The sequence below is a fragment of the Sciurus carolinensis genome, chromosome 17 (assembly GCF_902686445.1).
Source record: "Sciurus carolinensis chromosome 17, mSciCar1.2, whole genome shotgun sequence".
In the NCBI taxonomy this organism is placed as follows: Eukaryota; Metazoa; Chordata; class Mammalia; order Rodentia; family Sciuridae; genus Sciurus; species Sciurus carolinensis.
The window spans coordinates 24,828,469-24,946,922 of record NC_062229.1 but is presented as its reverse complement, the minus strand read 5'-3'; the positions used below and the strand labels follow the sequence as shown (position 1 = coordinate 24,946,922).

The following is a 118,454-nucleotide window of genomic DNA, read 5'->3' as shown; positions in this document are numbered from 1 at the left end:
TGTATGAACATTTTTTGAAACGAAGATGAAGGAGGCGTTTAGTATATGACTATATTTTACTGGAACTCTATAATGTAGAGAAAATTAGGCAACTGAAATATGATGTTTTCAATATTTAAGAGAGGTTGACTTTTCCAATGAAAACAATTTTAAAATAAAAATAATTTAAAGTCAATACATGCGTATAGAAGGAGGGAATATTGCTTAGAAGCAGTCAGCTGGGATGACTAGAGATTTGACCGTTTGGACTGTTAGACCTTCAGAATACACACTCATGCTTTCATTCAGCAACATCTGTGTAAAACTCACCAGGGTTATGGGGGGATTACGATTGTCCTTTCCCCCATTTACATCCCAGCAGTATGGAAAGCCCAGAGTCATGTGGACCCATGTCTTGTGGGATGGTATTGAAGGCTCTGGCAGGGATACCCCCCAGGTGAGACTGGTGCTGGCGTCAGGTATGACTTAGTGGCTGGTTTCTAGACTGTTCCCAGTGCAAACCTTATTAGAATGGTCAGGGAGCCTCTTCGTATCAGCTCTTGGACAAGTGACTTCGTGTGTGTCCCTGCTCTGGTACCTGTGTTTAGTGCTGCCCTCCTCACCACACACAAATACCTTGCCTGTAGTGGGCACAGTGTGGCCCATTTGATGTCTTTCAATTTTATATTATGAAGCCTAAACAAGGTGGGTAAATGTGTCTCTCCAACAAATGACTCCTGAACGCTGTGAGCTCCTCTCCACTCTAGCCACTTATTTGTACGTACTTGATTTTGGTACCACTGTCACAGGGAGGCTAAAATGCCAAACCTCAGTTCTTGTGTTCCAACAAAAGAAAATTTTAATGTCAGACACCAAAAGGCACGCGAGAAGACTTTCTTATAAGTGAGAGTGAGGTGAAAGTGAAGTAAGAGCAAAGTAAGGCCGAAGCAGGGAGCACTCGAGAGAGTGGGCCATCTCCAAGCAGATCGACAAAGGAGACGGCGCTGTCTGCAAATGTATTCCTGCTCCATGTTTAGCAGGCGGACTGGGGACCATCCTCTGCACTCTTTGCCAATCAGGTGATCAACTCCTCCTTCACGATGGGTGGTGGAATTTTTGACCTTAGTTGGTCCTCCCTGGGACTGTCGTGGTGGCCATCCTATTTAGGGGAGGTTCATCTACAAGACAGTCCCATGTTAATGTGGGCACTGGGTCAGTAGCTGGTCAGAAGTCACCTTAGTGCACCTGCACTACTAAAGGGATCTTCCTTTCCAGACGGACAGACACCTATAGCCGTAATTCCTAGCTTCACACCAACCTTATGACCCTGCCAAGAGTTAGTCCCTTTTCTTTTGACAGATTTTTTTCCATTAGCTCCTTTGCTTGTTTAGTGTTCTACAAATTAACCACCACCCTTTGCTTTCTCAGCCACTTTGAAAGTAGTTCAAAGAAGACCCTAAAGTAAGTTAAAGAACACCTGTGACCTCGCCATGCATGTCACTGCTTGTTGCTAGCTGCCGCCTAGCGCTCTGGTGAGATGGGTCTGCTTCTGGAGAGCGTGTGTAGGAGCCTTGCCCACACACCCTCCAGCCTGCAGTTCCTGCAGGGCCTGCCTCCCCTGCGGACCTGTCCTGCCTACAGCCAGCCCTCCCTGGGCTACCTACCCGCTTCCCAGGCATGCAAGCAGGGGAGAGGAGCCATTTCAGCCTGATGGGGAACCGCGACGGGCAAAACCTGCTCCAGAGCTCTCTGCCAGCTGGCAGAGGCTTTGCCCTGCTTTGGAGCCTTCATTGCAGTTTGAGCTTCTGCTCTGCTCAACTCTGGGTGTTGATTCCAACCTTTTGCAGCCCACACTTCACCTTGGCCCCTGCTTCTGGAGAAGTTGGCCTGCAACAGTCTTCTCACCCCGGGCATCCAGTGCAAGAGTCTGCTTTAGGCCCAGATGGGAAGAACATTAGGTATCCAGAGACAAGTAGTAAGGGTGGACACTTGTCCCAGAATTCCTTTGCGGAGGCTGAGCATGGCCCCGACTCTCATGATCCAGCCCTGCAGCTGTTGTCCTTAGGCACCAAGTGCACAGTGCACGGCTCAGGCACAGTCTCCGTCCCCCCTTAGGAATGGCAGCCATCATCTGCTGCAGGTTCACGCTTGCCAGGTGGAGGGTGCTACCTGTAAGAGAGGCGCCCTGTGTTACAGACGGAGCAGCTGAGTCTTGGAGGTACGAGGTAACTAACCCGAGGTCACATAGTAATGGGCAAGGCCAGGACGTGGACCTGGAGGTGTCTGGCCCTTGGGCCTTGGCTTTGTCCATTCTGCTGCCTAAGGTGGTCAGACAAACCAGCCCTGCCTTGGAAGCTGCACCATTTGCATGCCATGCTTTGTGCCAAGGGCCAGGGGCTGGGAAGACAGACAGGCATGGGCGTGGCCAGCACCCCTCATGCACCACTTCACACAAACTCCAGACCATGGCATGGGACAGCCAAGGTCCTGCTCAGTGCCCCCTGCATTGAACTGGCAAAGGGCAGTGTCCTCATCTTCCCAGAGTCAAGAAGGCTCCTTCTGCCTGCTCCCTCTCCTAGGCTCCTCTGCAGATGCACACAGCTGTGGAGCCTCAGTTCCTCTGTGAAGGAGCCGCAGGTCTCACTGGAGGGGCATGTGCGTGTGTGCGCGCGCGAGGCCTGGGCGGACCTCGGGGCCGTGGAATTCCTGATGTTGGCTCTCCTCCTTGCCCTGCCCTGTCCTGGTCTCTACCTTCCCCAGCTCCCCTCTCACAAATTCGAGAGTGGCCCACCACACAGGGCCCCACCCGGGATGCAGCTTTGGTTAGATCCCCTGGCGTGAGAGGGGCTGGGGCACCACCCACGGCTGTGCCCCTGCAGCTGGTCAGGTCCCCTTTAGGGCCACACTCTCCCACTGCAGGCCTCTTGGTCAGGTCCTGGCTGGGGATGCAAACCTGAGGAATGTCCTCCTGGAGATGGTGGTCAGTCAACACAGGAGGTGCTGAGGTCAGGAGAGGGCAGAGGCTGGCTGAGACATTCTGGGGTATAATCAAGAGTTGGCTGGTCAAGGTGCAAATTAACGAAGTGAGGATGTGGAACGAGATTGTGCAGGTTTGCCATGATGAAGTTCATGGGGAAATCTAACAAAACACAGCACCATTTTTGGGGGAGGTTTTTTTTTTTTTTTTTTTTTTTTTTTTTGTGGTGTTGGGTGTTGAACCCAGGGCCTTGTACATGCAAGGCAAGCACTCTACCAACTGAGTGATATCCCCAGCCCAGCTTTTTTTTTTCCCTTTTTTTTTTTTTGGCAGCTATTGTAAATGGAATTGCTATCTTGATTTTTTTTTATAGTTTACTATTGGTGTAATTTTTTATGTTGATTTTGTATCCTGCAACTTTAATTGAATTTATTAGTTCTGATGGTCCAACTGGATATATATCCAAAGGAATTGAAGTTAGTATGTGAAGAGGTATTTGCAATATTCACAATTCCAAGAATCAACCCAAGTGTCCATTAATGGATGAATGGATAAAGCAAATGGAGTGCTATTCAGCCATAAAAAAGAGCAGAGTCCTGTCTTTTGTGGCAACACGGACGAAGCGAATGCTACATGATCTCGCTCATGTGTGGGATCTAAAAACGCTGATCTTAAAGAAGTAGGAGTAGAATGGTGGTTTCTAGAGGGAAGAGGGAATGGGGTGGAGAGAAAGTGGCCAACAGTCCAAAGTCACAATTAGATAAGAGGAATAAGAATTCTAGTGTTCCATTGTACAGCAGGGAGTTGAGAGTTAACAATAGCACTGTGTGTTTCAAAAGAGCTGGAAGAGAAAGAAATGACAAATGTTTGAGGTGATGAATATGCTAATTACCCCAAACTGATTATTACACACTGTATACATATATCAAAACACACCCCATAAATATGCATAACTATTGCCAATTTAAAATAAAATAAATTTTAAAAAGTAACTATAATAATCTCAAATAATATAGTATTGCTCTATATTACATATTATTAATGTGATCTATTAATATAACACTGATAACTATAAACACTGATAATATTTATAACTTTTTATAATAGTTCATTGATGATAGTTTTTTATAATAAAGACTACATTTGTAATATTTGTAACTATTATCAGTGTTATTTTGATAATAGATCATACATAGTAAGGGTCTGAAGGTCAATGACTGCCATAGGAAATCTTGGTTGATGTTAAGAGTTTTGTGTTTTTGTGTTTTTTTTTTAATGGTCAGAGAACCAATATTCAAGTGAATGACGGATGGTTCAGGGAATCATCCCTCCTAGCTCTCTCAGCCTGGTGCAGCAAGTCACAAGTTCTGTGAACGGTACAGACTTACCAGTGTCCCCTACTCTTGGCCCCCTCATCTGTAAAAGCTGGCTGTCTTGTGGCAAGTGCCCGTGGAATTAAACACACCACCATTATTATCATGAATAATCTGGTGCTTTTACACAGCTGAATTATTATCAGATTATCATTACTTCATCATCAGATAAAGAGCCCTTCTTTTTCTCTTCATTTTCATGAAGACCTCCCCCAACCCAAAGGTCCTTAAGCATTGTATATTATTTTATTTATTTTTACCTCAAGCACCCCTTGAAAACCTGACAAAGCCTACAGGTCCTTTCTCAGAAATGTTTAAAAATGCCTACCATAAATGAATAGGATGGCAAAGGAAACCAATAGCATAAAATTTTCCAAATATTAGAACCAATTTACAATCGGGGAATATGTGTGCTTTACATAAAATCTTTCAGCAGATCTAACAACGAGTTTCATTTCAGAGTGGAGATGAACATAAATGATATTCTTGAGAGTCTGTGACCACTGTCATGAAAGATGACAATAGCTTATTTCCATTGGTGGCAAAGTCACAGGTCTACATACTGATGGCAGGTTGTCTATATTCATAATTGAAGGAAGACACATTTAGTTTGAGGTTAGGGAAAAGATTCCACACTCGCCACCCCACCAAGTTCACAGAGCCTCTCAATTGTGTATGAGCCAGCTCGGGAACTCCTGCTTCACCTCATCTCCCAATCTGTACCCACAGGTGCTGAACTCACATTTTTTCCCTCTAATTCTTAAAATCTGGATGTGGACAGAACTGCTTTGGATGTGGGGAAGGGGACATGCTTTCATTTACAAGTGACGAGCCAGTTAGTAACAGGCCCTTGGATAAAAATATAATCCATAAAAAATTGTGGCTGGGATAAGATGGTACCTGTAGAATGGTTTCATACCAGGAAATGCATTTGGGAAGGTGTTCCTCTCTCCATCACTGCATCCTAGTGCCGGGCCAGGGACAAGGAGAAGGCTGGGTGGCTTCCAACATTCATGGTCCCTGACAGTTAAATTAGGGAGCAGGCCAATGACTTCATTTTATCCCTTCCTTCAAGTTCTAACTGAATCGGTGGCGACACAGCAACTCTCCTAGAGGCCCTTTTGGGGGGGCGGGGAGCCCCTGGACCACCTTGCCCAGCATCCCCTGGGAGACTTGTGAGTGACCAGACCTGATGAACCAAGTCAATGTGAGTGATACCCATGAATCTGCATTGCATAGGCCCCCAGGTTACCAAATCAGGAGAACCCTCGTATAAGGAACCACTTCTTTTTTCAAATCCACTGAAACTTAATAAATGAATGTTAGACTCCGGAGACAAACGAAGCCCTGGATGGGTCTTGGACTTTCCCCTATGGCTTCACACTTGAACTCTTGATAACCATAAAGGCTGGAGGCCTCATCCAGGACTGACTCTGACTTTCCGGTCTCCTGCAGGGTCACCTCCAGGGCATGACATGTGATCCTGTGACAACACCAAACGGTTGTGGGAGGCGGTGTGCGCGGGCGGATGAGCTGTCTTTGAAGACTTTGGTTCCACTCCTGGACACCATCTCTCTCATTTATTATTTTTTTTAACAGTGAGAAACATCCCATCATTTTCATTTTTTATTTTGAGACAGGGTCTAAGTTGCTTAGGGTCTTGATAAGTTTCTGGCAAACCAGCAATCCTCCTGCCTGAACCTCCCAAGTCACTGGAATTACAGGAGTGTGCCACCATGCTCCAGTGGACCCCATCTCGAGTGCAAAGACTTCCTGAAAGGACTGAGGCTGCTGCCCCACCCCCCTGCCTTTCTGTGAAAGCACACGAGGCCTTGCAGCCGGGTCCAGAGGCAGAGGAACCACCTGAACTATCTGCAGTCGCTGCCTCTGGTGTCTTCAGCCAGTGGTCCAGGTCTTGCTTATGTTAAAACGCTGCCTCCCTGGATCTGGTGGGTGACTTCGGCCACGCCGACCCTGCCACTCTCCCTCTGCTCCCTTCCTCCAGTGAGAGATGGCTTCTGCTCACCTGGCCTTGGGTCCAGCTTCCGTGTCTCCTGGGAAGGCCCTTTCTGTGTTCCCTTTTCTCATCAGTTCTTGGTTCTCTGATCGTGTCGCACCCTCTCCCTTCTTACCAGCTGTCCTTTCTCGAGCCTGGGAGAAGACAACGCCTGCCCCACTGACCTGGAAGCTGTTCTGGCCTTTTTGGGAGGGTTTCCTTCTCTCCTCCACAGCTCAGCTGGAGTCTGCCTGGGGAGCAGGAAGCTGGGGAGGCCCCCGTGGAACCACCTCTGATTCTCTGGACCCACGGGCCCAAAGCCAAATGGGTCTGGAAATGAGGCCCTTCTCGTGTCCACGGCTAGGCCTGTGTCGGCTGTGTTTTGTTCACTAAGACGGTAATTTACTCCGGGTCTCAGGTTAGTGCTGAGGTAACCACATGCAGATGTACCAGAAGGTCTGAGGACACCGCACCAGTCTGTCCTCCCACAGAGCTCTGGGGATGGGGAGGGGGCCCACATGAAAGCCCTGGGGTTGGCGATGACGCTGCTGCTGGTTCCGTCACCTTCCGTCAGAAGCAGGAGTATGGGGAAAGTCAAAGGCTGCCCTTCCTCTCAACCCTAACCCACTTCGAACATCTTGTGTACTGGCTGTGCTTCCCCTGGCTTTTGATGGCTTTAGTTTCAACTGTGCCTTAAAAAAAGTCCATTTTCTCAACTCGGGTGGCAGGTTTGGTCTATTTGCATTGTGTGGGTGCCAGATATTTTTCCCACGCATCTTCAAACCAAAAGGGCTGAGTGTCTTTTTGAGTCACTGGGGTCTCGAGGTCCTCAGCACCTGTGGGTGGCTGTGGCTGGGAGAGGGGGGGACCTCTCTGTGGCAGGGAGTCTCTGGACATTGACCTGGGCCGACGTTACCTGGAGTTGGATGTGGGGCTCTCGTGGGGTGAAGATGGAATGGGGTTCTGGCCTGCAGGCCCCCGGATCCCACCTCAGAAGTAGCGTAGCCATCAGGTCTCCGTTGACCTCATTCCAGCCCGCAGCCCATGTGACCACCAAGCCTCCAGGGGAACTGCTGTGTTAGCAAAGAAATCCCGCCGTGCGGTTTGGGGCACTTAGAGAAACCAACCTTCCGTCACTTCACCTGTCACTTGGCAGAGGCGTGGCTGGAGGACTAAGTGACCAGCTCACGTCCATTCTCCCCACAGGCCTGCCTTCTCTGCCGTGGGGATGCTTGAGGAGCTTCTGTCCTCCTCCATGGAGTTGCTGGTGACCTTTCGGCTGACGCCAGCATTGGAGCTGAGCCGTGTCTTTACTGACTCTATTTTTTGAGCCCTTCTGTGTCTGCCACATTGCTCCCTGCTCTGGAGACAGCGGGGGAGATGAAGATGAAGGAGACCCAGCCCCTGGCCCTCAAAGGAGAACCAGAGTTAAAGAAAATGTGATTAAAGAAGCAGCCTGAGAAACTCTGGGGGTGGGGGAAGAGTGGAGGAAGAAGGGGATGCTGGGAGGTGTCCTTCGAGTTTGGGGCACTCAAGAGATGGTCACCGCACACATGGAGGCGTGAGGTAGGCGAGCTCAACACACCCGTGGACCTGTGTCCAGGTTCCGTGCTGCCCTGGCAAGCGCAGGGTGAGCTGGGGCAGTAGCGCCGCCCTCTACCTGGGCCGGTTGTCAGCACCACCTATCAGCTAATCGTGGTTTTAGGCCATCTGCCATTTTCCTCCCCCAACGCCACTACTCTAGGAAATGAGAAGTTTATTCTTTACTCCAAGTGCTGAGTGCCACGGTGAGCTGGGGCCCTGTGACGGGGGTGGAAGCTCAGCTGGCAGTGGGGGTGGGGGGGCTGGGAGGCACATCTGCTTAGGTGGGTCTGACCACCAACCCCAGGGTGCACCAGGAAGTACACAGGTGCCAGCCCGCAAGGCGACTTCTCGGAACTCCCATGTGCAGGCTCGAGTCCTTCTGCAAAGTCACCATGAATGGTCCTCTGATAATAATAAAAATAATAAAAGTAATAGCAAGGGGATCAGGAGTAGAGCGAGTGGCCTGGGGGAGGGGAGAGGCAGGGAAGGTCCTGGGGAATGAGATCGCTCAAACCGTAGGTGCGTGTGTGAATATGGCCTGAGGAACCCACTATTACGTATAATCATGATGCACCGATAATGTGAAAAAAGGAGAAAAAAGATGCCGCGCTTCATAGTGTTTACTTTATTTAAATTCTGAGGTTAAAAATATTCCCAAATGGTGTAGCAGATGCTATAAAGGAATACATTTTGGAATAAAAGTTTCTCACCCCCATTGTGCTGATGAGATTTGGTATTTGATGTGCTTTTGAGTAATTCTTTGGCAGAGAAGATTGAAAGGGGCTCCCGACCCGCCATCCCATAAGGCCACGTCAAGTGAGGACTCGTTGATTAAAGTGCATTCCAACTGAAGCCTTCCCGGGAAGGCTGTGTCGCCCTGCAGCCACCAGAGGCAGAGCGTCTCCACATGACACACAACCGTGAGGTTCTACAAAAGCTCTTTTTTTTTTCCTATCAGAGATGTTTCCTGCAATTTAAAGTGATACCTTATTATTTTAAAAAAGTGCTTAAGAGGGAAAAGGGAATTAATCCAGTCTTCCCTGTTTCCTTGGAAGAACTGCAATAGAATGAGAGGAAAGCTTCCACTAAGAGGCACCTAGTTTTGTAAACGTGAAGAGCTGTCTCTATGGTCTTTGTTTCTTAGAGTCCTTGGTTCTAGGCACCGCCAAGGGCTTCTCTCTGCTTCACTTCCCAATACCTCAGAGCCAGGCTGGTTTCTTGGTCTAAAGAATTCTCACAGGTAGAACTGTCAACATGGACTTCAAAAAATACAACTCATAAGCCACCTGACCATATCACATCATCTGACCATATGAAACAGACTCTGAGACTTCAATCCCAAGTGAGATTTCCTTTTATCTGGGCCTGGAGTGGCTTCACCACCTTAGGCGACAGCTGAAAATCTTCAGAAGCACCATCTCCTTTTGAGTTATATAATGTGGCTTTTCATTTCTACTTTCCAAACCCAGTGGGGTTTTTCAGTTCCGGATTCTTGCTTGAGAATTTCTTTACCTGTTCCTGGTCCAGTCTACCTGGAGTCCATTGTGCTGTAGAGTTCACTTGGACATGGAGGAGCATATTTTATTGCAAACATGCTTTCTTGTTTGTGGATGTGTCTGGCAGGTTGGTGTGTCTCTTGGGCGAAGGTGATTAGTGGCTTCAGTGGCAGGTGAACAAGGCAGCTGGTATCAATACTAAATGTGATCATAATTCCCAGAGCTGAGCTGTCCTAATGGGATGCTCTTAAAAAAAAAAATAGTGATCTGTGATCCCAAGGGATTGCTAGTGTTACTCAGGCGAGCTGGGGCTGCCATCTCTGGCAATAATTGTCATTTGCATTTAAAAAAATTTCCCCAACCTCCACACCTCAGTCAAGTTGGGAACTATTTAAAAGAATAAAGCCATTTGTAAAACTCACACTTAAATAGGTCAAGATGTTCTCTAGCTACACAGTGCACAGCAAACAGGAGCCTGAACGGTGAACTACTGTAGTACCAATGTCCATTCAGCACAAAAAATAAATATGCTAATGAAACCAAAGAGGAAGGGCCCTGGGACACTAGGTCACCTCAGTTGGGGCAAAGACCTATTTGCACACAAGAGCAGTCAATGCTGGAGGTGGGGCCCACAGGAGGCCAGGTCCAGCTCTCGGGAGGAGAAGCTCTGATTGGTTTCACAAGGGCCAGGTGATCTTTTAAGCTACAATTGGTCCCCTGCTGTGACAAGTGACAAATGTTTACAATGGAACTCAGATGAACTGGCCCAGGTCCTTCACAGGGCCCAAACACATCAGTTACTCAATGAGAGGTGGTTCTTGTTGTAGACGGTGGCGTGGATACCAGCAGAAGGTTCTCGGCTTGGCCAGTCTCCAGGGCATCTTGGGAAAACCAAACACTGAAAAGAAGACCCCGAGACTGTACTGGGGCTCTTGGTACCTTGTCACGGGAGCAAGATGACATTGGGTGATTCTTTGTGAAAGGGTGGATGGGTTCAAAGGACGACCTACTCCTGAGCAATCTCAGGCCATGTGGCATGCCTGTGAGGACACACACAGGTTAGGGCGTCTCTGGGGCTCTGGCCATTTTCTGTCTCAGTGCTGAGCAGTCAGGCCCTGGCTAGGAAGAGACAAGAGCACCCGATGGCTTTCTGCCAGAGAGGCTGCTCCAAGGACCCAGAATGCAAGGGGCCCAGCTGTTTGAAAGTTCTGTTGGCCACTCCTGCCCTCCTCACTGGCTGGAATGCCCGCTCCTGTTTGAAGGCCAAGTCCATGTCACAGGCTACTTCCCCTTACTCACGGCCCTTAGCATCCTCTGTGCTGGTGGCGTGACTGAGGCCATGGTGCATGGTGGGCCTGGGGTGTGTGCTGGACTTTGCCTGGAGTCCCCGGCCCATTCCCAATCCCTCCAAATCAACTGGTCCAGGGTTCTGAGAGTTGGTATGACTTGCTTGGGTCCCCAGGCCAGTTGGAGGAATGGCTGGGTCCAGCACTCAGATCCTCAGTCAACCTTTCTGGTGCTTCCTCCCTCCTCCCTGGCCAATGTGGGCTGTTTTGTCAGATGCCCCGTGGAAGTACTGGGGACCTGGCTGCAGGTGGCTGGCTTCCCATGGGACAGAGAGGCCATCAGAGTGGAGCTGTCTGTGAGAGGAGAAGGGCCACAGAGAACAGAAAGAGCATCTAACTTTTGTCTAGGAAAAGGAAACAGGACCCCCTGCCTCCAGGGGTGAATCTCCTGGGTGTCAAGGCAGGCTGAACAGAAGGAAGTGGCAAGTGGGGTTTTGGGAATCTGGCAGGTGGGGACCAGGGACCAAGAATAATTTATGTCTCTGCTTCCTTTGTATGGCTGTTTCCTCTGTTAGTTTGGTTCTTAAGTTACCAAAGAATTTGGCTAAGAAGGCCCCAGTTTCTGAGAGTGGTTCTTGCCTGGGCTCTGCTCATTAGTATGCAGGTGCCTGCAGGTGAGGCCAGAGCGCTTCTGTAAATAAACGAAGACAGGCACTGGCCTAGGAGCCAGCCCTGAAGGCCAAGCATAGTTTGCACTTTGGTCATGGTGTCAATTTCAGCCAGCCTTGGGCTTTGGAGGCCCTCAGAGGGTGGGCTTTGTGTCCTGGATTATCTTCAGCTGATTCTTAGGGTGATGTTTTGAGCTACTGAGTGGAGGGCTTTGCCTGGGAATGGGGTCACCCAGACAGAGGGCCAGGAGGAATATGCAGCTCAGGGGCCCCTAGCAAATGCTAGGCACTGGAGCAGCCCCAAATTTACTGGTGCAGTAAGGGTCTGGCGCGTGACAGGAGGAGGGATCATGGGCCGCACCCCCAACCTCTGTGCCTCAACTTGCATGGTGGCCCCAAGGCCTCTTTTCCCTGGGAGCACTCAAGGGCCTCAGAGCCTGAGGACTCACAGGATGTGGCTATGGTCACCAGGGAGCCTGGCTGAGTGTGGGGCAGGAAAGAGCAGGGCATCCCTCCCCAGAGGTGGGAACCGGGGCCACAGGTGTCTTGTGAAACTCTCCACAGGAGGCTGTGCACCCAGGAGAGGTTGGTGGTCTCCAGAGGTTTACACCTCTGGCAGGATGTCCCTTTGGGTGGGAGGGCAGCTGGGTCTCTCATCAATGGAAATGTCACTTGAGCCCTTAGGAGCCATGGGGGCTAAAAGGGACAGGTGTATGGTGCAGAGTACACGGCGCACTGAGAAGCACAGCTTCTGAGCAGCAGCCCCGGGCTCTTCCAGAGCGGCAGAGCCAGTGAGCCTGGGCACAGCCATCCTTTTCTTTTTCTTTCTTTTTTCTTTTTTCTTTTTTTTTTTTTTTTTTGGTGTGTGTGTGTGCTTCATGTGGCAGGAGAGGAAATGTAGTGTTTCCTGTGGATGAAGTGAAGTTACCGTCCAGGTGCTTCTTGCTATGGGAAATCGCTTCCATCGTAGATCACAGGTCGGTCAACTGCCAAGTGGTAAAATACTTTTTTTGAGACAAACCTAAAAAAACAGAAATGGAAAGGGAGGGTGTCACCCGGAGAGCTGAAAACCTGGGGAGTGGTGGCAGCAATGGGGGCCTCCTGTGGTCGCTGTGTGACCCTGGTTGGCTGTGGTGCTGGAATTCCCCTAGGGAGATGGCTGCTCCCGAGAGTGCAGCTCTCCCGGGTCTCTGGGCCCCTTTTCCTGCTTGTCTTACAGATTTCTCTCCCTGCAGAAGGTCAGGTGGCCTTGGAATAGCACCGTGGTTGTCTTGGGGAATAATGTCCTTTCTGTCACAGGCTGTGAACATTTAGTTGCGGCAGTGGGGGCTGCCTGGGGGGAGGGGATGGACCAGGTGCTGGAGGCGGCGTGAGGCTGGGGCCGGTAGGGACCTCATTCCAATGGGCATGCAGGTCCTTGGGCATGCTGGGCGTACCCTGAGGTCCTGCTGATTTAGGGGGTTTATTTCCCCACGGGAGTGCAGGGGAGGGTCAGGAAAGGGCAGAGGTGGGAAGGCCATCCTCCAGCCTGTCCTAAAGCGTACACCCTTGGCTTCAGCTCTGGGAGTTCAGGCCCTGGAGGTGGCAAAGGGGTAGCACAGTTTTCTCCCCGCGTGCCCCTGTTTAGTTATCGTGCTAAAAGCCAAGTGCTGTGTGGGGAGGGAAGTGGCCAGCCCAGGGCCCTGCTCAGAAGGATGTAGATGGAATAGTCCAGGGAGGTCTCTTTAAAGCAGCAGCCCTAGTTAAGGGCCTGTCTGAGGCCAGGAGACCTAAAGGACGGGTAGGTACCTTGTCCTTGTGGTGGATGCTACTAGTGTGGGTCCTCTCTCCCGCTCCCTCCCTGACTGTCCCTCTGGCCTTCTCTCTCTACATTCCATTGTCCTGACCATCTCCCTGAATCTGTGGCTGATCTTTAGAGAGCTTCCCACAGATGCCCGGGGTTGCTCCTGTGACAGGGCCCAGGGGCTTCGCCTTTGCAGTCTTAGTCCTGTTCCTCTCAGGTTTCCTTCTTCTCCCTCCTGTATCTCTCTTTCTCCTTCATTCGTTTGCCCAGCCTCTCCACTGCATTTCCTGAGCCCCTTCGTTGAGCATTAAGAGTCCAGCGCCAAGCAGAGGCAAGTCCCCGTGGAATAGGAATTCTGCAGGGCTAGAGTAAGTTGCTGGCAGGCGGTAAGACCCTTTATAAAGCCCTAATGAGCACTGGAACAGAGTGCTGTTAACAAGGAACTGTGGACAGCCAGGTGTGGCATGCACACCTGTAATCTCAGCAACTCGGGAGCCTGAGGCAGGAGGATCACAAGTTCTTGGCCAGCCTTGGTGACTTAGCCAGACCCTGTCCCCAAACAAAAGATAAAAGTGTTGGGGATGTGGCTCAGTGGTAAAGTGTTCAATTCCTAGTACCAAAAACTAAAAACAATAAACAAACCCCCAAAACCCAAAACCAAAAATCTAGACAACTGAATGATCTACTCAATGGTCAGTGTTGACACTGTGCCTGAGAACGTTCAGGAAGCAGGGAGGCATGGGAGACCAGGTGGCGCCATCCTGATGCTGGTGAGGGAGCCCCTACCTTGAGAAGGTGTTGTCAAACACCAGCATGTAGATGCCGGGCGTGCGGACCTTCAGCTGGCCCTGGATGTTCTCCTTGTGGGAATTGCATCTGGTCGTGGGAATGAGGACCTGGGAGGGAAAGCAGACGGAAAACACGTCACAGAGGCCGAGAACCCCATGGCTGCTCTGGGGGGACCTTTCATTTTCAGGGGGGGAGGTTGAGTGCTCTGTTGGGGGTCACAGCTGAGGAGTGGCGGGGTGCCATCTGCACCCCCTGAGTTTGGTGACACTTGTGGCAGTGGGGCTGTGTGAGTGTCACCTGGAATCATAAGCTGGCTCCCCGGCTCCCTGACCACAGCCAACGCCAGATCCCTCACCACCTGGGAGTCCCTTCTAGGCTTCAGGAAGCCAGGGCTCACTCTAGGTGACATCCATGTGTCCAGTTGTCTCCTGCTGGTCCGGGGCTGCCCTTGATCTTTCCAGGTGACGATGCCTCAGGCACTTGGCGAAGCTGCCGGCCCCTCTCCAGGCCGAACGGCTCTGGCTCTACCCAGGGCTTCTCGCTGGCCCCACCACAGGCTCCTCTCCTAGCTGTGCCTCGCTGTCCCACGTGCCCCAGCACCTTTCATCTTTCCAAGTGGGACCCTTGGCTTCCTGTTTACTTTCTGTTTTCTCTGGGAATGACAAATTTGTCCCAGGAAATATTTATTTTCTCGGGCCATTTTCCAAGGGCCTTGTCATCAGAGACCAAATCTGAGCAGATGGTGTGTGCTGGCCAGGGCCAGGCTGGGGACCTCAGATGGCCCCACCAGGGCAGGACCTTCTACCTGCTGGCCAGCTAAGACAGAGGCCCCACTTTAAAACCGAAGATATTATAGGACACGGAACAAAATCAACCAAAAATTTAATTAATTTTAAAATCTTCTTTTCCTTCCTCTTTCTTTCCCCCCAAGAAGTGACAAGCACCTAGCGGATCTTGTCTCACGAAGTGTCCCTAAGTCTTCTGCTTGGGAACACCTACACTTAAATGTACACCAGAGGCTCTACAGACCACAGGGACATCTTCACACTCTGAGTTCCTAATGTGGCAAAGCGCCCCAGAGGTGACCATTTTTATTCTTTTAAAAAAATTAAATGTTGTATCTTTTTCAGAAATTCAATTTGTTATATTCATTTTTACTTTTTCCTATTAATCATTTTAAACCTATACAAAAATGATCAAATCCAAAATAATTATAAAAATGAGATGGTTTTTCAACTCAAACTTGAAAACAGCTGCATATCTCTCAAAGCCTTACACACTGACCACAAGTTCCCAAAGTGAAGTAAATCCCACCTAACGCTCTGCCCTCAAGGATCTTGGGGTTCAATGGAGAAGACAGATGAGAACACTGGGAGACAGGGTAGGCTGCCTGTCCCAGCCTGGTGGGAAAGGAGGTGGAATACTAGGGACACTGAACTTGGAGAACTCAGAATTCAAGTTATACAAAGTATGTTCTCTGGTTCCAATAAAATTACATTGTCGGGAGCTGGGAATGAATCACTGCCTCGAACTATGTAACCCTGGACAGTGAGACTCTTCTCCTGGGAATCCTTCCATGTGAGGGTGCTGAGGGAAACGCCCATTTGCAGTTGACACCTATTGATGGGAGAATTCCATGCTTATCATGGAATTTACTAGTTCAAAAGCCTTGAATGCGGATCCCAGCTGCCTGGAGGTAGAAGAGATGGGCATGAAATGATAAGCCCAACTAAGCTGTTTTGCTCACAAACTTCCTCCTGTTTACCTCAAGAAGCCTTTTCACAGAGAATCCCTTTGATGTTTAAAACCTATAAAATAAACCCGCAGTGCCCCGCTCATTATTGGATCCGACCCCATCAGGGCTGATTTACCCACCGAGGCCTGCTTCATCTATTTCTGCTTGTTTGTCTTTATTTCCCTTATTTCTTATTTTTCTAATCCAACTCATCACTCCATCCGGGGAATGTTCAACAATCACGCAGGTTCATGATATTAAACCAGAAATCAAAAGTAGATCTCTGGAAAATTCCAAAATATTTAGAAGCTAAGTTATAAATTTAAACACATGGGTCAAAGAGAAGTCAGAAGGGAAACCACAAGGCCTGAGAGCAGGGTGTGCAGCATGTTCCTGACTGGAGGGTGTGTTTGTGCAGGCTGGGAGCTGCTAGTGGTGAGAGGACAGGTGGGGCCTGAGAGGGACCCCAAGGAGAAGAGATGCACGCAGCGGCCATTAGCTAGGCCTGCTGTGTGCAGCTCTGTGGCAACCTGTTCTACTTGTGATCTTATTCAGTTCCATTAATGTTCTACAGTATCCATGTCCATGAGGGACTCAATCCTGGGAGGCTGAGGGGTTGAATTCTGTGGTTCATAACCTGACATTTCTGAGCCTGGCTGAGACAATCCCCGAGGCCTGCGTGGTAGGAGCTGCTGCAGAGGCAGGCTTGCTGTCACCTGGGGACCCTGTGTGTCCCGTCCTGAATGTCACACTTACAGCCTTGAGAACAGAGCAACATGGAGAGCTCTTCCTCTGAAGAGGATCTGGTAAAGCAGACACCACATGTTCCTTCCAATAATGCTTTTTGTTTCTTCCGAACATTCTATTCCAGAGAATTTTCATTCATTTAGCTGTTATTTTCCCACCATGGCCGAAACATGAAATTTTTCCATTATTACTTTAAATAAATTTTAAAAATATAAAAAAGTCTGGTGGAGATTAACAAAGGCTCTGGGATCCAAGTACACGTGCACTGCTCAGGGTTGGGCAGGTGACCAGGGTCTCCTTGGTGTGAGCCTGAGAGGGTCTCTGCTGTGTTAGCTCTGGGGCATCTCCCACCAGCCCCAGTGACAGAAGAGCCCCCTGCTAAGTGAAAGAAGATGGTCACAAAAGGCCACACACGTACTGTGAGTCCATTCACACGAAATGGAATCAGTAGATCAGTGGCAGGTGGAGGATGGGAAGTGACTGCTGGTGGGCACAGGTTTCTTTTTGGGATGACAAAAATGAGTCGAGAGCAGGGATGGGCACACCACTCTGAATGTCTCAAAACCGCTGCCTTGTACACTCCGTGCGGGCGAAGCTCGCGGTAGTGGATTACGTCTTGATTGACAATGCCCCCCCTCCCCTCCTCTTCCCTTTTTTCAGTCCGAGCTCCTCTCTGGCTCCCTCTGAGGCCCTAAGCAGGTCGGCAAGCTTTCTGGCCAAAGATGGGTCCTCTGGCTACAGAAAGGCCAGGGCCTGGGTTGTGCCCTCTGCTTTGTCCCCAGGCTTCTGGCCAATAGTCTGCACCTGGGAGCCTCAAGTCCTTGGTTCACTGATTCTACTATCAGGGGCCATGACCTTAATGGAGGAAGCTGCTCAGGAGAGAGGGTGGCACGGGTCGAGGTGTCTGACGGTGCCTCTGGGGATGGGGACGTCCTGCGCAGCTCGTTCCCCTGACTCTCCTCCCCCAATCCCCCCCTCTCCCTCCCTGCCTCGTAACTGCTGCTCCTGCTTTCTCCCAGTGAGGCCTCCCCACCATCCCAGGGGTATCACTCCCTGGCCATCATCCTTGAGGCTGGGACAGTGTCCTTCCAGCTGCACCCTCTGGGCCCACAGACCCTCATCGTGACAATCACCACCTGGAATCGCAGGTGTTATTTTCCAGGGTTTCTCTCCTATCGCACTGTGAGCTCCTCAGGGGCAGATCTCATGTTGTCCCTTCAGCTCTCTATCCCCAGTGGGCCCTAGAGCCTAGTAAACAGTAGAAGCTCAATAACTGCGTGTCTGTAGATTGCAAGTACCTAGGGCAGTTCCTTGTCTTCACACCTGTCAATCATGAAACCTGAGTCCGGCAATCTGCACTGTCCCTGTCGTTTCCCGTTGGCCCGGGGCTAGTGGAGGGGGCGCACAGGAGTCCCCTGGACAGACGCCGAGGGTACGTGCCTGGAAAAGGCTTCTCTAGGATAACACTTTTCAGGGCACCTCTGATCAAGATCATAGCCATCCCATGGCCGGCTGGTGACAGTGGGACTTGTGAAGGCAGAGAAGCACCTGAGCACCATATGTGGGCTCTTCTGCCCCCTGGTGTTCACTGTGGGGAAAGACAGTGGTTGCCCACACCCAGGAAGGCCACCAGGAGGCTCAAGCTCTGCCTCTCAGGGTCAGCAGGACTCGGTGGATAAGTGAATGAGCCGGGGAGGGACACGTGGCTCAGCCTCGTGGGGGTAGGCGGGATAGCCAAGTCCTGGACATCTGATCTGCCACTTCCCCAACGTTCCTCGGGGTCTAGCCCAGGTGGTGCCTGGTGGGCATGAAGACACTCGTGGTAAGCCCTTGACAGAGTGTGGGTCCTTCATGAAACGCTGACAGGCACATTGGCCACACTGCTGCTTGATCAGCTATGGCCCTGGAGGGTTCCTGTGCCCTCAGGGACTGGACCCTGCTTCAGAGTGAGAGAGTCCCTCTCCTGCAGAGTTGGCAGTGCTGAGTCTGGGGTAGTATGGAGGCACCTGGTGCCAAGGTGCCAGGGGTGGCCCTCTAAGTGGAAGTTCCCTCTGTTCAGGGGGGAATAGCCCCCAAAGCAAGGCCTGTGGCACTGGCTGCAAGCCCCAGAGGAAGTGAAGGAACACAAGACCCCATTAAACAAGGCTATCTCGAGGGGGTGGAATTACACTTTAAGAGTGAGTTTGGGGGCTGGGTTGTGGCTCAGTGGTAGAGCGCTAGCCTAGTACTGAAAGGCACTGGGTTTGATGCTGAGCACCACATTAATAAATAAAGGTACTGTGTCCATCTACAACTAAAATATATATATATATATAAAAGAGTGAGTTTGAAGAGGATGGAAATGGCCAAGCACCCTCTACAGTGAGCAGGCTCCACCACAGCGGAGTCCACAGGCGAGCGGACGTTCACCTCTCTGTGGACACGACACTGGAACCAGAGCAGCCGCAGTCGTGTGCCCCTGGGCCCAGCCTGCCTTTCTGCCTTCCTCATCCCTCACTGGAGCCCTTGACAGCACCCAGGGAACCAGACGCTCTAGGGACCAACCGATGTCATGGCAGAGATTTTGCAGGGCTCTGGCTTCATGTGACTTCAAGCTGCTCTTCCCCATCTTGATCCTTGCTGTTCAGCAAAATGGAGACTTCAGCTTTCAGCTCTGGTCGGGTGCATCTGACTGCTTCACCATCCCTTTGTGACCCCCCGCTACCCTCCCTGCCCCCGCCCTGCAGAGCCGCAGGCAAGGGATTCAGACCCCAGTGTGGGACTCCCTCTTCCTCAGCCTGCACCAGATCAGTCATTCCTGGAGCCCGGATGCCCTCTGCTCTGGATTCCATCCATCCTTTGCTGTGGTTCCAGCCCCTGGATCTGTACCGGTGGTTTTCAACCTGGGCTGCTCCCTGGAATCCCACAGGGATGGCTGGGGCCTGCTCCTGGAGATTCCGATTTAGCCATGTGGCCTCAGCAGTGGGCTTGTTAGATCTCCAGATGTTTCTAACACGCAGCCCAAGTTGAGGACCACAGTCTAGACACTGTCAATATTGCACGCCTAGAATGTCATAGGCGTTGATGAACTGGTATGTGCCATTCAATTTTAAACCTCACCAACCAAGTGATAAACTGGGGCTGTCTTTACTGCTATCCTTGCAGGTGAGATGCAGAATACCCTAAGCTAAACCAGAGCAGAGAGGTCACACCTCCTGAGGTGACCCATTCCTGCTTTGCACAGGTTTGTGAGAAAAATCACCCTTCAAATTGAATCCTACATTTGTATTCCTCCAAGTTTCACCCACTGATTTATCCGGAGATCAGACTGGATCTGTCAGGGGTAACCTTGTGACATTTGAAGACCACTCTTCTGAGCCTCTGGGGTCTTTCCTTCCCCAAGCTGAACAAGCCCCAGGTGCTCTGCCTGCTCTGCATGGCATGACCCAGAACACAGACAAGGCCTGCTCAGGGAGAGGCTGTCCAGGCATGCTGGTCCGCGTGCAAGGTCCCCAGGCAGGAGCCCGGCCTACCTTGCACTGATCCAGTGGTGTGTCCTCTGCCTCTCGGAAGACCACGCTGAAGGAGATGCTCTTGGGGTCGGAGGAGAAGACCCAGCTGATGGTGAGGCCTGCCTCGTTCACGGTGATGGGGATCAGGCTGTAGGTACTGGACCTCACGAACAGCTCCCTGTTGCCCTCCCCAAAGTTGGCGATCTCTTCCACTGTGAGGGGCAACTTGATCCTGAAATGAAAATGCAGACATGGAGCTGATCCACTGCAAAGTGTTGGTGTCCACTGGCCGGGACATCCATGGCTTGGAGGTGGTCCAGAGGACAAGCCCTGGGCCCCCTTGAAAATTATGGGATGTGGAGCCCACTCCAGTAAATATTCCCAGAGTGCTGGCTACATGCCTGGCACAATTCTAGGCCTGGGTCACAGCAGTAAAACATGCAGACGACAGCCCTTGCCCACGTGGAGCCGAGAGGAGGCATGGCCCGCTCTGTGCCCCTCAGGGACAGCGAGTAAGTGATGGGGCCTGTTTCCCTCGCCCTCCTGAAGCTGCCCGCTGCTTGGCTGTCCGCTGGCTCTCTGTCCTTTCTCATTCCACCTCCCGCCTTCGGGTTTTGCCTCAGTAGCTCACGCCTCCCCCTCCACAGTCCCTCCTCTCCTCCGACTTGGGCCCCTGAGGACGGCGTGTGGGCGCCTGCCCTCTGGTCCCCTGCCACACCTCAGAGCAGTGGGATGGTTTGAGGGCGTGGAGATTCTCGAGGCTGTGCCCCTGGTTCTACCTCGTCCTGGGGGAGCCTCCCAGGAGTGGGGGGCCTGCTGAGGGAGCTGCTGGGCTCTGGGGCCCCTCGGCAGGACTGCTCGTGACCTGAGGTGAGGAGCCCAGGGCTGCCCACCTCTGATCCCCCACAGGGTTCTTCCTCATCTTATGGCTGGTGAGGGACCACATTGGAAGGTGACCTTGACCTGCTCAGGCCTCTCCTGCTGTTCTGCTCTGCTGCCCGCAGGCTGGGCTGGCCCCGCCCTCACGATGGGCAGCTGGAGGCCAGGTTAGTGCAGGATCATGGAGACAGGGACCGCAGCACAGCTGTGACTGAGGGTGGCGTGGCCTTCTGCAAGTCACTCACACTCTCCAAGTCTCACTGCCTCACTGTAAAGTGGGCCCTGCCCTCTGACCTATGACCTGACCTCATGTGTTGTCACAATGACCAAGTGGGAAAGACATGCTTGTTCTCATTTTACAGATGAAGAAATAAGGTTCATATATATCAAGAAACTTCAGCTGGGCTCACACAGATGGATCCAGAGCCATTGTCTTTGTACTACACCAGACTGCCTTTTGTGGAGAAAATAAGTGACTGACCCCTTTAACACAGGCGAAAAAGTTAAAGCTCAGAGAGGCTAGGCAACTTGCCTGAGAGTGCACAGCAAGCAACAACAGGTGTTGGCGAGGATGTGGGGAAAAAGGTACACTCATATGTTGCTGGTGGGGCTGCAAATTAGTGCAGCCACTCTGGAAAGCAGTGTGGAGATTCCTTAGAAAACTTGGAATGGAACCACCATTTGACCCAGCTATCCCACTCCTCGGCCTATACCCAAAGGACTTAAAATCAGCATACTACAGAGATACAGCCACATCAATGTTCATAGCTGCTCAATTCACAATAGCCAGATTGTGGAACCAACCTAGATACCCTTTGATTGATGAATGGATGAAGAAACTGTGGTCTATATACACAATGGAATATTACTCAGCCATGAAATATAATAAAATTATGGCATTTGCAGGCAAGTGGATGAAATTGGAGAATATGCTAAGTGAGATAAGCCAATCTCAAAAAACCAAAGGACGAATGATCTCGCTGATAAGTGGATGATGACACATAATGGGGGGTGGGAGGGGGGCAAGAATGGAGGAAGGAGGGACTGTATAGAGGGAAAAGAGGGGTGGGAGGGTGGGGGGGAAGAAAAAAATAACAATGAATCAAAACTATTACCCTAGGTAAATGTATGATTACAAAAACGGTATGCCTCTACTTCATGTACAAACAGAGAAACAAGAAGTATCCCATTTGTTTACAATAAAAATGAATTAAAAAAAAAAAAAGAGTGCACAGCAAGTAAGTGCTGACCTTGAGAGTTCTATCTGCCTTCAAAGCCCTGGACTATGCCAAGGAGAAGAGAAACCAGTGATTAAGAAAGCCAAATGCTGAGAAGAACAGCTCTAAGTTACTCACCTTTGTGAGGATTTAGTTCAATGCGATACTTCTCCACGTGTTGAGCTTTATTTCTAATTAAAAGCGGTTGCCCAATATTTACAATTTTCAAGAATCTGAGAAAAGGTGTATGTGTGTGGGAGATTCATTTTGGGAAGGAGCGCTTTCTCATAATGTGGAAATCCTACCACATTATCATGTAAAAAGTCACTGATTCTGACAGCATGTCCCCTGATGCTGGGTCACCACCTAATCTCAGCTCCGGAACTCTCCCTGGTACCAGCTGGCCGGGTCTTATCTCTTTTACCTTTCTGGACGCCATCCACTTTTCAAGAAGGTTAATACTCCATCTCTCTAAACTAGGTGCCGATAAAGGCAAATCGAGGGTTTGTTTCCAGCTGTGCTCAAATACAATCTTAAGTACAAGCAGCCCACTGTCTACCAGACTCATATAAAAGTGTAAATTCTACTGAGTGACTCCAGAAAGCCCAGCTTACATGCACCGAAGGTACCAAGAACTTCGCCGTGTTTGGAGACAACCCAACATTTCAGATTCTCTTGCAATGTGGGTACGAGAGAAAGAGGCAGAAAAAAATTCAGTTCCAGGCGAGCACCTTCTGGCTGGTACGTTAATCTTTGTTTTCATTTTATACTATTCTCTTTAAGGGTTGATTTTTGGATTCCGTGTGTTCTAGTTATTTCCTAATCTCGTGATTTTCCTCATTCTTTTCCTTGAAGGTTAAAGTAAAATAAAAAATCATTATGAACAACTTTAAACATTTCCCTACTCTTCCTTACTAAGTACAACTAAAAAACCTGGAAATAGGTTGGTAGATAATCAGCATAACCAAAGGGTAGGCAAAGGAAGGCAGGCTGGCTAGGATCACCAGGACTTGAGGAAAATCACTGTGACCTGGCTTATTTGGCTTCTATTGACATAAAACTGAAAACCACCTTTCATACTAAGCACCAGAAAAATTACACTCTGCATAAGGAAAGGCAGCCAGCAGAGACCAGCTGACATGGGTCAGATGTGGGCACTCAGACAAGGCTTTTTAAGTAGCTGTCACTGAAATGCCTCAATAACAATCTAAATATTCTTGAAAGAATAAAAAAGTTAAAAAAATATACCGAAGAAACACAAGATTAAAAAAAAGAATCAAATGGAAATTTTAGCACTAAAACCACCACCACCACCACCATAATAATAATAATAAAGAATTTTAAGTATGGGCTCAAGAGCAGAATGCATATGAAAGTACAACTTTAAGAGAGAAAAAGAGAAATTACGAGAGCTGAACCACATAGGGAAGGGAGACTGGGAAACAAACAAACAAAAACCCCAGAGCTTCACGGACCGCCAAGACCGTAATAAACTACCTAACATTTGTATTCTGGAGTCCCGAATGGAGAGGAAGAGACAGGACATTTGACAGAGGAAGAGACAGGACATATTTAAGGAAATGATGCCTAAAATCTTCTCAAATTTGGTCAAAGATGAGAAAGATTCAAGGACTGAACATTAGCCCAGTAGGAAAAACACAAAGAAGTTCATGCTCAAACCTATCTCAATTAATCTTCTGGAAACAAAAGACAAAGAAACAAATCCTGGGAGCAGTCAGAGAGAAATGGTATATTATCTTTGGAGGACACTCATTTGATTAACAGGGCGTTTTTCAACTAATGCCACTGAAGCCAAAGGAAGGGGCACGACACGTTTCAAATTCTGAAAGAAGAGCACTGTTAACTGTAAATTCTGTATCTGGCAAAGTTCCCTTCAGATGGCTTGTTGAATCCAGCAGGACAGTAGAGGCACTGTACATCACAGCCAAGTGGGATTTCTCTCAGGTAAACAAGGTTGGTACAATATTTGAAAATCCACCAGTGTAATTCATCAATTCAGATGGCAAAAGAAGGAAAAGCCTAGGACCATGTCAACAGAGACACAAAAATCATTTGGCAAAATTCATCACTAATTAATTCATGACAGCCCAAGACCTCTTTAAAGGCTTCTCACTGACACTGTGAATAGCACTCGAGGAACATTCTGGAAGCTTTTATCTCTGCATATCTAATCATTATTCCCTTGGAATAAATTCCCAGATGCAGACTTACTGGGTCAGAGGGAGTACAAAATACTTGAGCTTTGGGTACATCTGCAGCCGGTGTGCTCTCCAGAAAGGGGGAAGCAGACTTTTCTTACCCCACCAACCACACCAGCAGCTCGTGAGCAGCCTATCTAATTCTTCATGTTGGTCTGCCCCTGATTCAAGACAGTCTTTGTTCAAGAATGTTCTTAGGGTCACCTGAGAACTGGCTGAATGCGTTCTCTGCTCTCTCATGACCACACCTAATGCTTCAGGAAATTCTGTTGATGCCTCTTCAGAACAGATCCAGAACTGCCTTCTGCCATCACCTGGACCAGGGCTCCGGGGTTCCTAACAGGCCTCCAGCCCCTGCTCTTCACATGGCAAAGAGTGATCCCTTTTCAAATATAAATCAGAATAAGTCACTCTTCTGCTCTAAATAGAATCGCTGGGCTTCCGTTTCTCTCATAATAGAAGCCGAAGCCTTTACAATGGCCAGCAGGGCCCTACGTGACATGGATCTCTGTTCCCTTTCTGATTCCATCTTTCTCAGTCTCTTGGTGTCAGCTGCACTGGTCCCTTCTTGGCACCCTGATCATGCCAGGTGCCACCGTCCCGAGACTCACACTGACTGCTCCCTCCACCGGAAATGCCATTTCCTCGGAGAGGCTATTGGTCTGGCAACTCCTCTTTCTAATCTTATCTTCTTACAGTCACTCTGTTTAAGATCTCAAGTTTCTCTCTCCTTTATTCTATTCTCTGTTTATTTTTTTCCACTGCAAACATGACCTTGTAACAAATATAATATTTTCTTCTTCTTACCATTTCTTGTCTGTCAATTTCTGATGAAATACAAACACCACAGGGGTCAGGGGTCTTTGTTTGTGCACTGATGTACTCAAAGCACCCACGACAGTGCCTGCACGGAGTAATGGACGAATCTCAGGCAAGGAATCACTGAGTCTGTTCAATGACTATTATGCAATCCTTGCATTTGAGACAGGAGAAATGGATGCTGTGGGAAAATACTCCCACTACAGTGAATTTAAAAAGCTTGCAAAATATTTCAAATATTTGTGCCAAGGGGCTGGGTTGTGGTTCGGTGGTAGAGCGCTTGCCTAGCACTTGGGAGGCCCTGGGTTCAATCCTTAGCACCACATAAGAATAAAATAAAGGTATTGTGTCCATCTACAACATATATATATATATATATATATATATATATATATATATTTTTTTTTTTTTTTTTTTTTTTTTTTTTTAGAGTGCAAATACTTATGCCAAAAAATTATAAGTATATATGCATACAAAAAAGACTGGAAGGCTACTGTGAAAGTTGTGAGAACAAAAATGGAGTCACTTTTGTTAAATCCTAAAGGAATAAATAAATAAAGTCAGAAGGCTGTGAAGGGGCTCTCATGTTGACACCTGATAACAAGATCACAAAAGATTCTACCAGAACTTTTTACAAAATTCACTGTAACCTTCCACAGAAAATACCTCTGCAAAGATGTCCGTCCATCCTTGGATCGACTTCACCTTTGTTACTGTTCACTGGAGCCAAGGGCTATGCTTTCAGAATAACATGTGCAATCCCCTACTTCCGGCTTGAAAAAGCATCCCCTTGTTTCAGCCTCCCTGAGCATGCACACAGGTCACTAAGGCAAGCATGTGCCCTTTGCAAAGTTACTCCCAAAGAAACTTATTAATCTCTGGAGAATGTGTTTGTCATTCAGGTTGACACTATACACCAAAATGGTTTACTAACTTCCATTTTCCCCAATAAAATGTATTGCTCTTACAAGAAAGTTAAAGTTGTTTTCAAAAACAACATCGGTTGGGGGAAGAATGGACCCTAAAGGAGCACAGGGAACTTTCAGAGTATTCTGTATTTTAACTGTAGCGGTAATTACACTGCATTATTTGTCAAAATCCAAGCACTATATGCTATAAAAAGTGAATCTTTATATATATACATATATGTAAATTAGGGGGAATCACAACCTCTGGGACAGGAGTCCCCTGTGTTTCTCCTTTATAGCAAAGCAAGAAAACTTCTTTTTCCTTTTTCCTTTTTCTTAAAACTGTAACTGGATTGGCATAAGGACCAAGCAAATTTGGTGACCACAAAGGGACCCAAGGGCAGCTTTCTTGGGCAGGTTTGGCTCTCCAAGGAACCCCTCTTCCATGCTAAGGATGCAAGGTGGCTGGCAAATTTGTTAACGGCCAACTGCTGAAGACTTAGGTGAAGGGTGAGTTTGCCTCAGGTCAAACTGAAGGAGCTACTCCTGTGAGTAAAGGGAGGGACTGAGGGACTGTCCCAGCAGCTGCTGAAGGTCCTTTTGCTGTGGGCAACTCCCACCTTCTCTCTTGGCTGAAAAGGATAGGTTGCTCCATTGTGGTCCACTTTGAGAAAAAGGAAACTGAACTCAGTAAAGTCGTGACACCCTTGGCCATCTGGTAAGTCCCCAGTGCGCATGCTGAGACTCTTGTTTCCACACATCTTGTTCCTCTTTGGGGGGACATATGTGGTTCTACTGGTGTAGGAGTCAAGGTTAGCGGGACCTGAGAACCTCGGGACATCTGCTCCTTTCTGGTCTGTCCTAGGTTCTCATCTGTTTGTTGGCCTTGGGTTTGGGAATTCCTTCTGGTTGTCTGTCTGTGTTTTTGTTTGTATTTGTTACTGCCCCTTTTAAGACATGGGCAATACTGTGTTGATCGATAGGTAGTCTCTTGGGAAAGATCTTGGCTGTCTGTCTTAAAGGTTTGCATCTGCTGGCCATGGCCATGGTTTTAGGGATCCTCTCTGGTTATCTGTCTCTGTGTCTCTTTTTTGTACAATCTTGCAATTGGAGTTGGTCTGTCAGAGGTTAAGTAAGAGGAAGGAATTTGTAAGTACAGGTCTGTCTGTTTTAAATGCTCCCATCTGTCAGTCATGGTTTTGTGATCCTCTCTTGTCTCTCTTTGTGTTTTTTGTATCTGCTACTGGCCCTTTAAGACATGGGCCAAATACGTTGATCTTACCAGTAGTCTCCTGGGAAGAAAGATCTTGGCTGAATGGGCCACCTACAGGTATAAACCTGTCTAAGAAAAAGGTGTTTGACTATCACACAATCTGGCCCTTGAATGGTTTTCTGGATTATCATATAATCTTGCAGTTGAATTTGGTCTGTTCAGAAGTAAAGCATGTGAAAGAGATCCTGTATGTTCAGGCATTTATGCAGTTGCATGATAAGGAGTCTGACTCGCCAGAAGCTACACTGAAGGTGTGCAAGGATAGCAGGACACCAGAAGAAAGGGTTAAAAAAAATAAAAACATTTAAGTTCTTATTTAAGCCCAGAGCTGGCCTTCCCGGCTCTGTTTCTCAGCCTGGCACCAGGCAGCCACAGATCATCTCCCTGGAGGTCAAGGACATCAGCCTAGGGCTGGAAAAAAAAAAAAATCCCAGGAAAGCTGTCTGGCTATAGAAAAATGGCTTCTGCTCTGCCTTCCAGCTCTTATTGCCCAAGGAAGGTAGAGGTTGCTGGCCACAAAGGACAGGGCAGTAGGTTCTAGCCCTCTCAGTCTATGACCTGGGGACAGGAATAGTCTCCCCTTTTGATCTGACAGGATGCCCCGTTTGGCCAGGGGTAGCCCTCACTTAGGCAGAGTAATTCTTGCTATAACAGTATCCGTCAAACTCAGTGCATGGGAAGACTGCAGGGTAAACACCTGCACTTAGAAAAGAGAAGGACAGAAACTAAGGCCAACCCATGCTTTGCTGGCAGCCTCTGCAAAGGGGTCTTCAAGGAAGCCTAAAGAAAAGAATGCCTAGTATAAGAAAAAGGCCCGAAATGAGACTGCGTACAACTGACAGCGGGGACTCAAAGTTGATTGCATTGTGATAATGATAAGGGAGACAGGACAGGCTCAAAAATATCCCATGCTCCAACCCTCTGAACACCACTGTGAGGGCAAAGATTAAGACACAGTTTTTGTATATGTCAGATTGTTTGATCCCTCTCCTGGGATGAAATTAAATGCACAGATAACATTCACAAGGATTGCTTCAGAACATGAATTTAAGACAGGATCTGAAATTAGAAAGGAGAAATAAGAAAGTTATAGGTATGGAAATATATTTTAGTATGGAAAATTAGAAGGTAAAGAAATGTTTCTAGATGATAAAGTATTTTGCATGGTAAAGTAATATTCTTGTGCTAAAATCCAAGATGAAAGAGGACAAAGCTAAGGAAGCAAACAAGTTGTACAATGTAAGTTGCAGGTTTGTGGAAGGTAAATCTCAAAAAAGTTTGTGTATGTGATTAAATTGACTATAATTAGCACAGTGAGCGAGCTATTCAAAGTTTAATGTACTGATATGAAACAAAGTCTGAAATACTGATCTGCTTTTATCATGATAATTTTCTCATATGTTAGGTTTTATTACTTAGGAACACGAAGTCTTAAGGGAATTGGGGTTTGTACCTGCTTTCAAGCTTTGTAAATGATTAGTTTGTAACTGGTTAAATAAACACCTGGTAGAGGTTGCTGGCCACAAAGGACAGGGCAGTAGGTTCTAGCCCTCTCAGTCTATGACCTGGGGACAGGAATAGTCTCCCCTTTTGATCTGACAGGATGCCCCGTTTGGCCAGGGGTAGCCTGTAGGTTACTACAATATAGTTGATATAGTTGATATTGTAGATATATGTGACTATGTATACATCTGAGAACCATATCTGTTTGAGCCTTGCCTGAGTGTTATGTAAAAGTTTATAAAATGAAGGGCTGGGGACATAGCTCAGTTGGTAGAGTGCTTGTCTTGCAAGCACAAGGCCCTGGGTTCAATTCCCAGCACCACAAAAAAAAAAAAAAAAAAAAGTTTATAAAATGAATGTTTACCTAGGTTTACTGGCAAGGTAACAGGTAAGTGCTCTCTTTTATACATTGTATCTGGCATAGAAGGGCCACATTACCATTTGAAGACCTGTCTTATATCTGTTTGCTTTGATTAAGTCTATCTGATCATTAATACTGTTTCTTAAATGTACAAGAGATTTAAGGCTACCCTTTGATTTTTCTTTTGCTAGTACTACTATCCTATGCAGACCTATGATTATTGTTACCATACGCTATGAATTCTAAGTTTTACTTTAAAAGTGAAACTTAATTAAAGGTAAAGCTTATTAGGAGAGCGCTTTACCAAGTTGGTATTCTTCCAACTAAAATTGTCTGTAGCAGAGTCCCCTTCAGATTTATATAGAAACAACAAAATTGGTTGGTATTTATTATTTATAAATTATATATAAAATTTTGTGCTACTGGGATGGGAATTTAAATATTTCTGGAAGTTATTATGGAGAGCCTGATTTGTTCAGAGGTTGACAATGTGGAACATGAAAACAGTCTGCCACCTTTTCTATAAAAGGGAAGGTAAGAGTTCTCTTGGTTTTTCTGTTTGATTGTTTCAGATGTAATGAGTATTAACTGATACTCAGAGACTCAGGAAAAAATACATGAGAACTTTGTAGAATGATATTTTAAAAGGGGGCAAAGATCAGATTCTGAAATAAAACGCTTTGTAGATTTGTCAAGAGGCCAGCCTCGCCTGAGTGAAGGTTCTGCCTCTCCTCCTTCTCCATGTTAGAACGGATCCTAAGCAGTTAGAATTAAGCTTATTTAAAGTTGTGTTCAAAAGGTAGTTTTTTTGTTGTAAAGATTACTGTGATTTCAAAGCAAATGGGATATAATTGGAAACTTAAGCAAACGTTTGGGTAAATTGTAAAAGGTATTTAGGTTTGTAAAAAGAGTTTTAAAGGAAAATAAAACTTAAATATAATTGAGTTGATAAATATATGGGAATATAGTTGGGAAAGTGCTTGCCTAGCATGTTTTTATATATATAAACACACACACACGCAAACGCGTATATATGGGTCTTGGTAGAGGCTAAATTGGCATCAGAGATACGTTACTGTTTGTTTGTATTTTCCTTGTAAAATTTATATCTGTTGTCTGTTAAGTGTTTTGCAGAAGTACTATAACAGAACCTGAATTAATTTGAGATGACAAGCCATCATCATCTATAGGACAGATAAGATATAAAGCTATAATGCCAGTACTAATACCGACCCCAATTAAATAAAAAGCATAATTAGAAAATCACAGATATTGAAGTTATACGTTTTGGTCTCCAAAAACTTGGAGATGAAAATCAAGGAAGTAAAAGGGCCAAGTAGCCAACATTTTGGCTCTTGGCCTCTAAGGTCAGCTAGGACCCAAAGAACTATGGGACCCCTCTCTGGGTCCTGTAACTCTAAGTCACCTGATATGCTGATCAGGGAGATCCAAGAGAACCCGAGAGAACAGGAAACCAAACTGTGCATATTTTGCAAAGTAGAGGGTCATTTTAGAGGGAAACGTCCCTGAGGCTTCCAAGAGAAGCTATTTATGGTCAACAAGACTCTGACCCATCCTGGCAGATGGCACCACTGGTAGAGGAAAGCTAAAGGAGCCAAGAGGCTTCACCCATGTTCCCAAGAGTGATCTCTGGAGAATCTCAGCTGACTCTTAATAGTAGCTAGGAACAAGGTTGGTTTTGACCAACTTGGTCTTAAACACCTGACAGGAGAGTATGGCCAAAGCATAGTCCTACAGGGACATTTGAAAGGGAAAACAATAGTTTTTAAAAAATGTAACTTAAGATGTACGCTTGTGTCAGCCCTACTGAAAGTAAAGTTGGAGGCTATAAAGGAAGGGTAACTGTGTGGGAGTGCCTAATAAAAATGATCACAAAGGACTCTAGAGTCACGAGGTTGTCCTGAGTCAATTTGAGCCTGATCCCATAGACCTATAAATCTTCCTAACCTCCTACATAGATTAACTGAATCTGTTTTTCATTGATGTGATTATGAATTACTGTCTTTATAGTTTTCAGAGACTGGCTGAAATACTAATTAGTTTTGTACTAATTGTTTACAAAAAAAGTAATTGCTGTCTTGTTTATTGTTGTCTTAGCATGATTCTGCCCTAAATATGCCTTGTCCAATCATCTACTATCTGACACTGTGGACCTCTGGATTCCCCTGATGTTGAGTACCCTTAACTGTCCACGCCCCACCTGATCGAGAACAAGGACTTTGGGTTACTTTCCCCAACTTCACCCTCTTTTAGCAGGAAGCAGCTTGGAGATGTCGTCACCCATGTTTCCACAGAAATGGAATGTAGAAATTGACAGTGGGGAATTTAACAGTGGTCCACTTTATCCTTTGAATGCAGCCCTTGCTGTTCTGCCACTGTGACTTATTTTTTAAAACAAACATGTTTATTTCTCTTCCTCTCCCTGCTCCTCCCTCATCCCACCCTCCAACTGAGGGCGAACAGCATTACCTTTCTTTTCCACCCTAGGCAGAGTTATCAGTCCTTGAGCACACACCCAGCACAGGAATGCAGTAATTCAGACTTTGGGGGTGGCCCCAGGAGATCTCAGAAATGATTATCTCTCAAATTAAGTTAATTACAACTCTGGACAGAGAACACGTGGAATGAAGCCTTTGAATCACCTCTTTAAAAGCACTCTGTTCCTGCAGAATCACAGCTTCTGGGAGGAGTCCCCTGTGTTTCTCCTTTGCTAGCAAAGACCCTTTTTTCCTTTTTCTCAAAAAAAAAAAAAAAAAAAAAAAAAAAAAGGAAAAAATACGTATACACATATAAATTATGCTTTTAATGAAAGCACTAACTGAAGCCCCCCACTGGTGCCAGGATAGAGCCCTGAGCAGTGCCCCTCCCCCAGGCCACCCCGGGGCAGGGAGCCCACCCAGCAGCCCGGCACTTACATCAGTTCACCAGATTTCAGCAAGCAGATTTCAGCATCCTGCCCCACGGGCATGTCCTCAGAGTCCTCAGGGGTCAGGGAGTTTGATGTGGAATCCCTGAAACGTCACGAATGAGAAGGGAGCCATTAGCTATCAGTACATAAGGTCCTAAGTGCTGATCCCTGCAGTCTTGGTCATATAGCCAACCTCAGATTGCATGGGAATCCTTAGGTCACAGAGGCCCAAGGACAGGAAGAGGACCACAGGTGGCAGTGACTGTCCTGGTGGCTTCCGCATGGGTGTCGGGAGGGTGGGCATCAACACGAGCAGACCACCCTCCACACCAGCAGTGACAGCCCCCTGGGGCCATGTGACCAGTCCCACTGATTCCTGCCTCCTCAGCGCCGGCCCACGGTTGGAGAAGCCTGCACTGGTCCATCTCTGGGGCAGAAGAGATGCTGGGGCCTAGAGGGAGGCGACGGGACAGAGCCGCGGACAGACACACTTCCTCTCTCCTCACTGCACTATGATGTAGGCAGTGGGAGCTCCCGTGGCAGTATAGCCACTACCTGGTTCTCAAAGTATGCTCCCTGGAGCGCCAGCGGTGGCGGAGGGGCACCTTACGCCGCTGCCTCCTCTGAGGAAGTCACAGCACACCGTCCATCCTCTGGGAAGCTTGGGCGCTTCTCCCCAGGCATGGCCTGAGCATCACACAAGGCCAGCTGCCTGGTCCGCATGCTCAGCCAGGCACACCAACTTTCTAGCACAAGTCATGGCTCCACTCTGGGTGGGGCCTTGGTCATGAGCCTGAGTAGCCTTGAAGGTGATGAGCAGGGCCCTCCTGCTGGGCGGTTTAGACACTAGCTGCTGGCTAGGACCTTGTACGTGCTGCTAGGTGAGACCTTGTTCTTCCATCTGGGTCCCAGCTGTGTTCCTGCCTCACAGGAACTGAGAAACAGGGCCACAATGTACCATCCTTGCACAGCGAGGGGTAGCAAAACAGTCGATCAGGGCCTGTGCTGGGCGCCTGGGGACTGAGGTGCCAGGACGGGGAGCACCAGGAGCTCTCCACACGGACGCAGAAAACGCACGATTCCGCCAGTCCAGCCCAAGTCTGTCACTTGACTGTGGGCAGGAACATTTGTGCAACCCTTGGTACATCTGCAGCAGCAGCACCGCACGGAGAATCTGGGGGGAGGTGACAGGTGGCTTCACTGCAGGTGCTTACAACATGGTGGCATCTGCCATCCACTCCTACCCTTAGTGCCCCACTCCATCCCTCACTTCTCCCCAGAGCACACATATGTCACAGCCTTGGTCACAATGGGCCTTACTTCCCTGTTTGGGGTTCTTGTCTTCCCCAGACCACGCATTCCCCCAAAAGCAGGGTCTGCAGCTGGGCCACACAGGACCCAACCACGGCAGTTCAATCCCTGACATTTGCAGGGACCCAAGAACCCAAAGGCTACTTGCTAAGAAATGTACAAGGGGCCTGTAAATTATCCGTGTGTAGCTTCAGGAGAAAAGCACAGAGGAAATGCCTTGATGGAAGTCAAGACGCAGGGACAGATGCCTGAAGGAGGAAGAGCCTGAGTGGCAGGTGCTGGCCTAGCAGCTCCGCACCAAGGCGCCACTGCAGCCACCTGGCCTCTAACTGCATTTCTCTTGCTACCAACTTACAAAGCCTCCAGCGTCTGGCAGGGAGAGGCTAATGTCCCCCAAGATTTGGTTTCTGCCACATTCTGGCCACCTGCCAGTGAGTCAGGTCCACTCGCCCTCAGGTGCAGCAGTTGCTGCTTCCACCACGTAGCTCCTATGTCCCAGCCTCGTGCCTGTCTGCTGCCCAGTGTTGGAGGGCTGCTTGGGGTTGCCTCCTGCTCTGAACATGCCCTGCACACCTGCACCTCCCTGGGCAGCCCTTCACTTCCTTGCTCCCTTCCCCTGCTGGCTGGGGACCTGTTCCGAAACTCTTCCCTGGGGAACACCTTTTTCTTTTGCTTTTCCATGTGCTGGCTTCCATACCTCCACCCTCTCCCCAGGGACGTGCAGTCACAGAACATTAGCTTGCAAGAGGAGCAGCTCCAGAGAACACCTCGTGCTACCCCAATTTGATGGTGGAGAAGCTGAGGCCCAGAGCAGAGCCTGAGGTCGCTCAGGCTGTCTTAATTCATTTGCTTTCATCCCTTTCCAAAAATGAGTTAAAGAAAAATAACAGGATGAGAGAAACTCTTGAAAACTGTGGTAGGCCTTCCCCATTTCCCTGCATCTGGGATAAAATATCCTCCTTTATTATTCTCTCACTCCCTTCATTGCCCTCCTCTCTGATCACCATGACACCCAATGATTGATTATCTGCCAGACAAACAGCTGAGTCACACGGTCGGTTCCCAAGACCTTGCTGGCCCTGGCTGAGCCCCCGCACAAGTGTGGATGGGGGTGGGGGTGGTCTCAAAGGTAATATTAGAGGCAGAGAATTTCCTTTTCAATGGATTTTCATGTGGGTCATGATTCATTGAGTGGGCTATTCATTTACTAGGTCATGACCAACATAAAAATCAACCAAATAAACTAGGAAATATGAATTTAATAGCACATGGCTTTTTGGAAGGATAACTATTGTTTTAGGAGGTGCCTGCCTTAACTTCATGTAACCATATGTGTACACCTGAGTCCAAGCGTAAAAGCTACTACTGTGGGATAGATAGGGCAGAAAAATGTTCCAGCAGCTGTTAGAGGCAGTCAAGGGATACAAGTTTTAGGGTGTCAAACATATGCAAAACCACTAGAGGGTGCCCTATGTCCTACTATAGCCATTTCCTTTTCTTACTATTAAGCTGGTTTTCCTAGAAAAGAAACCGGATGGACTCAATGCCCACAAGTGACCTTCCTTCTCTCCTTGCTGTGGGGCCTCCTGCTAGATTGGTGGCTTCCTATGGCTGATGGCATGCCGCCATTTCCTGAGTTTCCATTCTGGTGTATGCACAGCAGTCTAATGATTTGCTTGTCCCTCTGGGGGTGGTCAGCTGGTGTAACCTACTGCACACAGAGCCTAAGTTCAGTAAACGCCTGTGTAATGTGCCTTGGCATAAGGTTTTTTCCTATACCAAATGCCCTCAAGGGAGGATGCAACCAAGGCTCCACTTTAGAACTCACTAGGAATCAAGTGGGGAGTGCACACAAGGCAGGAGCTGAGGCTGCCCCTACCATGCAATGTGGTCCAAGAGGCCACCTCTCTGGGGCGAGGAGTCACGGTGGAGTCTTGCCCACTGGAATCTGTAGTACATCACGTTACAAATCAAAATGCCTTAGCCTGCTTTTTATTAAAAAAAAAAAAAAAAAAAAACTATACAACTTCAACCCTGCAGATTGCCTGGAAAGCATAGATTCTCTGCCTGTTTACAGTCTAGCTAAGGAACACCCAGTGGCCCCAGAGGTCTTGCTGATGATCTTCCTCAGAGGACTCTGTCAAACACTGTTATGGTTTGGATGTGAGTTGTCCCCCAAAAGCTCACATGTGAGACAATGCAGGAAGGTTCAGAGGAGGAATAACTGGGCTCAAAGAGTCTTAACCCATCAGTGAATTACTCCCTGATGGGATTAATTGAAGTGGTAGGGTGTGGCTGGAGGAGGTGGGAATTGGGGTGTGGCTATGGGGGTACATATTTTGTATCCGAAGAGTGGAGTCTCTCTTTCTGCTTCCTGATGATGCCAGCTGCTTCCCTTTGCCACACTCTTCCGCCATGATGTTCTGCCTCACCTTGAACCCTAAGGAATGGAGCCAGCCTTCTATGGACTAAGACCTCTGAAACCACGAGCCCTCAAATAATCCTTTCCTCCTCTACAATTGTGCTGGTCAGATCATTTAGTCACAGCAGAGAAAAAGCTGACTAAGACAATCACCCTCTGTCCCACTGAGCCCTGCATGGTTAGGAGTATTGCTTTGCTTGATTCTGCAGGCTCCTCTAGTCCCTCTGGTCACCTCCCTCTGTGAACAGTCACCTGTAAACTAGAGAGGTCTTCAGGTCAGCCCTGCACTGTCGATATAGCAGCCAGTAGTGACGTTCATCAGAATCAAAGGAAATGAAAAACTTGGTTCCTAGGCTGCACTAGCCACACTTTGAGCACTCAGTCTCCATATGACTGGTGGCCATTGTGTTGGACAGTGCGGTGGAGGGCACTTCCATCATGGCAGATGGCTATGCAGGCATGGAAGGCTGGGTTGAACCACACTCTGAAATGTGGGGCACCTCTTTATTTTTCTGTTAAATTAATTTTACTATTATTGTCTTATTAAATTATTTTGTTAGTTTCAGTATAAAGTTGCTAGAAAATTCCTAGTAGTTTTCCTTCTAGTTATTGGCTTCCTTTTTGCTTAAAAACCAAAAGCACCCTTTTAGTATCTTGACTCCTGATGATTTGGTGCCTATGGTCTGACCACAGCATACAAACCTGCAGTCCATCCTCGTGACCAGAGCCAGGTGCCGCTGAGCTCTGGGGATCTTAGCCATGAACTCATCCTCCACAGCCCTGCCACCCACCAGTGCCTGATGGCTACATTCTCATCCCAAGAGCAGGAACGCCTCACCCCCAGATCCTGGGTGTGGCATCCTAACAGCTCCGACTTGAGAACGTCAGGTCTTCTGAAAAGGTGAGCAGGTTAACAGGTCTGACTTAAATCTGCAGCAGGGATGTCTCTCACTTCCCTTTTATTCTTCCCCGATTCTTCTTAGAAGATATTCAAGTAATTCAGGGGAAGTCCAAGGTGCATGTGACTGGGTACTCACCCTCAAGTTTAGAGGTTTGTTTCAAAGAAAAGTAATGCCCTTCGAACAGGCAGTACTGCAAATAATAAAAGGCGTTTTGTAAAGTCGTACTGAAATACAATTTGGCCCCCTGACTGCGAGTGGCTTTTTAGTGGGCAAGTCTTTCACGCGACACAGAATTTCCATTAGAGGGTGGTTATGACAAGGTGCCATGCTTTCTCAGATACACATGCCCCACAATACCTGTGGGCATGTGTGCACGATCCTGGAGGGCAGTGGGGACAGGCCTCCATTCTTCCCCATCGAGAATGATGAGCACAGACAGCTGACAGGTTTGACAAGGCTCAGGACGGTCTAACGCCACCCAGACAGAGCTGACTTGTCCCTGGAAAAAACTCATCTCTCACAGCTAAACAATTCCAGTGTCAGACAGTCTTATTCTAAGGGCTCTCCTGCCCTAAAAGGTCTTTTGGAAGGATGGGGACTTTGGTTCTCTCCCCGACAGTATTTTGCTCAGCCCGTTCACTTGTCCATTTGTTCACATGGCCTCTTGACACTTGCCCTAAAAGAACATTTCGGTCATTTGTACTTATTTGGTGGAAAGGACAGTTTGAACGAGTTAATTCAAACAAGGCCTGAAAACCCACTACAGGTCTGCAGATCTTTCCCTGGGGCTCCCTGGCACAGTTCCATAATCAGAAAGAACAGGTTAAGAAGCACTGGCTTTGCAGTCAGACAAACCTGGGTGATTCTTTGGGACATGTGAGTTCTTGTTAACTTCCATTTATTCATCTGTAAATGATTAGGAAGTGACAAGGATTAGACAGTTGTTCAAGGGAAACACCCAGCATGGTGCACAATTTTACTGCTTCATAGTAAAACTGAGTGTTAGTTTCTGGATCCTGAGGCTGCTACTGGTCTCTACTTCCAATTCCTGATACCCCCTCTTAGGAAGAGCCACCAGAGTTTGCCTGGCAGGACGCACCAATCTTGTGGGGTGGCAGAAATGGCGCCTCTCTACCTACTGCCCTCACCACCTGAAGCTGGTGGAGACGTGACCCAGGCACGTATTCCTCCCATTCCTGTCTCCTAGGTGTGGTTTCCCAGAAGGCTCAGTAATGCTGAACCATGAGGATGAACACGAGCTGTGCTGAGATCAAGGTGTCAACATGGGGGGATTCCAGGTGTGCAGAGGGCAGCCCCACGAAACCAGAGTCCATGAGGGTTACCAGTGGGTGGACACTGCCTGCCAGGAGGGCCTGTGTGGTGTGGTTGAGGCAGGGCAGATTATCACTCAGAAGTCATTGGTCCTCTGCTTAGGCACTGACAGGGACCTGAGTTTGGATCTCTGAATCACCAGCTCCTAGCTATGTGTACCGGGGGCTGCAATTTTGGTTCTGGTTTTGCTTTATATAGTGTTTTCATCTATAAAATGGGGATAATACCCACTCTGTAGGGCTGCTAGGAGGACTGATGACTGCTGTGCATGTTGGAACTCTCTGCAGGTGTGAAATAAGGTGAAGGGACAACCACCCTCCTCAATGGACTGATAGAGCCAAGAGCCAAACTAACTGTTTGCCTTTAGTTTACAAATACCCACCTCTCAGGTCCTGGTAAAAGACAGGAAAAAGAGGGTATGAGGTATTAAAGCCGTGCTTATCTTTGACCACCACATACATGTGTATTCTGACCTGTAGGTTGGAGGTAGGGGTGGGACTCTAAAGTTACCAGCCAAGAGTGCTTAAATATGCAGCGGAAACACAGACCACATCACAGAGAAGTAGAGGCAGATCTTGCATGGTGAGCAAGCTCGTCTCTGGAACAAACTGACAGGGCACCTCTGCTGGTGAGTCATTTGTCTTTTTCTTTATAGCAAAAAGAAGGGGACTAACCCCAGGCCTGGTTGGGGTTTTCAGATTCCTGCTTGCAGCAGGGCACAGAGCAAAATGGCCAGGCTACAGAGCTCGTCTGTGCTTGGTTCTGATTCCACTGCTGCCATTTGCTGCTGAGGGTTAAATTAGAGAAATGCAAAAACTACTGACTTTGGTTCTGGAAACACAGTAAGTGCCTGTAAGCTGAGGGGACAGCTCGGATTGGTGTAAACAGACACCAGGGAGGTAAAGACAGTCTGGATACTGTCCATATTTGACCACTCAATAATCTGTCTTCCTTTCATTTCTTTTGCATTTTATAAAACAAGTTGTTATTCCGGATTACTGTTTGCTTTCTTTTTTCAGTATAAATCAATATGCCACTGTAGAAACTTTGGATACTATACTATAGAAAAATATATAGGACAAAAGGAAATCGGTCACTCACAATTTCACCAACCAGAGGCTAACCGATGAAAAGATTTGGTCATTTTTCAATTTAAAAAATAAAATCACAATTATAAAGTTAATCACCTATCACAGATTGTCAATCAAGGGTCCACAAAATATGGGACTCATGAACTCCTAGAATTGCAGGCATGTGTATACATTATTTCTGAGGAAAGAGCTACAGCTTCCCTGCAATTTGAAAGGGTTTTTGCATAAAAAGGTGAAGAATCATAATAAAATAAATTTTTGTCACCTATCAGTTGTAACAGTAATAGGTAATAATTTTTCACATTTACTAATAATTTTTTCATAGTTACTTTATATTTACACTGTTCTGAGCCATGTAAATGCATTTTCCAAAATATCGATGGTGCTTTGTAAACATTTTGGTCATATTCTATGTCTGAACTGTAATTATCATTTATTTTTATCTGTCTTTTACATTATTTCCAAAGTTGTACATATTACTTTACTTTTCAGAAATCAACACAAGACTTTGAGTATAGAAGATAAAGAAATGAATGCTTGTAACCTTTCCTCTAAGGGCAGTGATTTTTAATACTCTATCTGCACGGAGCTGTCCGGTCCCCATCTGCCAGTATAATACTTAAGTTAACCAATTATCACACGGCATTTGTACAGGTCCTTTGAGGAAACATGTAGTGCTGATGTAAGGATCCAGCAAAAGCTGGAAGAGGATAAAAGAAGACAAGAAAAAGTTAGGCAATAATGAAGAGTTAGACCATACTCTTAAGAAAAGAAAAGCTGCCTGTTTCTTACTTTAAATGAGTAAAAAAAAAGTTGTTGTCCCTAGTGAAGCAATAACATACACATCACCATCTGACCTACTTAAGTTAGCACTCCAGAAACGTTTTAAGCAGGATGCCTACTGGTTCACCTATCATCCTTAGAGATCTGACCTTCTGTGGTCTAGGTGAGGGGACTACTTACTGAGCAAGGCTGCTCTTTGATGCGGGGAAAAGGCACTTTGGCCCCAGGAAACATGGTGTCCAAAGGGCATTGGGGTGGGCTGCTTCCAGTCGGACTCAACTTCAGGAAAAGAAGTGTCTTTAATCCACACGGATTAAAGTGGGGAGATGGCCTCACCTTTATATGCCCTCATCTGGCCACTCAGGGTTTTTGATTGTGCTAACCCCTGCAGGTCTCTGTCCAAACACCTGCTCTTTTTTTTTGGTTGTTGATAGACCTTTATTTTATTCCTTTATTTATATGTGGTACTGAGACTCGAACCCAGTGCTTCACACATGCTAGGCGAGCACTCTGCCACTGAGCCGCGACCCCAGCCGCAAACACCTGCTCTTCTTAAGACATCTTCTGGAGGTGCTGGAAGGTCATGAACCTGGGTCACTGGAATGAGCTGGCAAGTGCTAAGTGTCTGCGGGACAGTGGCTAGGCTGGCCTGACACTCTTTAGCCCACACCACAGGTTAGGTTACATCATCCCATGTCCTATCTGTGGTCTTTAGCAGGGTCATAGGGCAAATCAGGGTCAGAAGGAAGTGAGAGTGCCCAGGCACGGAGCTCTGGGAAAGAACAGCAGCCATGCAGCCTTTGCTACAAGTCTCACCGCTGGGGTCGACCCAGCTGGTGCCCATTTCAATCGGGTCTTCCATTTGTGAAAGGAGACCAAAAATGCTACTCCCAGACACTAAGGCATGGCTCTTCCCAGGGAAATCCACCTTTGAAGAGATTCCTGAAGTTGAGAAGTCTTCAGGAAAGGTGTCTGATGGTGGACATCATGAACTATGACAGATGATAAGGGAAAGTCTGGGTTGGAGAGTAAGGGCAGACACCCAACTCTCTGGTCATAAAGTCGGTTCAGCAAGGTCCTGGGCAGCGTGAGCTTTTCTGTGCCTTCCTTCTCTATCTCCTACTCTTCTAAATCTATGCAACTGAGGGGAGAGGTGAACAGGAAGGACTTGCCACCCTGACAGAAGTCTTTGTCCTCCCTAAACATCTGTGGTCACCAGAAGTCTCCTGACAGAACTGATACTTGGGCTTCAGAAATTTAGCAAATTGGGCAGAGGAAGTGCAGCCAGCCGAGGTGAGGCCTGGTGGAGGAAGGCAGGCTCTCCCATTCGGGAGCAGTGCTGGGCTTCCAAAGGGGCCTTGCACCTACTGGACTGCATGGGGGTTTTGTTTTCAAAACAGCTCAGGGTTTTATGGGATGTGCGTGGGGACCAGGTGGATGAGATCCTGCGGATTCTAGGGTTAACAAAACTTTCCTCATCTGGTCTGAACAGCTCCCCCTGGAAAGTAGCCACCTGCCGTATGCTTGACTGTGCTGTTACCAGCAGCACATGGCGGGTAAAGCCTATTTGTACCTACATGGGACAGTGGTAAGACAGGAGTGCCACTCTTAGCCCCAAATATAATTCCTGGGTTTTCTCTCACAGGCACACCGCAGAGCAGACACGATGGAGGAGTATGAGTATATGGATCCCTTGTTCTTCAACGCCTCCAGTGACAGCAGCCAGGAGCACGAGGGCTTCCTGCAGTTCAGAAGGATCTTCCTGCCCTGTGTGTACGCAGTGGTGTTCGTTTTTGGCCTGGTGGGGAACTCCCTGGTGCTGGTCGTGTACATCTTCTACCAGAAGCTGAAGAGCCTGACGGATGTGTTCCTGGCGAACCTGCCCCTGGCTGACCTAGTGTTTGTCTGCACTCTGCCCTTCTGGGCCTACGCAGGCTTCCACGAGTGGGTCTTTGGCAAGGTCATGTGCAAGACCCTCCGGGGCATCTACACCATTAACTTCTACACCTCCATGCTCACCCTCACCTGCATCACTGTGGATCGCTTCATCGCTGTGGTTCAGGCCACCAAGGCCTACAACCAGCAGGCCAAGCGGATGACCTGGGGCAAGGTCATCTGCTTGATTATTTGGGTGGTCTCCCTGCTGGTTTCCTTGCCACAGATCATCTACAGCAATGTCCTCCAACTCGACAAGGTCATCTGCGGCTACCACGATGAAGCGATCACCACCATAGTTCTTGCCTCCCAGATGACTCTGGGATTCTTCCTGCCACTGCTTGCCATGATCGTTTGCTACTCTGTCATCATCAAGACTCTGCTTCGCGCTCGAGGTTTCCGGAAGCACAAATCTCTAAAGATCATCTTCCTCGTGGTGGCCGTGTTCCTGCTCACCCAGACCCCCTTCAACCTCGTCAAGCTCATTCGCAGTACGAGCTGGGAGTACTATGCCATGACCAGCTTTGACTATGCCATCATGGTGACAGAGGCCATCGCGTACCTGCGGGCCTGCCTCAACCCTGTGCTCTATGCCTTTGTTGGCCTTAAGTTTCGGAAGAATTTCCGGAAACTTGCGAAGGATATTGGCTGTCTCCCTTACCTGAGAGTCTCTAGTCAGTGGAAGTCTTCTGAGGACAATTCCAAGAGTTGTTCTTCCTCCCACAATGTAGAGGCTACCAGCATTTTCTAATCTGTAGGCCTCCCTGGGCTTGAGAAACTGCTCTGGAATTGGCAGGAGCATGGCTGTCAATGCTCTGGATCTGATGCGGGAGGCTTTGTTTATAGCGAGTGCATTCTCAGAGAAGAAATCAGACATGGTGGTTGGCCTCAGTGCTTCACAGGCATGGACATACCCTGCTCTCCTCTCTTATTAAGACCCAGAGCTGATGCTTGAAGTGGGGGATGTCTATAATTTTTAAGGGCTTTCCTTCCTAATCCCTAAGAACACTGAAGCCCAGGGGATGAAGATCTTGGGATGATATCCTAAGATCTCAGGTTTGCCATTACTGGGACTGGAGCTGAAGAGGAAGCACAGGCAACAAAGTTGTTGGTGGCAGGTGATGTGCTGGCTTCCAAGTACAGAAGACTCTCCTGACCACTGGCAAGGAGTGGAGATGGGAGTGGTCTTGAAAGCAAGTGAGGTCTATGTAGCTCAGACCTCAATCATCAGGTACCTAATAGGAATGAGGTCAATGTCTGCCACACCTTGGTTTTTGCATAGGTGATGCTTAGGTTCTCTCTGATTAATCCTGGGAGGACCAGCACTGGAGACTATGTGAACCCAAACAAATGAGAGTTGGCTGGAGATTCCAATGGCTCATGCAATGCTAGAACAATGTGCAAAACAGCTTAAGACTAGAAAAAACATAAGCGGCATTTTTGGCGTGGACTCTTGGGTGGCTTCACTCACTTAAAAAAGGGAATTATCAAATGCCTGCCATATGCACATATATGAATGTGCACACACACAGTCACACACATCAAACAGCATATGAGTTTCATGATAGGAAATAAAATTTTTAAAAAGTCTTTGAACTACTTTTACCTTTAGGATCATTCAACTTTAATATGGTGTGTCTGAACCTGCAAAAAAACAGTTACTGGGAGGGAGGAGTGGAAGTTCACCAGACTGGACGGTGGAGAATGGAGGGACTGGAGGGGGGATGGGAACGGGAAATCAGACATAACTTCCTACGTTCATATACGACACACCACCAGTGTAGCTCCACATCATGTACAACCACAAGGATGGGAGGTTATACTCCATGACTGTATGTCAAAATACATTCTATTGTCCTGTGTATCTAAAGAGAACAAATAAAAAATACACCAGATATATGAAGATATATTTTAAAAAGCCAATTACTTCTAGGCTCAGAATACAAGAACTAAGTTAAAACTGTAAACTTGTGGGGCAAGATCTATGAAGGAAATGGAACACATCAATGGTAACAACCTTGCTCTTTCACTGTGGTTTCCAGCCTCCTGCCCAAAATGAAGGGTACATTTGTTCAACTTCTATAATATAGTCACAGGATGAGAGAGTTTTAAATGTCAGACTTTACAAAGGTTGATTACATCCTGACAATCTATAAACAGGTTAAAGATACTTGTTGGGTGTGTGTCCCCCAAATCACTGGTCGAAATATGGAGAACTGTTTAACAATGGCTAGGCGGAGTGACCCAGAAGGAAGGCCAGAATTGGCTCACCCATGTGGTTTGGGGGTTGGACAGACAATAGATCAGGGTTGAATCCCTGATACTCACCAGCTGACAAGACCCTAAGCAAATCCTAACCTCTGTCCTGCTACTTCTTTCTTTTTGGTGAGGCATGGGTCTTAATGGTACCTACCCCTCAGGGCTGGTATGAGGGGACTTGAGATGAAAGCAAAGCCCCTGGTAAGTTTGCATTTGTAGGTAAGAGGGCCCCCAAGCTGGGAGTAGTTATTATTTCTTGTGAGAACTATTGACACAGAATGGAAGCCCTCTACATCAGCTGTGTGTGGGGGGTGGTGGCAGCGTGCCCTCCAGAGGTGTGGTCCCGCTGAGCACTGGCCAGGCCTTGAAAGGCCCATGTTACTCCAGGCTGTTTCACAAACATACCCCAGGCATCCATGAAGAGAACTTCCTTATTACACTCGGGCCACATGGACCAAGTGCTTCCTCACACAAGCAAGTCTGCCTTCTTCAGGGTGACTCGGCTTCCAAGGGGGTTTTGGTCATCCCCCTGTGTGCATTCATCTTAATGAGGAACACTTCTGACAGAGGGGCCACGAGACAGTCTCTAGCCTCCGTGACAGTGTCTCGGCTCAAGAGGCACAGCCTCAGTGGGAAGGAAAGAGTGAAGATCAGGGTACGGGGTCCTGTGGCATCTGCACGGGTTCCTCAGAGAGAAGCAGGGCTGGGGTGCTCAGCCAGGGCTGGGCAATGCTCCACCCTGGGCACCCCTGGCCAAGTCACGCAGCATCCCCAAGGCTTGGTTCACCATTCACATGACTGGCTGACAAGAAGGGAGCCTACACCTGGGGTGCATGGACAGTGCAGTCCAAGGTCCATGCATGGGCCAACCTGAGCAAGGCAATGGAGGGGGCCTGCTGGGGCCGTGGCTTTCCCTGACCAAGTGCCTGGCTGCAGAGTAAGCCAAATGAGACAGGGTACCTATTGAAGTGTGCCTTCTCCCAGGCTCCCTGCAAAGTCTCTTGTACAGGTCCTTCCACAGTTTAGAAAAATGCTGTCCCCAAGGCAACAGCAGAATCCTCCTTCAATTCTTCTACCTCCTGGGACACTTGCTGATCCACTCTGGGTGTTTACCCGCTACACTTGAGAGTAGACCTGGGTCACCAATGGCAATAAACACTAGCACGACACATGTAGGTTATAGAGAGCTTCACATCTTGCCCTCACTCCATCCATACCACAGTCCTGGAAGCAGAAGATGCTCTTATAACAGGCTCCATTCCACAGAGGAGGAGCCTGAGGTCAGGGGAGGACAGAGTTGGCTCTTGACCTCATAGCCACTCTTCTGCCTTGGCCGCCCCTCTGCTCACACAGTAGAACATGGCGTCAAAGGCCTGGGGTACAGGGAGGACTAGGGGCAGGAGGTTGGCTGGATGAGGACCCACTGGAATCCAGCCTGCCCCCTGGTGGCTTTGGGGTCAGAGGTAAAGAATGTGCACCTCCCCAACAAGCGCCCAGCTTATGGCGGTCATAGTGCCCATACAGCAGAGGCCACAGAGGCCTGCATTGTCTGAGAGTGCTAAACTCAAGGTGATCCCCCAACAGGGGTCACTTGGCCACCCAGGTATTCCTGGTGAGCACACAGGTGAGAAGATGTGCCACAGGAGGGAAAACACCATTTTATGGGAAGCCTGACACTGCCATCCCCATTTTCAGATGAGAAAATGAGTTCAGAGATGAATCCCTGTGAAAGCTTACACAGCATGGAGCCTGCTACCTCTGCACCATCTGAAGGTAGAGATCTTGGGTTAACCCAAGCACGAGGTGGCTGTATAACCATATCCTGTTCTTGTTTTGTTTCTGAGATACCAGGCATCCAGTCTCCTGGTTGTGACCACAGCTCCCCCCAGCACTCTGACCACGGAGCACTAGTTCTGAAGCAATTACTGGCAAAGAGGCTCTGTGGGCAAGCTTCAGCTCACCGTGTCAACCAGGTACCTGGAGAAGATGCTTTCTTCAGAGAAGATGACGGGGCTATGAGGTGCAAGGTACTGAGATGCAGAGCAGCAGGCACACACAGCTCAGCCCCTGACACTGCTACTCAGGGAAACAGCTCACCTCCATGGAAGGCTCTAGGTGACAGGCCCCGGCTCAGTGCTTTGCACATGTGGCTCTCACCTACTCTTCCTAAGAACCCAATGGGTGGGTGCTATTCCAGTCCCTCCTGCACAGGAGAGGAGACTGAGTTCAGGGACTGCACTGCTGGGGGCCACGAAGCCTGGAGATGGCAGGCCAGGGACTTGTTCAGGTGTTCCTGATTCCAGTGTAAGCTCTTTACCACTAGCTGTGCATCGGGTGGCCAGGAAGGGAGGCCATGTGGGGTTGGGGCTGAGCAGAGGCCAAGGGGACCAAAGCCCAGTGCCCCTAATGGTTCTTGCCCAACTTCCAGGCCTGATTCAGCAGCTGACAAGAGCTTGGTTTCCTTCTCTGCCTGCCACCTCAATCCTGAGAACAGCTGGATACCTGGTCACATGCACCACAGGGGAGGGACTGTGTACCTGTTCCATGCCACATTTGGGCTGAACCAAACATGGGGGATCCCTGGGAGGTTGCTTAGCAAGTCCCCAGCATGCCACCAGGTCCACCTGTGACTGACTGGGGCACTTTCTTTGTTCCATCTCAGCCAGGATGGAGGGTAAGCCACCTCTCAGCCCTGCAACATGTATACACGTGGAAGAGGGGACAGGTGGCAGGGGAGAGGGGCAGGATTTTGATAGGCAGATGGAGATGCAGGAGTTCTGAGCCCCTAGCCTAGTTCTGATGCTTATGAGAATAGGACAAGTTATGTGACTTCCCAAGGCCTCAGGGTAAAATGGGAATGGAATGTCTTCTCCTAAGTGAGGGGCCTAAATGAGGTTGTGTAAGGGCAGCAGAGATGGGGAAGGTGCTCGATAGTCGCTTTCAACAACATCACATCCAAGGGCCTTTTCCTCTCTGAGGGTTTGGACTTAGTGCTCAATCCCACCTGGCCACTTCTGATCTTGGATTTGCATGTTCTTCCCTGTTTCCTGTCAGGGATGCTCATGTAAATCCAGGGATCTAGATCTCCACCCTTTCTCAGACTCCTGGTGTTACTGACTGGTTCTTAGACTCAGGAAGGAAAAGAACTTAAGGAAAAGCTGCCAGACATGCTTGGGTTTATCTCCAGCTAACACACAAAGAAATGCCCATGACACGGGCCTTTGCTGACATGGAGTGGCTCTTCACCAACAGGTGAAGGGTAGGGCCTGCAGGTTCCCATCACAATCCCAGATCCGCCCTGGAGGCCGAGGGCCAGCATGCTGCCAGTTTCCTTTCCCTGGAACGGTTCCTGATTTCCCAAGAACAAAACCACACATATTTGTCAGCAGTCAGAACACCTTGTTTTTGTTCCTACTGGGAAAGGGGAAGGTGAGGGGTGAGGAGAAAGGAGCCGCAGGGTGGCCATCCTCTCACGCAGGCTGTGGGAGGCAGCGAGACACTTTCCAGCCAAAGGTGTCCTCCTGGGCCCCTAGGCTGCTGGTTCTGCTCACCTTACCCCCTATGTACCAGGCTGGACAGGTGATGAAAGCTGAATACTTGCAAAGCTCTCCTCATAATCATTGTTGGAAAATGGCTCCACCAGAAAACCGAGAGGGCAGAGGGAGAGGGAGCACAAAGTACACCTGTAGCTGATGCTTCTGTCCCTCCAAGGGCTGCTCTGACCATGCCAGCTGCAGTGTTCTCCCAGTGCTCAGGAGGGTACAGCCCAAGTCGAATGAGTGGAAAGTCCCTTCAGCTCTGTAGCTTGTAAGGTAACAGACTCGCCTCTGTTTCCATGGCTGTCAGACCGTGGGGCCCAGGTTGGGCTTATCTAAAGGACATCTGAGAAAATACATCTACCTGAGATGACTGCAGCTAAATCTGAGATACCTTTCTTGTGGCACTATTACTGGGTCTGATTAGTGTCTCCCAAAGATGAATGGAACTCACCATTTTATACCTCAAGGAAAAAGCTCCCCCATTACTGGGCCCAAGACAGTCCCTTCTCATTGCTGATTCTGCCACTCTGGGCCTTTCCTCGCCTTCCTGGAACACCCCCACTGAGGTCTTCCTCACTGTGTAGGCTGCATGTTCTCCCTAACTTCCAGGGCCCAGTGGTCCCCAAGGGCATTCTGTTCCATTAGCACTAGGCCACATTCTGCTTTCATGGGCTATTAAGCCAGATGGGTAGGTGGTAAGGTGAGTAGGGCTGGGAGCCTGAGGGCTTGGGAACAAAGTTTGTAAAGAGCAGCATGTTACTGAGCCATGGCCAAGGACAGCACAGTAAGGGAGACTTTTTATGGGCCTAGCATTGGGCCTGTGCTTCAAATTCACAGGCTGAAGCCTTTAACCCGCAATAGCTTAGACTAAGTATGTTTGGAGATAATGCCTTTCAAAAGATGATTAAGTTAAAATGAGGCTACAGGATGGACCCTAATCCATCCTGCCCATCTACTTGTACGAGCAGTAGATAGGAGATATCAGGAGATACCAGCCATGTGCACACAGAGGATGACTATATGAAGAGACAGCAAGAGAGTGGCCATCTGCAAGCCAAAAAGAAAGGAGGTACCATTTCTGCCAGTACTTCCATCTTGGACTTCCAGCTTCCAGAACTATGAGGAAATTCATTTCTGTGGGTTAAGCCACTCAGTCTGTGACCTGCTGCCTAAGCAAACCCATACAGCAGTCCCAGCCAAGGAAGCTGCCTTAGAGAAGATGCTGAAACCAGGGTACCACTGAGACGTTCCTGGGACTCTCTGGCAAGGCTGCACACTGACCATTCCCCAATGATGGCACTCTTCCTGTGCATCCTGCCCCACCCTCTGTTCTTAGCAAAGACAGCCAATCCCGCTTCCAGTCTTACTTTCCTGGTCTTTTGATAAGAAAGTCCAAGGGACAGGCACACAATGAGCACCCAGGAAATGAAGGTGACATCTACTCACTGTTCGGCCACATTTGGATCAAAAGAGTCAGTTTCAGTGGGTGTTTCGGGCAAGGAGGAGCCGGATTCCTGGATCTGGCACAATTCCTCATCTGTGATGATGTCAAACACAGCATCGTCTGGTGGCCTGAATTCTGAGTTTGTTCCTGGGTGGCAGAGGAGAGCAGGGCAGAAGAAACACACAAATCATTTGACATAGAATGGAGAAGGGCCTGTGGGAATGTGGTGTGTGTAGTTGTACAGAACAAGCTGCTGGGACATGCCTTAAATAGCCAAGCTGGTAGCTATTATGGTCCAGGTATGCGATACTCCAGAAAAGCAAAGGGGCTGTGGATGAGACTGAATGCACAGCCTAAGAGACTTCTTAAAGTCAGGGGCTTAGAAAGATTTTAATCCCTAACTTCTCTAAGGACATTATTTTGAAGAAAAAATAAATCTATCAAAATGTCTTCAGGAAAGAAACTAACAGTAAAGAACACACTGTGTCACTCAGTCTCTACTTTGTAAGGCACAGGCAGTATTTGCTTGTGCCTCTTTGAAGCAGGATTATGACCTGCACAGCCCCAGACTCCCCAGCCAAACCACTGTGAGTTGTGGCAGACCTCTCAGCTCAAGGAGCTGCAGCAGGCATTCCACTTCCAATCAGGGGCCTTGTGTTGGAACCTGTAGGTCTTTCACTAGGACGGCCACCATAGGGAAACTACTGGGTCTATTAACCAGCCATAAGCACTTGCTAGCGTATGTTATGAAAAATGTTAGAGCAAGTCTGAGGTGGAAAAAGAAATGAAAAAATCAAGCAGATGGGCAATGCTATAAGTGAAAACAAGCAACCTCAGCACCCTGGTGTGGTGGTGTCATTCTATGGTTGTTGGAACATCTGCCGGTGAGTCAGGGTAAGGGAAGCCTCTGAGTTGTTTAGTAAGGAGAATGGTTCATATGAGTTGCCCTGCTGTGCTTTAGGAGGAACATTTTCCTTCTTATCTCAAGTTTGTATAACAGATTGTTTTTTTCTTTAGATGCAACCACACTCCTGAACCTGTATTCTGAGACTGGAAGAAGAATAAAAAAATAGGCAACAGGGGTCCAAAATGATGCCCATCAAGAGAAATCAAGGACGTAAATAAATAGGAAGCTATACTATGTTCATGGATTAGAAAAGTCAATTTTCTCCAGACTTGTCTATAGATTCAATGCAATCTCAATTGAAACCTTACCAGAATTTTTTTGTAAAAATTAACAAACTGATTCTAAACTTTATATGAAAAAGAAATAAATCTACAATAACCAATACTTTGATAAAGCACAAAATTGAAGAACTCACCCATTACTGACTTCAACATGCCCTATAAAACTCTGGCGATCACAACAGTATGGTATTGGTGAAAGAATAGGTACATAGATAAATGGAATGGACAGAAAGTCTAGATACAGACCTACATATATAAGGTCAACTGATTTTTAACAAAGGAGCAAAGGTAATTTGGTGGGAAAAAAAAAAGACTTTCAGCCAATATTGTTTGAACCACTGGACAACTATATATAAACCAAACCAAACAAAAACAAATGACTCTCATACTTTGCAAGACACACAAAAATTAACTCAAAACAGGTCACTGGCCTATATATATATAAACTAAAATTATAAAGCTTCTAGAGAAAACAGGAGACTTTTAAATACTTGGGATTAAGCAAAGTTAGATATGACACTCAAAGAAAAGAAAAAAAAATGATCCATAAAAAATATTGATAAATTGGGTATCATCGAAACTATAAATTCCTCTTCTTTAAAGGATACTTCTGTTCTTCAAAGGAAAATGAAAAAACAAAGTCATAGATTGGGAGAAAATATTTCTAAAGCACATATCTAATAAAGAACTTGTATTCAGAATATGTAGAGGACTTTCAAAATTCAATATTTAAAAAAATGGGCAAAAGATTTGAAGAAGATACTAAAGCAATGCAAAGTACAACTCCCATCCCTGAGCAGTTCTCTGTACCTAATAAATAATAGGGCCTGCCAACCTCCTTGATGATCCACTTAGACAAAAGAGGCACAGTATTTGTAAAGGCTGGCTGGCCTGCATCCAGGTAAAGGAGTTCACGGGGACCAAGTGCAAACAGCAGTGATGCCAGAGCAGAGATGACCTCCACTTCTGCCTCTCTGGGCTCCACATCCAAATTTTGGAGTCCACAGGGCAGCCTGGCTTGGTCTGTTAGGGTGTGTTGGATGCAGAAACAGCAGGAACCAATCCCCACTTCCTTTAATGGTTGAGTAGAATACACAAAGGAAAATATATCCTCCTTGGTCATTAAGACAGAATATGAAGGACACAAACTGTCCCAGAAATAAATCATGGTCTTGGGTTACTATGGGAGGGAGGATGGACACCAGGGATCTGGAGGACAATTTTCCAAAGTGTGGAATGTATTCCACTGGTGGTACATATGTACCTAAGTCTCAAGTTAAGTCACACTGAATCACAGGAAAAAGGTATTCTCTTTTTAAATCCAATTATATCACGAAGAAAGTCTCAAGATTGGTGGTAGTATATTCTTAGTATCACTTTGGCACTAAGTTGGAAAACACTGAATTAAACTTCCCAGAGATAATTAACCACAATGGGGCAGGAGTAACACCCAGAACGTAGCAGGCAAGAGGCTGACCTTGGCTTCCTATGGCCTGGGGCCCAGCTTGGGATGGTGACAGCACAGGACTGGGTTCTCCCTGGCTAGTGCCTGAGCCAGTGCTATCAGGGGATCCAGGACCTTCACTGAACTTCCGGAAACAGGCTCGGCAGCAGCGTTCCTTCTTGCCACTGTGCTTGATCAGGACATAGTTGTTGCAACAGTAGTAACAGAAGATGCGGCCACATATCCTGGGAATGAAACGGTGGGGAGCTGTGAGGATGAGGCACTGTGGGCCTTGACAATCTGCTGAGCTCCAGACTGGGCTCTGCATTGGGCTCTGGAGCCACATGGCTCTCCAGACAGGGAGAGCCCTTGATGTAGAGGGTGGTTCTAAGCCCACTGCATAAGATTCTGGTAAAGTCATCCTGGCAGGTTCAGTAAGGAGAACAGTTTACTTCCTGAAGTCCTGGGAGGTAGGAGAGAGTGTGGCTGAACTCCTCTTCCCTGACACCAAGTTCAGGTATGCATGCCACAGCTCAGGGACTAAGGCTCTAAGAGACAAGCCTCTGCTGACCACTCTCCATCTGCCCCAGCCCCAACCTGCCCTTCATCTTCACCCATCTTTTCTAGGCCCTTGGAGGTCTGTGCACCTCTGGTGCTGCCTGGGTTCCTCTTCAGAAGTCCCAGGACCAGCTCTTGCTGGGTTCCAGGAATGTTTTCCTTTTGGCTCCCTGAGGGAGCAGCCAAAGGATTGCTGGTCTCTGGATGTGCCACATCCCTGGGGGTCCCCTTAATCCTGTCCACACCTCTGTATCTAACTTTCCCGAGTATCTTGAGAGGACCCTGACTAATACACCCTCCTCACCTGCGTCCCCAAGCCAATCAGAACTGTGCTTTTCCTAGGGAGTTGGCCATGGCACCCACACCTATCCCAGATTCCTTGTTCAGAGCCATGGGCTGTGGTTCTGGGCCCGCAGAACAGGGTCTTGGTGGTGGCCAAGAGCACTGCTGACCTGCAGTGGTGCCGCCGCACCATCCAGCTGAACTCCCGCTTGCAGTCGTGGCAGTGGTTCGCCTCTGTGTCCCCAAGCCATCTCTCCTCAGCACTGAGCTTCTGCTGGAATTCCAGGGCATCTGACTTTTGCCAGAGAGCATCCTTGTCCCTGGGATAAAACCACATTGGAAGAAAGAATCCATGAGAGTAAGAGAATTGTCCTTGCTTCATTTCAGAAGACCGATGTCACTTTTCCCAAGCCCTAGGAGGAAAATGCACTCTCACCTTAGAAATGCCCTTTGTTCCCATGCTAGGTCTCCTCCACCAACCCAAGTGTGCAGGTTCCTCACTGTCACCCTGTGTGTGGGAACACACAGGAGGCACGCCAACTGCAAGGAGTGTCCAGGACTGACAAGGGTCACACACCACTGGGCATCTGAACAACACTGAAGATGAACACTGGGGTTCACAATAAACACGCTGCCACGTGGACAGAATGTGTAAGTCTGTGCAGTACGCCCAGGAAGAATATGCTTCCGGGCTGAATCTTAATGTGCTCAGAGTCCTTCATGTCATGGTTTGTTCAAATAACCACTAACCACTGGTGATCGAAAATCTCCCAGCCTAAAAATCTGACCAGATAACTTCCTTTGATCACTCTTGGAGGTCATAGGAGAAGAGTGAGCCTTTATAGAAAGGTCTGCCTGATGTACCAGGGGATGTGTGTATAGAGATGTCCTCATGGCTGCTAGTGGCCATTTTCAGGGCTTCTGGTTCCTGAAGTGGAAGTTCAGTTCTTTCACATATGGAACCTCAGCCAGAATCCTGGGGACTGATATGGTCTCAGCACTGCAGACATAATACCAGAGACACTGGCTCCATCAACAGCCAGGAACCCCAAATCAACAGAGCTCTTTCCTTAAATAAAAAAAAGCCTAGACATGGAAATGGTTAGCTTTTTCAAGGACACTTGAAATTATCAGAAGGCAGGAAGACTTGTTCTCTGGACTAGTTCTGTTTTCTCAGCTGGTTCACAGCATCTGATCTTTCTGTCCCCAGGAGGCTGGGCACCTGCATCTTGGACTGTGGGAATACTATCAGGAATGCCACTGGGCTTTTCCATCACAATCCTCATGAAGGTGGCTGAGCAAGGAGGGTACAAATGCCTAGAGTTCTAAGTCTGTAAGTCGGAGACCTGCAGGCAGTATTTGTCAACTTGCAAATGAGTTGCAATTTTAATATCATCATTTTGTAGCCCCTAATGACTGAGTAGGTCTAGGCACAGCATACCTCTGGCTGCTAACATCATAAATAGAGGGCAAATCAGACCTTACCTGTCTCTTGAAGAAAGGAAAGACCCCAAACTGTCAGCCAATTCTTTGATGTATTCCTGGCAGAATTTTGACCCTGAGTCTGAGCAAACCTCTAGAAGAACAAGTTTTCAACTCTGGCTCATTGGGGCCTGGGTTCCACTCCCAGAAATCCCCATTGAGTTGGTCTGAATGGGAGAACCTTTTAATAGCTTCCCTAGTGATCCCAATGAGTGGCTCTAATTCTAGCCATTGAGTCACAGGAAATGCAAGGGGCAGCCAAACATGGCACCCCAGGGGTGCAATCAGCAAAACTCAGGCTACGGGGAACCCAACCAGATGAAGGACCGGGCTTCTTTAAAAGTAGGAAGAGACAGAAATGAGCTAGAGAGCTTGTGGGGAGACCCACAGACCAAAAGAGTTGTATGAGGCACATTGTAATTGCAATGTATGGATCTAATTCAGATACTGATTAGAAAAAAAATATAAGACAACTGGAAAAATTTGAAACTGACTAGACACTTGATGATATTAATGAATCAGAGTTCATTTTAAAAGTGTGGTAATGATGCTATGGTTGCTTCAAGTGGAGAGTTCTTGTCTTGAAGCAGTTTTTTATAGAGATAGTTATGGGTGAAGGGATACTGTGTCTGGGAGCTGCTTTGAATAATCTGGAAGCAGGGAAATGGGCAGGACTATATGTGAAACGAGTGGCTGGGAACTGAGTTGTGTGGAGGCTGGTGGTGGCTGGGCCAGGGGTGCCCTGCGCAGTTCTATAGCATATTCAGAATTTTCATAAGAAAACATTTAAAAAAGTTATGCATGACTTGATAACATTTAAGAATCAGGACGTTTCACTATTTCCACCTTCTCTTGAGAGGTAAGATGGCCTGGGGACTCTGGGCCCAATGCCAGTTGGCTCTGACTGGCAGGACACAAGGTGTTCTTAACCTCTTGGAGCCCTTCCTGGCCCAGTTCTCATGTTCACACTGCTGCTGGGTCCCAGCAGGGGACCCTGATGCTGGGGAAAGTGGGACAGTAGAGAAGGAGGGAAGAGCTCACAAGAAAGGGGCAAGGAATGGGGAAATCTCACCAACTATTAAACATCATTTATTGTCACTCTTGTGGCTGGGTGCAGAGAGTTTGGAAATGATCATATGTCAATATGGAAACCCAAGCCCAGATGAGCTCTAGTGGGAACAGTGAGATCAGCCTCCTAAGGCTGCCAGGGCCCAAGTAGATCCTGGAGGCATGTGGGCCCTTAATACGGGACATGTGCAGAAAAACATGGAAGTGTCCTTTGCAGTTATATGTCTTTAAAGAAAACCAAGTGCTGGAGAAAGTTCCCAGCTGTGTGTTGGCCTGATACTCACCTGAGCAGCTCTATCAGCCGTTCCTCAAGGTACTTCTTGGTTCGGTTCAGGTCATCCAGGTCCGCAAGCATCTTCTGGTCATTCCTCTCCCGGTCTTTCACCTCCTGGCAGAGTTTGTCATAATACTCTTGGATTTTTGCTGTGGCCTTTTCAAGTTCCTTCTGGGTCCTTGTAGAGGGGGAGCGGTAAGTTTTCTTGATTAGCCACTTTGTTCCACTTTCTGGTGCCTCTGGGTCCACCCTGGCCTCTAATGAGGGGACCTGTTGCCTTGTGGCCTTTCCCTCTGCACAGTGGGGAGCCTTTGGTGTCTGCTCATAGGTTATACATTCTTCTAGAAGGAGACTCTTCTCAACCCCTCTTCTAATACAGAGGGATATTCTGGGAGGGTAAGGTGACCTCAAGTTGCTAGGAACAACCCAAGTGACCTGAACTCTGCACCCCTTGGTTCTTGATCAGGGACTGAGGTTGGAGAGGGGCCTGAGAGGCAAGGCTCTTGGGGTAATGACCAGAGAGGAGCTGGAGAACAAGAGTCAGGACAGGAAGGAAAGGCATAGCTTCCTGGAGGTAGCTACAGAGGGGAACCTCACTCCCAGGTGTCTTTTGGTACTCTACACATGGGGCACAGTCCTGAGCCCATGGCAGGTCTTCTCCCTGAGAGCACTCCACTCTGGAGTCCCTCAGCATGCCACAGAGGGCGCTGGCTGAACCAGACTGTCTTCCCAAATTCTCCCAGTGGCTAACCCCTAAGGCAGTGGTTTCCAGGCTTCCTCTGCAAACCCCCAGGCCCAGCACGACCTTCCTAAGAGCGCACTTAAATAGAAGGTCCTGTAGACTGATCTGTACCTAACCTAATCTTCCATGTCCACTGTAAAACTGTTAGAGAGTTGTTTATTAGACATTGCCCACCAAAATGAGCTCATGGGTACACAAGCACAAACTGAACTAAACAATATCCAATCCTGGGCAGATGGAATATGTAACTTTGAGTAGCTAAAACAAATGCTCTTAGATCTTACAAACAACCACTGTTAACAGCATTTTCAAAAGTACCACCAACTCAAGAGGTTCTATTTTTTCCCCTTCAAATTGTATTATTATTTTCTTTTCTATTTTTAAGGTTAAAAATTGGAACCAAATAAAATGTAAGAGCATATAATGTTTATTTTTTTTGACAATTGCAATGAAACCTATGTCAATAGTGTTTTAAATCACTTAACAAGAAAACACTAGCAGCACAGGGCTGGGGTTGTGGCTCAGTGGTAGAGTGCTCTCCCAGCATGTATGAGGCACTGGGTTTGATCCTCAACACCACATTAAAAAAATAAATAAATAAAATAAAGGTATTGGGTCCATCTACAACTAAAAAAACAAAAACAAAAACAAAAACAAAAAAACTTCGAAAAAAACCTAGCACAAAATGATGGAAAAAGTTGAGGTTCTCTCTGTTTAAATCACCACAAGAACATGACCTAAGGGCAGACAGGGTCGTATAGAAGAAATACACATTATAGCTACTGAACATTGAATTCTCTGGCTCTCTCATTGAGCCTGGGTCCAGTTTAGAAGGCAAGAGGTGGGAGGAGGTCAGCAAAGGCAGAATAGGGAAGGACAAAGTCTCAAGACAATGGGTGTGCCTGTCTTTGCTGGTGACATCCAAGTAGTTCAGTTCCAGCTACCACTGCCCCATGTCAATAGGAAGACAGCTGGTCCTGGTCCTTGGTACACTCAATCTCTTCATGGAGAAAATAGGTAAAACAATACCTTCTTCATAGAATGGGTAGGAGCATTAAATAGGTAATTATAGGTTGAGTATTCCTAATCCAAAAATCTAAAATGCAAAATGCTCTGAAAATCCCCAAAGATTTCTGGTCCCAAGCATTTTGGATAAGGTATATATATTCAACCTGAACATGCAAAGTACTTAACGTGGTGCCTGCAACATTTTAAGCATTATTTGTCGGCTATCATTATCCCTATTATCATGCCATAATTTTTATCTCAGTTTAGTTTTTCCCAAGCATGTGGTTAGTGTGTGCCCTCCTGGAAGTAAGAAAAAGACCCTGGTGGCTTGTGGGGCTGCAGTAGGCAGAACTGAGGCATAGTTCTGGAACCTGCATTCTCTGAGTTTGTGGATTTTCTTGCAAAAGGATTTCCTCATTCCAGTATGAGTGGCTGATTCTCTGAATGACTGCGCCAAACACCCCCATCCCAGTAACCACCAGAGGCCACGTGCGCGGGTGGACCCAGTGACTAACCTCTCCAGGTTTTCACGCAGGGCAGCCCCCTCCTTGTCCTTATTCAGCATGGCAGCCTGGCACTCTGAAAGACGGTTGTTGGTGAAGCTCAGCTTCTGTCCCATGTCCGCTTGGGAGGCCTGGAATGGGACATTGGGGAAGACACTCAGCAAGCACAAACCCACCAGAGATGCCACAGACACATCTATCCACCCTAGCTGGCTGGGTCCCTTCTAAAGGGAAAGGTTTTTGTGTTTTAAGTTCAAGAGGTCAAGAACCTTGCTGCATATTTGCGTGACACATTTCTCAGCACCAACTGCAACTGGTCATAGTGGTTGAAGGGTGACAGAATCTCAAGAGAGAAGTTGGGGGCAGGGTGGCAGGGAGCAGGATTCACTTTTGGGACCAGCACCACCCCTGTGTTGGCTCAGTTTACTATCACTGACTAGAGAATATGACAGAGGTGACTGAGGAGGACGACTTCCTTCCTTCCTGCAGACCTGCCCAGGGAGTAGAAGGGGAGTAGGGACACAAACTCAGGGTGTCCATGAACTGATGACAGGTGTCTGAACTGATGGAGACTTCAGCTTGGGAATGGGAAGGCTTACAGGGAGCCCTCCTAAATGATCCGGTGAACCCACAGGATCTCTCCTGCCGGGTCCACCCGGCCACAGCCCACCTTCAGCTTGCCCACGGCCTCCTCGGCAGCCTGCAGCTGCCGGCCTCGCTCCTCAAGCTGGGCCCTGAGGCCCTTGCACTCTTCACTGGAACTCTGGAAAGGATGAGAAAGAGACCGTGAGAGATGGGTCCAGCTCTGAGACACCTTCAGCCTTGTCACCCAAATGGGTGAAGACAAGCCACAACTCATTTCCCGTACTGTCTTCTCAATAAGCTTTAGGCTTTATTGGCAACAAAACACTTCCAAATTTACTAAGGAAGGAGACTTAGTTTGGTCCTCAAACTTGAATTTAATTTCTGAAACAGGGAAAAAGTGGCCTGTGAGCCTCATGGAGCTTTGTGGGGCAGGGTGCCCTGGGGTGCCTTCTGGGGAAGCATGTGGAGCTGCCCAAGAATGGAAGGTGAGGAGTAGCCTGAGGGCGCAGAGACCTCGATGCGGACAGACTAGTGGTAAGCCCATAGCCACTGCCATGGCCTCGCTGGGTTCACTTTCTTTGAGCTGTATCAGGCATGCGGTGACTGCTGGCCTCACCAACTTGTCTGTCCCAAGGACCTTGTGAAGACGGAGTCAGCGCCCTACACTGCACCTATCAGAATGGAACCTGAAGGAGCTGGGACCACAGCCAGGGCTGGAGGTAGTCACAAACTGCTGGCTCTCTCTAGGGGCTTCCAGGGGCCAAGGCAGGGCTCTGAAAGTTACAAGCCCAGTGGGGCTGGCACAAATGAGTGCAAGAGGAAACCAGAGGGTGCCTGCTGCTTTGAAGTGGGCGGCCACAGTCAGGCTCCTGCTGTCTGCTGCCATGTAAAGAAGCAAAGGCTTTTAGATCTTGAGATTTCAAAAGAAGCCACAAAACTAAATTTGTAAACATCCTGCTCTTTAAATGTTGGCTACTAATTTAAAAAATGTGTGTGGTCCAATCTCTCTGCCCTGGCCTTGAGTTTAGACTTGTGGGCTAAGGAATCGCCCCACCGTGTTCTGCCCCTAACAAGCTCCTACACAGAGAAAGGCGCCCCTGGAGCTCTGGCAGCAGGATGGGGCTCTGGAGCTGCCCTGCACCTCCAGGATATTCTCTGGCCATCCCCTGTCTCGGGGCTGCAGGGGTCTTCTCCCATGAACCGCAGATGGTTGAAGCTAGGATTACCTTCAGTCTGCTCTGGTAGTCCATGATCTCAGCACTCAGCTGGAACTTGAGGGTGTCATGCTCCTGCTGTGCAGCCTCCCGAAGGCTCTGGGCCTGCTGCTCGGCCTGAGCCAGCTGGGCCTGCAGGCCAGGTAGGGAGCTGGCTGACTCCTCGGCTGCCTTCAGCTTCTCCTGCAAATTCTCCTTCTCTTGCTGCAGCCCTGCCACTTGGCGCTGCAGGCTGTCTCGCTCCCTTGAAGCTGCCTCTTTGGAGTCCCGGAGCTCCTGGGTAGCACAGGCCAGTGCTCCCTCCACCCGCTCCTTCTCTGCAGTCAGCGCACAGACCTGGATGCCAAGCTCGGCTGTGTCGGTGTTAGCCCGGTGCAGTTGCTCTTGCAGTTCAGCGTGCTCCAGCTGGGCTTCCTCAGAGCTGCACTTTGCTTGGGATAGCGCCTCACGCAGGGCCTGCAGCTCCCGCTGCCTCTGCTGGGCCTCATCAGCCTTCTCTTCCTGCAGCGCCCCTTCCCGCTCTGAGCACTGCAGCAGCTCCTGGACGTGGGTCCTGTTGAGGGCTTCATTCTGCTCCTTCAGCTGCTGCACCAGGGTCTTGTGCTCACTCAGGACTGCCTCGGCCACGCACAGCTGGCTCTGCATCTTGTCCTGGTCATCCAGGGCTGCCTGGAGCTTGGCCTGGAGCTCTACCACCTTAGCCTGCAGCCGCTGTGCCTCCCCCTGATGGACTTCCAGCTGTGCTTGAGATACGGCCAGCTGGACTGTGTCATCTCGGGGCAGGTTCAGCCCTTGCTGGCCTTCCTTTGTGGTGAGGGTCTCAATCAGCTGGGTCTGCTGGTGGCACTGGCTCTCAAGAGCTCTGAGCTCCTGGTTCTGGGCCTCTGCCAATTGCCGGCACTGTTCTGCCTCCTTCCGCAGCTGCTGGCACTCACCCTCCTTATTCTGCAGGGCAGCCTCCTTCTCTGCAACCTGGGCCTTCATGGCCTCCTTAGCCTTTCTGACAGCCAGGAGGCTGGCCTCCATCTGATCTCCCAAGTGCCGGATGCTGGCCTGCTCTGCCTCCAGGGAGGCCAGGGAGCCCTGGATGGCCGACTCCCGCTGCTGCAGGGCCTGGTAATCAGCCTGCAGGGCCTGTAGCTTGCCCTCCAGGAGCTGGTTGCGCTCAACCATGTTCTGCAACTCTTTCTGCAGCTCTCTGTTGGCCTGCTGCAGCTCCTCCTCCTGGGTACCCCCTTGCCCCTGCGTGTTGTCCATCTGTCCCTTTGGCACACACTGCTGGCCCTCCTCTGGCTTCTCAGAGGCCTGCTGCAAGGTGGAGTGCAGAGGGCCCAGGGACTCACTCCTCTCGCTGGTCACAGGCCGCTCTGCACCTGGCTGCTCAGCAAGCCGCTCCAACATGCCCACCTTCTGGTTGAGGTGGTCTTTGTCCTGGATGAGCTGCTTCTTCTGCTCCTCCAGGTCGCTCACATGCTGACTCACCTGTGCCAGCTGGGTCTCCAGGAGCTGTAGCTGCCAGGTCAGGGACCTAGCCTCCTGCTCCAGCAGCTCTTTCTCCTCCCGCCGCCGCTGTTCCTCCTGCCTCACCTGTGCCAGCTCCTCCTCCAGGGTGCTCAAGTGGGCCAGTGACTCCTGCAGCTGTCGTCGCAGCTGGGCTACCTCCTGCCCCTTCCCAGATAGCTCTTCCTGGAGCAGGGCTACCTCCTTCACCCGGCGCTCCAGGCCCGCCCGGGCCTCCTCCTTCAGTTGTAGCTCCTTGGCCAGCTGCTCCAGCTGGGCACTCTGCTGCCTGTTGAGCTCCTGGACCTTGGTGCTCTCCCTTTCTAGGGCTTGAAGCTTTTCCCCTAGCTCCTTGATCTTCAGGGTCGAGTCAGTGGGCATGTGCTCTTGCTGCCACTTTGTGTCCAGTGCTGGGTCTGCCTTCTGTTCAGCCCTGGCCAGCCAGTTTGAGAGGCTGGTCAGGAGGTGGTCCTTCTTGCCCAGGGAATCCCGTGCAGCCTCAAGCTCCTGTGCCAGGGGCTGCAGCATGGCCTCTAGCTGTCGTAAAGTCGAGTGGCCATCTTCCTTTGAGGCCGCACCCAGCTCTAGGGCCTGTAGACACATCTGCAGCTCCTTCACAGTGTTCTGGGTGGCCTGGGTCACCTCCCACTGCTTCTGGAGCTCGGCCAGCAGGCCCATGAGGCGGATGTTGTCCTCTGCTGCAGAGTGTCCCCTCTCCTTCTCCACCTGTAGCTGCTCGCCCTGCGTGCTGACTGCTGCCCGCAGCTCCTGGTTCTCCCTGTCCAGCTGCTGCACACGCTCCTGCAGTTGTTTCTCCCGCATCTCCAACTGGTCCAGCTCGAGCCGCATCTCGTCAAAGCCCTCCAGTGCCTCGTTGTTTAGGGGACTGCTCAGGTCAAAGCTGGAGGCCATCTCCTGTGTCTAGGGGGTGGGGGAACACAAAAGACAAGTGGATTTTGGGTGAAACTACCTGGAGAAGCTTCAGAGTTTAATGAGAAGTAAAAATACCTGACTTAAGGTGAGTCTAAAGGGCCATGTGAAGGACCAGACGCTTTTGCTCAAAGCTTCTGCCACAAGGAGATCAGCAGAATATTCCAAAGCCTTAAGGCCACGTGTATGAGCTCCCCTGCCATGTGCACATGCAGTTCTCAGCCAGCCTCCTTCAACGGAGTTAGCTGAATGGAGGCTGGCTCCTAGACAATCTAAACTCAGTTATATTTAAACTATCCCTTACCCCCTCTACCACAACCAGGGTTAAATTGTTTCTTTCAAGATACTTTAAAACCTTTAAACTTAAAAAGGCCTAAAAGTATTTGATTGTAAAAACCTGGACTCCAGGAAGTAGTAGATATAACTTTAGAGGTTATAGTGCTCTGGTTGGAACAACAGGTATTTGAGAATAGCACTCTTGAGTCACCAGGGGCAAGAACATACTCTATTGACACAATAGCAAGGAAATTCCCAGCAGTCTCAGCATTACCTGCAAGTAGCTGCTCACCAAACTACTCATACTGGAGCTTCGGCTGGGGGGTTTCCACAGGTAGGCAGAAGAGCCAGTAGCCAGTGTCCTCCTGTGAGGTCACACAACAGACATAACCTGTATTCAGAGCAGTAAACACACAAATGCACATTCATGCACAGACCTTGGTGCTCACTGTGCAACCAGGTGCTGGTAGGGGTCTGCTATGGTTTGGATATGTGAACCCCAGGGCTCACATGCTGCAGTTTGATACCTAGGATGGCAGTGGTAAGAGGTGGTGGGACTTTTATGAGGTGTGGCCTAATGGGAAACCCTTAGATCAACTGGGGCATGCCCTTGGAAGGAACTGGGGAACTGTAGCTTTTAGCTTCCTATTTTAGAGATGCAATCTCTTGCTCCCACACATCTCCTACCACCGCCATCCACCATGCAGTGATGAAATCACGGGGGTCCTTGCCAGAGTCTGGGCCATGCTGTTTGGGGTCTTCAGCTTCCAAAACTATGAGCTAAATAAATCTCTTTATAAAGCTAGCCTGCCTCAGGTATTTCATTATAGTGATGCAAAATGGATTAACACAAGGGCACTGCCCTCCCTGACACAGTGTAAAGAGGCAAAACCCAACACTTTCCTCCAAATAGCACATCTATGTAGGTCTATGGACTCCATAGTTACAGCTTAAACATCATGGCTTCCCTCCACTGCCAAAAAAGGATTAAATAAACATATTTCCAATTTTTGTTTAAATTTTCCTTGACCTTTTAGTGCCTGCCCTGATCTCTTATAGCAAGGAGCAAGTAGAAGTTAATTTGGTAAAAGATGTCACTCTGTGCTTAGGTGCTCATGATCACCACTTTACATTATATATATATATATATATATATATATGTATATATATATATATATATATATATAGTGGCTGGAAGATCTGATTCTAGATCATGTACCATACTGGACAGCATAGATAGAGAATATTTACCTTACTGCAGAAAGTTATATTGGGTAGTATGAGTCTAGAAATACAAAGGCTTGTGTGGGAACTTGTTTAGTAGGAACACTACAATCTAAACACATTTTTACCCCATTAGAATCATCTCTTATAATCTAAAAATTATTGCATTGTCAAACTCGCTAATCTCCCCAACCCAGCAACAATCCTTGTCAGTATCTGCCCCAAAGACAGCTGCATGTGTGCACAAGGAGATGAAAAGGGATGTTCCTGGAAGTACTGTGACTACGGAAAAAGTGAATCCAGCCTACCTCTACAGGTAGGGAATCAGATACGCTGTGGTTACTCACATGAGACAGAATACTCTACATCATGGGTTGGCATGTAAAGGGCCAGACAGTAAATACTTTGGGCTTGTGGTGTATTTGGTCAACTATCACAATGGCATGAGTGCAGATGGCAAAGCTGCGTTCCACAAGGCCCTGAGGTTGTGCTTTGCCCATCCCTGCTCTATAACCATAGAAATTTACAGGCAAACACAGGTAAAAATCTCCCAACAGTCTGAAGTGAAAAAGGCAACAGGTGAAGAGGCGCTATCTCGCGGTTCAATGTGGACAAATTTGAAAAATCTACATAAAACTATGTACAATCAAAACATTTACGGACACACACAGAGTAAAAACAAGAACATGTGGAAATGGCATGCATCAACGATGGGGTTGTGAGCACATCTGGAAAGAGAGAGAAGGGGAAGATGATGCTGGAGTGCAGCTTTTAGCTGGATGCATAGCATTTTATTTCTTAAAACTCCAACAAGCACCAACCTGAAGAGACTCTCAGTGGCTGAACATGGGCTAATGTAAGTTTCAAAATAAATAATGGCAGTGACAGAACTCAACCAACCCACTGAATCAAGTAGGAATCCATGAGTCAATACTGATATAAATGAATAAATAAATGGGGAAGAAGGAAAAGGTTTCCCTATGGCAGAATGCCAACTAATAATGAAGAAGGAATAATGGTGTTAGAAAATCATGGTGAGACCACCATAATGGTAGTAACTGCTTCAGGTAAGACTTCCCAGGATGCTAAAACTACTAGAGGAGAGACTTTTCAGAAAGAGGATACTAGCAATCTCAAAGACTCTCCCCATAAGACACATACTGATTACACAGGGAGAAATTACTAACTTAAGGAGAAACCCAGCAAATACCATCTTAACCAAATGATCATGGTTAACCTCATGAGTAATGAAACCAATCAAGATCATATGCCTCCGGATATACCGGGCTGAGGACACAACATTTGAGGTACTTCTGCAAAAAAAAAAAAAAGTTTAAACTAATCTAGCAACAAGGAAACACCAGACAAACTCAGATGAAGGCAAGATTTACAAAATAACTGGCCTGTGCTTTCAAAAATGCCAGTGTCACAAAAGGCAAAGATGAGAAACTGTTCCAAGTTAAAGGCGACTAGAGAGGCAGGACCATGAATTGCAACCTGTGATCCTGGACTGGATCTTGGATTATAAAAGACATTGAGATAATTTGTAAAATATGAGTAAAGTCCTTAGATAAGAAAACAACATTCTACCAATGTTAATTTTCTGATTTTAATAACTATACTGAAGTTATAGAAGAGGATGTCTTTAGGAGATACACGATGAAGTACTTAAGAAAACAGGGAAATCAAGCCTGCAACTTCCTCTTAAATGGCTTAGGAAATAAACCAGCCTATACCCATAAAGAGAAAGAATGCTAAACAATTGCAATAAAACATTAACAACTGGGGATCAAGGTGAAGGACAGATAAGTACTCTGTACTATTTTTGCAACTTTTTAAAAATCCTGGAATGACTCAAAATTGAAGTTTAAAACAAGACATCTGAACATGGCCAAGATTAGAGATTAAATCTTGGTGGTGGCTACATGGCTATCATGTTATAATCAGTACTTTTCTTTACACAGAAAGTATTTCCTAATAAACAATATGAGCACTGAAATTAGAAAATCGTATTAGCTGAAAGTAAAAACAAAACTGCGAATGTTAGCTTGAGTTCAACCAGAGTCAGGTGCCTGGGCCCTGCTGCCCATCAGCTGTGTGGCTTCGGGTAAATCCCTCGACCCTCTGAACCTCATACTGCCCTCTTGAATTTTGTGAGGACTCTCATAGTGTGAGCATCACACCTTGGCTGGCTTGTTGACCTTCAGAGAGAAAAAAAAGGAGGGACAGCAATCTTCCCAGCAACCCTGACAAGGGATAAGATGGTGCTTTTGCTTCAATTCCTACGATCGAGATGGCCTCCAGGACAATGGGGCAAACACAGTGGGGAAAAGCCCAGATACACCTCCCTTACTCCCACACCAGCAAGTCCCTTAAAATTTCCAAAAGCCTTAGGCCTCACGTCTCCACTGACTCATACCACATGGCCAGTTAGGTTGGTTTATGGTTGAGCCTTCAGATGTTATCTTAGTCACAACTCTCCAAAGTCTGCAAAATTAGCAGGCAGAGAGTTGCAAACCTGGATGCAACTTACTGAGCAAGCAAAATTGTTCTGAGTAGACTGGTGGCCATCTTCAATGCTTCAAACATCTCTTCCCCTGACTTTTTAAACCAAGTGATCCCTCTAAGTACCTGGCAAATGTCGGCCAGGCGGCATCCAAGTCGTAGCCTCTCGAGGCCAGGTCAAATTGAACCTCCGTCAACTCATAGAGTTGGCCCACGATGTCAGAGCTCAGCTTTGGCTTCAGAAAGGGGCTTCTTGCATAGTACCAGTCGCTGGAGAAAAACAAAATGTGTGGGTTACCAAGTTAACACAAGACACACATGTAAACCAATTTCATTTTCACTATAAGAGTATGAAAGTCTCAAATAAGCTTGCTCTTCTTCAAAGAAATCACTACTGTGATCTGGATGTTTATTCATTTATTACTTGTCAGACCTATTTCTCAAAAAGGTTGTGAAAAGCCTTAAATCTCAGTGACTTGCCAAGAAAGGGCAATTTTGCTGACAGAACACTTCTTGTTTGAAAACTAACCTTACCTTCTAGTCCTTTCAAGAACTATATGCGAGACACTGAGCTATCTCACTTTTAATTTCCTTCCAGACACTAGTTTAAAAGCCACGCAACAGCTCTCAAGCCAGAAACAACAACCGAGTTTTGAGACAGTGGTTGTTTGGTTTCATGTAAAGCAACAAGAACTAAAAAGGATAATGCTGAGGAGTGGAGTTAGTTGGTTGGTATCTGTGACTCTGATAAAGTCAAGCTGTTCATAATGGTGCTCACCAAACATCTAGAAAAAAATACTCTTCAAATCAAATGGGCAAATGTTTTCAACTCACACAACTCACAAGGCCTGTCACCGGCCACAGAACCCTGTCCTTAAGCCACTCAACCTTAAAGGTGACAAAAGAAACAAAATGTTCCCTCATGATAGATTTTTTTTTTTAATTCAAAAGTAATTTCTTTGATCAACTAGAACATTCCTAGGGAGAGGTGAGGCCCCACTGGTAAAGGGTCCTGGGCAACCCCAAGAAGTCTAGCTGCTGGGGCCTGATCTGCAGCTCCTAATCTGAGGCCCACTCTCCCCTCACACTCTCAATCCTGCCCCTCTCCTTCCTCCTCTCTTCCTGGCTGAGGCTGTAGCACTAGTGACCCAAAGGCTGACACACAGCCAACCTGGGCCCCGCAGCATCTACATCCTTGGTCAGCTCTCACACTCTCCAGGAAGCCCAGATGCCAGGTAGGTGCCGACAGCTGTGGCAGGTGAGGACCCAGGTTCAGTGGAGTTAAAAACCCAACAGACCATTCTGCTGAGAGGCCAAGGCTGCAACTGTCCCCAAACACTGACATCCAGGACCCACCACCCACTAGAGAAAACTCCTTGGCACTGGGAGTTAGGAGGCCTGGCTCTGAGCTCTAGCTCCACGGCTCAGCTCAGCGGGGCCGAGAGAAAGGCATTTACTGTTCTGAGTCCCCTTTCCTAACCTGTGCAAACCAGGGCTTCCTGCCCTCCGTGCTAAAGGACAGTGGTAGGAGAGGCAGAGGAGAGTGATGGGTGTGGAAGGACTCAGCAGATACCTGCTACAGGTGACACGAAAGGGCACTATAGGCACAGCCGTCATTTTATTAAGAAGGGGTATCATATGTCAGTGATATGGGGTGAGGCTGTCCTGCATTTACCTGGTCACTTTGGTATTCATGAAGCACTGCTGTAAGGTGTCTGCCAACCGCTGGTGCACCAGAGAATAGCGAATAAAGGCTCTTCCTTTCCCCAGAGATGTTCGAAGCTAGAAAAAGCATATTATGTAGAGAGGAAGAGCTGTTAGCTGACTCCAAAAACAGACCTGGCCTAAGAGAGAACTTGCAAAAATCAGACAGGGCAGAACACGTGCTTCAATCCTACCCCACAAAGTGGCTTCACTTGTGTCCCTCAAAAGGACACAAGGCACTTGATACTGTCATTCCAGAGAGTGAGGCCTGCAGTAGGGCTACAATGCAGATCTACATTGAGAATAATCTAGAGGCCAGCAGACCTGTGAGGGAAGATGTATGAACGAGACGCTCTCAAATACCTGTGGATTCTATTAGAATGCCATTCTCCCTCCTACGCGCCATCAGAATTTCTGGGTCAGATATGAAACTCTTTCATTTGGAATATTAAGAGTAAAACATGGAGGGAAATGGAGGGCTTTGAAGGGATGGTACCAGCTGGCTACTGCTGGGCTTGTTTTTAAGGTGTTAGTGGGCAGGCACAGGGAAGAAGCCTCAGGGGCTTGGTGGGGGCACATGTAGAAAAAGGAAGAGAGGGAAAAGGCAGTGGTGGGTGTGGGGGCCTTAAAAAGATTTACTGTATGTAAAATGGCCTCCTCTGTCCCCACAGACCAGCTGTAAAATTCACACAGCTGTCAGCACTTCCCTGGTTGCGCTGGTCTCTTTCCAGATATGCCATCTTACTGTAATTAGTCACAGCAGGTCCGGGGGTGAGAGCAGGGATCTCCAGGAGGCCCAGCACACAGTGGTGGGTGGCACAGAAGGGCCCAGGTGCAGGCTGGTCTTTGAAGCCACCCCACAATGTTCATAACCATAAACCCAATTCAAATGAAGGATAAGGTCTGACTGGAACTTCTAAGGTTTAAAGTTACCATTTACACATGGCTTCTGAGGAGATTTCTGAAAGTCTACTGAGATGGTGATGGAGTATTCTGGTCAGAGTATGGAGTAATCTGCCACAGGCTGCCAAACCATGGCAGCTGAGGACACGGGGCAGCCAAGATGGATGGAATAAAGGGGACAGCCATAGAGGACATTTGAGACCAGTCTGCAAATTAGGATTTGTATTTCTGATAGGTCAGCCCTAGAAGCCAAATTGAAGTAGATGAGATTCCAACTGCACCACCCCCACCCCGCCACCACCTATCATTGTTCTTTTAGGCTCTGGCTGAGTGGGGTGAGCCAGGGACCAATGCCTCTCACTCTTCGGACCTCTTCCAAAGGTCAGAAATGTGGTGGGAGAGCGGGTAGCAATGGTTCCACCAAAAGAAGGTCCTACGCCTCATACTATGAAGATGTTGACTGAGGTCCTGGATGGAGACAGGATATATGAGGTGGAGCCTCCAGCGCTGGCACACGAGTGATGTAAACAACCCGGTCACCTGTCACACCATCAGCTCAGAGCTATGTCTTCTTACTGCCAACTCAAGGAAGTGATACCAGAACATGAAGTGGTTTTAAAAAATAAAAAGGTGTGAAACCTCATGACCTATAGAAGCTGTGACAGCTTTCCATGTGAGCCTGGTGTATAGCCAGGTCACCCAGACGTGAAGGTAGGCAGCGGGCTGACTTACTGACTTTATAAAAACTGCCACAGCATGTTTACAGATAGGTGACCTCCACAGAGGCCCAGGGGAGAATCTCAGTGACATTCCCATGTCTGAATACTCTTTCCATTTGACGGGCGAGGTGAGAAAAAAGTGCTCAGAGGGACAACCAGGAAGCCCGGACAGATGAAGCCAGCCGAGGAAAGCACCCCGGCCCCGCAGCCCTGCAGAATTTAACGCGACCCTTCTCCCCGCAGTCCTCAGCTGCAAGCTCCCAAATCAGGAGCCTGTCCTTATTCTTGGCATACTGACCAAAATCACAGTCTTTAGAACAGTAAAACCTTTGAAATGGTGAACACTGGAGGCCATGTTTTCAATTGGGCTCATTAGTTAAACTGATTATATTTATAATATAAAAAGGGAACCATTTACTTTAAAAAGTGTTTTTAAACATCCTTTAGGGAAGGGGACAGTGGTTCCTTTGTACTACAAATGAAATATTCTACATAGCTTTTTATATCTTGGGTCTACTTTCATTACCTAATTCCTTAATTTTTTTTATCCTCTAAATAGAACCCATATGTACTCTGCTGAGAAGTGAGTGATACGATAGCACAGGAGAGGAAATCTGTGGGGAACATGAGAGCAGTTCTGCTTTAAACTGTGCACTGAGCCCGAAGCCAAGATGCACCCTGTTCATTGTGGTGAACCACAGTCCAAGGACAGCCCATTTCTGAACCTCTGGAAGTGACTTGCTACAATTTTCTTGATGTAGCCCAAATGCTTAACTCCTACCCCAAGGTAACTAACGGCTCCTACAAATGCTTCTGAGCCATTAACTTTTACCATCTTCTCTCTTGAAGACCCAGAGCACATGTGACTCCTGAGATTAAGCCAAGTATCTAGCAGCTCACCCAGCTCAGTGATGTCCAAGCCATTCTAACCAGTGATATTCCACAGAGCACAGTCTGTGGCCAAGATGAAAGAACTGGCCCTATAGGAAGCAAAGCCTATGCCAGCCACCAAAAAACCATTTGCAAGGTGTGCATTTTGCTTCTGGAAGGTCCACTTCCATGGCTCAAATTGTCTAAAGTTCTGACTGTATCATGAGGAAAGATAAAACTTGCCAAAAAATACATTGCTTTAGCAAACATTTCATAAAGCTGGGGAATGGGAATTAAAACTAATCTATTTTCAGACTTCAACTGTCCAAAGCTATACAGTCAAAGGATGTGGTTGCTCTGATGTAGTGGTGTAGGGATGGAAGGGAGGAGAGTGGCAACAGGGCCCTTCCAGATTTTTGATGCATTAAACACTGCTTGCTTGCTCTACATCTTGGGTGCAGCTGGTGGAAAATGCCCAGCCTCTGAAGTCAGATATCTGGCGCTGTCATCCTCTATAAGAAAAAAACACCTTGGCTCCAGCTGACATGGCTGGGGTGAGGACAGCTCTTCTCAGAACTCAGCCTTTGCAGGAGGCCTGCCAACAAGCCTGCGTGCTGACTTCAAAGTGACTTCACACTTTCTGGAGATGCTGACAAGATGAAATGCACAAACCCTTTAGACTTCCTGCCCCAAATCTCAGGGCTTCACTTCTGGAAGGACTAGGTTCATGAGAGGGAGGGAGGGAGATTCATTGGGGGTGGGGTGGGAGAGAGGCAGAAAGGGAGAGCTTGTGAGTGTGTGTGCTTGTTGCTCAGGAGTTTTGTAAAATGGAAAGTCTCAGCATTCTGGATGCAGGAAGCTGCTTAACACGCCAGCATGTTATGAAATGTTCCTGAGACTCAACATCAGTCTCTTCCTTTCAATCCAGGTTCCTGGGTGAACTCTAGGGAAAGCAGCCTAACAAACTCTAAGAAAATTATTATTATTATTTTTAAAGGTAGAGAAATGCACTCCAAAGGGTGCTATGAGCAGACAGTTACGATGTGAATGGCTCTCCATGTCAGGAGACATTCAGGACTGAGCACCCCTCTGCCTGGCACACATTCAAGAGGATGCTACCCATGCCTGGACTGGATTTGTTACTTCTTCACCTATAACCCCCGCTTCCACACTTGGCAACTGGCAGCAGAGGTCTCTGCAAGGATGCAAAACCCCGGCCAGAGGAAGCCAGGGGGTCCTCTGCTGCTCCTCTCTATTTACCTCCGAGATGGACTTGACGAATCGGATCCCATCGTTGACTCCTTTCACCTTGGCCAGGCAGGCACAGAAGTAATCCCAGTAGTCCTTCTTGCTTCCCAGGAGGGTGGCCTTCTCTTTCTGATCAAACTGGGTTGGGAAAGAGGTAGAGAATGGGATTCAAACCCCCTACTGCTCACCCCACCATTTAAATGATAAACTATAACAAAGTGCTTCTTAGGTCGTAGCACTGGGGAATACCCTTTATTAACATGATTTTTATTTATGGCAAATCAAGATATATTAATCACAAAATGATGGCATATTAATGCCCAGTTTTTAGATAAGGAAACGGAGGCTAGAAGAGATTGGCTCTAAGTCATTTTACTAGTGAGATTCAAGAGTAATGGCTGCCCCAAAAGATTTAGCCCTTGAAGGGACTTCGGTGCAGGGTTCAGTGGAAGACCATGGGCTGTGGTCAACAAATGATAAAGAGAAGCAAAGTGTCTTAAGTCAATGTGAAGAGTGTTAATTATACCCCAACTTAGGGAAATGTGGTGATGACATTTTATCCCGGTTACTCAGATCTCAAGTTTCAATGACACTTTAATACATATGTAACAAATTCAAGTAAATGTCAGCTCTGAGTCATTTCAAATCCAAAACCCAAATGAGCTTAACAACAACAACAAAAAAGGTCTATAAACATTTTTATAAAGTCAAGCAAAGAAGTAGTAGAGAAGGCGTGAGGAAGGCAAGTCCTCAGCCCTAGGCCTTTTCCTCCTGTGGCTTCCATTCTGTGTTTTGGTGAAAAAGAGGCAACATGAAATAATGGTGTTCAAAAGGGTAAAAGTACAGCTTTCCCTTGCAGTAATTTTTCCTCATTGTGGAAGCAAGGTATATATACTGTTAGGAAATCCAGATAAAACAAAGCAAAAAGAAAAAGAAAGAAAAGAAAAAATTGCAATGCCTAATGCCACCTTAAAATAACTTCAGGCCCATTTCCTTTCTGCTTATTTCAGTGTTTTTCCACATCTACAGAGTTCTCTAGAGTGCTTTTTGAACGAAGCAGGCTCAAGAGTTATACCAGGAATATGCTCAAAAACAAAGTTTCCTGGACTGACCCGGGAGATCCTGATTCAGTAGGTGAGGGTGAGAACAAAGAAGATGCCAACCAGCTCCCCAGTGAGGTTGATGCTGCTGGTCTTGGACCATACATGGTACAGCAAGGCTCTAAAAACAGGGGCCTGTGGGTAATCCTCAGAGGGTCCTCACACTCTTGGAAATCGCCTGCATGACTGGGTGTGCACATACACACATGTCTATTTGGGACAAGACCCCATAGCTTTCACTGAACTCTCAAAGGGCCATGTAACTGCCCCAAAGTTAAGATCCTTGCTATACAGTGGCCTTGTGACTTGCCTTTGAGATGACCTATACCTCTAAAGCATGTTCTCAATTCCCAAAACCACTCTAAGGGGCAACTCCTTGCTTCCCCAGAGGACAACACTTAAGATGATTAAGCTCTTGCTTTGACCTTCAGTCTAACCAGATGGGCTTATTGACTCTGTTGATATTCCCAATCATTTCATATCCTCAATGCTGAGAAGTCACCCAAGAGGGAAACAGAGACGACACTGCCCATATCAACATAGGACAGGTGTCACTTACTTGCAGAAGATACTCAAGTTTATAAGAAAACTTGTGCAAGCTGGTACTGTCATCTGTGATTGGCTCTCCCGTTTCCTTAAATTCGTTGCTTAGTTCTGTTACTGCATCTTTAAAGACAACAAACAGGAACATGTGATCAGATACAGACTAAAGTCAGAGAGGGGGAGGAATAACCCAGAAACCATGAGGAGTACATGGCTGGTGATAGCAAGCACCCTGGAAATGTAAATATCTAGGGATGTCTTCTGTGTGAATGAATCATTTAGTCCCTTAATATTGAATTCCAGAGGGTTTTATCCTTTATTCTAGACATATTTATTATTCTTCACTGTCTTAGTCTGCTTCATGTTGCTATAACAACATACCTGGGTTGGGTACTTTTATAAACTAAAGAGGTTTAAATTATTTATTTCATATTTTTACAGCTCTGAAATTGGGATGCCTCTTTAAAGTCAATTATGCCTTAGATTCGTTGTTATTTCAATCCTTGCCTTATAATGTATTAAGTGAGAAAAACATGTGAAGACCTGGCCTGGGTTTTGGAGGCTGAAAGACTAAGAACGGGCAGGCCCATCAGGCTGCCCTGTGGTGAAGGCCTTCTGGCTGCCTCATAACATGGTGGAAGGGGCCAGGCTCACTCTTTCATAACAACCCGCTCTCGCTGGAACTAATCCACTCCTGTAAAACTCAACCCCCTCAGAGACACCAGCATTCATCCTTTCTGAGGGTTGCCAGGACCCAACTTCCTCTCACAAGGCCCTGCCTCTTAAAGGTCCCAAAACTTTTCAATATTGTTGCACTGGGGACCAAACTTCCATCACTTAAACCTTTGAGGGACAGACCATAGCATTCACTCTAATCCTACTGCTCCATTCAGGGTAAGTGCAGGCTTCAAGAACACCCTGCGAGCACAGATGATGGCACATGTAAAAACAAGGACAACAACCTCTGCTCTGTTAACTGAGTGCCCAGGAAGGGCCAGGCCTTCGCACACATTCCACACTTATACAACACTGCAAAGCCAGAGTTGCTGTATTTCAACAAATTTAAGATGCAACTGATTTCAAGAGGCATCCTAACTTTAGAACTGTAAAAATGTGGAAAAAAAAAATAAGCACAACTTAGAATCTACGAAGTCTGGTATTATCATCTCCATTTTATAGATGAGGAACACACAGAGGCCAGAGACCTGGCCAAAGATCATGGTGGCAAACAGTAGAGCTGGATTAAGAAGTTTGCTTTTCTCAAGGGCTTCTGACTTCAGAGTCTACCTTTTAACTTCGAAGATAATTGACTTCCCTGTTGGAAAGGAGGAAAACCCACCTTTGACTTTCACTCACTGCCTCTGCTGGGGGACAGAGGGACCGTCAGGTGTTGGATTTGGGTATAGGAAACATTTGCTCAGTTCAGACAGCTGGGATGTGCTGGACGAAACTCCCTTCTTCTCTGGTAACTCTTGAAAGAAAAGGAGCCCCTACCCGGGCTCCCGAGCACCACGGTTAAACACACCTGCCCAGGATCACAGCTGGGCCTAAGCTGGCTGAAAAGCCAATCAGCAACGGCCGGCAAATGGCAAAGACAGGCTTTTGGGACTGAGCCTTTCGACAAGTGACTGTTGTCCAGTTGTGGCCTACTATGAGAGACTGCTACAGCTGGCATTGAGAGCTGGGACATTAGGGCCCTGGGCAAGCCATGCCCCTTCTCTTCACCTTCTCTCCTCCGCAGGCTGGGCAGACACTCAGTTCTGGGAATTCCTGAAACTTTGCAAGAAGGAGCCCTTGGGTTTGACATTATCAGATCTAATCTCTGACAAGCCAAATGTAATAGTTATGAATAAACATGTAAGTGTTAGCTCTACAGAAAACTTCATATTTGATTCTTTCAACAATCTTGAGAACTAGGTGTTATCATTAGACCCATCTGGCACACAGAAGGACCAAGTGCAACTGGAAAGGTGACAGGATTTGTCCAGAGTTCTCCAGGGTTAAAAGGCAGAGTCTGCAATGCCTGCCCACCTCCAGAGACCAAGCCACTGCTGTCACCGGGAAGCCGCACGACTGCCCTGCACAGGAGCAAAAGCTGTGCCCTGCACGGGGGTGCCTGAGTTAAGGACACGCCACTCAGAGTGAGTGCCGTAAACCTGAGTGCCTGTCAAGATGTCTACGGGCAGATAAGAGGGAAAAGTCTTGAGGAGGATTCCCACCAAATGCTCTGTGGGCTCTGCAGAGATAGAGACCAACCTAGGATGGTGGGGGTGACCAGACTTAGCCAGCATAGGAGTAGACGACGGATGGGATGGAGCTCTGCCTGAGGGTCCTCCCCTTCCCTCTCTTCACTCCCAGTGAGGACCTCTGGGTCTCACAGCATCCTTGAGAACACAGACTGAAACAGAGATGATTCCTACTTGGTGGAGAAATCTCTGAAGGCCAGCAGCAAACACAGATTTGCAGTGGCTATTGTCTTATTTTCTCTGCAACTCTGTGCAGACTTTTCAAAAGAGCACCTCACATTTCAGCAGAGTAGACTGTGTGGTTAAAGGCACACACTGGCACCAGGCTGTTGGTGTGCAAACCTGGCCTCTGCTCATGACTGGCTGTGTGACTTCAGATGCGTTACTCAATCTCTCTCTGCCTGCTTCCTCATCTGCAAAATGGGAACAGTAACGGCACCTACCTTACAGGACCAAATGTGAGGACGCAGTGAGTTTTTGTCCATAAGACATGTGCCCGACAGTCCTGGGTGCATATGAAATCCACGTGATTACAGGTTGAGCATCCTAATTCAAAAATACACCCCTCAAAAAGTTTTGGATTCTGGGATATTTTGGAGTTTGGATTTGCAGATTAGGGATGCTCAAGTGGTAAAGTCTACATAAATATCCCCAAATCCCAACTATCTGAAGTCCAAAACACTTCTGTCCACATTTTGAATAAGGGATACTCAATTGCTGAGACCCAATCACTGTCAGTAAGAGCCAGTGTGCCTGAGAAAGTGACTTCTACCTCACTGACCTTGGACCTGCACAATGAGGACGGTGGCCTGTGCTCTGGCTGTACTAGGCCAGTGGCCCTTGGTGTGAGAGAGGGCTGCTCCCTGCACCCAGTCTGCACAGTGGGAACCTGTCAGAAGTGTCATCTGGACTCAGTCACATGGAGGAAGTGGTCAGCTTCAGCTTGTCACAAAAGTGCTGGAGCTCCAAAAAGGCTGGCAAGACCACCCCGGTGACTGGTGGAGGAGTGGAACCTGCCAAAATTCTGACTCTTGGCACATCACCTGAAAGGGAGAAACTTGGAAGCTGCGGCCAACAGAGAAGTAACATTTCCCCTGAGTCCCAGGGGCTTGACGGGCATCCCTTCCTTGCCCTTCTTGGTAGGAGGGCTGCAGTCACAGCCCCGATCACTTGGGGAAGACAGGAGGCAGCAGGCTCAGACCTGGAGTGTGTCACAGGCAATGGGCCATCTGCCAGCCAGGACCAGGTGTGGCAGCAAAACAAGACAAACAGGTATCTGGCCTTCCTGTTCAGAGGGAAAACATTCCCTGCAAAGAAGCCAACTACATCAGAGGCCAGAGGTTGTGACTCAGCCAAAGAGTAACACTGAAATAAGACCCAGCCAGGAGACGGTATTTGATTTTGTTTACAAACTGGCTTTACATGGCTCTGAAAGGAGCGCCAAGCAAGCTCTCCCAACCTCCCCCGGGGTAGACATCCAAGCCCCAAATATTTCAATATGCTGTGTCCCAAGGGTTCCGATTACTCCCAGTGTGAACAAAGATGAAAGGGATGAATTCAACTGGCAAGAGCAGAAGCGCAGCCTCAAAACCAACCCAGCAGCCCAGCAATGCAACCGAACCTTGCAGATCGCGGATGATTCTCTGGAGTTGGCTCTCGGCGCTGGTGGAGGCCATGGCGAGCCCACCTTCCTTGGCCGAGTGGGTCTGGGGGAAGGTTAGAACTCTGGTGCTCCGTGGCTGTCTGGTCAGCAGTGGTCAGACTTCATGGTGGCACCTGCAGGGAGGAAGCAGTTACAGACACAGAGTATTAGAGGACTTCTGCTCTGGACACAAAGTCGCCCGATCGGGACAGGACGGCTGGACCTTCCTGCGTAGGTCTTGTTCTGTGGGCACTCTTTGGTTTGCTTCTGACACACATTCAGGCACAGTGACCTGGTTTGGGGCTTAACAAGAAACAAGATCAACCAAATAGTACAGTTTGTTTTATTCTGAGCTCACCTCCCCCTCTCTTGTTCAAGACTGCCTCACTTTCCACCCCTAAAAATGCCCCCCCAGTTCCCCCAGCCCCTCACACAACAGTTAAACCTTATCGACCCAGATTCAGACAGCTCCCCAAAGCCTGAGGGGCCTGCTTCTGCCAGAGCACTCTCTCCCACAGGCCCAACGTCCTCTCAGGTACTTTAAAAAGATTTTTTTTTTTATTTAAGGAATGGTCAGTAACCTTTGGGTAGACAGCCCTGGGGGCGTTGAGGAGCTGAGGACACATACCCTCAGGGTTTCTGGACCAACGACAGCCTGGCTCACTGGGCAGGAAGGAGGCTTCCTTGCTGCTGGGGGTTTGCTGCCTCCACGGGACCTGTCATCCAGGGAACTGTTCATCTCCCATACCAATCAAGGGACGTGTCTCTATTTTAAGCTTCGTTATAGTCCTCTCCTGCTGGAGTCCTGAGTTACTAGCCCTACTTGGGCAGCTGTTAATGTGATTTAAGGACACAGTAGTGGCTGAAGACCAAAAAGGTAAGATGTGAGCTCATGGGAAAGAGGTCTGAACACGCATTTGGACACTCCTAAGTCCCTTCAGAACCTCTAATTCCTCCCTGAGATGTCCGATGCAGTGCTGTAATGTTTGCTGTGAAGACAGGTTGGCTGGAGTAGCAGCCCCCACTAAATGAAGGCCTGCTAGGTGTAGGATCCTGGCACGTGTTTTACACACACGATCACTTTTAATTCTCACAATCACACTGTAGAGTAGATAATATCATCCCTGTTTACCAAGGAAAAACTGACCTTCAGAGTCAGGAGTAGTTTGAACCCTGGTCAGTATGATTTCAAACCTGGTGATGTTTCCATTGAGTCCTGCTGATCCTTTAAGACTAAGCCTTGGGCTGGGGAGATAGCTCAGTTGGTAGAGTGCTTGCTTCGCATGCACAAGGTCCTGGGTTCAATTCCCAGCTCCACACCAAAACAACAACAACAAAAAAGGACGAAGCCTTTACCCCTACAAATAACCAACCACTTCTGCTGGCTCCTAGAAACCACCCTCAACTCCAGTGTCTCCCAAATAACAAGTCCCCTGAGTGTTTCTAGCATTTGCCCTCTCTTACCCTCCCATGGTCATCTCCTAGATCCTGGAAGGGAAATGGTCCCAACCATGAGCAACTCCAAATATTTACACAAGCATTCCTGTGTCGGCAGGGAAAGAGCAGGGCCTGTCACAGTGCTGAGATGCCCAGCGCCTATTTTTAACTAACAAGCCAGTGCAGCTGTGACTCAGTGAAAACGAAGCCGGAAGAGGGCTTCTCTGGACTAGGAGGCGGGGACAACCAGGCCTACTCCTGCACCACAGTCCCAGTCACTCATGACTCCGAGATCCAGGGAGCAGAGGTTCAGGGGATCCACGGAGACCTTCCTCCCCTGACAAAAATAACCCCACCAAGTGCTGGCACCACCCGCCATGGGCATCAAACTGAGAGCAGGGGTGGTTCATGAGAAGCCTGCCTGCCTATCCCAGGGTTTCTCTCCAGGTCACCACTGAACAGCGACTGGGTAGGGACCAGTCATGGCCCTAGAGAGAGCCAGAGCCCAAGCTCCGTCGACTTGTGCAGGGAAGGCCCAGGCAGACACTGTGCTCCTCTAGGAAGGCAAGGATCAGGGTCTTCACCACGGACACTCACTGCCCCAGCACATGGGCACCAGCTGGGGAACAGAGGCACCCAAGGCACAGTCCAGGCCCAGGGGAGGTTCGCTTCTGCCAAGGAGACAGACAGGAAAATATCCTGATATCCAGACACAGGTGCTCAGCAAGAAGGGGAATGAGTCATGGATACCCACAACAGAGATGAGCCTCCTGTGCTCCCGAGCATTATGCCGAGCGAACGAAGCCACTGTAAAAGCTACCTTCTTTCTGATCCCATTTATAGATGTTCTTGCAAAGTCAAAACACTGGGAGAGATCAGATGTCTCCCAGTGGCTGCCGGGGCCGGGGAGGGAATAACTACAAAGAGGCACATGGAAAGTCTGGGGGGCAATTCTGTCCCATGTCTTGATTATATTGGTGGTTACATGACTATCTGTTTGACAGACATATATTTGTCAAAACTCACGTAACTAAGTTATATCTCAACACCAGGGCAGCATTGTGAAGATGTTCTTAAACATGTGATGGGAACTGACAGAGTTAACTGGATTCTGCTTGGGGGAGGGAGAGGGTGACAGATAATCCGTGATGGCCACTGAGTTGGGCCAGGCCTGAAAAATGAACAGGAGGTCACTGACAAGAGCCTAGGAGGGGAGGAGCCGACAGAGGGTGCCGCGAGAATGAAGGCCATTCCTCTACTGTGTCCCTTACTAGGCCAGTCAACTCGGAGGACCTTGCCGTTTCTGGGAGAAATCATCATGGAGGCAGATGCCTGTACCCAGCCCACGCGATCATCAAACGAAGCCCACCACGCTGTGGGCGCACTTAACACTAGTGGTGAGCCGCACACACAGGAGAGGATACAGCCTGAGGAGGAGGCCAGGGCGGCAACGAGGGTGACTGACTCATCCTGGCTGTAGCTGGGACAATGCAGGAAGCACACCACCAGCCGGCTTTCCTGGAAGCCAGCCCTATCTGGAGTCTGGCCTGTGGGAAACAATGTGTAGAAACCGTGCCAGCATCTTGGTGAGGTGAGCCTGAACACAGATGGAGACAGGCTCCTTTAAGACTTCTCAGTGCTTTGGTGGCACTGCCCTCGCGTAAGCCTGAGCCAAGAGGCCTTCTGTCTGACCTGACCTTCGCAATAGCGTGTTTAGCTGGCATCAGGTTCCCAGGTCATGGGGTGAGCTGTTCCCAGCCACTGATTACACAAGCTCATTTTCCAATGAGCCTGTGTCACCACCAAGGTAATGAACTCTAAGAAACTGGCCGTCAGGCATGTGGGTCACAGTGGGCCTTTCCACGGAGGCTCTGGGATTCAAGAAGTAAAATCAACGTTCCCTTAGGAGAGCGCACACACACATGCCCCTCTCCTCCTCTGCCTCCATCCAGGGCCATTATTAACCAAGGAAAGGCAAAGGATGGGGCATTACTGCTCTCCACACATGGTCGGATTCCTTGTGTCTCTAGAAAGCATGATCTCTGGTTGAGGGATCATGGACTTCTGCTATGAACCAGCTCCATCCTGACGTCTACAATCCATCAGCAAACCGTTCTCCTGATCTGGGAGACACTGTATACAATGCCATGTGTGCCTCAGGGAGGCATGGGGACAGGGACACTCTGCAGCTCCCATACCTTTCAAGGCCCCCAAAGTGCAAGCCACCTCCACCAACCCAAGGTCCTGGTTGCATGACATGTAAAATCCTTTATCACTATCTCTGGCAAGCTCTTTCAAGTGTTAGTGATTCATTTCATAAAATCTTTGGAACTATTGGATTTTCTTGTCAGCAACTCAAAAATAAAAGTTTAAGCCTATCCAAAATGTCCAAAATATCCAATCTCCTGACAAAGAGGAAAAGGGATTACATTAATCTTTTGAAATTCTCATTTATTACCTGGGACCAGTGCCCAAGAGGCAAATCATGGCTTTGGTCTTATTTTAGAGGTCAAGGCCCTTCCCTGACCCCCAAATTACTCCTACATCTGCAAAGATGCTCTAAATGCCTTACACAATAGACACAGCAGATCAGTCCCAAATTAAGATTTAAAGATACTCACTGACTTGTGCAGACTTAATTATACTATAGTGCAAATGACTAATATTTACAATATTGCCCAGGAACTAGATCAGGTAGAAGCAATACAGTATCTGAATAACCACACAAGAAAGGCAGATTGGAAGGGAGGAGAGAACAAGTGAGTCTTGCTATGACTTCAAAATTTTGCTCCTAATACAATAGCCAAGAAAAGACCCAGACAGGACATTATACAGTGGACTCTTCCCCAGTCCCAAACAAGGTGAAGCATACCGGTTGCAAATTTTACCCTGACCAAAAAAAAAAAAAAAAAAGAAAAAAAAATATATAAAGTCTTTCTGGAAGAGTCTACTGCCTTGGCCTGCTTCTATACATCCAATACCATCTATCTAGTGACCATCTATAGAAAGGGGTGCACTTGGCTGGTACCTGTAGTTTTGAAGGCCCGGAAATGCTGCTTGCTCAGGTGCTGAAATGTGGTGGGCGGGCAGACTGCCGTCCCCAGAACTTGAAGAGGGTGGTGGCAAGTCCTGAGGTGTTTGCCAGAGGCTGGCAGCACTTCGGCCCACGTGAACACAGGCTCACTGGGTGAACCAACTCCTGGGACCTATAATTAAAGTGTTCGTGACTGCAGCCTACGTCACCTCTCCCAAGTGCTCCTCGCTTAGTCTTCTCTCTTTTATAGGCAATGAGGGAATGAGGACTTGGGACTTTGCTATTGCTTCTCGCACCTTCTATTGGCCTCCTCCCTCCCACCAACTATAGTGGACACTCCACTATACATACGCAAAACTGACCATGATTCCAGCCCATGGATGCAGAAGAACTGGGTCAAGAGGACTGAGCCAGAGGAGTAGCTCTGGACCTGAGACAAGTAGACCATCTTTCTGAAGGAAGGTGGGCAGTAGCCCTGAAGGAAGGGCTACCTGATTGTACTTAGGATTGTGGGCTGAGGTCCTGCTACTGGAAAACCCAGAGAAAACATCCAGCAGGTGATGCAGACAGGTTCTGGGCACCACCAGAAAATTGCATAAAAGATTGAACACTCAACTGGCATATCTACTCCTGCCCCAAAGAGGACAAACCCCACCTAGGTGGGGAAACATGGCAGATCTCCAAAATCATATGCTCCAGGGACTTTCCTGACCAGAGTGTCAAGGGGGTCAGCCAGGCCCAGTATGAATTAAGACCTGACCTCTGACAGGATTTGACAGAGCAACTAAACAAGGCCTGGAGAAACCTCTTGAGCTAACAAAGCTCGTGTGCTAACAAACGGCCAGCCAGGTAAGGGGTACTTTTTGGCACCACTAGGAAGAGGCTGGCCTGATTCAGGAGCTGGGGCCATAGCTATGAACAGGAACAGTGGGGGGAGCCCTGACCTTTAAGGAACTTATGCTCAGAAACAGACAATACATAACCCAGTAAGCTTACACCTGAAGGTCCCTTGAGGCCTGATAAGTGCTTTGATGAAAACAAGTGAACACACGAGGCACAAGCTCTTCTCTGCTCATGACTCGGAGCTGCTGCTGCAGGGTCTCCAGGTCTCCTTTTCCAGCTCTGGAGCCATTCATCGCCACAGTAGCTGCTCATTTAATCCCTGTTCTTCAGGCCTGTCTGTAAACTCCACTGCTGTTCATTAGTTCCCTGGCACCTAGTGTGGTTCTGGCACATACAAAGCCCTCAGTAAGTTACTCGCTGCGTGAATGAATGAGTTAGACAAACAAAACACTGGTCCCTGCTCCACAAACCAAACTAAACCGTGAGGCACAGAAATGCACCAAAAATGTAAATAATAATCTTCTAAATATGGGAACGTGGGTGAATTTATGTTTAAAAATTCAATTTCCCTGATTGTTAAATTTTCCTTTGTTCAGCATAAGTTATTTTTTATGATCACTAAAATGATGCATTTTAAAAATCTTGTAATGGTGGATATTATATTGTCATTATTATGAGAATCTTATGGAACTATTATTCCAAAAGCGAATGGAATCTTATGATTCAGGAATAATTTAGAGACATTAAGTGTGACTCTCCACCCCAATTAGTCTCACTTTATAAAAAAAAAAAAAAAAAAAAAAAAAAAGACCCCAGTTGTGCTGAGAGCTCAGGTGATTGTTGCCAGATCTGTGGTCCGCATCTCTTCACCTGGCACGTGAAGTCCTTTATCCTTGGGATGAAAGGTCCATCCTCTGGTCCCTCCTCCTTCCTCCCTCCTAGCTCTGTTCTGGCCAGGGCCCTGACTCTGGGTTCGGATGCTCTGTATCCTCTCTCAAGACTGACCTCTGACTTGCATTCCCCACACCTCCCTCTGTCCAGCTCCTCTGGTCTTTCTGGTTTTAGCCTGGATAGGAGGAAATACACACTACAGTCTGGTCCTTAAGGAAGCCTTACCAGAAGCCTTTACCCAATCAAGACAATGATGACCACTCCATCTCTAACCCAACCCTTCTGTTAGGAGCTAAATTGTGTCTCCCCTCTCCCCACCTACTTTATATGTTGAAGTCCCAACCCCATACCTCAGAATGTGACTGTATTTTGAGGACTGGGCCTTTAAAGAGCCAACTGATATTAAAGGAGGCCATGAGGGTGGGCCCTAAATCAATCTGACCAGTGTCCTAATAAGAAAAACTTTACACACATGAAAGAAACACCAGGGACATATGAACACAGGAAAGGCCATGTAAGGACACGGTGAGAAGGCAGCCATCTTTCAGGCCAAGGAGAAAGGCCTCAGCAGGAGTCAAACCTACCAATACTTTGCTCATGGACTTCTAGCTACTAAAACTGTGAGAAAAGAAGTTTCTCTTGCTTAAGCCATCCTGTCTGTGGCATTTTGTTATGGCAGCCTAGAAGAATAACACACCTCCCCAGGCCTCTCTCTTTCCATTCCTGGAAGTGAGGATCTGGCACCATCAACCAAGCAGGCTGTGGAGGGGAGTTGTTGCTGGGCTTAGGTTCCGCTGTGTTCCTTGGACACAGGCAGGACAAGGACAGCACACAACCTGGGCACAGAGGTGCAGGGCATAAGGCTATGCAGGCAGAGGGGAGGGCCAAGTGAGCCCTGGATAGTCTGAGGCTGGAGCTGTGACCACAGGTAAGGTGGGTGCCTTCTTTTTTGTCAGTGGTAGCTGAGTTTTGTCAATTTGAACCCTATTCCGATTTTGGCAACAGGACTATTTGTGTGAACTTGCTATTACCTATTATGCAACAAATAATTTGATGAAGATCATGCCATGAATGGGTGAGACTCAAGGTAGATTTAGCTCAGCCAACTATTTCCAGGCAAACTATCTGTCCTGGGGAAGTTATCTGACCTCTTCCTACCTGTTTCATTTTTTTCCAGGTGCAATGTAGGGAGGTAACCCTTTACCTTCCTTCATAAGGAATGATTATGAATTATTGCCCTTGGAGGTGGGAAAGGTGAAGAAGAGACATTCTCAGTGGCTAACTTTGGCTCAAGTTTTTAGGCGTCTCCTCCCTGCTCCTGAACAAACTCTGCAGTTGCCTTGGGAAACTAAGGTTACAGGTTCAGCTTTAGGAAATTCCTTCCAGCTCCACTATAACTTCCCACCTCTGGTTTGACTGTCCAGCCCGTGCTGGATCTCTTCTGGGAATCCTTGTCTTGGCCTATCTCTATTCCATGCATGCTGAGGGCTTGCTTGGAATACTTTCTTTTGTTCCAAAGTTTTCTGGAAACTAAGAGATCCCCTAACTTGATTTCTTGCTCCATACCAAGGGTGCAAAGAAACTTCTGAGGTGGTTGGCCAGATCAGCTCTTGGACCCTGTACTTCTAACCACAAGGCTCCAGTACTATAAACAAACCACAGATTCTCCTTAAGTCTTTCCTCAGAACCACAATGCTGTACACATCCTCATCCCTGCAAATGGGATCTGGCCCAAATGAAAATAGGCCCTTGGGCCACAGAAACCATGTGAACTGGAAGGACCATTGATGGTCACTGAAATTATCAGGCTCCAATGGGGGAAAACAGGGGGAAAACTCCTTTTGCCCAACCGAGTATTGTTTCTGCTATTCTGCTTTTCCCAAAGCCATAGGGCCGGTTTGCTCCCAGGATGGTACAGGTACTTCAGCCATTTTTTAGGAATGCATCAAAAAATAACAGGTAGGCAGTGTTTCCACGGGTAGACACACAGAAACATCCCAATCCCACCCAGCTTATTTAATTGCTCATATTGAGGCTCGAATACTGTTTGAGTGAAATAAGAACACAGCAGTTACTAGGTGAGTAGATGTCAATATGATCATAATCAACATATCTCTGCCTATTGGTGCCTCTGAAGTCACAAACAGTTAATGACCCTTAACTGTTGCCTGGGGCTGCCGGCAATGAATGTAAACTCCAGGTTCTACCAGTTTCCACCAAGAGACCGTACCTCTGCCTCATGTTTAAAAACACTCATGTCTTTGAACTCTCCAGAAAATAAAGGTTACCCATCAGCTAAACTTCTCTCATAAAGGGAAGCCAAGTATGGGGGTTGAGGGTGGGAGATTGCCATTTCTTGAGTACCTATCCTAGGTTCTGGAGGCAGCAGCCTGTCAAACATCTGTGGGGAGCATGCCACCCTAAAGGACTAGGCTAAATATCTGGCTTTTGTAGCCACACTGGTGCCCCAAACCTGTCCCAAGTGGCAAAGAAGCAGTCAAAGGTTCATTGTCTGAGGTTAATCCTAATCTCTCAAGCAACTGCAAAAATAACTGAAGTAAAATACTAAGAGTTGAGTATATGGATGTCCTTTATATAATTCTTTCAAAAGTTTTGTGTTTATCTATTTTCTTAATAAAATATTTAAAACAATTTAAAAAACAAAATGAAGCACTACACAAAGATGAACACTTTAAACATAAGCAGATAACCTAAAGTAAGAGACTTTCATATCCTTTTAATCAATTAACTTTGATTTCCAGGATGATAATAACCATGGCCCACAACTAGTATGAGGCACTTAATACTTTAAGAATGGTGATTGTCACAGAGGGTCAAGTGGCACCTACTCAACTCAGGCCCACTTCAGAAGGTGGGAACACTGAAAGCAGAAACCCATACCTTGACAACCACCCCACCTCCGGCCTCCAGCATTAGGCAGATGGCAGGGGAATTAAGCCTGCTGCAGGAGACCACAAGGCCCACAGTGCAGGAGGGCAGTGAGCAGATTAAGCCCTGATCCTCTGCCCCTAAACAGCCCCTGACCCATTTCCCCGCCGGGAAAGGAAACTGCTGTGGTAAGACAAGCAGAGGGACAGAGAGGCTCTGGCCAACACAGACAGTGTCAACAAGTGCTCTTTTTTTTTTTTCTGGAGGGGACAGCCAATGGGAACAACAGAGTGACAAGGGGCATCACTTTGCATTAACAGGAAGCCACGTGCATAAAGTGTCAACCACATGTGCTTTACTTATATAAAACTAAAATTCCATCCTCCCCTCTATACTCCCAGCCTAGGTTCCAACAGCATGGATGAACTCCACTCAGTCCAATGCAGCCACACCAGAGACAATTCATAAACCGTCCAACAGGTGTTTCCAGAAAGATCACTTGGGGGCTATCTTGAGACCCTGCATGTGGGCACAAGGAACAAAGGGTACTGTGAATGGGCCATGGCCTGAGTACCCAAAGGGAAGAACAAACCGTTCCCTTCTGGGAAAAAGGGAGAAACTGGGGCATCAGGAGTCGCGCAAAGTGAAGGTCTGGGCAGTCCCAGACCAGCTGTGCCAGAAAGGAGGCTTCCTAAGGACTGTGCAAGCAGGAGGAATTCGGGGACTTGTGCTCCTCTACTAGAGGGTCCTGGGCTAGTTACTGAGCCTCCACAGGGTGGGCTCCTTTGGCCCTTGGAACTGTCTTGGAGTCTGTCTTTCTAACTAATCACCAGGGAAGCTTGAGTTCCAAGACCAGCTCACAGAGGCCAGGGCTGACTTCTGGGCCCACTGAGCAGGAGCGGGGTCTGTGGCAGGGTCTGAGGGGGACCGGGATGGGCGGGGATGGTAATGGCAACAGGTGACAAGCTGCGCCAGGAGCGAATCTCTCCGGGATCGAGAGCGGTCCCGGCGCCCCCAAAGTCCCGCAGGTCTCCCGCGGCACTTACGCGGTCTTGGGTCCACCGCCGCGCAGAACCGAAACTTTCTGGGGCCAAGCGGAAGAGCGCGCGAGCGCTAGCGCGGTGCCAGCAGCCATGACGCGCACACCGACCGCGGGCGGGCGGGAGCGACTACAACTCCCGGCATGCATCGCGGGACCGAGGCCCACAATTCCCATGAGACACCGCAGATGGGCGGACACGACTACGACTCCCGGCATCCCCTGCGAGGCGGGGGTTGACGGCTCCCGCCGGCGCCGGCCCCGCCCCTCGCGTCATCTAGTCCGCCCGAGATGACTTTTGTCATTCTTTGAGATTCCAGGGGGCTCCTGGGATCTTGAGCACCGCGCTGTTCGTGTGAGAGGGTTGAGCACTTGAAATGTGACGAGTTCGAGTTGAATTGTGTATGCGCCGCAAATGTAAAATACGCCTGCATTCAGTCTTTAAAAAGAGTCGTAAACTAGCTCATTAATATTTTTGTGTTCTTACGTGTTGGCTGTTTCGTATTTATTTGGTTAAATATGTATTGCTGGACCTCATGTCCCATCTTTTGAGTCCCCTTATTAACACAGGAACATAAAACTAGTGTTCAAAACTTTGTGTTAATGATTTACCACACTTAGGTCCTAACTTAACTTCTGCTCAAAAATGGTGTATTGCAAAATACTCTGAAGGCGGACACAATATAACAGGATGCATTCAATTAGCAGGGTCTACTATGGACATAAGAGAAAGGCGACAGGGCACAAAGTACTGTGGCCTTGCGGTTGATTCAAGGCCCAAGTGCTGATCTGGCCACTGTCCTCAGTCCTTGACCTTGTTACCCCCTCCATTGAAGCTAGAAATACCTCTGTGCCTCACAGGACTTAGCTAGTGGCACTCAGTCAGGAGCCATGACCCCAACTTTGCAAATGAAAAAAGTGGGGAAATGTCTGAATAGAATAATACAGGAAAGGAAATGGATTTCTTGGTTAATTTTAGCCTATGACACCTCATTAGTCATTTTTAATAAACTAGATGTAGATAAAACAGTGAATTAGATTGATGGAATAGTCTGTTTGGGGGAGGGGTCACAAGAAGGCTCCTGAAGAGAAGTGATTTCCATTCTCCTTAAGAGAAAGGAAAATTGAAAAAGGAGAGGGTGGGAAGACATGACAAAAGAAAAACAGAAGTCATTAACATAGTGGTCTAAGAAAATTCATTGTTCCAACCACAGGGTGAGCAGTTTTATGAGATGTTAAGGATAGGAGGGATTTTAACATTGGTAATTGGGTTCAACATCCTTACTTGAAACTTAGCCCCTAAATAAGTTTAGAGAGAAGGGGGAGACAAACCCAACCCAGTTATGCATTACTTAGGACATTGGTATGTTCTGAGAAATGTGTAGTTAGGCAATTGTCAATATGTAAACATGGAGAGTACTTTAAGATGGCTATGATGGCACTAGGCAATGCAATCCTAGGAGACACCATCATATATGTGGACTGTCATTGACCAGAATGTATTTGTTGAGGATCTACAATATGCCAGACCCTAGCCAAAAGACTCATGTAGCACTATATTTAAAACTCGCAATAATTCTAGGACGTGGGTAGGATTCATTATCCCTACTTTAGAGATGAGGATACTGAAGCTCAGATCGGTTCAGTCATTGTTTAAATGTACCAAGGTGGTAATTAGTGAATAGCGTGAGAGATTAGGTAGAGGCAGGAGCTCCTGAGGGGTCTCCCACCCACCAAACTCACTGTCAGATACAAGGAAGAAGGTTAACAAAATCACTAATATCCAGGTAGTTTAATTAGGGTTTTCTTTTTATATAAAGTTGAATATTTCCAACTATAATCTCACATACAAATAACTCAGCATAATCTTGTGTTCTGATCTGAGTACATATGAGGTAAAGAGACCAGATTCGAAATCACCGAAACTCCATAGCCTTAACAAGTAGCAGGGGAGGCGACTTCTTACTAGAAAGCTGACCATGTCCATAGTCCTAATAAAGGAAGAGGCTAAGTAATTGTTTGCATTCTTTGAAGGCTCCATATTAAGTGTGTTCTACGTGTGCTTTAGTTGTATCCATATATCAGTCTCATGACACAATTAACCCCATTAAGCAGATGAGCAAACTGAGATTTGGGAAGATTAAGTAAATTACCTGAGGTCAAAGTTAATGTGATTTAAGACAGATTTTTGAGCCTGGATCTCTCCGACTACAGAGTTTAAGCCCTTAATCACTGCTTTGGCAATTGCTTACATGGGGAAGCTGTGTTTTCTAACAGGGAACTCACCAACTTGGTCTCAACTGACCAGCTCAGGGTGGATACCAGCCATGCCAATGGCCAGGTATAGCAGCTCAACTCAAAAGAACCAGCCTCGTCTTGATAGTCTCTATCCAGTCAGTCTTCTCTTCAGGAAAAATTGAGTGTAAGACCCACACAGGAAGTCAGAAGTTGATTGCAGAATCAGCAGCTCCAAGTTGATTGGGTCATCCTCCTCTTCAGAACACTGCTTCACAGTAATTGTCATGGACAATGCAGAAGGATCTGGACTTCAGCGCTCCAGAACTTGACTTGAATTCTGACAATTATGTTTTACAGAATTTTTTCTTCATGATTCTACCATTGACTTTTTCCTCAACAGCCCCCACCAACTGGCAACCTTTGAAATTTAAAAATAAACTCTTTGTAATATAGATTCAGACTTTTTCCCATTTTGAGTTGTAATCAGAGAAAATAGTATTTCCCACAGAATAAGGTGGGAATTCTTTCCTAGTTCACCCAGGAGCGTGCTGTTATCCCACCATGAATATTAACAGTACCTCCTCTCACTCTGGGTGGTATCCAATTTGTCAATAAATTGTATAGTCACTTTTCCCATAAGACCTTTAGTTCTCTTGGTGTTAAAGAGTGTCTCACAAAAACATAGGAGACATGACCTGTGGTGAAAGCACAGCATTGAAAAAAGACAAAGTCCTGTCCATGTTTAAAAATAGGGCCCTGGTTGAAGTCCAAAAAGCAATTGTAGGCAAAAATTTGTCATTTCACAGTTATAAGCAATTAATCTATTTGATAAAGGATGTTCCATTTCACCTTTGGGGAAAATGTTTCCTTATTTTGGAAAAAACACAAAAATGGGACTTTTGTGTCCATATTCAGTTTTATGCTTAAAAACAAAAAATAGAGTAATGTTGGTAATGGAAAAGTTGCATTTGGTTGAACCAAAGTTGTTCATTCATTCAACAGATAGTTGTTGTTAACTCTGCCATTGTGATACAAAAGCAGCCATAGACAGTTCACAAATGAGTGGACTGTGTTCAAATAAAACTTTATTTATAAAAACAAACAGTAGGCCAGATAGGGTAAGTAAACCCCTGAATTAGATGGGTAGGCTTCAGCAATGGACAAAATAGACAAAAATCCCTATTCTCATGGAACTTACATTGTAAAGGAAGGAGACAGGATGATAAAGAAATAATTTAAGTGATAGATCAAAGGTGATACATATTGTGATGGAAAAAGAAAACAGAAAATTCAAAAATCAAGTTTGGGGACCGGAAGGTAGTTAAGAAGAATCAGTTTCTCTTAGGAGGTGACATTTTAGCAGACTTGAAGGAGGCGAGGATGGCAGTTCTAAAATATGTCCACAGAGTCACACTACTCTCCTCCAGAGGTGACGGGGTGTCTCTGACTTCTCCCCTTGAATCTGGGCTGACTTTAGTGAGTCACTTGCACTCTACAGAGTGCAGTAAAGGTGATGCCATGTGACTTTTGAGGCTGGGTGGCATAGGTAGTGCAGTCTCCACCTGCTTCTCTGGGATCGCTCTCTGAGGGAGCCTGATGCTGTGTAAGAAATCCAATCTTCTGAGAACTTCCCACTGGAGAAGCCATGTCAATCACCCACTGGATCTCCAGCCAACCCCTGTCTCATCTGCCAACCACATCATTGCAATATAATGGTCATCTTGCCCAGTCAAGGTGTCACACGGTGGCAGCCTCAGCGGATCCCTGACTGCACCTATGTGAACAACCCTTGATGAGACCTGCCCTGATGACTCTTTTATCTATTCCCAACCCACAAAATTGTGAACAAAACCAAATGGTTGTTTTAAGTTACTAAGTGTCAAGATACTTTGATAGGCAGAATGGCATCTGGAATGGAAATTTGGTACCCGCAGTGGGATCGAGAGCATGAACTGTGTCAGATTGGATTTTCCAGAGATAAACACAATAATATTTTCCATCCCATGTGTTTTCACAGTGTGACCTTGCATACTCCCCCTTCCCCCATCAAGAGGTTACAGTCTAATTCCCCTTGCCTGGGATCTCAGTAGCTGGTGGCAGCTTCCACAAGTAGAAGTGACTCTGTGTGATTTCCAAAGCTGAGTTACAAAAGGTGATGTCGTCAGAGCTCTAAAATATCATGGAAGAAGTAACTGCTGACCATGGAGCAGTAGAGAAATGTATTGATAACTTGTTAAGATGCTTGCTGTTGAAAATTTTATACCAGGACAAGTCTGTCATTCTGACTAAGCATTACTGTTTGGGCATTATTGCTCCAGACATTGATTATAGCTGATGAGACAGTCCTTGTGGGAATTAAGGATGCTAAGGAAAGAATAACTGCCCTGGGATGTGCTAATACGACAGGCACCCATAGCTATCCACTTGCTGCGAAGTCAAAGCTTACATCCTCACTGTTTTAAAGGACCCAATATCTAACCAGTTCATTATGATCCAAAACAGCATGAATCACCGGGACAACTTTTCCAATTGGCTTCACAAACATTGCACATCAGTGGTTGTGCTCAGTGTAGAGAAGCTGAATTGGATGATGACTGCAAGATTTTGTTATTCCTTGACAACTGTTCTGCTTATCCTCCATCCAAGATCTCATTACATAATAATGTTTATGCTATGTATTTTTCCCCACATGTGACTGCATTAGCTCAGCCATATGACCAGAGTATCCTTAGATTATTGAAGAATAAATGTGAAAACATTTTATTGAACAGTGTCTTAGCAGCAATGAATAGAAGTGTGGGTGTGGAAGGTTTGCAAAAGAAGTTTAGTGTAAAGGAAGTCATGTATGCTGTTGCCAATGCTTGGAACATGATGAGTAAAGACACAGTTGTGTACACCTGGACAGTCTCGGCATGCGATTGTGTGCAGTGATAATGATGAATAGGTGATGACTTGGAAGATTCTGTATGTCAAGTAAGAAAAAAAAATAATGTCAGATTCCCTTACATAAGCTAGAATGTGCCTTCAAGGTTGGTCAGTAAGCTGGAAGAAGTGGACATTGAAGAAGTTCCTAACATGAATAATCAGATTCCAGTTGTTTGTTCATTGACTAATGGTGAAATAGTCAAAAACAGTTCTGAATCAAAGTGATTCTAAGAGTGACAATGAAGATCATGTTAATGCTGTAGAAAAAGTGCCTGTAAATGACATGATAAAGGTGTGTCATGGGCTTATCAAAGACTAGAGCAGTGATCATTCTCAGCAGAACAAGAAATCATGTCTGTTAACCGAAGAGAGACTTCAAAGACAAAAGGTGTTGTTAAGGTCAATGTTAACTGTTCCTGCGATGACTCTGGAGGAAACATTTTTAAAGCATTCAACAGAATGCCTCCTCATCCCTGGAGGACCCGCTTATACTTCCTACTTGTTCTGCATTTCATCCCCCAACGTTTTATGCACAATTATAAACATTTCTTCTTTTCTTTTTATTTTAGCTGAATCCTTGGTGATGCAATTGCAGGCACCATGACATTGTACCCTGAGACATTTCTGACACAATTACAGTGTGATCATGTCTGATATCTCTTCCATACACTTCTTGTCTACCATGGCTAGAGGTGATTCCTGTTATTTATAGCTAAGAGTCCTATTGGACACATCTCTTGTTTGTGAAATTGGCAGGATGTGATGGGACCAAAATGGATCAGAGTTGAAAATCTTCAGTCTGGTACTAACTTAAGCAAGTCACTTCCCTCAACAAGTCCCCTTTTCTCATTGGAGTGATGGAAACAATGCCTACCTTGCAAAGTTGTAAGAATGTGACATGATGTGTGTAAGGCAAATAGCACAGTGCCTGACACATAGTAAGTGCTCAATAAATATTGAATGAATACTGAATGAATAAAGATACTGGGTGAGTGGTTGTTTTAGTCAGTTTTTTCTCAACTGTGACTAAAAGACCTGACAGGAATGATTAGAGGAAGAAAAGTTTATTTTGGGGCTCCTGGTTTCAGAGGTCTCAGTTCATAGACTACTGGTTCCATTCCTCAGGGCTCAAGGTGAGGCAGACTATCATGGCAGAAGAGTGTGGTGGAGGGAAGCAGCTCACATGATGATCAGACAGCAGAGAGAGACTCCAGTCACCAGATACAAAATGTATACCCCAAAAGCACACCCTCATTGCCCACCCGCTCCAGCCACACCCTACCTGCCTTCAGTTAAAACTCAGTTAATCTCCCTCAGGAGATTAATTCACTGAGTGGGTCAAGGCTATCATACCCAATCACTTCACCTCTGAATGTTCTTGCATTGTTTCACACACAAGCTTTTGGGGGACACCTAATCTCTAAACCATAACAGTGGTTGTTAAACATGGCTTTACAAGAGAGTCTTGAGGAGAACTTTTAAAACTCATGCAGCCCCAGACAAATTGCCAAAGAATCTTAGGGGGAGGAATTCAGGCAATGGTATTTTTTTCAGACTCTCCATGTGATCTAACATTCAGGACGGGATGCTGGAGTGTGGCCTCCCTGATGTCCTCCTTAGGGTGGAAACAAAAACCTCACCAGGTGTCTGTGAGATGTGAAATTCTATGGACTCTGTACATAGCAGGTTTTGTAAAAGTCTGCTTCCGATCTTCTGTGCCTGTCTTCAATGAGGGCAGCCTTCTGTGTAGGTGAGGTAGAAACTGGAACCTCATGGAAGGTTCTGAGATGCGCTGGGATTTCCCTCCCGCCCACTGAAATTTGTGTTCTGTATCAGTTTGCTATGACAAGATTCCACGAATGGGTGGCTCAAACGATGCAAATGCACTGTCACAGAATTCTCAGACTGGCAGTCTGAGGTTGAGGGGTGTGCAAGATCGCCTCTTTCTGCTGGTTTGCTGGTGATCTTTGGTGTTTCTCGGCTTGTGGGAGCCTAACTCCAGTCTTCACATGACATTTATCTTGTGCTGGTATCTGGGTACTAATTTCCCCTTTTTTGTGAGGCTACCAGTCACATTGGATTATGGACCCATCCTTCCACAGTGATCTCACCTTAAGTACATCTGCAGTGACCTTATTTCCAACTAAAGTCATATGCCAAGACACTGGGGGTTAGGACTTGAATGTGAATGTGGGGGTAGAGGATGAAGCGATTCAATCTGTAACATGTCCTAAGCTATAGATTTTTACAGCTTGAAGAACCTCATGGAAATGCAACCTACTGTTTTGTTTCGAACTCAAGTTATCTTTAACATTGGGCTGTAGACTGTTGAGGGGGCAGGTGAAAGTGGGCACATTCTGCCCCAAACTCCCATAGTTCATTGCAGAGTAACTTGGAAGAGTCTTAATGTACTTCAAGTGGGCATTCCCAGTTGTATGAACAATCAAACTGAATTGGGGTCAGCAAGGTGGTTTGGGCAAAGAGACCAGAGTCCCTTTGGGCCTGGAGTAATCCTATGGAAACCTTTCTTCAAATAGGAACAATTAGAGGTGGCCAACTTGAGAGTGGGGCCATTCATCTTTGTGATCTCACTCCCCACAACTTGGGCTATGGTACTTCACAGAGTGGACACTCCGCAAATGTGGCCAGAGACTGCCTGGAGGTGTCCATGCACCTCTCTGATCCCTGCCACCCTCCAGTGCCCCTCACCCAACCACCTCTTTCTTCCCTCTCACCCTGAGTGATGTTCAAAGCTGGTTTCCTTCGTCAAAGTCAAGGAACCAGGCTCCGGTGGTAATCCTTTGGTTCCTCTGGTCACACTTCTTTTGTGGAGAGGCCAGTTGGAGGTGTAAAAGGGATTACAACAATCCTACATGTAAGGTCTGATGTGGCCCACAGTGGAGAGTGAAGCTCTGCCCTCAGAATAACTCACTAAAGAAGTTAGGAAAGCCCCTTTTCCCCTTCCAAAATTTCTTCCCAATCCCCCAAATATTCACAAATTTTGGGGATGCAGAAATTCCTGGTAGGAAATAGTATCATTCTTCCCATTATAGGGCTGTGTCTCTGAAGGTCTTTGTTTAGACACAAATGGGTCATGAGACAGAAAAAATGTCTTGGACTTGGATATAGAAGACTTGGGGGTCAAGGTGGGGGAGAGAATGGGAACGAAAAACTGAGTCCCAATGCACTCAAAACAGACTCGGTCTCCTGGATAGTTTCTCTTCAGGCCTAAGTGGAGCCAGTGTCCCCACCGTTCTGTCCCACCAGGCCTGTCCCACACCTAATGCTCCAGCTCCAAATCCAACCCAGGTCCTCTGTAAGCAGAGAACTTTCAAGAACCATAATGCTATAAGAACCATAATACTTCATGTTTGTATAAATATATATACTCTGCTTTCATGCATAACTAAAAAGAACAATAGCAAAAGAACCATAATGCTCTTAGGTAGATAAAAGGGGACATAGGAGGGCTTACACTCAGTGTTTGCAACCCAACTATAGTGGCCTGAACTGAGACAGCAGCTGGAAATAAATGAATGCAAGGTGATCTTTTACTTGTGCACATAAACAGTGAAGCTTTCAGTCTTTATGAAACAATTGCATGGTAATTCATATTTATCCAGGGAAGAATGGTTTGCAAATTAAGAACTGTACACATATGACCTCATGCACATCCCTGTGATATGGGTGAGTCTGTGTGTTGGCTTCTCTACAGTTTTACACACCAGGAAATTGAGGCTCCAAGATCACAGTGGGTAAGGCAAATACTTTGACTGATGTTTAGGCCAAGGGTTCAAATGCCATGAGCCTTCTCAGGCAGTTTACTTTGGGAATTTCTTCTTCTGGGTTTTCCTTGTGGGTCTCTTTGTCCTGTCTCACAAATCAAAGTTGTCAGGAGTTTAGCAGAACTTAGTTCCACATGAACCAGTCCATTCGTGGGCTGGTGGATCCTAGAGAAGAGGTTCATGAGAAGACCTGGTGTTGACTGGAAGACATCAGGTAGGTAAGTGTGGAAAGAGGAAATGGAAGGATCAAAGTCAAAAGGGGGTCTGCTATCCGTTCACTTGACAAAACACAAACATTGCAGGGCACTGGGGAAGTTTCCAGAAACTGAGTGTGTAACCTCCAGGAGTTTCACTTTCACTGGGACCATTTGAGGTCTGAGGTTGCCCTGGACTTGGGGACATGCTCTGTTTCAGAGATCAGTGAGGCTGGTCTCTTCCTGGTTCTGTCTGGGAGAGTGTACAGGAGGAAATTCTGGGAAAAGGACTTTCCTTGGGGAACACTGTGGATTTTTTTTTTTTTTTTATGTTTCAGGAGCAGTCAGAGGCTTAGTTCTGACCCCTCAGACCATCTTGTTATCTCCTTCCTTCTGCTGTTTCTTCCCTCAGTGATGAGTGATCACCCCACCTAGGAGTTAGCTTCTTGTCCTTCACTGTGGCAGCATCACCCAATTCTCTCTATCAGGTGCTACTGGCTTTATTATTAAAACTAAATCCTCACCCTTCCCTAGGAAGATCTGCTAGTCTCCCCCTGAGCTAACCACCCAATAGCAACTTAAAATTAAAATTGTAGCTGAGACTGAAAGGAAAACTGCCTGGTGATTGCTAGGCTCTAGATGAGGGTTATGTTAGCCACTTACTTTAAAAGCAGATATTGAGCGACTTCTGGGTGTAAAGTCCTACTCAAGAGAGTGTGAAAGAACCTGGAGCAAGCAACAGTAGCCACATGATCCTAACTGGGGTACATGTCAGAATTATATAAGGATCTTTCCCCAACACCCACTCCAGAGCTGAATCAGTTTAACACATTGGGCTCAGGTCTTTATGGTATGTAAAAGTTTAGAGAGTGACTTATATCTGTGCCTTGAGTATAAAGTGATGGGACACAAGTAGACCTGCAGACCACTAACTAGAAGGTAAGGTAGGGAACAGCCATTGACACAGAGAGGCCTGGGAAAGAGGGTTAGTATTTATAAAGAAGCAACATGGGACAAAGAAAGTAAACTGCTCTGTGGCATCCCCCTGCCCAAAGAGCCTAAATCTGAAGGACTTACGTCCTGCCATAGAACACCAGGGCTCAAGATCAGTTTCCTGCCCTCAAGCAATCTGTAATCTGATTAGGCAGTGAGATAAGACATTTATGTGTGTTACTACAACACAAGATGGAGAGTGACAATTGCCATTCAAAAGGGGACAGAGTGCCAGAGCAACCCAGAATGTGCCCTTCTGATTTGCGGGCTGTGGAGGGATTCCTGGAGGAGCTGATCTTTGAGCTGGGACTTAGAGGCAAGAGAGGAGAAGGACCAGAACTTGAGACCCAGATGAAAGCGTGACAAATACCCAGAGTCAGAAAACTGGGGAGAAGGTGTATGGAAGAAGGCCATGGGCTTTTGTGGTTGCGTCTGAAGCTGCTTGGGGCAGGGGACTTAAAGTAGAATAAGAATGGAAAAGGAGGAGGCTTTGAATGTCTTGCCAAGGTGTTTGCACTTTATCTGTAAGTCATGAGGAGTCAGTGAGGGTTTCTGAAGACCCCTGGACAGTCTGGTTGTGAGAGGAGCAGCAGGAAGAGGAGGAGGACTGAGGCCATTTTGGGGATGAAGTCATGGGTGCAATGACAAGAACAGCATGGAGAAACGCTGGAAGACAGAATGTGTAGGACCTGGCTGTGAGGCTTTAAGGACAGGAAATGCAGGCTTCCTAGAGGAGTCAGGGTTTGGAGAGTAGGCAATGAAAATAATTGGTACCATCAACCAAGTAGGAGGTGCACATTTTAAGTGGAAAGTGACTGGGGCGAAGTCAATCTCTCGCCACTTAGAAGGGACCAGAGGTTGGAGGAATGTTCGTTCCATCTGCATGCCTTTGCCAATGGGGGGTTATCTCATCTGGGCCTTCAGGGCTGGGCCATTGGCATCTGAAAGTCAGCAACTACGCCCTGTTCATCTTTGTATCCTCCAAAGGCAGTACGTATTACATTTATTCCTTCAATCCGGTATTCATGATCTAAATGTTGAAGAGTCAGTTTATGTGGTAGGAGCTGGAACCAGGATGCAGAACCATCTTCAGCCTAGTTATGGGTTTTTAGAATCCAGGTTTCATTGTGATTGTGCTTATTTGAGGATGTGGTTACTCTTTTCCTGCAGACAGTCACTAGGGAATACAGAGCCAGCTCCCTCTAAAGTGAATGAATCAACTGGGACATCCCTACAGTCAAGAAAGGGGAGACTCTTGCCAACAACCGGCACTACAAAATTATCACTCACATTGAGCTCTAGACCCTACTTTCCTGAAATTCTTTTATGGTTTAGAACCTTCTGACCAACCACTGATGAATAATTGATATCTAGCTGAAGGAAGGAATGATGAACTCAGAGTGCAATGGCAATATACAATGTTCAGATTGGAAGCCACTTTCCCTCGGAGGAGGGGCACAGAGAACACACAGGTGTCATGACCTTTTTCCTCCCCACCCTTGCAGTGGTAGGTGGCTTCCCCACTGTTAGGTCTTCTGTGATGTTTCTGCCTGGTCACCTTCTCCTTGCTCCCTTCCAGTTCTCTTGACCACCTCCACATGCACCATCCAGCGGTCCTCAGTAGAAGGAAGGGCCCTCATATGTGAAGGCGCCAGGAGAGTGGAGGAATGGGCCAGGGCTGGGCATCTGCTCCCGGCAAAGCCAGACCTCTCGGAGGAGATTTTTGAGGTGTTTACGGAACTTAACCCCCACAAAGACATAGAGTACCGGGTTGAAGCAGCAGTGGGAGAAGGCCAAATTTTTGCAGATGAGCATGGCAAAATCCAGCTGCAAGACGACCTTGCAACTCTGGATGACCCCAGTTTTCAATAGCGTCTGCAGGAATAGGATGAGGTTGTAGGGAGCCCAGCTAAGGAAGTAGGCCACCACAATGGTGAAGATGAGCCTCACTGTGCGGTGCCGCTGTTTGGACCTCGAGCGGAACAGGGTCCTGAGAATCTGCACGTTGCAAAACAGGATGATCCCCATGGAGACCAAGAAGAAGATGTTGTGCTGGTAGACAGAGCCTAGGAACCCCTGGAGTTCAAAATAATCACACTCCGAGGAAATCACCTTGTGGAAGATGGCATCAGGGATGGAGGACAAGATGCTGGCTGCCCACACAGCTGTGACTACCAGTACACGGCAGCGGAGAGTGTAGACACCCAGGGTCGAGAGGGGATTCACCACAGACAGGTAGCGGTGGATGGTCATGATGGTGAGGAAGAAGATGCTGCTATACAGGCTGATGGAGAAGATCATGCTGAGAAACTTGCAGAGGAAATCTCCCAGCACCCAACCCCGATGGTGTGCTAAGATCCACACAGGCAACAACCAGGAGAACATTAGGTCTGAGAGGCACAGGTTGAGGATGAAGATGTTGGTGAGGGACTCAAGGTTCTCATACTTCACCAGGACCCACAACACCAGGCTGTTGCCCACCAGACTGAGGAACAACACGAGGCAATACAAGATGGTGGTGGCAAAGGTGGCAAGTATGATATTCTTCTCACACAGAATGCTCTGAGAGTCATAATCAAAATAGATGGTTGAAGACTCGGGCATGGTTGAGGACTCCATCTGGACCAGATGGCAGGGATGCTGAGAGCACCTGAAATGATAGACATGTGGAGTTTGAAGCCATGTGGTGGGGGTAGAGATCAATAGGGTCCATGTTACAAAAAAGCAGGTCCACAGCTCAGGTGCCCTTGGTGAATCGTTTATAAAGAGATTAGAAATTGTGCCAGATCATAGTCACTAAGCATATTGGTTAATCTGGTTAACATCATTCTTTTCCATAGCAAGACTTTCTTGATGAAGGAAGTAGTGTATTCATTTACAATCTGTCACAACCTCCTTTCTCCTTGCAGATGGGCACTAGAGCAGCCCCGAGCTAGCTAGGTCTCCCAGTAGATGCACAAGAAAGAGTTGCAGGACTGGATTAGAAGGTTTGAGACCAACTGGGCTCCATTACTGTGCTCTTGGGAAAGTTATATGAGACTTTCTGAGCCTTAGTTCCTTATCTATACAAGGCTAATGATCCCAGAGTGATTCTTTCATTTATTCCATGAAGAGCTACTGAGCATTTACCACGTCAGCCTTTCTCCCTCCCTCGCCTCCTCCTCCCTCCCATAAAGTACCTGAACTCTGATGGCAGGATTCCTGTCAGGGAACTTAGTATCTTCTAGAACAGCCTCAGAAAGTGAGGACACAGACATTGCAAAATAATCTCAAGACAACAAAGGAATGTTCAGATTCCAGGAGACTGGATCTTGCTAACACAGAGGATTAACTCTCCAAGCAGAAAGTTTCATCATTAGAGAGTTTGGTTGATGGTTCATCTTACAGATGGAGGAAAGTGACAACATCCTAAGTGTCCAAGAGCAATGGAGGAGGGATGTGGCTAAGAAAACTGCATTAAGTCAAACTTGTTCAATCCTCTGTGCTAGTGAAGCATTAGAAACAGACTAGAAGGCTGAGGAGAGAAAAGGGAGAGAAACTGATGGGAGGGGCTAGAATTTTCCTTGAAACATGTTGATAAAGCTGTTGAACCTGAGGAGGAGGGCAGAGGAGAAGCTGTCTGAGCCAGATGAGAGAGTTCCCATTACCTACTATGTGCCAGGCACTTTTCTCACACACTATACTAAACTGTTCATGTCATCCCCCATTTTAAAGGAGAGGAAACTGAGGCTCAGTCTGGTGAAATGACTTTCCCAATGTTATAAATGTAGTAAGGAAAAAGACAGCCAAGACTGGAACCAAGGCTCCTATTGCCTTGTGTTTTGAGTAGAAAACTTAGAGAAATAGCTTGAGGTTCTCACTTATCAATATTTCAAAAAGAGGAATTAAAGGGTGTTTCAAAATTTATCCTGTCAGTCAAGTCAATTCGTGTTTCCAGAGACCAAAATGAAGATAGTTAGAAATATTAAGTATGGTGGGTTTGATAGGAAGCAGACAGAAATGGGCAATAGAAGCATGGGGCAGGGGGAAGGTTCTGTAGATTGGGCCTGCTATGCTGACCCCTCACACACTTTCCTTTAAAAAGCAATATGTCATGCTCCTCTCCAAACAACCTATTATCTGCAGGAAGAAGGGATGCAGGTCCAAAGACTCCTCTCTGCAATAAGAGGAGCACAGGGGGACTTTTGACTTTTATACAGACCAAAGATTTCAGGACTCAGGAAAACAAATAACTAGAAACAAAGCCCACCAACCATAAAATCTGTAAGAAAAGCAGGACATAGTGGCACATGCCTCTAATCCCAGTGGCTTGGGAGGCTGAGGCAGCAGGATTGCAAGTTCAAAACCAGCCTCAGCAACTTAGTGAGACCCTGTGGGGATGTGACTCAGTGGTTAAGTGCTCCTGGATTCAATCCCCAGTACAAAAAAAAAAAAAATCTGTAAGAACAATGCAAGGGCTCAGGTGACTCAGGTGCCTTTGGATCTTTAACATGTCATTATAATAGTAAAATACCCCCTGACACTGCCCATGGATTACACTAACCTGGCCCAAAATAAGCAAGTTAGTATAGTGGGTGTTTGGGTACCTTTGGGTAAGACCCTGGCAGTGGGCTTCGAAGTCTGATGCAAACTTGCTATCAGTCAAAGTGGAAAGGTAGACCTGTGTGATGCTCTCTGGAAACTTCCCTGGGACCCTGGAGAGCAGGGGTGTGTGCATCAACCTTCTCCTCAATGAGAGGACCCACTGTCTCCCTTTCTCCCTTGTAAGTGTCTGTTTTTCCCTTTTCCTTCCTCTTCTAATGAGCTCTTGCTTGCTATGATCTTCGACTCTTTTGAAATCCTTCCTGTGGGATTGCAAAGAACTGGTGGTAGCAGACCCTTGCAGTTGCTTTGGCTCTGCTGGTGGGTCTCACTCTTTAACTGTTTTATTTTGATTCTTTAATTTCTAAAGAGGAATGAATGGACTTTTTAAATGTTTACTGTCTCTTGTGTTTCTTATTTGTGTGTGTGTATTTCTTATTTTAAAAGGATTTGTGGATTGTGCATATATGTCTTCAAGCAATAGGAACGCTTTTCTTATGGATTTTTGAATGCACTTTACTTAGTATTGTCAGTCCACTGTGCTTTTTAGTCTTTCAATTATGTATATGGTCTTCTAATTTTTTTGACATATAGAAGTTGGATATTTGCACTTTAAAAATGCACATATCTGACTCAATGAAACGGTCCTCAATAATCACTGACATATGCCAGGCACTCTGATAGATGCTGGATTCCAGGGTATAAACATGAGTAATAAATAGTCTCTATCCACAAGAAGCTTATAGTGTAGAATGAAACAGAAATTTGACATAATATCTTGGATTTTCTGTCTTGTGATGGGTTGGAAGTGGAGGTCTCTCTGGACACAGGCTTTGTGAGCATGCTTCATATCATACAGGTGACCACCAAGTCTGTGCCATAACTCTTATCTTCCCCTCACCCATGGAACCCTGATCCATCTTCTTAACACCAACACTACAGCTTTGTGGTTGAGAATTTCTTTAAATTAAGTGGCCTCTTCTGAGGAAGATTTCTCCCTCCCTCTTTATTTTAATTGACTAAAAAACAAGTTGTTTTATAAACTTAGTGTTTTCATGTCTCTTATAAATACAGAGCAGAGATGAGTTGGCTTTCTTGGGTGATGATTTATGTTGCCTGTATCACTGAGGAGAATATTCACACACCTCTATTCACAGTGGAGATTGCGCTTCTTTCCTCAGCTCTCCAGAATGAAAGAAATTCTCAGCTGGTCTGCATAGCAGGGAACCACTGGTTGATCTGATTAACTTCCATCACTCTCTGCCTTACTCAGTCTTTTCTGAAATTATGGTCCTGAATAATGCATCTTGAATATGTTGGTAAGATGACGTCATACAATCCATGCCTACCAAGTTCTCAAGTGCAGAATTATTTATTGGGTAGGACATAGCAGTTGGGTTCTGCTTTTAGGAATGGCTGAGTAAACTCCTATGTAATGAATACTTTTATAAGTAAGAACTATAAATCCTAGACCAAAACCCCACTCACTCACTCGCTCACTCACTCATCAAGTACAAAAGTTCCCAAGGGGACTGAGGAACCATGAGAGCAGTGAATACTGAAGGGTGTTAGGCATTTGAAGGAGGAGAGCAACTGGGTGACACTGGGCAAGATTCCCAGGTTCATGGCACTGGCCTGAGGGCAGGACCTGATCATGGGGAACAACTAAAACTCTAGTAGATAACTCACGATTTTTTTCTCTTTTGAAGAAGCAAGGGGCCAAAGTTTAGAGTAGCTACAGGTTCTGGAAAGTGAGTAGGTAAATCACAGAAAGCTTATAGAACAAGAGCCCCAAATTCTGTGTATATGCTCTGCCCAGATGTTTGGCTGACCTCTGAAACATGACTGCATAAGGGAGAGTTAAAAGACTTTGGCTGAGACTTGAAATGTCACCACTCTCAGCGAAGCTGAGCTTAAGAGTTTGAGCCTGCTCATGGAATACCTGCTCAAACAATCAACAAACAATCAACACTTTTCAGAAGACTGAAACAGAATCCAGAGTCTACAATATAGCAGTCATGACATTCAGGGTATGATTTATGCAGCCTCTGAAGAAATAGGAAACACCACCCATACTCAAAAGAAAAGACAAATAAATTGACTTTGAGATGAGGTGCATATTGGCATTTGTAAATAAAGATCAAAATACACCTATTATAACTGTGCTCAAGAAAATAAAGAAAAATATATTCACAATGAATGGAATGATAAGAAATGTCAGCAAAAATGTTATATAAAAGATTCAAAAGGAATTAGAAATTAATAGCAATAAGAGATCTGTAAAAGATTCAACAATTTGGGAATACAACAACATACTTCTAACAAATCTATGGGTCAAAGAAAACATCAAAAGGCAAAATTATAAAATATTTTTTTGAGGTGGATAATAATAAGAATACCACATGTCAAAATTTATGGACTAGAACAAAAGCAGTGCTTAAATAGAAATGTATAGCTTTAAATATTTTTATTAGAAAGAATAAAGATCTAAAATCAGACTTAAAATCAATGACTTAAGAACCTAGAAAAAGAAAAGCAAATTCAGCTCCAAGTAAGTAGAAAGGAGGAATAATAAAAATACAAGCATAAATAAAACAAATTAAAAAGAGATAAAATGAACAAAAATTGAAGCAATTTCTAAAAATTAATAAAACCTTAGCTAGATTGATCAAGAAGAAATACAAATTTTTGACAACAGAAATGAAGAGAGTATTGCTACAGATCTTACAGACTTTAAAAGATTAACAAAGAAACATTATAATCAATTTTACATCAATAAATTCAACAACTTAAAACAAATGTCTTTAAAAATCCAACATACCAAAACTGACATGAGATGATATGGCAAAGCTGAATAACCTTGACTTTATAATAGGAATATAATTAATTCTAAAAATGTTGCCACAAACAAAACTCCAGAATGAGATGATTTTCTAAAGATTTTTTTCAAACACTCAAGGAGGAACGAACATCAATCTTATACAGTCATCTGAAATAGAGGATAGAATCCTTCCATCTTATTTTATGAAGCTGGCATAACCCTGATACCAAAATCAGACCAAGAATTACAATAAGTGAAGAGCATAGGCCAACATTTCTCATGAACACAGACACATAAATTCTTGAAAAATATTAGCAAATAAAATCTGGCAATATGTTTTAAAAGGATAATTCAACATGGCCAAGTGAGGTTTATCCTAGAAATTTGAATTTGCTTTAATATTTGAATGTCAATTAATTAAGTCAGTATATTAGCAGAACAGAGACAAAACCGGTATGATCTGTTTTTTTTTGATAAATGAAGAAAAATATTGGATACAATTCATCACCTACCCATGATATAAGATCTCAGCAAATTAGAAATAAAGGGGATATTGAGCATCCACAAGACCATTTTATTTTTCTGTTGGTTATTAATTCATTTCAAAAATTTCAGAGACAACCATGTTCTGCACTGGAAGGCTTTAGTCTACAAATGAGAATGAGACCAAATCCCAAACTTGTCCAAGTTACTTTCTAAGGGTTTGGCTTCCCTTGCTGGTCATCCCTTCTCCCCACCATCTCCGTGACCCACCACAGCTCTAAAAGAATGAACTGAACTGTCTACCCCATGGTAGAATTTGGATTGAGAAGTACAGCTCTCAATTATACAACCACCATTAATAAAAAAGACCTTACATAAAGACTGAGAGTCAAAGAAATCCCTCCATTTCCTTCAGCAAAAGGAAAAGAAAAACATTATATTTGTCAGTTCCATTCAAGAATGGCTCACAGATGACCTTTAAAAGAGAATGCAGATTCTTGGAAATCTCAGATGAAAAGAATCAAGAGGTTCTAGAGGGGGTGCTCAGAAATCTTCAAAAAGTTTCCTAGTCTACCATCAAAGCCTGTGCCCACCAAAGCTTAAGAACTCCTGGCATAGGTTATAAAATTAGAGGAAAATATAAATTTAAAATGTCTGTAAAGGGACTCACCTGAATATACACCTGTTTACATGTGTCTTGAAGCAGAAATGGCACTTCTCTTTTTTGGATTTCACTTATTAAACACCTGTTGTTTGGCCCACAGCCCAGTTGTGTTAGGGAAGTACAACGGGGTGCTAAGAGACCAAAGAAAATACCCCATAACATCTGTAGGTAGGCATTTCATGGTATAATCATCACACCCTGTTTCTTCAGGCCAAAATGTGTTTATAAACTTTTATTGCATAATTGTTGCATGGTATAATTCTGTTCCTTACGCTGTTTAAAAGGCAGAGTGGCAATGTATTTACCAGTGGCATATGGATGCATAGCTGTCTTCTCATGCACCTGGGGCCGAGGGCCTAGACTTTCAGTGCACGTGCACTGGCAATATATTTCCAAAAGTCAACTTGTCTGGTTGGTTTAGAGCACTAAATTTCTAATGGTATGCACATCTTGTTTGAGTGGCAACTGAAAACCGGTCACAGTGGTGCAGAATCTTCAGACATAGAAGGATAAATTTTGTAAGTTCATACTTGGACATATTGTGGTAAATTTTCTCAGGTGTAATATTTTCAACTATAATACACAAATCAATAAAATCAACACCAACTAATGTGTTGGCTTTTTTTTTTTTTTTTTTTTTTGACTGGAAAGATGTTTGCTAACTGTCATGAAGAAATTATGTGCCTCAATTTGGACTATTCAATTTTAACGTACATTCCGCATTATTTAATTTGCAATTCTATCATGACATAGGATGTTGAGAATCTTTTCATAGGAATTTTTGTCATTCATGTATCATGTGTGATAAAGTGTCTGTTCAGATTTTTTGCCCATTTTAAAGTTATTTGTTTTCTTATTCTTTATTTTCTAAGAGTAAGGGTTGGGTAGGGTGTATAGAAATTGGAACACACATGAAAACACAGATAGTTTAATGTCTTTTGTTTATTTTTCTTGCCTAATTGTTCTGACTTGAACTTCCAGGACTAAGTTGAATAGAAGTAGTGTAAGTGCAGTTTTGTTTAATTCCTCTATAATTATTTTGTATTCATTTTAAGCTTTTGCAAATAGCACTTGTTTTTTCATTGTCTAATTGTTGGTTGTTGGTAAAGAGAAATACATTTGATTTTGGGGGGAAAATAAAGAACTGAGAAGTGAAGTCAGACAAAGTTAGGAAACCATCAGTGATCTTCACCAATGGAAATTCAGCAGAATGACTTCCAAGCTCTTTACGTGTTGGAGTTGAAATTGGAGGGCTTCCATAGTTAACATTTTAGTTTATATCTTTTCCAAGTATTTTCTACACTTGTAAAAACTTTTGCATATTCATATATAAACAGTCGCATAGGGTTTATTACAAAAATGGGATCATTTATGGAGGGGTACTGGGGATTGAACTCAGGGGCATTTGGCCACTGAGCCACGTACCCAGCCCCATTTTTGTATCTTATTAGAGACAGTGTCTCACTGAGTTGCTTAGCTTTTGCTGAGGCTGACTTTGAACTCAGGATCCTCCTGCTTTAGTCTTCCGAGCCTCTGGGATTACAGGCATGTGCCACTGTGCCCAGTAGGATCATTTTTATGCATATTTATCTGTCTTTTGTTTTTCCCTTCAAAAAATGACATGGGCTTATTTCCAAGTCCTTTTTATTATTTTTAAGAGGTAAAAAAGTATTCCACTGCATTTCAGTTACACTTTACCCATTTCTTCATTGATAAATATTGGTTTGTTTCCAATTTTTAAAATTGCCATGATGCTACATGGAGCTGTATACATATCTTGAATGCACTGGTGTTAATGTTTCTGTAGGACTGACTTCTAAATGCACAGGATTAGTAGGTCATAGGATAAGTAAATTTTAAATTTTTGTAGATATAGCCAGATTCCCTTAAAATGGTTGTTTATTTTCATTTCCACAATCATGTACAAGAGTTCCCATTTCCATGTACCTGGTAAAAGTCAGATGTTATTAACTTTTAAAATACTGGTTTTCTGAAAGGAAAATAGGAATATCATGCTGTTTTGATTTAAATTATGTATTATTTTGAGAATGGACTTTCTCCAAAGATTTATTGATCAATTGAATATGTGCATGTGTGTTTGTATGTGTTTTAGTTGCTCTTTGTCAAGGTGGGTAATATTGAGAGGACTCATATAGGAAGTGTTCAGCAACTGTTGATTTCCTAAAAATGAAACTAAGTTATTTATAATTCCTCACATTTGGCTTCGGTATGAAAACATTCATGTTCTTGCCTTAAACAGAAAGTTCTAGAACACTGGACAAAAGTGTAACTGAACTTGTGCCTTAGTCAGACTTGATATGCAGAAGTAGAAGTCCAATCCCAGGGACACCACAGTGTGGACAGGAGTCCAGTTACCACAAGTAAGATCTGAACCCATTTGTGGGGAAGTGAAATTCAGGGAAGAGACAAGGTCTCAGAGATTGTTGGCACTAGCATTAGGATGGGTCCCTTAGCAGGAAATAATTGCTATTAACCTAGGAACTGCTGGCCCTGGGTCCCCAGGGTCTAATTGAACCAACCTTCAATGAGATACATGATTCTTTTAGAGCCCAATGAAGAATGGGGCCAACCATAGGCATATTGTCACATTAAAAGTCTTGCAGCTTTGGGAGCCCTTGGAAATGGCATCCTGGCCTTGCAGTGCAGTGTGTTCACGGGGCCTTTGGAGTCATGAGAGCAGCCTCAGGCCAAGGATACCTTTGAAAGCTTAGACTTTTTGACAACAGCACAGGAGATCTCTTCAGGCAAGAAGGCTTTGAGTGATGGGAAGAGTGAGGACAAGAACTGAAGTCCTAACATGGTTTTATGTGTTGGGGCCATTATAGTCTGAACTGTCAGATTAGTGTTATTTTATTGGCAATGTTATGTTGGAGAACTTGAAGTCCTTCTAGTTATGCCAGAGTCTGGGGTAGGGTTAGATCTATAGAAGAATATTAAGTAGCCTTAGCTTCGAGAGTTATAGAAAGACTTGACTCTGAAAGTGTCTCTGTCTATCAATGTACGATAGCCCTCCTGAATTCTTTTTACAATTTAATTACCTTAGTATTATTGAGTAGGTCATACAGTTCCAAGGTCAATGTGAATCATTCATTAAAAATCAATGGTATAAATTAAAAAATTAGGAATCCATGACTTCATTTTGATAATATGTTAAGTAAAAGAAAAAATGAGAGGGGAAAGTTCTGTTCACATGAAATGCCAGGAGCTAACAGATAATTATGGGAGGAGAGTTGGAGTTAGAAAACCACTCTGCTACCAACACCTTGAAGATGGGTTCAGACAACCATCAATGGATCCTACATTTAGGGGTGGGAATTTCTGATGAGGAGCAAGATATTTGCATGGACTTAAAATGTCTTTGTAAGTTTCTTATTAGTTATCAGGCCCCAAATCATTAACTATCATTGGAAAGATTAGATCAGATGATTATCTGCCCCAGAGGAAGGAAAAGATGGACATTGAGTGCTTTTAGTTGTGATGTCCCCTGAGAAGAACCCAATACCTCTGGTATAATATTCAGCCAGGGATTCATAACCTGAATATAAAGATGATGATGAATCAGACAAGCCTAAAATGTGGACTATTTGTGGGGGGGGGGTCCATTTCTCAGAAATGGCAATGTCAAAAAACAACAGCAACAAACTGAAAAGGGATGAGGAGCTCTTTTATATTAAAGTAGATAAGGAGACATGATGAAGAGAAGACATGACTCAACACTGGATGCTGTAGTGGAGGAATAAAATATTACAAAGATCATGATTGGATCACTTGAAAAAACAGGAATGAAAAAGGTGGAATATCAATGATCCACTGATGAAATGTGTGATCCATTAGATGAAAGTGTTATGTCGATGTTGACTTTACCAAAGTTTATAATGACTTCAGTAAGACCTTTGATGAACTTTAAATGGCTAGTTAAGAGAATATTACTATCCTTTAGAAATACATACTGAAATATTTAAGGATAAAAAGATAGGGGCATATATTTTTCTTATAAATGACTTAGAAAAAGAGAGAGGCAGCATACACGATAAAGCCAGTTGATAAAATGTTAACAGGACAAGATCCATGAGAAAAGTTTGAGTGCTATGTGTCTCCTTCTCCTTCTCATTCTCCTTTTGAAGATTAAGATGGTGAAATTTATTTTTTCTATGACAAGTTGCCCTGAAATCAATGGTCAGGTCATACTTTCTAGACTGGCCCAGGGACCACGCTTACAATCTTACGCCTGTCTTCGCCCTTGTTCTAATTTGGTCCTCTGCATGCTGTATTATTCTTATAACAGCTCTCTGAAAATTTTAAAAAATAAATAGTAAAAAAATTTTTTAAAAGCCAAAGATATACAATACAAAATTTTACTTCCAATCCTGCTTCCTTTATGCCATCTACTTTTATCCATTCCTGTGTTCCCTGCCCAAATTTCTTTTGTAAATACAAGTAACCATGAATATATTTGCCCAGTTGACTTTTGCATGATCTGGAGACATTCAGCCTGCTCCAAAGTTATCTCAATGGCATTACTTTTTTTTCCTTCTACAGAAGTCTTTATCTTTAGCATAATGTGCAGTAACGTTCCCTTTTTGCTGAGTCATTGGCAATAAGTGCTGAGTCATGAAGACATCTTCCCTTACAAGTACTAAAGGGTGTCACAACTTATTTGGTCTGGGAAACACTGTACCTAAGTACAGAAGTGGTCCACAGACGTGGATCTGCTGAATCTACCTAGAAGCCAGTGGTCATCCAAGAGAAATCTATCACTGGTGGAATCCTCAGCTGATAAGGCATCTATAGCTTGGGTAGGGGAGAAGAGGGTTTCTCCTAAGTCAGAATCCTTGGTGTTCTGTGAAGGATAGAGTTCAGGGAAGGAAGGAGTAGACAACATGCCTCAGGGGCCTTCTAGATCCTGATTCCAAAACTCTGAGGTGCCTAAGGCAGTTAGGATCTTGCTTACTTATTCAGCAAGAGGGCCTTGTAGAAACGTGGATTTTGGAGTCTCCACCACTCTACCAGGCTCTGATTTGATCAGACTTTGTGATGACATTAGGAGGAAGGTGTTATTGATATTAGAGTTTATCAGATGAGCCAGGAGAGGTGTCTAGAGGGTAAAGTCACTTGCCCTCAGTTAAATAGGAGGAAAAAATTGTGGCCTGAGCAGGATTTGATCCATCTTGTCTATCTCCCAGGTCTCAGGATTCTAGGGGATGACTTGGTTTTAGGTGAGCTGTGCTTCTTCCCAAGATGGGTTTTTAGGGTTGAGAGAGGGTGGGGGAAGCAGTTTCTGACTCCTTGGACTTGGATGGACGGTGCTCCTCCACGCTTCCCCTACTTCCTGGTGGAGGTGAGTCCTCATCATATGCTTTAGACTAGCATTTTGAAATTTTATTTTAGAGCTTTTTCCTCCCCCACAAAACTGACCACCCCCACAACAAGCAAGAGAACTCTTTGATGATACATGTAAAATTTGGAGGAATGGCACAACCATTCTGGAAAACAGTTTGGCAGTTTAAAAGCTAAACACACACTTATGTGACCCAGTCACCCAGCTCTTAGGTATTTACTCAAGAGAACCAAAAACAATGTTCATGCAAAAATTTTTTCCTGAATAATTATAACTGCTTTATTTGTAATAGTGCAAAACCTGAAGCAGTCTGGGCATTTGTCATCAGGTGAATGGATGAATCAACTGTAGAATATTCATGCAGCGAAATGTACTTAGCATTAAAAAAGCAACAGACTATATTCACCATGCTGCGACATGGATGGAGCTCAGAATAATGATGCTGAATAGAGAATACATGCTGTATTATTCCATCTATATAAAGTTCTAGAAAGTGCAAATTAATCTATAGTGACAAAGATCAGTGATGGCCTGGGGGTGGGGCAAAAGGGAGGGATGGATTGCCAAGGGGCATAATGAAACTTTTTGGGGTGAAGAAAAAATGTGCTTTCTTGATTTTGGTGATAGCTTCATGGATTTTCGCATTTCAAAAATGAATCAAATGGCACACTTTAAATATGTGCAATTTATGGTGCTTTATATCTTATGATAGCCAGGTTTACGTGACAACTTGGCTAGGCTATATCCCACAGTTATTCAATCATACACAAATCTAGGTGTCATGGATGTGATCAACGTCTACAATCAACTGACTATGTAAAGGAGATTATCATTGATAACTTGAGTAGGCTTAGTGATCCAATCAGTTGAAGGGCTTGAATGCAGAACTGAAGTTTCTTAAGGAAGAAGAAATTCTGCCTGTGGACTGCAGAGTTAGCTCCAGCCTGCCCTTCTTCATCCCCTGCCCCACAGAACTTGCCTCATCAGCCCTACAATGAAGACATCTTCTCACAGTACATTTTCCTATCACCTTTCTTTCTTTCTTTCTTTCTTTCTTTCTTTCTTTCTTTCTTTCTTTCTTTCTTTCTTTCTTTCTTTCTTTCTTTCCCTCTTTCTACAGTTTTTTACTGGTGCATTATAACTGTACATAATGATAGGATTTGTTGTTATGTTGTGCCCAAAGGCTCGAGACCTCACAAAGACCACCAGAGACCACGATCAATGCAAGCAACAAAGAGTCATTTATTAGCAAGCTCGAGCCTGGTCCTCCGCATCCTCAACCGGTGACGCTGAGGCCCCGAGCCCTCGTTAGCAGGGTTTATATAATGAAAGGCAAGCAGTTATACAGTGTTCTTCCTAATTGGTTAACATACACAATTGTAAAGCATGTTATCTTAAATTCTGAGTCATCCTGACCTCCGAGAGGAGGGTTGTCGTTAGCAAGGTTTGCTCTTGGGTCAGCCCCCCTGGCCTTCACAGATAAGATGAGAGACGGAAAATTCTTTACCACTTTCAGGAGGCTGGGGGCAGTTTGGGGAAGTCTGTGTTTATACAGGTGCGGGCTCCCTCTATCTTTCAGTTACATATTCATACATGCACACAATATTACAATATCTTTCTCCCTTTCTTATATCCTTGTGGTTCTGTTTCTCTGGTGAAAGCATGACTGATACAGATATTGGCAATGGAAGTGGTTCTAGAATAGACTCTTAAGAATGAATTTTTTTCTGAATTCTGAATTGGTTCTCTAGTTATTAGACCTAAAGCCACTAATGACTCTATTTCCAATGTTAAAGAGGGCATGATGTAAGGTGGCAGAACATTGTCACTGGGTATTCCTAATCAAACAGTTATAACACATAAAGTTTGGGGTGACCATGTATTTGATATGTTAGGACATTTTTATAAGGTGTATCTTGAGACTGGCTGGTTGCTCCTCACAATGCTAAAGAAAGTAGGGAAAGAAAAGGATGCACTCAGGGCTTCAAAGTACCAGCTCAATCTCTGCATAAATGACCTGAAAACATTTATGTCTGTCCTTAAAGAAATCCTATTTCTGTAGCTGTAGGAATGGATTTCTAAAAAACAAATTCTGAATCTCATTCTTCCAGTGTCTGAATTACAATGCAAATTGAATTAACAGACTTTCAAGGTGTCTTCTGTAAAGTGAGGACATTGATTAGTAAGGAATAAGATCTTGAAAGTTGCAATGTGGACATATAGGAAGATGCCAAGGAAACTGAGGACATAAAGCATTGAAATTCTGCTGAGACTTCTTTGCCAGTAGAAGCAGTCCTTCCAACCTCACCTGTTGGACCCATAAGTCATAAGGATGGCTGTGAACAGCAACACTCCATCCTCAAATGGAAATGGCAAATGTGAGATCAAGCCTCAACAGCCCCGAAGGCACAAATAAGTTACATGAAGAAGCGTCCAAAAAAAAAACACTGCCTTCTCTCTCCTAACCTTCACCTATGACCTCTCCTGGCTGTTTGAATGGAGAAGAGAAAGATCTATGTCTGGTTTACAGGTGATTCTGCATGACATGCAGGCACCCACCGAAGTGGTCAGTCATAGCACTACAACTTTTTCTGAGGGAAAAACTCCCTCAGAACGTTGAGCATTGCACTATGCTCGGAAGGAGAAATGGGTACCCAAACTCTCAGCCACGGTATTTATTGGGTTCAGTCCCACAAATCTCAGACTGTGCATGTTGATTTTGCAAGTCGATTTCAGAAAGAAAATCCTAAGTCTCAGTTCCAACTTCAGGAATGACGAAGTAAAAAACTCTCACTGTTACTTCTATATAATATGCGGCCACACAAGCCATTTCCTACTTTTTCTAGCAAAAAGAGGAAAGGGTGCCTTCTTACTTTTTGTTTTCACTTCACTGAGACATGAACACCCATGGACAAGTTCTCCAGGGTTGTTTTTCTTTTATTGAGGCAAGTGTCAGAAGGGGTTCCACCAAAGAAACGGAACCAGTAGGATGGATATCTATTTATTTATATCATCTATGTCTCCATATATACCTTTATTTACACATTTAAAACAATAAGGTCACATTTCCACTTAATGTCATACTGGTCTCCTGCATACACTGAAAATGTGCTAACTCTTTCCACACAACAGGTCACAAAGTCCTTGGGTGATACTAACTCTTTTCTTCAATAACTTTAACTTAAATACTATGATGTAAAATTAATTACTATTAATACATCTTATGTTAGATGATCAGGGTTTAAAGAAGGGAAAAATAAAAATATTTGCTTAATGCATATGTGTTTAGCAAACATATGGCAAACTGAGGAAGAAATACCCATCAGTTGCAGTCCTTCATTGTGTATCTGGTCACACGATGCTGGTATTTATAGCTGCCTTCTTCCGCTGCCCATTCTGTATTGCCTTTGTCCTCAGTAAGCACCTCCACTGATCATGATTCCCTGTGGGTGACTCAACCTTCATTTCTGAAAGCCAGACCATTAGCAATTCTGCCTGACTGGGTTGAGATGCCCTAGGGGATATTTTGCCTTACTTCTGTTGTGTAGTAGCAGTCCAATTCTCTTTTGGTAATCAGGATAAATTAACTTAACTAGTATGGTAACTATTTGGCCATTGATTTAGAGGCAAGAGGAACCCAAAGAGGGTTGGGTGGGTCTTAGCTTCTACATCAATGGAGTCATGGTTGTGTCCTCCTCTAAGGGGGACTTGCTAGGACTCCCCATTGACCTATGCAATGGTCTGGATCTCTACTTACTGGATCCTTCCTCTCCCTCACCCCTTTCATAGGTGTTGGGCCTGCATTTGTGTGTTCTTCTTGACTACTTTAGTTCCCTCTCCCTTTATCCTTTGGGCATTCCCCCAACAAATCTCTTGTACATCTAATTCTCTCTTGGTGTCTGTTTTAGAAATTCCAAGAGAGTGGGAGCTCAAGGGTCATTTTGAGTTCTTGTTTGGAATCACCCTTCCCCAGGAGGCAACGTGGCCCAGAGAAAGTGGGCAGGAAGGAGGAGGCTGTTACAACCAGAGGGCCCATCGACCTGTCTGGGGGAACTTCTGACCCGTCTCTGGGCTAAGGTGGCTTTACTGGGGGAGGAGACTAAAGTTGGCTTTTGATCTGGGCAGAGATATGATGGAGCTGACTCAAATTGGCTTGGATCATATTTGAAGGGCTTTTACAAGCTGATCGAGCGTCATATTAGTAACTTGAAATCAACCACTGAGAAAGTATTCGCACTTCAGAATGAGGCAAACAAAATAGAGGAGAGCTTTTCCATTTGGAGAGGTGATTGTTAAACTTTACCAGCCCACCCCTGGGTGGAAAGTTAGCATTTTCTTAGAATTGCCTCTGGAATAAAGTTCCAAATTATTATCCTAGATGATATAATTCTATCATTCAGAGCTCCAGTAGGAGTCAGATGACCCTTCTCAAAAGTGTGGTGGAGAACAATCCAAGAAAAGGACTACTGGAAAGGACTATTCTTCCAATCCAGTGCAGGAAGAAATGGTAAAGTACCTCTGATCTGGCAACAGTGAGAAGCTGCTACCTATCCTAGGCCTGAAGGCAGAAGAGAAAGAGCTTTATTGAAGGACTGGTAAGACTTACAGCCTTAGGAGAGGGCTGCCTGACAGGGGATGCAGGCTTTGGCTAAGGAGTGTGGCACCCAGGAAGGAGTGGAGCAAGCCATTAATACTCTAACCTCTTTTTCCCCCAACTCCACCCCATCAAAACTCCTGCTGGAGTCTTCCACTGGCACCAGTCAAGGGACAAGGGAAGCAAGGGGGCTTATTGATGCAGCCCAGATGAGTTTGCATCTGAAACCAAGGCAGGACAGAGAAGGTGAGAGGTGGATCTGAGAAGCAAACCTAAGACGCCTGGTTTAGAGCCTTGGACGACCTTTCCTCTCCTACCTGCTCACTCTCGTTTGGTGCACCCTGCCCCTTGCCCACTACACTCAGCCACATGGGTTTCTTCTGCCTGAAATCTCTCCCACTTCTTCCTTTCCCCAGTTCAATTTTGTTCATCCTTGGCTTAAATGTCACCTTCCTAAATGTCAACCTTTTTGTTGACTGTATTCTTTTGCACCTCGCCATTTCTCATTTGTCTACACATGGCAAAATTTGTATCCAATGAATAATGATCATAATACCAGTAGCCAATAGTTATTGCACATTTACCATGTGCCAGGCACTGTGTAATATTTATTAGACAATTCCAGATTACAATCTGTATGAGGACAGGGGCCACGTCATTGTCTTGTTCATTGCTTTCTCTAGCATCTAGGATAGTGACTGGCATAGACCAAGAACTCAACATACATGTGTAAAGTAAAAACATCCCCTAATGAGCCTCACGAGTGCTCCCTAGCTCTTTTGTGGTGTGGGAGATTAAATATGGCTGCAAATTCTTTACCTTCTCTTATTGAGAGTTAGAGTCCAATTCTATTCTCCTGGAATCTGAACTGTTCACAGTGATTTGCTTGATCAATAGAATGTGGTGAGAGGGTCCTTCTGAGACTTCTAGGTTATGAGAAGCCTTGCTGTTTCCACCTGGGTGCCTTGGAACATTCTCTCTATGCTCTAAACCACCACCACTTAAGAAGCCCAGCTACATGAGGCTGCCATGTTGGTGAGGTCATATGAGGGGTTGGTTAATGGTTCCATCTGAGCCCAACTCTCCAGCCTTTTCTGCTAAGGGCCAGACATGGAGGGAAGCTGCCTTGGACCTGCCCATCCACCAGCTTAACAGCTGAGAGACCTCTGATGATGCTGCACAGAAAAGAAATACCCAGGCAAGCCCTGCCTGAGTCACAAAATTATGAGATATAATCAGACAATTCTTTTAATCCTCTACATGTTGAGACACGTTGTTACATAGCAATAGTCTAGGTAAGTATTATTGGTTAAGGGAAAATCCCCACCTGCATCTCCACCCCTTCACCCATCGCTCACAGTCCCCAGAGGACCGTTACCACCAGGAGCTCTGCTCACTCTTCAGCAACTTCCCTTTGATGTGGCTGAAAGAGAGGCTCCTTCTCTTGGTTCAGCTTCCATGTGTAATACTTCTGGGGAATCCCCCAAATGTAGGCCTGTCTATCTATAGCAAAGCTCCCACAGCTGGGTTGTTCTGGCCACCTGCCCAATTTTCACAGGGGCCCCTCGATCTTGGGTGGCAGCACAAACTCTGCCTCCTGGGCAGAGGCCCTTTCCTGTGAAGCCTGCTCTCTCACCCTCCTCACAGCCTCGTTAGAAGCATTCACCCTGAGCACTGGGGAGACACAGGAAACTGGCCAGGGCTGCCCAGGCTCCACGGAGGCCTCGCTCTCAACAGGGGTGAATGCCTGCTGAGACGCCAGGCTTGTCTGTGAGGGGCTTCGGAAGGCTCCACTGAATCCTGGTAGGTGTGCTTTGAAAGTTGTAGTCTGGATGGAGCCTTTTGGATGGTTCTGGTAACATCAAAGACCAAGCAGATGTTTGAGACTGAAGCCTCTTTGCCCACTGCAGGGTATCTGGCAACTTGTCCGGAGGAAGCTCTGAGGAAAATATGTTGGCTCCCTCCATTGTTCCACAAGCACACATGGGTAGGTGGATGGAGAGAGGTGGGCAACAGGATTCCTGATAGAGGGAGTGAAATTGGAGAATGTCAGGGGCCAGGGGTATTTGTGATGTGGAAGACAGGCCCATCAGGGCAGAACATGGAGAACAGTGAACACGTGTTTGTATTCTCCTGGGGCTTGGCCACCATTTCTTAGCAGGAAGTTGGTATGGACTATACCGTGTGGGGCTATAACACATAGATTTTCATCCCATGCAGACCTATAGAAACAGGAGCTCTGGGGAGCTCTGCATTTGTAATGAGTGTCTAGGTAGTGCAGAAGAAGGACCACAGGCCATGTAAAGGTCAATACCATGTCCTCTGCTGTTCAAACCCAGACTCTAGGTTTCAATGCCAATGCGATTTTGACATCTCAGTTTATTTATATATAAGACTTACAGATAATGACAACACCAATCTCACCGAATTGTTGTGAGGGTTAAATAACATGAGTTAAATAATATGAGGCATTTAGGAAGTGCCCTTTGAGTGCTCAAGAGCACTGCTCTCTCCCGCTACACTGGATGACGATCCCTCCAGCTGGTGACAGTGGATGAGATTCAGGAAGCTGAGTGCCTTCAGTACAGTCAGAGCTCAAAAAGTGTCTATTGATGGAGGTCAAGGGCACACCCTGTTCGGCCATGCCCTTGCACGATCCTGCCATGAACCTTCATTCTCACATCTCGGCCTCTAGGTGCTGGGGTGTAAGAAGGGGCGCCTACTCTCAGTTCAGCTTCCATTTGCAACATTTCCCATAAGACGCTTACAGGCCCACCCATGTGGAAATGGGTGATCAGGATGCAGTTGTGGTATGTGCTATGCGAGCTGCAGGATATGAGCACACCAGCCTTGGAGAGACAGGCAGACTTCCCAGAGGAGGTGACATCAAAGGATG

The 118,454-nt window shown here is 46.4% G+C and overlaps 3 protein-coding genes across 5 annotated transcripts; 1 reads left to right on the top strand and 2 right to left on the bottom strand.

The window, feature by feature from the left end:
* Window positions 1-8,519: 8,519 nt before the first annotated feature.
* Fyco1 (FYVE and coiled-coil domain autophagy adaptor 1) lies at window positions 8,520-87,078 on the bottom strand. Its single transcript, XM_047532445.1, has 18 exons — window positions 86,929-87,078; window positions 76,768-76,922; window positions 72,917-73,023; window positions 71,270-71,395; window positions 67,489-67,595; window positions 65,940-66,083; window positions 62,359-62,449; window positions 59,391-61,799; window positions 58,250-58,342; window positions 57,592-57,710; window positions 55,337-55,504; window positions 52,673-52,822; window positions 51,696-51,907; window positions 49,033-49,177; window positions 32,020-32,115; window positions 19,926-20,136; window positions 13,929-14,038; window positions 8,520-12,380 (listed from the first exon to the last, which is right to left on the bottom strand). Exons 2-18 carry the CDS (start codon window positions 76,820-76,822, stop codon window positions 12,305-12,307), a joined length of 4,419 nt encoding a protein of 1,472 aa, XP_047388401.1. The 5' UTR covers window positions 76,823-76,922; window positions 86,929-87,078; the 3' UTR covers window positions 8,520-12,304.
* Cxcr6 (C-X-C motif chemokine receptor 6) lies at window positions 36,545-43,902 on the top strand. Of its 3 annotated transcripts, none has more exons than XM_047532444.1 (2): window positions 36,545-36,646; window positions 41,499-43,902. In XM_047532444.1, the coding sequence occupies exon 2, from the start codon at window positions 41,520-41,522 to the stop codon at window positions 42,537-42,539; it is 1,020 nt and encodes a 339-aa protein (XP_047388400.1). In that variant the 5' UTR covers window positions 36,545-36,646; window positions 41,499-41,519; the 3' UTR covers window positions 42,540-43,902. The 3 variants fall into 3 exon arrangements, with proteins under 3 accessions (XP_047388400.1, XP_047388398.1, XP_047388399.1); XM_047532442.1 differs by lacking the exon at window positions 36,545-36,646 and adding an exon at window positions 38,543-38,607 and having other exon boundaries at window positions 41,499-43,901; XM_047532443.1 differs by lacking the exon at window positions 36,545-36,646 and adding an exon at window positions 38,697-38,821.
* Window positions 87,079-95,620: 8,542 nt separating the features above from the next.
* On the bottom strand, window positions 95,621-105,638 carry Xcr1 (X-C motif chemokine receptor 1). The gene is made up of 2 exons (XM_047531760.1): window positions 105,612-105,638; window positions 95,621-99,706 (listed from the first exon to the last, which is right to left on the bottom strand). The coding sequence occupies exon 2, from the start codon at window positions 99,673-99,675 to the stop codon at window positions 98,674-98,676; it is 1,002 nt and encodes a 333-aa protein (XP_047387716.1). The 5' UTR covers window positions 99,676-99,706; window positions 105,612-105,638; the 3' UTR covers window positions 95,621-98,673.
* Window positions 105,639-118,454: the final 12,816 nt, after the last annotated feature.

What these genes read in the sequence shown, in the direction of transcription:
- Cxcr6 (XM_047532444.1), top strand. Translation starts at nt 41,520, where the DNA reads ATGGAGGAGTATGAGTATATGGATCCCTTGTTCTTCAACGCCTCCAGT.
- Xcr1 (XM_047531760.1), bottom strand. Translation starts at nt 99,675, where the DNA reads ATGGAGTCCTCAACCATGCCCGAGTCTTCAACCATCTATTTTGATTAT.
- Fyco1 (XM_047532445.1), bottom strand. Translation starts at nt 76,822, where the DNA reads ATGGCCTCCACCAGCGCCGAGAGCCAACTCCAGAGAATCATCCGCGAT. An exon ending in AGGCCGTGGGCAAGCTGAAG is followed by an intron (nt 57,711 to 58,249) that starts GTGGGCTGTGGC and finishes GTCCCATTCCAG; the next exon opens with GCCTCCCAAGCGGACATGGG. An exon ending in TTTGACAACACCTTCTCAAG is followed by an intron (nt 12,381 to 13,928) that starts GTAGGGGCTCCC and finishes CTGTTTTTTTAG; the next exon opens with GTTTGTCTCAAAAAAAGTAT.